A 144,179-nucleotide genomic window follows, 5' to 3' on the forward strand; every position below is an offset into this window, starting at 1 on the left:
AGTTCCTGTAGGCACTCATGCAGTCTACAGTGTCTAGCCACACACCTGGTTGTTAGTGTCTCAGACTGACCTGTGGGCCACAAATCACCAGCATCATGGTGAGGGTCACAAGTAGATTTGACCCTAGATCAACTGGCTAATCTAAGGAAAAGTTACCAGCAGTCACATGGTCTCCAGCATCTAGTCACATGCCTGCGTGCATGCATTCAATGTATCAGACTGAACTATGGGCCAGAAAACACCAGTGTCTGGGTCTTCCACATCAGAGGAGATCCAACTGTGTGGAGCACAAGTGGATATGATCTCAGGTCATCCGGCCAATGCATGGAAAGTTCCTAGATCCACGAAGTCACAGGAGTGGTCTCCAGAGTCTAGCTACACATCTGCCTGTACACAGCACCTGGGCTCTGTAACTCTGACTGAACTGTGGGCCACAAAACACCAGTGTCTGGGTCTCCCAGACTATAGGAGACCCCTTGTTGTGAAATAACAGTGGATCTGACTTCAGGTCCCCAGCTGACCAAGCAAGTGTAAGCCTTGTGTAAAAAACAAAACAAAACAAAACAAAAACCAAACAAACAAACAAACAAACAAAAAACTTCAAGTCTCTGAAGAAAGATATTGAAGAAGATATCAGAAGATGGAAAGATCAATAATAAAAATCTCCGTCTTACCAAAAGCAATCTATAGATTCAATGCAATCCCTATCAAAATACCTACACACTTATTTTCAGACCTTGAAAGATCAAGTCTCAATTTCATATATAAAAAAACCAAAAAACCAAAAAACAAAAACCGGAACAGAATAACCGGAACAATCCTGTACAACAAAAGATTTTCCAGAGGAATCTCCATCCCTGATCTCGACCTGTACTGTAGAGTGACAGTATTAAAAACGGCATGGTACTGGCATAGAAATAAGCTGGTTGATAGATGAGATTGAATTGAAGACCCAGAAATAAACCACACACATATGAACACTTCACTTTTTACAAAGAAGCCAAAATCAGATAATAGGAAAAAATAGCATTTTCCACAAGTGGTGTTGGTCTAACTGGATGCCTATAGGTAGAAAAATGCAAATAGATACATATTTATCACCCTGCACAAACTGAAGTCCAAGTGGATTAAATATCTCAACATAAGACCAGACATACTAAATTTGTTAGACGAAAAAGTGGGGAAGATCCTTGAACTCATTGACACAGGAGACAACGTTCTGAACAGACCACCAATAGCTCAGGCTCTAAGATCTACAATTAATAAATAGTATCTCATGAAACTGAAAAGCTTCTGTAAAAAAAAAAAGGGACACTGTCAACAGAAGAAAATGACAGCCTACAGATTGGGAAAAGATCTTCACCAACCCTACATGTTACAAAGGGTTAATGTCCAAAATATATAAAGAACCCGGGAACTTAAACTACCAAACCAAATTTTCAATTAAAAACTGAGGTATAGCGCTAAACAGCGAATTCGCAACAGAGGAGCATTGAATGGCGGAGAAACAGCTAAAGAAACACCCCAGTTCCTTATTTATCAGGGAAATGCAATCAAAACGACTCCCAAATTCCATCTTATACCTACCAGAATGGCTAAGATAAAAAATTCAAGCGATACCACATTCTGCCGAGGATGTGGAAAAAGCACAACACTCCTCCATTGCTGGTGGGAGTGCAAACTTTGGAAATCAATCTGGGGCTTTTTCAGAAAATTGGAGATAGTGCTACCTCTAGCCCTAGCTATACCACTCCTGGGCATATACCCAAAGGATACTCCACCATAAAACAAGGACATTTGCTCAACTATGTTTATAGCAGTTTTACTCAAAATAGCCAGAATGTGGAAATAATCTAGATGTCCCTCAGTAGAAGAGTGGATAAACTGTGGTACATTTATACTATGCAATACTACTCAGCTATTAAAAACAAGGGAACCTTAAAATTTGCAGGCTAATAGATGGAACCGGAAACTATCATCCTGAGTGAGTTAACCCAGATCCAGAAAGACACGCATGGTATATACTCACTTATAATTGGATACTACCCCAACATGAATGTCCTCTGAGAGTCTCCACTCAGTGGGGTATTGGGACAGATGCTGGGACTTGCTGCTGGACTCTAGGTGAGAGTGGTGTGAAAGAATGGGGGTGGCTGATAAAAGGACCCAGAGGGCCAGGAGCACCACAAGACCACCAAGGCTGGTGGATCTGGACCCAGGGGCCTCTGCACAAACTGCTGTATCAATCAAGGTCAATGCATGAAGTAAGCCTAAAACTCCCCGTTCAGATCTAGCCAATGGACAGCTCATTCTTCACAGTTGTGAGGAGAGCAGGGACTGCCTCTGACATGACCTCTAGTGTCCCCAATTTGGTCACTTCCCCTTGGTGGGGAGGTGCAGAGGCACTCAGAAAAAGAGGAAGCAGGCTATCTGGATAAGACCTGATAGGCTGTGGTCCTATGGTGGATGAGGTGACCCCCTTCTGTCAGAGGTCTAGGGGAGGGGAATAAAGGGAAAGAGGGAGGGAGGGAAGGGGGAACGGGAAGTTACAAGTGAGGAGATAACAACTGGGATGTAATCTTAATAAATTATATTAAAAATAAATTATATTCATTTTTAATATGACACATCTGCAATATTTAAAACTGATTAGAGGCATCTAAATCATCATGATTATATCTTTGTTCCCCCTTTAACAAAATCTAGTTATAGATTTGTTTCATTTTGTTATAGCAAAACTAAACTTTATTCTCGTCTTTCTTTTACCAAAGTTTTAAAAATGTGGAATAAGGTATGTTTATATACCTCCAAGTACCCATAGCAGTCACAAGAGGGTGTCAGATTGCCTCTAGGTTGAGTTGTAGGTGGTTGCGGACCACCCAACCTGGAGACTAGGAACTGAACAAGGTTTCTTACCCGTTAGCCATCTCTCCAACACCTTTACCCAGCCTTTTAAATAGCTCTTTTCAATAGGTGTCAGTTGAGATTTAAAGATACACACACCCTGCTGAAGCCATTAGATATTAATTATGTAAATTTCCCTCCCTTGATAGCAACAAATTTTTATTTATGCCACAAGTTCCACAAAACTCATTTTCAGTTTCTTCACTGGTAGCTCATACCTCATTAATATTACTACACAGCTGTGTCTGCTTTTTCCCCATGAGAAGGAGCACAGAGGAAAAAAAATGGCCACGCATGAGCACATTACAATGAAAGGTAAATAAGACATTTTCCCTGGATCATATTTCTTGACTAAACAGAAATCTGTTGCTTCTTTTTCTTCTCAACACTAGCAAAATTCTAAATTAAAAGATCAGGGCAAAGCCACATAAAGCATGGAAGTTCACATTTTGAATGTGTTGTCAAAGACTGATATTGCTGTGATGTTAATTTAAGAAGACCTTTCCTATAACCACGTAAGGCTCATAGGGAGTCAGCAGCTTAATGGGCATCTCCTGCTTAGCTGTTGCTTTGGCTGTATTATTTATCTGTTGGTCTACCTATCCCAATGATATTAATTGCCTTTGGAAAACTCTGCCTATTCTTTTTTACTTCATTTTCTCTGAGATTTTGTATAGTTCCAGGGCTACAAAAATCCTAGTTTTGGTTTCTGAAGGTCAAGGCCAGCACTTTTGTGACTGGGTCATCTAGTTTCCGGGATCTGTTCAGGCTTTGAGGTGTATGTACAGAGGAGGAAACTGGTAAGCCAGATTGTGTTTTGAGACAAAGGATACCTACAAATGGAGAAATGTTGTCCATGACAGTATAGTGTAGCTGTATTTAATTCGGGAAGCGGGTGGGGTGATGTCTTTTATCATCTAACCATTTGTGTACTGCTAAAAGGCTTGTCCATTTTGCAAAACAAAATTATTATGGAAACAATCTCACCCCTTAACAACACCCCACCTTCCCTGCAAGCTATGTCTCTATCAGCTAAGGGCATCTTATGGCGCATGAGGTCACTTCCTCTCCAAGCTTCCCAGGATGACTACTCCCACCTTCCCAACTGCTTTACTTTGTATAGCAAGGCCTGTTCAGAAAGGGGTATTTGCTTGTGGGAATATTGATTCAGCATAAGAGCTGAAGTTCAGCTGTGTTGAAATGTACTTTGTTTTTCCATTGAGAATGATCATATTTAGATATGAACATGAAACCACTTGCTTTTCCTTTTGACATGTCTTTTGACACGTTAGAAGTTCACAGATTTGCACATATGAATACCTTTCTTTCTTTCTTTGGAGAAGAAAAACTGCCCTCTTCAAAATGGGAAGTTGATGGTTCCTGGAGACCACCTGCCTTCTCCTGTATGACCTCATTCCCAGCATCACAATTAGACTCTTCAAGATTCTCTGAAGCCAAGTGTGGTGAAGAGACCATTAACTAGGAACCAGGAGGCGTGGCTTTGACACTTTTTCTGTTCATCCCTGGTTGCTGACATAAGACCAATCACTTAACCTGTCTGGGGGCCCCTTTTTATGTGCCAGTTGAAGCAGGGATGAGGAACTACATGGCCTTATGTACCCTATTCAATCCAGACAGGCAAACAAAGCTATACCAAGCTTAAAATATTGCACTTCAGTATAAATTAAGGAAGGGCACCATCAAGAGAAAGCCTTCAATTCCCTTTTTGTTTAATGCATTTCTCTTTTGATGACACACTCTGAGGACCTTCCATAGGCTGTGAATATGGAAAATGTTAGCCTGATTTTCTAGTCACAGCCACCTTTACCCCACACAGCAGCATTTCCAATCAGACTGATGTTCACAGTTCTATTTCTGGCAGCAAACTGCTTGGCCACAGGGTCTGTACAATTTCTGCTTTTTCTCAACACAGCACTTTGCTGGTACATGTAAACTCTGTGTTAATTATTTTTGGCTGTTAGCTGTGAAAAAAGAAAAGCTCACATTTGCTAAATAAAGGATGACAGAGTGGATTTAGAAGTGCTCTCTCTACAAAGTGGTTTCCACTGTGGAGCTAATGCAGACTTTCTCTATTTGCTTCCATGTGCTGCACACAGATATCGATTAATCATTTTTCTTTATTAGCTAATGTCTTCTTGGTAGTATAATGTGTTTGACTTTCCTTCTGGCTGTGGAGAGTATGATGCTATAAACTTGACACTGTCAGCAAAAGGATTTGAGAGATAATTTCTTCTGCTAAGAAAATAAATGTTAGAAGGTGATGCTTTTCCTTTTTGTCCTTCTCAACCATGTGTCATGCACATGACCTACTGTAAGGCAGAAGACACCAGTAACATCATCCTATTTGATTCTAACCATTTTAGTAGTTCCACAGTGGTGCTAGGATGTGTGTGTGCGTGTGTGTGTGTGTGCGCGCATGCGTGTGTGCATGCATGTGTGCATGTGTGTGTGCATGCATGTGTACATATGTGCATGTGTGTGTCTTTTAAGAAGAGACAGAGGCCCATTCAAAAACCTGTGCTATAGCTAGAGAAATTCAAGTGTTATGAGAAAAACTGATTGAATTCTTGCCCTTGTGTAAAACTTTTAGGTGTAAATGAAAAATCTCTCTCTCTCTCTCTCTCTCTCTCTCTCTCTCTCTCTCTCTCTCTCTCTCTCGTGTGTGTGTGTGTGTGTGTGTGTGTGTGTTACAATTGAAAAACATCATTTTTATCAGAACTCAATAGTTGAAGAAATTTAGTTTATGTGTAAAAATGGAGATTCTTGGGGCTAGGAAATAAGTCTGATCTTCTGCAGCTATTACCGACTGTGTGTCTGTTCCCTCAGGAGTCCCTGAAGGCTGGAATAGTCTCCCATCAGTTCCTAACCAGTCCACTAGTAACAAGTACATTTACCTAGGATCACTGATCCCACGATCCCATTGATCCCATTGCCCTAAACTTGTATGGTGTGACTCCTCCAAAAGAAAAATAAATAAATGGTCTCAGTTGATTACTTTATGTATTTGTCATGGTGGAAATATCTTTTGTGTCAATGTCAGAAATAAGACTCAAAGCTCAGCTCATGGTCTTTCTTGTTATCATTTCCTTGAATTTTAGGTGTAATTTATTGACTTTTCACTGTTGAAGAGAATAATATTTGTCCTTGTGACATCCAATCTCCTCACTACAGTCATACCTAGTGCTGGTCACTATGCCACTTATACAGCACATTTCCTATGCCTAAGTCATCTATTATTTTGGATAAAATTGTAGTTAGTGTTTATGGTAGAAATAGGCAGGTCTTACATACAAAATCATATATGCAATACCAGAATCATTGTGGAGTTGGCTCATGCTACCTTTGTTCTATGTTTAGGAACGACTCTACACTCAGGCGTGGCCTCAGGTGTCCAGAGTATTCCGATAAATGGTTGTCCCAGTGTACTACTTATATCACAGGCAAAGGAAATATACATCTGGAAGCTGTTCACTGCATCATACTAGGGCTAATTATTTGTCATTTCTGTTCACATTTATTTGGTTAATACTGGTTTAATTGCCTTGTCAATGTTGTAGGGATGGACTATGCAATTCTCAAGTAGAAATAAAGAATAGAATGGTAGTGATATTTGCCTTATAATATTTGCATTATTTTTGCAAAAAAATGTCATAAAATTCTTATAATGTGTATCTTTAAAAATATTTTTGGGGTGTGTGTGTGTGTGTGTGTGTGTGTGTGTGTGTGTTTAGGAGAGAGAGAGAGAGAGAGAGAGAGAGAGAGAGAGAGAGAGAGAGAGAGAGAGAGAGAGAGAGAGAGAAAGAGGTGCTGAGAAACAAATCAGGTCCTTCATAAGAGCAGTACTTTCTTGTTACCACTGAGATATCTCTGTAGCCCCAAGTAAGAATGTCTATTCTAGCTGTGGAAATTAAAGGAAGACATATTTTTTCTAAGCTATACCACTTAGGATTGTAATGCAAGACCTTTAGAAACTCTGGATGATTTGAGTCTGGTTAGCTACATCATTAATGCTAACTAGATGAGTAATAGGAATTTCAGTGTAAATGTATAAATATGTAGTTGCTGTAATTTATGTTTGGAATATCTGATTCAGTGGTCTGGCATTGGCATTTTCTAATACTGAAAAGGTTTGTCTCACACTCTAGTCAAATCTCTGGTTAAATATACAGACCTTCTGCTGAACAGTATGGGAGAAGAAATACATTTATGTATTCATTTGAGACAAAGTCTCATTATGTAGAGTAGAACACACTTAGTAAGTAGCTCACTGTGACCTCAAACCCTAGCAGTTCTCTGATCTCAACCTGCCACAGTCCAAGAGTAGAGCTGGGTCTACCATTTCTTCTAATTGCTCCCTAGATAATCCTTCTGTTCTCAGCTCACATTCAGTTATAAATACACCACCTTTTGGAAAATGTATGAACTGAATTGTTTTTCAGATTCACTAGTGCTGGTGTTAAGATTCGTCTTCTTAGACCCTCTAAGTCATTGAATAATTACTGTGTCTCTATTTTTTAAACATTTTCTGTCATGTATTGTTTCATGTTGTGTGTTAAGGCTTGAATAAAAAAGCCAAGTAATATTTCATAATGTTTTACAAGTTTTGTAAATATGAAACACTTTCTCAATGGAAATAAAATTCAATTATGACATTCAGATATAATGCTCCTAAGCTTCATTCAGATTAATCTTTTAATCAGGAGAATAATGCGTCTCACTCTAAATTGGTACCAGAATGTTTTGTGACTCTTAACATAATTTTAATTGCTTTAATGGGGGCTGTTTTCTCAAGGAACTATTGCTACTCTGAAGATGTTAAGTATAAATTTGAGTAAATGTTTAAATACAGTATTTACTCTTGAATATGTATTTGAGTTTTAATGCAGTCTTTTTCAATTCATTTAAATGGAAATTCTCTCATATAGCAATGAATTAAGAAATATGTCATAATGTTTTCTTTTTCCTGCTTCTTAACATCTTCTTCCATATTAAAAGACCTGTAGGTAGTTAGTTATGTCTTCAAAATGGTGACCCTAAGGGCTGAAATCATGAGAAATTCAAAATACTCACTCTTTTTCTATATTACTACAAATTAATACTTTAGTAACATTCTTTATCCTTGGAGGGTATGATGGATAGAAGCAGAAAAGGATGAATCCTCTAAGCTGTACCCACGTCCAAAACCTCTGCCAAACTCCTAATTTCCTGGGCAGTTTCTAGCCTGTCTATAGAGTTTTGAGACCAATTCAGCAATGGAATAGAGAGACAGAAGAACAGAAAATGTTCTGTTAGGTTCACAATGGAGAGACTCAGACTCTAGCATCAGCTGAAGAAAGTTAAATCAGTGTGGATTTAAAATTATCTTCATTGTAAATGGAAACATGTTAACAAAGCAAAACATAAACCATAAGCATTAACGATGTCCACATGGACATGCTATAGAGGGCTATTGTTAAAATTCCATGTTTGTGTACATGCATGTACTGATTCATAAGGAGTGGTCCATGACAAAGCTATGGTAAGCCCAAACATTACAAATTAAAGTGATTTTAATCTACCAAACATAGCCTGGCAGCACAGTACAGTTGAGAGTGTTGGCTTGATCTCATGGCTTGCTAGAAGTCATATCCTGCTACCCATGGCCAGGGTCAGAAGATAGATGCTTTATTGTCTTATCGGGATGGATTCTGAGAAGATTTTGGAAAATATCAACTGCAAGTAAGTTTTCTTCTAAATAAATATTACTTTTGAACAATTGTATGGTTGCAAAAATGTTAAGTAGAACCCGCAACAGTCAGTAATTATGTTTACAGGTGTACATAGTTGAATATATTTGTTTATATATAAAACAAACAAAAATGCATGGAGATATGCATTAATACAACTGTATATTATTCTAAAATAGAAAATATAATGATATATGAGAATCATATTCCAATATTGTTTTATATAATCTGAAAAAAAATCAATGAAGCTAACCATTTGTTGATTATGCATTTTAGGTTATTAATTATTTCCTAAACATTGTCTTCTTAGTACAGAGGTTGTACTTTTTGCCCTAGAGAGCCATCAGTTTCACAGGAGTAAACACTTAGCGTTTGCAGGTGAGAGAGCTCTTAGGGTGACATGAGAAAGCATGGCAGGAAATTAATCTGCACTGAGGGTATCCAAGGGTGTCTGTTCAGAAAAGATTAACAGCTGAGCTAAGTCTCAAAGGCTAAAAGCTTCAGCAACGATTGGAGAGTGTCCTAGAGATGACAAAAAAAGCATTTGACCAATTCAAACATGATTTGCCTAGATCGCATTGGAAAATGTGAAAGCCATCTGTCCACAGTAGAGGAAAGTGTAATGAGGCAGGAGTGGTAAATTCGTGGACTACAGAATTAGGTAGAAATGAATGCTTTAAGTCAGTTTGAATGAAGCTTGGATTTCATCCAGAAAGTATGTAAGAGGCAAGGAAGGGCTTTTAAACTGGAGTGTTGTATCATCACGTTGGGATTGTAGAATGTCTTCCAAACCGTTTTTGTAATAGAGTAGAAGAGATCAAATATTGAATTAGAAAGATTATTTTCTTTGCTATTGTTTTTTATTACATTTTTATTAATTTATTCATATTACATCTCGATTGTTAGCCCTTCCCCTGTTTCCTCCCATTCTTCCCTCCCTCCCACTTCCCCCCTTCTCCCCTCCCCTATGTTTGTGATTGAGGGAGACCTCCTCCCCCTATATATGCTCTTAGAATATCGAGTCTCTTCTTGGTAACTTGCTATCCTTCCTCTGAGTGCCGCCAGGCCTCCCCATCCAGGGGACATGGTCAGAAAAGGGGCACCAGAGTTCGTGTGAGAGTCAGATCTCACTCTCCACTCAATGGTGGAGAATATCATGTTCGTCGGCTAGGTCTTGGTAGGGGTTTGAAGTTTACTGCCTATATTCTCCTTGGCTGGTGCCTTAGTTTGAGGAGGACCCCAGGATCCAGATCTGCCTGTCATGAAGTTCTTCTTGTAGGTTTCCAGGACCCTGCGGGTCCTACTATTTCCCCATTCTTCCATGCTACTCTCGCCTATGGTCTCAATAGGATGACCTCTCCTCGGACCCACTTTCTTGGTAAGTAAAGTTTTTCATGGGATGTATCCCTTGGACTAGTGTTTTGATATAAGTGAGTATATACTGTTTGTCTCTTTTTGCTTCTGGGTGAACTCACTCATTATGATAATTTCTAGATCAATCCATTTGTCCACAAATTTAGGGAATTTCTTGTTTTTAATAGCTGAGTAGTATTCCATAGTGTAAAATGTACCACAGTTTCTTAGTCCATTCTTCTACTGAGGGACACTTAGGCTGTTTCCATGTTCTGGCTATTATGTATAAAGCAGCTATGAACATGGTTGAGCATATGTCCCTGTTGTGTGGTAGGGCATTTTCTGGATATATTCCAAGGAGTGGGATAGCTGGGTCTTGAGGAAGCCCTATTCCCATTTTTCTGAGAAAGCGCCAGATAGCTTTCCAAAGTGGCTGTACTAGTTTGCATTCCCACCAGCAATGAAGGAGTGTTCCTCTCTCTCCACATCCTCGCCAACATGTGGTGTCATTTGAGTTTTTGATCTTAGCCATTCTGATAGGTATAAGATGGAATCTCAGTGTCGTTTTGATTTGCATTTCTCTGATGACTAACTAGGACGAGCCTTTCTTTAAGTGTTTCTCAGCCATTTGATATTCCTCTGTTGAGAATTCTCTGTTCCATTTTGCAATTGGGTTGTTTGGTTTTGTGGTGTTTAATTTCTTGAGTTCTTTATATATTTTGGATATTAAACCTTTGTCAGATGCAGGGTTGGTGAAGATCTTTTCCCAGTCTGTAGGCTGCCGCTTTGCTCTACTGACAGTGTCTCCTGCCTTACAGAAGCTTCTCAGCCTCATTGCTGTTGTTATTGGTTGTATGTAAACACATACAGGTACACAGTGTGGTAGATTGGATGAAGGGATGAGAATATATGTGTTAAGTATGTCTTGTCACCAGTGGTTGATGTAATGGATTAACTGGTGCATGCAAAGTATGCAAGAGAAGAAATCTGGTTCTGGATGGATGATGGTATAACATACGGTTTCAGGCAGAACATGGGTTTCTTTTGAATAGGCTAGATTTGAGATTCATGTGGGTATATTGAATATCTGTGGTTGACATTTATGTGACATATAAAAGAAGTCAGTAGGTACTAATGCCTGGCTAAAAATTTAGATGGAGCACAACTAATATCTCCACTTAGCTTCAATTACAAAAATCAAGATTATAAAATCCTACTGCCAAGGCTGTGTTCTAGATGAACTTAAAGAGATTTTGAAATTCTCTGGATGGTCTAGTGGACATGTAAGACAGAGGGTCACAATCTGGGGGCACATAACTGTTAATTTCAACACTTTTGTGAATAATGCATTTTTGATGTGCTTTTACATTTTTTCAAGGCTCAGAACCCATTCTGCATGAATTAAATTGAAAAACATGAAACATTTTTGTATCAGGTCTATTGCAATATAATCAATAAACTCTACAAAATTTATCAAGTTAAGATTTTTTGATTCTGTAGGTGGTTCTGTGGTAATATGTGTATAAGATTGAGGCATATGTCAAAGGCAGAAGATGGTGTCAGACCCTTGGTACTTAACTTGCAGCTGCTTGTGAGTCAGCAAACATGGGTGCTGGGAAATGAATATGCTCTTAACTATTGAGCAGTCCTTCCATTCTAGAATTATCATTTTAAAGTAGAGATGACAGTATATGACATGAGCATTTACCTGGCTTCTTTCTCTTAGCACTGTGTTTACAAGGTTCATGTGGCAGACTCCTTTGAAAAGCTATGTAATTTCCCATTGCTATATTTAACCATTCATCAGTGGATGGAGATTTGGGTTACTTCTTCATTTTGACATTGGTGAATAATGTTACTAAGAACTTTTGTGTCTATGCTTTGTCATGGAACTTTCTTTTTCAGTTATCTTGGGTAATACCAAGTATTGGAATCGCTGACTCATTTTTTAACTCTGCCTTTGACTCTACAGATGCTCTTCTGGATGAAATGCTTATTTTTTCAAAGTATATATAGCATTTTACATTTCTACCACAGTGCATTCAGGTTTTAGTTTTCTCATTGCTCAGTATCTTTCCTTTTAACTGTAGCTCTATCACTTGGTTGGAAGTAACATCTTGATGCTATTCTGATTTGCATCTCCCTGATGCCCAGTAGTATTTATTGTGCTTTCATGTACTCTGGGGCCATCTGAGGTATCTTTTCAAACTTTGTCCATTTTTAATTGAGGCTTTCTCACTTTAATTATAATCATGTGTATTTTTCTGTTATTGGAGAGTGGGTTTTTTTTTTTTTTTTTTTAGATCTAGTAGGTGCCCTTGTATTTATTTAGCATTATAGAATGTTTGTATGTTCCTGCTAATATTTAAAGTAGATTTTTTCCTCTAACCACCTTTTTGTATTATAAATAATTGACTTGCTATTGAAATAGTCAATCTGTCTCTTCTCAGGATGGACTGGTTTTTTTTTTCTTTATGTTTTTCCCTATAGGTTTATTCAACCTCTCTGTGTATGTGCATTCCAAGGGTGTTACATGTAGACAGCATCTGACTGATCCACATTTAAACATCCATTGTGTCCAGTTGGGAGACAGAGCTCAAACTTGACATTCCTTACCATCAGATGAAGCTTCCAGTAACAGGATGAGGTTATAACTAATTGAGATGCTGGCCAAAGGGGACTCATGGCCAAGCTGTTGCCAAAACAGTAAGTTGCTCTCTAAAAGATGACAACAAAACACTGTTGCTGAGGAAAACACCTATACAACTTTTTGAACATGGAGAAGTTGAGCTGGTGCCTACATCAAAACTTCACTTTAAGCTCTAGTGTCTTCGGAAGAGGAAGGTACTCCTCAGCATACTACAAAAATAAACACCAAACCTGCTATAAACCCTTTGCTCTACAGTGGTATTCTGCCTGCATGATATGCTAGAGCAATGGTGACACAAATCCTCCTGTAGAAACCAACCAATACCTGATTTGACTTAAGGCCTACTTCATGAGATGAACCCATATCCAATACTACTTGCGTGACCAAAAACCACAGACAAGAGAGCCTGGGTACCTAGGGTAAAACCGAAGACTATTCTTACAAAAAATAATTTCTCAATTGAAGCTCTCTTCTCTCTGATGACTCTAGCTTGTGTCAAATTAACATAAAAGTAACCAGGGAATTACCTGTTCTCCTGTAAGTAATTCCAATGAAGCAGTTGGCTCTCTAAACTGGACTTAGGTGGAATTATTACTTTAGCCTGTCATTGATACTCTACTTTGGTAAAGCAGAAGTTTATTCATGTCTCCTCACAAAAAGTCGCATAACAATGTGTTGTTTCTTGTATATTTGTTTGGTTTTATAGCTAATTTTTAATGATTGCTTTGAGAATTATAATTAATATCTTAATTGTAAAATTATTGTTCATATTACTAGTAACTTAATTTAAGTAGTACATTATATTTTTGCTTCTATAGCCTGAATCTCTTCCCCTTCCCACCTTTGTAATATTATCATTCAGTTACACCTTTACTTATTATAAACCTACCCACAATGCTTTATAAATATTAATTTATAAACTGTTTTATTCATAATTTTGTAATTAAAAATAAAACTCCATATATAGAATATGATATATAATGCTATGCTCTATGCATATATCTCAGACTAATTAAAATATTTATCAGTTCTTCAGCATTTTTGTGAGAATGTTAAAATCTACTCTTTTAGTCATTTTGAAATATAGAATTCACATTACAGTTAATTTGGGTCAATATGCCGCCCTGTGACAGAGAACTTTTGCTCTTATCTGAGACTTTCTACCTTTGGAGCTACATATTTTCTTTCTTTTTCTCCAGGTTTGACTGTCTCCCAAAGTTAATGCTGTAGAAATTTGGTCCACAGTGAGGCAGTGTTGATATGGAAAAACTCTTAGGTGACTGGGCCTTGTGGAACTGGGTGCATGATGGGTCAGCCCACTAACAAGGAACCGATGCTGTTCTTTCAGTAGACTGGTTCTCAAGAAAATGAATGCATATAAAGCAACATTGGATATTGGGGATTCCACTTTTGTCTCATTTATTCACCAATCTGTATTTTAAGGAATTAATTAAGTGCTGGAGAGAGGGTTCAGCAGGTAAGAGCACTGGCTGCTCTCCTAGAGGCCATTACCCATGAAACTTCTCACAACCATTTGTAACTTTAGTTCTAGAGTATTTGACACTGTTTTCTGCCCTTGTGGGCACCAGGCACACATGGTGGAGGAGGGGGTACCATAGACATGCATGCAGGCAAAACATCCATATTCATAAAAGTTTATGAAATTAATTTTATTAAAAAAAATAACAAGGAAATGAAATAAAAGCCAGAAAGATGCTTCAGTGGATGGAGGAATTTTCTGTGTAAGTATGGAGCCCTCAATACTCAGAACCCACATAAAGGTGTGAAGATAAACCTATTTACCAAAAAGTTGTCTTCTGACCTTTACATTGGTTGTATGACATGCAAAATCACACATCCATCACACACACACACACACACACACACACACACACACACACACTGACAAACATGTATTTTTTAAAAGAAAAAGATTTACAATCTATGCACTGGACATTATAATCATGAATTAGAATAATTAATATTAATATTCATACTTCTTAGAGCAATTTACATATCCAATACAATTCTATAAAATGCAGATTAAATAATTTTACATGAATAGAAATATAATTAAACTGTATAGAAGTGGGAAGGCTACTAAATAGTCAAAGTGATCTTAAGCAAAAAGCACAAAGCTGGAAACATCATACTCCCTTATTCAAAAGTTTTTATAGTGCTACTGTAATAAAAACAACATGGGGTACTATAATAAAACAGACATTTAAAAATGAGACAGGATAGAAAACCCAGAAATAAACCCATGTATTTATGGTGAGTTGGGTTTTGACAGATGTGCTGAGACCTTACAACAGGGAAATGATAATCTCTTTAATACATGATGCACATAGTGGGAGCTCAGCCCTAACACCCTGCAGCTACTGGGTATATGGCTTTGTCCAAGTTACTCAAGCTGCCTCAGCCTCATTTCTGCCATATGGACAACAGCTGTAATTCAAGATTATCAGGAAGGTGACATGAGTTGCTGTCCAGGTTTTGCAGCAAAGAGTCATCATTCTGCCTCTTATGTTGTTTGAAAAATGGAAGGTTATCCCATTAATAAGTCTATCTTATCATATATAATTTTTAAAGAGTATATAGTCACTCTATTCTCTTCCAGCTCTGACTAGTGAGCCTCTGATATTTTTGAGTTCAACACTACTTGTCATATCCTTTGGGGGCTGATGTATATTTAGAAATTGCTTGGGTTACACCAAGCACTCTTTATATGGAAGTTTTGATTTTTTTAAAAAAGGCATTTAAAATTTCAAGGCACCGTCCCTGACTCTCTTGCTTACTCATGGGACCCTTCTTCTCTCACTGGGTTGTGTTGTCTTGCTGGTATGTACCTGGTCTTGTAGCTTGTTATGCAGTGTTTGGTTAATGTCACTGAGAGGCCTGTTCTTTTTTGAGGGGAGGCAGTGTCAGAGCAGAACCGTGAGAGAAGGGAAGGAAGCCTGGGGAAGAGACTGGGGGGGGGGGGAGGGGAGGGAGGGTAAACTATGATCAGAATGTAATATATAGGAGAAGAATAAAGAAAATACCTATAAAAATATTTCAAGGAACCAACACACAAGTACACTCGAGAAGACATCTCCGCCTAAGTGGAGAGGCCTTTGAAATAGATGGGCTTATTTCCCTGACATGTGAGAGAATGCTCACTGAAGATTAAATCCTTTGAAAACAGACGTTGAGAAGAGGCCCACCTGGCATAGTGGCAGATGTTAAAGGCTGGAACCATATTTTCAGAGCTGATTGTCATCCTTTAGATCTCTCTGAATGCTTATAACTGCTGGTTTAGGGTGAGTGCAGAGACTGGAAATAGTTGGCTCCAAATCCAAGAAGGCCAAACCCGAATCCCTAGCATGTCCAAGGGAGAAGTAAGAAGCAGAATTGCATAGGATACATGCGGACTGGAAAACACAGTAGAAGTCCAGGACTGGATGCTCAGCTAAGGGAGTCAGGGAAGCAGGCAAGCCATTCTGAGCTGGTCCAGATGAAAAGGCCAGACCAGAGAGGTTACTTCTTCCCAGAGGTGGTGTTCCTTGTTCCATAAGACTAACATAACGCTTTTTGGTGCTTGTTTTGTTTTTATTTTCTGAATTAACTAATGTGTTTGGGTGGAGTAGACAATGTGTGATTTAACCCCTTACTTCATTTCATACAGGAATTACACATACTTGCTCAGTTTCCACTTGTGAGCTAATGCTTTAAATGTTCAAGGAAAAGAACACTGAAATGTGTTACTGCTGCTGAAGATATTTGAACGTGTTCCTTGCTAGTTAGCCTGAGCCAGCCTTGAGTCCCTGATGAGGCAAGTTGGTGCCCAACCTCCAATCCTCCTGGCAGCTGCCCAGTCCTTGAGTTATGTAACTGCATCAGTCTATGTCTCTAATTCAGATTCTCTGATTCTAATGTCATCTAATTACCTTACAGTGTCTCACTGAACAGCTTATGGAGGTTTGTTCTTGCTATGTAGTGTGGACTATCCTTGGACCCACTGTCCTCGTGGCTTCACCTCTTCAGTCTTAAGACTTAAGGCATGTGCCACCCAACTAAGCTAACAGTCATTTGAGATGAAATGAAATGATTAGGAAGTAACGGAAAGAAAGAACATCTCATTCTTTGTACTTCTATGAAAGTCTACTTCCCATACAACTGTTAGCATGATATTGCACTTGGTACCCTATTTTGATTGTACAAGTATACCTGTTATGATTCTCTTTATTTCTCTTGCTTGTTCCTATCATCTGGCCTGTTACATGGATTTATTTTTTTTTTTTTAACTATAAATGCTCAGTTTATTTTCTTTGGGGATATTCAAATACTACTCTACTTTTTTGAGTAATCTGTTCAAGGCATGCTTGAATCTCTTATCTATATTGGCAACTATATGGAAGGAATTCTATTCTCCCAAAGCTGATTTGCCCATGTATACTATTTGGCAAGACAGGGTAGCTGGCCTGCCGTTGGATGGTCCCTTGTTTATGTGTCTACTACAACTTTGGCTGCTGCTGTTGATCAGTTGGGGATTTGCAGGCAGCCAAGCAGTGCTACTGTCCTGGAGAGCTTTCTGAGCAACCCTAGCAAATGACACTGACACCATAAAAGATTTCTTCACAGACAGACGTTTTCAATTAACCAAATTACTCTAACAGGGCGTAGCTCCGGAAGATTTAAGGCAGCGCTGGTTGCTATGCCAGCCAAGGAGACTGCTTTGCCAATTGAAAGGCAAGCACATCCTTCTCTGCCAGCTTGCAGGGAGATGGTTCTTGCAGTGATAGCAGATCTACCATGCAGGTTTGATTTAAGGCACTCTATTACCATACCTTTGTAATTATCATCAGGGAATGATGAGTCCTGGGGAAAGGGTGGCTCTTACATTTGAGGCTCCAGCAGCCTACTCAAAATGTACCATGTAAAATGGGCCTTCTCAGAAACACCGTTTCAACTAATTAGGCTTGATTTGTAAAAGAATGAAACATAACCTTTTGCCAATAACTTTGTTTCAATTTTTCTTACCCCAGAAAAATGTTGTCTCACAAGGCCTGGCAGAGGGTCCTCAAGACACCTTCAGGAAGCTTCGCTTTTCTTTAAGTGTGTTGGCATTAATCTCATATTTCATAGAATGCTGTGAAAAGCTTTGTGAGAGTAAATATTCTTATTCTAGGACAAATAGCACACTCAATGATTGTAAAAGTCAAGCATGTACTGTTAGCTGTTATTCTATTACTTAACATCGTTGCTATTCAGAGTGCAGACTCTTGTGTGTGCACGTGTGTGTGTGCATATGTGTGCTTGTGCGTGTGTGTGTGTGGGTATGTGTGATGTACATGTCAGAAGGTACCATTTCTCAGGCCCAATCCACATTTTATTTTTTAGATAAGGTATTATAATTTGTTTTAATGTATTGTATATTGAATCCTGGCTTCTCAGTAAAGACAGTGCACATCTGGAACCATTATTTTGTGACTCTAAATCTCTATGTATTCCCAGTTTCTAGTATTTGACAACTGGCCCAACGACCAATAACTTAGTAAATTGTATATCACCTTTAAAAATATAAAATTAGCTCATAAAAGTACTAACACAAGTACAAGATCCTTTAATTGCTGAAATGTAAGCAGTGGTTACAGACTCAATCAAAATGGAGTGAATAAAGTATTGTGCCTAGTGTAGTGAAATGAAACATCCTGGAGAAATTATTCTTAATTTAATTTAAATGACCAACTGCTCTTATAAATTATATCACATACAGCTAAATAGTTGTGATCTCACTAAGTATTTACATGGTGCCTTTTCTTTTAAAATTCTAAGATTAAAACATGATAATGTAAGCAAGTTGTGCATTAACAGCTAGAATGACATGACTTAGAAGGTAATTATCTGACTCTGGCACCCAAAAGGTCTGTTTGTCTCCTCTGAAGTCGGCTTGCTCTCCTTGACTTCCTTATTTGGTTATATAATACATCTTTGCCCATGATTGTGCTGCCGTTACAGATGTGGTTTAGCACTCACATCTGCTACTAGGTTGAGAACTTGTTAAAAGCAGAGACCACTTAGCGTATGTTTCATTAGGCCAAGTGTCTAATGGAATTTTCTGTCTCTAGAAAGTGTCAGTTGTATTTGCTGAGATGATATAGGCATGGCTCTTGCCATGTTATACCAAGAAAGCTCGCAATAAGATCTACAAATATAGGTCTGTTTCCCTTTCATCATCTGATTTTGTTGGGCTGCTAAGAGGGTCCATCAGATAAAGGCCCTTGCTGGCCATGCCCAGGGCCATAAGTTAGAACCTCTGAGCTTCCTCATACAGGTGGAAGGAGAGAAAACACTCCACAAAGTTGTGCTCTGACTTCCACTTGCTTGCCTGAAATATACACCTCCTCAACACTGTAATAAAGGGGCAAAGAAAATAAATTGTGTGTGTGTGTGTGTGTGTGTGTGTGTGTGTGTGTGTGTGTGTGTGTGTGTGTGCATTTGCCCACCACCACATGCATGGGAAGGTAAGAAGACAATTTCAGGATCAATTGTTCTTTCCACCATGTGAGTCCCAATGATCTAACTAAGCTTGATGGACTCAGCAATAACAGGTTTTTCCCACAGAGCCTCTTGCCATTCCATAAATTATTTTTTAAAATATATTGTGTTCTCTTCAGATTTCCAGAGAGTTTAGTCTCAGATCTTATGTAGGTGTAGGATAGTCCAATACAGATAAACACCCTAACATATCTAACAATAGATTTACCAAATAAATTATAAAACTATCAATGCACATTAAAGCATGAGGCAGCTTGGAGCTCACTGAGTAACAGTGGAAGTTTATTAATAGCAGTGTTCATGATGTCTGAATAATATCTCAAAGATATATTATAAAGTGTCCGTAAATTTATATCTTTAATCAAATTTGAAGAATTTGGAGTCTTTGTTCAGAAGAAAACTACTCTAGACCCCCAACAGCTTAGTAAGGAAAATGCTCATAAAGACACAGGACCCAAGAACACTACCTAAAGTCTACATGAATCCAGGTGCCTATATTAACATTTAATGTTCAAAATGAAGAAGTAATTTCTCTCATTAAATTTTCTTGCTATGAAAGTGATGGTTCAGTATTTTATACATTTTTAATGAGTTGTTATTTCTTACATCTTAGAAGTGGACAATTAAAACATTGACACACACACACACATATACATATATATATAATCTTTGCAGAGAAATGGACTATGGCAATGCCTGTCACTGTGGGTATACCTTGGGAAAACTCAGGGCAATAGAATTCCTAAATCTTAGAGAGAGAGGAAAGATATTAAATGAGATTCTTTTGGTATAAACTTGGAAGCACCTCTTCATTCTTGATTCTTACAGGTATTGTTATTACTGACGGTGACACCGTGTAAGTAATGAACTTGGCAGAGGAAAATTCTCCTTTGGTGCCTCCCTTGTTCAAGCTCTGTATGAACATTGCAGTGTAGACATTAACATCACTTTAATGTCCGAATAAATGGATCTTAGTTGCCTAAGAACTTGAGAGTAACTGACAAAACAAAGCCTCCTTCCCAAACTCTCACATTCTAACATCCACACTCATTCTTTATAGGATGCTGACTTGTACGCTAAGGAAAAGCTCTTTAACTTTTGCTGTCTATAATTTAGGTAGCTCTTTGCACACTGGCTCTGGCACTGTGTCACATGGGAGCTTCCAATAACTGCCAGTCACATGGTGACAATTATGCTTGATTAAGCAGATCCAGTAAGTACTTGATCGACTTTTTCCCATAAATGCTGACATTCTCAAGCCAAAGGGAAAAGAACACTTGCCATTATCTTGTGCCCTCTGGCCATCTCCCCTTGTCTCTCTTGAAAATACTAGGCTCTGGGCTTCTTAAGATCAGGTGTCCCCAGAAAATTAGTGTCTGCCAAATCTCAGCATTTTTATCAAATATGTCCCTAGGTAATTCGAATGTTTTGAGGTCTGTGACTCTTATAAAGAGAGAGGTTGCTGGTATGTGAAATTTTAATGGATCTTTGACAATCATTTTTGCTATTGGCCCTTTTAACTTTTATAACTGATTTTGAAGTTCTCACAATGTTTCAGAACGCTCTAGAATTCCGTACAAAATAAGTGTATACATTAAAATATGACTGTGAATAATTTCATTATGAGAGCATAAAATGTGGCTATGGCCTGGCACATTCTTTAACTATCCACTGCAAAGGCAACTTTAGCATTTTCTGGAAAGGTAACCCAAGGCTGCTATGTGTCAGGATTATTCAACAAGCTCAATACTCCCAGGGGCCCTATCTCCTTTCCCTGTGCTCTCATACTTTCATACATGGAGAACTGGCATAACACAAGGAACTTAAAAATTAGTTTAATTTTGTATGACTCTTTTCAGAAAATGGCCCAGGGCCTTGGATTCTTCCCTAAGGAGGCTCCATATTCCTACTCTGTCTATCTATCTAGCTCAAGGGGTGAAAGGAGTCCATGATAGAGTAAAGGAAAGCTGTAGGAGCTGATCAGAGGAATTGGAAAAAAAGGTGTTCTGTCATTGTCTTTGGCCAGACTCATCACCTGGTCTCAAGTGAATGGAAGAGAGCTGAGGTATGCCTGGGAGCCTAATAAACACACTTTGGTGAACACAGATCATTTTCTTTGCCTCATAACTTATATGAGTAAGGCTCTCCAGAACAGGAAAAGCAAAATCAAGCAAGCATGAAAAACTTTGATCATAACAATTTTAAAGGGGACCAAAGAATGTCTTTATAGTTAATATAAGCCTGTGTAAAGAATGCATGAGCCTAACCTGTCAGGTGTGCTATTTCTCTTTCCCCATGTATAGTATACTTCTTGAGAAAATTCAAATTAGTACTTTTGCTAAGGAAGGAACGCTTGAAACCCCAAGCCTATTTTAGGTCTTATAACTTGCTTTATTCACTCAGGCCCAAGCTCTTACAAGAGCTAACATTTGGCTGAATCTATGCTATTCTACCTTAAAATGCTTAGCAATTCTGAACCAAGATCAGCACATTTTCCTTTGCACCATGTCATGAGTCTGATTGTTCAGAGATATCTCTTTATGTACCTCCCTTTCTGTCTCGCTTGCTTCATCAGTGACTAGAACAAGTGCTTCCGTAATAAACTGAGGATAACATATTAAGATTCCTATCATGTGAATCCACTCTTTATAGTTCAATACGGAAGCTTTGTGTGGGCATACGTACACAAAGCATGTGTGTATGTGCCCATGCGGAAATGTGTATTTTCAGGGCAAACTTTATTAGGAGCAATTTGTTTTAATTGATATTCACTGGGCTTCGTTCCATTGTTTATTGTTAGCTACTCATGTGTAGAGTTGGTTGATATCAGTAGCACAAACATTTGTTTCAGATAAATGGCGTTTCAGTTGGATAGATTTTAATTAAGCAGCCTTTATTGTACAAGTAGTTGCGTTTGCAACTATGAGGAAAAACCGCTTTAAGTTCTAGCTCTGTTATCCAGAATTGGAACTTGTTCTGTGACCTTGACTAAGATTTTTCTGTGAGTTTCCAAATTATTTGGATGTAAAAATAAGGAGTAAGAAATGTTTCCAATGTAATATGGTAGCCTTTTTTTTTTTACTGAAAATACCTGTGCATGTGTGTATGCATGTGTGTGTGTGTGTGTGTGTGTGTGTGTGTGTGTGTGTGTGTGTGTGTGTGTGTGTGTGTGTGTGTGTGTGTGCCAGAGGTTCATGTCTGGTAACTTTCTCTCTACTGCTGATTACTGAACTTCCCAGAATCACCCAACTTCAGCCCCCATGCTGGGGCTACAGGTGTGGGCCATGATGGAGTCAGGTTATGTGTATCTGCATTCAAGTCTTCATGCTGGCTCTGTAATCTTGCAAAGCCCCTTCCTCTGTTTTTTATATTGATAATTATGATGATATTTAGGAATCCACAAAATCCTGCATACCATTCCTTTTTCAAGATCCTTAATTACATTTACAAAGACCCTTTATTCAATTGAAGTAGCACGCACAGGATCCCCTAATTTAGTGCCTGCTGTCTTTGGAGCAATATCTCAGCCTACTACTTTTGCTCCATCCACTTTTCAGTATTGACCAAGCAGTGAGATACGGGATGGTATCAGATAGTACGTTTTTTCGTGGTCATTGATACAGGAATGATTGGTGCTGGAGAATTATACACTAAACAAGACTTTGAAAGAAATGCTACTTATCAACCTGGAACGGTCATAGGGGAGGGGAATAAGGGGAAAATGGGGGGGGGAGGGAAGAATGGGAGGATACAAGGGATGGGATAACCATCGAGATGTAACAAGAATAAATTAATAAAAAAGAAATAAAATAAAATAAAGTCATAAAAAAAAAGAAATGCTACTTATGTAGTTGGCTTTGACATCTTCTAGAATCTAGTCATCATTTATGAAACTCACCTGCACAAATGTGAATTGTCTAGCCCAAAGCCTGGTCATTATGCATTTGATCATTCCCACTTTAGGAATTTATTTTTGTCTTCCTTTGGCCCTGCCTTTACAGTACTATTTATTTGTTCCTCGAATGGGATATAAGCACCTCCTGATGGATTCATTTTGGTGTAGTTGAGTCTAACTATGCTAGAGGAGGGGAAAATGACTAAGTAGGCTATGATAAGATCTATAGCATCCAAAGTCAAAAGCCTGCAGAATGATTTCTGGTATCATTTGTAACATCATCCCTAATACATAGGGAGAATGTGTTTTCATCGTCCCTTAGATAATAACAGCTAAGCTGGTAGCAACTTTACTGCTGATCAAGGAGGAACCTTCACATTTATTAGTTTACTTTCTTTTTGATTGCTTAGTAATACTATTCTAAGCATGAAAGAGAACAGCTCTTCCCTACAGTGGAGTTGTGATTTACTTCCTACCATGTGACAGATATTATGTATAACAGCTTGTCTAATACAGCTTCTATCTTTGCCTTTATGTTTATAATTTTCTAAAGAATTTGAAAATTCATCCAAATAGAAAAAAATCTGTGCGTAATAATTTAATAGAACCAAAGTCACATAAAAAACAGGTTAGTTGAGAGAGAGTAGGGTAAGAAAAACAACAATACTCAAAATTGCATAAATGTCCTCTTGCTCTTCCCATGTTCTGGGGGCTAATGGACTGTAGCAATTTATCAGTCATTCTAATAGTCTTTTAACTTCTGTCACAAAGCTTACTAAATGCTAACATGTTAAATGCTTAATATTTGAAAGTGTATTTCCAATTAACCATGCAAATTATCTGGGCATCCATATTTTGAAATAAATTCCCTCAAGACTTAGAGTTCTAGGGTTTTGTATGTGAGAGACCAATGTTAATGAGTTATACTGTATGTAAAATATAAATTTTAATTAAAGCATTTTAGATAAGAAAAGTTCCTAATATAATCCTAGTTTGTATCTTATAGCAATTTTATACAAACTCCAAAACAGCTATTAACTTCAGACATTTCTGATTCAGTGCTAATCAGCTAAAATATGTTCTTGTATCATTCTGTTTTAGTTCATAGTTAGTGGGTGAGTATTAATGTCGGTAGATGTCTATTGCCTAATAGAAATGACCCTATATTTCATATAAAGGGACTGTGGGTGTGGCTATTTCTTAGGGGAGTGTTTTGGGTGGCTAGATTGGCCTGAGTGGCATTATGATGGTATCTTATTATTACCCCCTGCCAGTTGCCACAGTTTCAATAACTCTTGGCTTCTGGGAAAAAGAATTATATACGTAGGTTCATGAAACAGATAAGATGTTGAAAATTTATAGGACATATGTTTTGGTGGTATAAAGTGGAAAAGCTTTATTTTTCTCCTTTCTGGAGTTATTTGACTGTCACCAGGGACAAAAGCTGGGAGTGAGATAGACCTGAGACCATTACATGTAGTTATAGTGGAGGCCTAGAGCAATGCTCCCTGGATTCAGGAATGACACAAATAACTAGTGCTCTTGAGGGATACAAGATGAATGTGTCACTATGATTCCCTACAGGAAGCAGGCGACATAGTTGAGCAAAGATAATTTAAGGGAGTCTTATTTATAAGAAAACTAAATACAGAGGTGAGAGCAGAGTTGAAAGGAGAAGAACCAAAGATAGTAGAAGGAAGTGAGTATACAGCCTTAAGAGATGAGGGAATGAGACCTTGTGAGAATCTAGGAAGAACTGTGTTTAAAGTAAGCTGGCAAGGACTGACAAGGGACATTTTATTAAGGAGGACACCTAGCACTAGGTAATTTTATGGGGCTCACTTTCCCCTCTGTTCTTCCATTCCCTTCATGGAGCTGCCCATTCCCTGAGCCCAAGAGGTACCTCAAATGCACAGATCCAGGATGGAGGCCACATAATGAGCTCTGAGGGAATAGTAGAGCTTCTTCCCATGGTACTGTCCATCTCAGGAGACCTGCGTCACACTAACATTTCAGACATTTCATAGCCTAGAACATATTTAATTACATACTCTGGGCATCATATGTCCCCAAAATCCAGCTTGAGGTTGAGAGCCCTGGATGAGGTGAACTGGACTGAGATAAAAGAAGTCACAAACATCTGATGTGGCATAAATGTCACTTCCTTAGTTATGGCACCAGCTATTTAAATACTATTCTTTTTCTTTTTCAGACATTTGTTTAAACCACATTCTGTATTGCCAAGGTTTCTTTTATAGTTTTTTTCCATCTCAACAAAGTTCCAAGCACCATAGTTACTTCCTCAGTATACTTAATGATCTGCATTCATCTGCAATTAATCACACATTAAAAACAAAACATAGACAAACATGATAAGACAGTTCCCTCTCGTTCCTCTCTCAGTTTTGTGTTGAGGTGGGGCATAGTTGTGTGATTGAGATTTCTGTAGTTTTTGTTGCTAAAGCAACCCTTAAGATTTCACTTTGGTATGTGGTTTGCCTTCTAATTACAGTCTCTAGTAAAATACTTAAACATCACTTCCTGAACCTTGGATTCTAAGGTACAAAGAAAATTCGAAGGGGAATATGTTTGTTTCTGTAAAGAGAGGCAGATTTCCCCAACCCTGAATGCTTCAGGAAGAAATGAGTAAAGGTTTGAAGAATAAACAGTCGCAGAAAACAAAGTTACTGCTGCGCATAAGGCCATGTAGCCTTCGGGTATGAGCACTTATGTATCTCCTTTTGTTGAGTTCTCTATATTTTTATGAATATGCATATCAGGGAAAAGCCTTCCATCTGCTTCCTTTTAGCTGATTCCATCACATTCGGAGTTTGTGCATCATTATTGAGCTTCAGCAAAAGATGATCATTTACATTATATATGGATATAAAAGAGAGAACGAGTTGATGAATTGCAAACAAGTAAAATTTATATGGACAAAGTATGCCAGAAGTGCTTTTCACCCCCATTTTCCTCTGAAAATGGCAGAGTTCCTGCCCATTTTATTGGCCAGGTGCCCATGAACTTAAAGAGAGAATGGTCCTCTTCGCCTTGTGCCCTGTGGGGGAAACAGTGTCCTGAACTTAGACTCGTGTGGGATCCAGAAGGTCAAAGACATCACAGAGTATACTAAAACCAGTTGTGGTTTTTTTTCTTTATTGTTTTTAAATTTGTAAAATATAGGATGAAGCAAAACTAAGTGTTGGAAATGGAAATGTGAGAGGTTTTCATAATGCAGATGTGAAAGGGGAGTAATGGACAGCACATATTCATTTTTGTAACCTGTTAGCACTTTGATGTCCCTATGGCAACCTTCTGCCTAAATGTGTATAGGATATATGTGTGTGCATGTGTATATATATATGTGTGTATGTGTGTATATATATGTGTGTGTGTGTGTGTGTGTGTGTGTGTGTGTGTGTAATACTTACAGTTCGGCTCCTTCCTAAGGGCTTCTCTATTGACTGTAGCCCAATCAGCTGAGGCTCGATAATTTATGAGAAGCCAAGGCTCATGGCAATAACAATCCCAGCTTTATTTTTTCACTCATTAAAGTAAACAATCACTTATATATTTAATAATTCATCATGAAAAATAATTACTCCTCTCATGTCCCAGAGTATAGAACCAAAGCTAAGTGCAGAACAGTCTCTTTCTGAATTATTCTGGTGCTGAAAAAGAAGTAATGTGTCCCGTAAAAACTGACAGAGACCTGAGTGCTCTAGAGCCAGCTGGCCCTCCTTCAGTGCTTCTGCCCAACACAGCTGTCCTGTGTAGACCTCAGGCAGTTTATGTACCCGTATGATCAGAGAATGAGGACTGCTTTCCTCTTATAACCAGAGCTAAGTAGGGAACATGAAGTTGTGAATACACAACATGTAGTAGCTTTTACACAAATGCTACATGCACTGTGTTGAGTGTCTCATATACATATACACAATTTGTACCATTTTTCGATGAAGAAGAATCACCTTTCGGTGAGAAATGCCTGAGTGTAGTCACAAAGTTCTTGAAAACAGATGCTTCACCTCCATAGCCCCTACTAGTTTGTAGGTCTGCATACACAGAGTGCTCAGAGGAACTCAGTTGTTAAATGGAACTAGAGCCAAGGCAGGATTACCTCTATTTTATTACCTTATCAAAGTTAGAAGCTGCTATTATTTTTAACCTCTATTTAGATATCATTTGTTTATATCTGAACCTTTTCATAAATTTTGCACAGCTCCTCTCTTTACCAAGGATATTTGAAGCCTCAATGCTAATCAGATAAGAAGTCTTTTGGTGGCAGTATGGAGTAGGGCTTGTGTGTAAGAGGAGGAAATATCTAAAATTTCGTCATATATTGTTCTCAGAACTTATGCTTCGAGCGGAAATTTCTCAACTTTAAATGTCATCAATTTTGCCACACTCAGGAAGTTGCAAAACATTCAGCTTTAACCTCAGTGAAATAGAACTTGTCTGAAACCTAATAATCAGCTACCGATCATTTTCTTTTTAATTTTTTTCATCCATCTCCCTTAGCAATATGATTAAAAAATAAAAAGCCACTAATAACATACTTTTAGTTAAGGATTATGTTAGGCTTATAAATATCATTATAGAATAAATAGAAAACTGGAACTAAAGTGGTCTGAGTATTGTATTTGTAAAAGAAAAAAAAAAACTGTGTTGATTCTGATGGTGCAGACCTATAAAGCCAGTTCCTCAGGAGGCTGGGGCAGGAGGATCACAGAGACTAAGGCCATCCTGGACAGTCTAGTGGATTTCCATAGATAGATAGATAGATAGATAGATAGATGAAAGTCAGTGATATAGTTCTTGCCTTACATGTGTGTAGCACAAGATCCAATCCCAAGTATTGAATATTGCATTTATATTAGAAAATTTTATTGATTTAGTGGGGATAAAAATTTTCTAATCTAGTCATAGCTAAATTTTAAAATATAGGAGGCCTGTGGGATCCATTAATCACTGCATACTAGAACGGTTTTACAGCTGTATATAACTACCTGTGAGCTACTAGGCCACACAGGTAGATTCTGTTATTTTCCTAATGACATTGTTGGGTCCAAAAGACCTCCTTTATTGACCAAGTCTAAATGATGTATGTAATTGGACATCTTGCCAGGTTTAAACCTACAGAGCCAATAAGAGTATCCTGTAAAGATTAGCATTATGGCTTTCTATTTTCTCATCTTCTTTTAAAGGGCTCAGACTCCACTCTCCTCGGAAAGAGCAGCACAAGATTCAGGTTCCGTGGCTCACTTACTTTGGGTGAGCCTGCTCATGCCTTTCTGCCTTGCTCCCTTCAGTGTTCGGTGTGGGTAACAGGTGAGAATCCACTTTCCTTCTGCTGATTTGACCTCTTTTGCATGGACCAGACTGAGGCCGGTTCTCCAGAGACTTCGTAAGTAAAGAAAATGCCCTCAAATTTTGGATGGGGACATATTTGTATAGACATGCCCTTATTAAGGCCCGTCTCCACATGCAGCCCTATTTCTTGGCTTCTTTTTGTTTTCCACTTCCCTCTCTTCTCCCGTTTGTAAGATCTCAGATTTTCTTTGCTATTGTCTCCTCAAAGCCTCAACAGAATGCACCTAGATCCTCAACTGGCCTGAAGCTTTCATTTTCAAGGGATAGAAATTGTGGAAGAGTTTAACTCATTAGGAGATTGGCATTATTTTATTACTCCACGGTTACTTTACAATCTAGAATTCCCTTGCATCGCCATAAAAATGTTACGCTCTCTTCAACAGAAAGGACAGTGAGCACAGTTTACTATGAAAGATGATGCCAGTACCTGCACTGTGTCCCAAAGCAGGTTCTAGACTATCTACTGAGAGTGGTCAACTTAGTCAGGAAGGAGCCTTCTTTGCTGAGGAGGGAGTAGAGGTGAGGTGACCGTGTGTATCACACGTGCATCACACCTGAAGTGACACTGCTTGTTAACTTAGATCTGTTAACGATGACCGTGACATCTCCTGTGTTGTCCTCAGCATTCAGAACATCTTTTCTTGCCTGGGTTATCTTATTAACCTTTTATTTATTTACGTTTTAAGAGAGAGAGAGAGAGAGAGAGAGAGAGAGAGAGAGAGAGAGCGAGAGAGAGAGAGTAACTGTACGAGCATATGTGTGTAAGGGTGTCCATGAAGGCCAAATTAAGGTACTGGTTTCTTGGAGGTGGAGTTACAAATGCTTGTGCACCAACCATCTTGGTTTCTGTAATCCAATCTCCAGATCTCATGATTTGAGGAACAAGCACTCTTTTTTGTTGTTGTTGTTGTTTGTTTGTTTGTTTGTTGAGACAGGGTCTCTCTGTGTAGCCTTGGCTGTCCTGGACTCACTTTGTAGACCAGGCTGGCCTCGAACTCACAGCGATCCACCTGCTTCTGCCTCCCAAGTGCTGGGACTAAAGGTGTGTGCCACCACACCCAGCTGAACAAGCACTCTTAAACGCTGACCATCTCTCCAACTCCACATTTTATTTAAAATATTTTAGATAATTTGGAGGTATTTGCCTATATGCCTTTACTCTTACCAACCTATATTAAGAAACTGTATGCCAGTTTGATATGGGCAATAATTGCCATGTTCAATAAATTCTAGGATCTATTTTCTACATGTTCCTCCTGTGCTAGATTTTGCTAGATACTGGGTATTTAAAAGCCTAGCCAAATAAATTCTGTCATGAAGAGAGCACAGTCTTGTGTAAAAGCAGCTATCACGTACCTTCATGTTTTGAAGGCTATGAATAGGTTCCTGTGGTCGGTCATGCCCTGGAAGGTGAGGGCAGAGAAATGACTCACTAAGTAGGTGAAAAGGCCATGGCAAAGGGGTTATGTCTGTTCACATGTCCTGCCAAATTTGATGAAAGGCCATCAGATGCTTCGAGCAAGGAGAATTATTTTATCTGAGTCATACAGATTATTCTAGAGCCTATATGGGCATGGATTTGAAGATGGGATGTTGATTGGAAAGACATTACAACATTCCACACTGGAGTCCAAAATGTCATAGCAGCCCTGTGGATTGAGTGGATGTCATGAATCTGGAAGAGTTTCTAGAGATACGATCCGCAGAACTTCCCTAGTGAATCTGTCTCAGCAAAGAAAAATAAAAACCTCTTATTTCAGTAACTAGCTCTTGGTTTCAGGGGGGAGAAAGGTGGGTTAGAAATAAAACAGGAGAGATGATTTTATAGTGAAAATGAAGAAGTTGGGCATATCAAGCTGAAATCTGGAGTATTCAGGAAGGTCAGTAACACGGATCTGGGGCTAGGAGATTGTTTTGGAATCACCATTCAGTCTTAACTAACGACTAACTATACAACGTGGTCTGATAGAAACTTGTCTTTTTTGTTTGTTTGTTTCATTAATTCACTTATTCAATCACTTTACAGCCAGATCTCAGGCCCCTCTGTTCCTCCCAGTCCCACCCTCAAAATCCCTTCTTCCACTCCCCCATCCACTTCCTCCAAGAGAAGGGGAGCCCCTCCCCTTGAGTGTCAGCCCACCAGGTATATCAAGTCACAGCAGGACTGAGTCCATTCTTTCCCACTGAAGCCACCAAGGCAGCCCAGCTAGGGAAAAGGGATCCAAAAGCAGGCAATAGAGTCAGAGACAGACCCTGCTCCAATTGTTAGAAGATTTCTTGAAAGTATAATATCAAAATACTTTAAGTATATTTAGTCTAGCAAATACAATATGTACATAGTTTATTTTATTATTATTAGATATAGAATTTTAAAAAATATTTACATATTAAGAATAAACAGCCATAGAATTATTTTTACTAAACCAAAACAGTATATGGTTAACTCTATCTGTATATCAGATAACAGAATGAAGAACTAAACAGAAAATTGTTACTAAAATTCCACCTTTGATCAGAACAAAGTGTTAATCTCAGCCTTCATGTTCCCAGTAATTAAAAAAAAATGAGTGTATATGCTAACTGTAGAAATTAGTTCATCTGAAACTCCTTCTATAATTTACTCAAATATATATATATATTACACTTTGGAAATAAAGGCAAATACAGCATGTTCCATGCATTGGATTGCATTATATCTTTTTTTCTATGATAGGCAGGTGAACGTTAACACATAGTATTTAATAAATATACATTTTATGCACACTCATTGGGAATTTAGAGATATAAATTTGCATGTACAATTACTCAGGCTAAAACACCTTGCACTTGTATTTGGATCCCTTCCATTCCTGTCTCTCCTGTAGCACAGGCAGAGTGTGAATGGAATTCAGCTGTCGGGGTGGCCTTGAGAATGTGTCTTCGGTTCACTGGACTCTGTGATGGCAATCTTCTGTACCATGTCAGGGAGATTTTCTGACTCTAGATCTTCTTTGCCATTGTCTGAGTTTCCTGACGAGATATAGCAGCCAGAGTCCCTTGGGCAGTCGTCTACCTGCGACTTACTTAAGCCATCTGGGCTTGCAGACAGAAGTCCAGCTTCACTTTCTTGTTCTGCAGTGGCTGTAAATGGGAAAAGTGCAGTGGTTAGGGAGAGCCAAGATAAGTTTTATATCATCAATTTTAAGCATTATCCTATTTCAACTATTCCAACCTTGACTTTAGTAAAATGGAAATGCCTGTGAGTAAAATGCACATTTGTTTGTTGTAAATGAGACAAGTACCCTCAGATATTCAAACTCTTGGAAGTAAGTAGCTGCTCGTCACTGTTCACTTTTATTTTCAAGTCATCCATGTGAACTGCCTACATGAGCAAATCCCAGTATGGACTCTCATTTTACATTAATAATAAGTTGCCAAAGAAAGCAGATTGTATCCACAGTATGACAGATGCCTGGTCCAAATATTCTTTAAAGGATCATTAGAAAAGTCATGTGTAGTTTGAAATATAATCCATGTGATCTTGATGAACCATTCTGGAATTGTGAATATGTGGATAAGTAACTAAAAGGTCACTCACTGTGAGCAACTATACAACAGCTCTTCAAATACTTGGAATTTAGCTAATATTATTTGAATTATCCAAATTTTTCCTATATCTTCATTCACCATAAAAGCAGACATGAGGGAAAATGGCAGCTTTTTTTATTATAAAAATCAGAATTTCCCAGATCTATTTTATGATACTTTAGTTTGCCTTATGTGTCTTTGTAATTCTAATAATAGCTTATTTCATGATTGATTCACTAAAGCATTTTTGTACACAAAATATTATCTTTTACAAGGAAGAGTGTCAGAACTTGAACAAAAGATATCTCTACAGAACCTAATCAACCTTGTCTAGTCTAACTCCTGTCAGGGTTCCTTTACCATCAGCCTTCTTGTTGTCAACATGAAGTTTCTTTGTCCTCTTTGATACCAGGGATAGATACTTCTCTGCTCTTCAGACAGAAAATGCATCTCTAGTTGCCATCTCTTAGCTCTTAGCTAAGCATCCCGTGCCTTCACCCAAACGTGTGGATTCTTCACTTTGTCACTTTTCCTTGCCCTGAGACAGCCAAGCATGTAGATTTGTAGTTGAGGCTAGAACTGTGCCTTCAATACTTAATTGCCCTGTCCTGCACTTACCCAGTTCCAGTTAGAGGAAATTAAAGCAAATCTTCCAAATTCACAAATGTTTCCAATTGACTCATATAGTGATAACTGAGTTATTTTTAGGACTCTGTCTTTATCTTACACACCATGTACGGTTTTCCAATGCTGCATCTTGCCAATGTTGGCTTATGCTCTGTCACCTACCCACTCAGTCCTCACTAGCCTCTGATAGACGTGAGACCCGAACCCTGGTGATTCCGGGTAAGCCTTTATGTAGTCAACTAACTTCCTTTTCATGTATCAGAATAGTAGTAGATATGCATGACACTTAGATAAATTGAGAAAACAGATGGTTAAAATATTTTTCTATTCTGTAGTTGCATGATAAGTTCTTGTTGAGAATGGCTGAAAAACCACTTCCTAGTCTCCTTGTATTCAAAATGAAACACACCAGTTCCTTTAACCCTTTCTTAAGAGAGTATTTTCAAACCACAGAGCCACATTTATCCCATTCTCCTGAATAAATTATTCCTGACATATAATATGAGTACATTATATAACATATAAATAATATTCTCCTTGTAAATGTTAGACACAACTTTCAAGTGTCCTGGGACATGGCCTTTGAAGCCTGGCAGGGTTAATAGTTTGAGGGAAAAGTTCAGCTGAGGGAAAAGTTCAACTGCCTTAAAGCATTTGTTGTTTATTAGTGAAGGCCCTTAAGTCATAGGCACTTTACTTAGCACGTGGACTTGATGAGGCTCCATCACTTGTCTTTCCAAGAGTTCCTTTTACCAGCAGGCAGCTAAGTGTGGACATCACTTTCTAATGAGTTGCTTTTGTCCTGCCTCTGCCTCTTTATCATATTGCTACCAAAAAGAAACTGAAAAGTCAGTTCTGTGTCCCGTTATCCTGGCACTTTTTGGAGGAGGCTAGCCACACTAGTTTCTTAGTAACCACCCTGCCATATTTGCAGAAACCACCTTCTTTGAAATATCACCCCTTTACTCATGCTGGTGGACAAAAGGCCACATGTTCTGAGATTAAGTGTAGGTCTGTTACCTCAACATAAAACAAAGAGCCCTTAGCTAATTCTGTTCAGAATGACATTCTCAGCAAAGCTTGGAATCATAAGACTAATTTGCTCCTGGCCGAGTGTCCTATGCAGGCTGAATAGAATTTTGGATCAATTCTGAAGGTAGAAAACTTAGGCTCAAAAGCCACTGATTTCAAAAATTATCTCCTTTTCTTCTTAAAAAGAAAACAAAACAAATACTTAGCTTCTGTTTTCATCCTCAGAAGCCTGTACAAATTCACCCCAAAGGTCACAAAATAGCCAGGGAAAAGCCGACTGCCAGAGCCCTTGCTTAAGTAAGGCTGTCTTTTCTTTCCACCTGTGACTGTTGTCTTAGGCTTTCTGAATTCTAGGAATGCTTTGTTTTAAATACAGGTTCTTTACAGTGAGAGGCCCTTTCATCTGCAATTTTTGTGAAGAAAAAAAGTAATTTCTCAGTCTGAACGTTAAGCAGCACAGTAATTTACAGAACAGCAGTGATTTGCTAATGGTTTCCTAGTCAAGTGAAAACATGACTGCTCTCCTCAGATGCTTCTCACCAGGCCTGCAATAATTTCAGGCAGGTTATCAGCTGGAGCCCCTCAACTGTACCTATAAAAAGAAAAGGCAGGCCGTTATACAGCGCTAGAGAGAGCACAGCTCCTTAGCACCCAGGCTGTGTATTGAGAGGGACAGATTTCCTCACGGGTCTTTTTATCCCAATAGCATCAGGGATTGGTACAATTGCTGGTCTTAGGCGTCTATTGTTGTTTTATTTGTTTGGGTTTTCTTTTTGCCTCCAGGGAAAATAAACTCATAGTAATGCAGTCCCATTTCCTTTCTAAGTCATTTAGACCCAGAAGGTGTAGATGAAACCTGAGCCACGCTAAACGGCCTTCCTGGAAACTGAAACCACAATACGTATCTGCTGTGTTCTGCAGTCCAGTTGTCTCAACTAACCAGGCAAATAACACACTGTAAAAAGAAAAAGTTTACGGCCAAAATTATTAACTTCTCAGAGGATTTCCGGGTGTATCTTTACACACTAAAACATTTCAGGTGGTATGCCAAAAGAAAACCAAAAACAAACAAAAACAACAACAACAACAACAAAAAAACACCTATCAATAACAAAAGAACACATATTCTTCTATGTTATTCAAGTTATATAAGAGCATATTAATAAACAAATGGAAGTATTCAAATATTATGTTTATTTCTTAAATATCTGTAATATTTTATATTTCATTTTTAGATAGTGGAAAAGTTAAAATACATACTTTACTCAATATGGCTACAGAATGGTTTGCAAATTTTCCAAAAGTTATCCATTTTCAAATGTGAGTATGAAGAATTATCTGTAATTGTTGATATGTCTCTCTTATTGCAATTAATAGCATCAACAATAAACACTTTAGTAATTCAATTCTATGTGTTACATAATGAAAATATAAAATAACATGTTAAGAAAAGATTACTTTGAAAATATTTTACTTCCTACCAAAAATTTTAGAGAATTATATAAAGTCCAAGAATCAAAACTCATAGACTTAAGATTGTCATCAATGTTGAAAAATGGTGTGGTGATTAAAACATAAGACAGCTAATATAATTATTCATAAAATAATTATATTGGAGTTTTGACATTTAATTAATTAAGTGTAGGCATTCTCCGTTATACTAAAAGTGATGAACAATTTACAGACATAAAACTGGATTCTTTTCCTGGGAAGATCTTCTCAGTCTCTAAGGAAAGCGGTCTTCCCAATTCTCACACATTAATATATTTAAGGTTGTAATGGGAACAGATGCAGAGACCCACAGCCAAACATTAGGCAGGGCTTGGGGAATCCTGCTGCAGAGACTGTATGAGCCAGAGGGTCAAAGACACCACAAGAAAACCCACAAAATCAACCATAGGGGCTCACAGACACTGAACCGACCACCAGGGAGCCTGCCTGAGTCTGACCTAGGCCCTTTGCGCATGTGTAACAGTCATGGGACGCCTAGCAGTGGGAGTGGGGGCTGGCTTTGACTCCTTAGCAGGCTTTTGGGCCCTTTTCCTCATACTGGGGTGCCTTGTCTAGCCTTAATACAGAGGAGGTGCTTAGTCTTACTGCAACTTGATAGGGCATGTTTGGTGGGTATCTGTGGGAGTCCAGCCCTTTCCTGAAGAAGAGAGGAGGAGTTGGGGGGGTGTGCAGAGGGGAGGTAGGGGAGAGGGACTGGGAGGAGAGGAGGGAGGGGAAACTGCCATTGGGATTTGAAAATAATAATTTTTTTTAAAGGTTAAGGTTTAAGGTTCAGTGAAAGTAAGAACTTCTCATTTTTGCTTGACCTTCCAGCTTTCTTAACCCCAAATTCCTCAGAATTCAACTTTACTTTACTTTTTTTTTTTGCTTTAGAGTTTAAAAAAAAAAATCCCCAACATAACCAATAATATAAGGTGAGAGACACAGGCAAGTACCTGGCCAAAGGAAATATTAATGGAAAGTGATTTTACACTAACAAAATAATACTTTCACTAGTTCCATTAAAACTGAAGATGACCAAAGAAGCGTCTGTGGACACCGGAATGTGACGAAGGCACTGGCTGGCCCACTGCATCTCTTCCTGTGGCTGTGCACAATCACCAGAGCAGAGGTCCAGGCTCACACACTTTAGCACAGCTCCAAGCTCTTCATGTCCAAGCCTTCTGAGTCTCTAACACTGAAACCCCACAATTCTATACTCCCAAACTGTTAGGCAAAACCCCCTTTTTCCTTGTGGTTCCTCACATCAGTGACTTAACCACAGCAACAAAAAACATCGAATATATCATTTAATGCTATGTACATATGTTTATATCAGCACAGAGACCAATATCAGTCTCTTAATATCTTCACAATATGATGCTTTTTAATGTATGTCTTAATTCACTGAACAAATTAATTGGTAGAAATTTAGGTTGTTAACTAGACCAACTAGTGTTTAAGCTAGCATTTTCCTGGCAATTTAATGCAAATATCCTAGATTTTGAATTACTATATATTTAAACTATTTGTATTTTAGACATTCAATTTTATGTACAGTTGCTTTCCAGGAATTATTTACACTCTTGCACACGATGTATGTAACACTAGCATACTCATGAAATAAATCTTATCCACAAACCCAACTTCCCATCTGCCCTTTTGTAGAATTCATATACGTAAGGTGGCACTGCAGGCCACTCACTTTACATCATCAGAAACAATTCTTCCTCATTATTTGTAAGTCTCTGTACAGTGCATCCTCACTCAGTCTCTAGTGAGTCTGTAAGATCCCTTTGAGTCTTTGGTAGCCTCCTACAGGATGCAAAACAGGACTGGGATCTTTAGGAAAGCACATATTTTAGAAAAGTTCATCTTGTTTAACCGATGTGACTGTTTCAAAGCCATGCTTAGGCTAGGTCATAGTCACACTGTTGTATAAATATGGGTATAAGAGTGTTCACACACACACACACACACACACACACACACACACACACACAGACAGGTATTATAGTACTGTTTAAGTAACTGATGTGAAAAATCTTCTCACTAAAAATTACTCTTTAAAGAAAGGGTAAACATGCTCTGATTTCAGTTTATTTTTTATTATATAGACTATGCTGTTTGTCATAAATGAAATCTCAAAGAGTAACCACAAAAATCAATCTGGAGAAATTAAATACTAAAGCCAAACAGTTACAACCGAAAATATGTTAAATCATGTGTGTGTGTCTCTGTGTCTAAATAAACACCAATAAAACATCTGTCCATTTGCCTTACAGAAGCTTTTCAAAAACAACAACAACAAAATTACATCTGTCCATATCCTCTCCTTGTTTATTTAAGCAGTTTTTGTATCTTTTCTAAAATGTGTGTCTTTTAAAATCGAGCTTCCAGTCATATGCCAGGTGGGTTAGAAGGCCCAGGTACATGTCAGGGCCTAGACACCATGCTAGACTGGCACACTGATGGACCAACTGCTGGATACTGTCTGGCATCACTACAAATCTCCCCTTTGGCAGCTCATGTTCCAGCTACTGACAGGGCCTCCCATTTGCTCTGCATCAACTTGGGCAGGAAGGAAGGCACAACTGGGGATGGTAGAGCAATGAGGAGCTGCTGTGCCCACAGCTGGTGCCAATGACCTGGCACACAACCCACCCTTCCCCCTTTCTCTTCACTTGGCACTGAAATCTGATTTTACAAGTACTTAAAATATCCGGAGTGGAAATTCTGTGAAGTTTGCTTATTTTGTTACCATTATCTTTCAATTTAAAATTTAATTAGCTCTGAATACTAAGAAAGGAAGATACTTCCATCACTCCTCTACCTCAGGGACAGTAAGTAGTACAAATTTTGGTAGACACATTTTAGGACACATCCACAGACTTCTAAATATATAGAAAGAAACTGGGCAGAAGAAATGGAAACTATATACCATGAACAACAGTTGCCTATTTTATCCCAAGAAAGCATTTCTGAATAAGATAATTGGGCTTTAAACTTTTTATTTGTAGAACACCTCCATGTGCACGCACATGCGTGCACACACGCACGCGCGCACACACATACACACACACACACAAACTATTCTCTTCAAGTTGATTGGAGCATCTCCCAACCCAGAGAGCAATTTTAAAGTCCTGTGATAAATACAGGCACCCTTATAAGTCAAAGTAAAAAGATTCTGCGTTTTTGTTCTTCAAGTGCTGGGTCACAGCCCCCCTCCCTTTTGTCTCATACTTTATCTTACATTCTCAGGTGAAAGAGCCAATGACACCATTCTGCTCTGTGATGACACAACCTGGGAGTGAGTTCCACATATCTCTCCTTGCCCACTGAGGCTGCAGAACCCCAAAGTCATCACTGTCCTCCAGCAGGGACCCTGTGATCAGCTCAAACACCTCCCAATGACCCTTCTATTAGAAGAATCTTCTCTTCAGCCAAGCAGTGGCCTAAAATATTTAATCCAGTTTACATTTGAATGGTCAAAGTGAGAACAGGACTATCTATTTCTGGGCCAAGAGAAAGTAAAAATCACTTTTCCCCCCTAAATCTTAAATTCCTGTTCTCCGACACTTGTCCTTTCTCCTGCCCTCTTCAGCACCCCAGATACACTAATGATCCATGGAGACTGGACTCTTTCCTGCTGTATCACAGTGTTTTAACACCCAAGACACACACCCAGTCTGCTTAATTTTTATATTGAATGACAGGAAAAGCCAAAGCTCTCCAAATGTTTATCCTAACAATAGAAAAACAAACTAGGAATTTACTGACATTGCTGAGCTGCTCTTTTTAAAAATTAAAAATGTAATAATTTTTCTCCATCAATCAAGGCAATATAAATGAGGCTTTGTTCCTTATGACAAGGAGCTAATATCCAAAATATATAAAGAACTCAAGAACTTAAACACCAACAAGCCAAATAATCCAATTAAAAATGGGGTACGAAGCTAAATAGAGAATATTCAACAGAGGAAATGCTGAATACCCTTAGCCATCAGGGCAATGCAAATCAAAACAACTCTGAGATTTCATCTTACAACTGTCAAAATGGCAAAGACCAAAACTCAAGTGACAGCACATGCTAGTGAGGATGTAAAGGGGAACACTCCTCCATTGATGGTGGGAGTGCAAACTTGTACAACCACTGTGGAAATCAATCTGTCCCTGTCTCAGGATATTGGGAATAGCTCTACCTCAAGATCCGGCTATACCACTCCTAGCATATACCCAAAAAGATGCTCTACCATACCACAAGGATATTTGTTCAACTATGTTCATAGCCACTTTATACATAATAAAAAACTGGAAAGAACCCAGATGTCCCTCAATCAAAGAATGGGTAAAGAAACTGTGACAGATTTACACAATGGAATACTTTTCTGCTATTAAAAAACAAGGAAATCATGCAATCTGCAGGCAAATGGATGGAACTAGAAAAGATCATCCTGACTGCTGTAACCTAGACCCAGAAAGACACACATGGTATGTACTCTCTTATAAGTAGATTTTTGCCGTATAGTACAGATAGCCACACTACAAGTCACAGACCCAAAGAAGATAAGTAACAAGGAGGATCCAAGGGAGAATGTTTAAATCTCACTCAGAAGGGAAAAAGAATAGACAGCAGAAATGCTTAAAGAGAGGGAACATGGTAAGAGAAGGAGCACTGAAAGAAATGAGGGTTGATCTCAGACCTGGGGAGGGTGGGGCAGCAGGATCTAAGGCTTGTAGAGAGAAGAGAAACTTCTGTGACAAGCTGGACACCTATGACAGGGGACACCCCTGGAGCATAGGAGGGTGACTCTCACTGAGACTCCTCGTAGCAGAGGTCATGGAGAATGAAGAGGACACCCTCTAACTAGACATGACTCCTAGTGGAAGGAGGGGAGTACTGACCCACCCACAAAAACTTCAACCCAAAACTTACCCTGCCTACAAGATGTGCAGAGACAAAATTAAAGCAGAGACTGAGGCAATGTCCAACCAATGCCTGGCCTGAGCTGCTCTGATTCAATGATAGTAATAAAGTTACATACATAAAACAAGGCGAATTTACATGCCCTACTCTTTTCAAAGAGCTATTTTTAGTTTGACTGTAGCATGCATTTGTTTTTGTTTTTTAATGATGCTGCACTTTTATATAACCATATATTCAAGGTCTTTGTCATTCAAGGAACATGAAGGTTGTGCATTTAATCTTTAGCTTGTTTGCAGAGGATGTGATTCACAAGGTAGGATAGATAAAAATAAGCCTGCAGCGGCATGGTGCCGCATCATCAGAATTCACCATCTTATCAACAAATGGAAGTCATTCTTTATTTCTTAAGCGAAGCAGTTTCATATAAGATAAATAGCTTTCAGTCAGAATAGCCTAACACACAAAATGCGTCTTTTTGACATGTATATTCTAACACTACTTTATAACATGAGGTTAAAATGAGAATAATCTCAGGGTTGTGTGTTAAAAGTGACATGAGTCAAATCTGCATTTTTTCTATTGTTTGTCTCCTGAACATAGACTCTCTGTGCGAATGCTTATACATAAGAGGCTCTTATTGCACAGTCAGCATCTCTTGACTTTCAAGGACCACATTCTAAAGCCTTATACAGGGAAGTAATTTCTGGGGCATTTCCTTTTTTATGTCTAACAGTGAAAGTCACCCGATGTTTCTAGACAATTGTATTTTATTTTCAGAGACCAGAAAAGACTGGAACATATGATCTCAGAGGCATGTGACACTAATTTCCAGATATATGGGTTTGAAAATAAATCTACTTAGCTATTCATATTTTAGTTTTCCTACCTTGCAAGCTAATATTTTGGGTTGGAAGTTGGGAGCTGGTTGCATCCAGCTCTTAGATCATGATCTCTGTCAGTCATTCTTCTTTGGTTTACATAGGACATGGACTGGTAACATCAGACACAGAAGAAAAAGTGAAGTGGACATAAGTGACTCGGCCATCCATTTGTTGGCTACTGCTGAATACTGTTTGTCCCTGAAAACATTGCTTGCTGGCATCCAAGCCTTTCTTCTCACAAACTCTGATGCAAAACAGCTGCAGTAGCTTCTTCCGTCACAGAGCATGATGAGATGTTATTGCCAATTTTCTTTTTTATTAATTTTTATTTTTTATTTAATTTATTCAAATTACAACTCAGCTGTTACCCCAACACTTGTATCCTCCCATTCCTCCCTCCCTCCTGCTTTCACCCTATTCCCCTCCCCTAGGTCTATGACTGAGGAGGACCTCCTCCCCCACTATATGGTCATAGGTTATCAAGTCCCATCTTGGTAGCCTGCTTATTCTTTCTTTGAGTGCCATCAGGCCTCCCCAACAAGGGGAAGTGGTCAAATATGGGACACCAGAGTTCATGTCAGAGTCAGTCCCCGCTCTCCACTGTGCTGTCCATTGGGTAGACCAGCATAGGGGTTCGACATTTACTACTTGTATTATACTTGGTTAGTGCAATAGATTGAGCAGAACCCCCTGGCTCCCAATCCACCCATCACAATGTTCTTCTTGTAGGTTTCTAGGACTCTCTGGGTCCTTCTATTTCCCTATCTCTTATATTTCTCTCATTGCCACTTTTCTTAAACTTCAATTTTTATTTGATTCTCTCTCTCTCTCTCTCTCTCTCTCTCTCTCTCTCTCTCTCTCTCTCAAAAATGATAGGAATCTTTATATAGTAAACTGACCTTAAACTCTCCATCCTCCTGCCTCAGCCTCCTGAGTGTTGAGCTTAATTGGTGCTCTCTGAGCTGGAGTGCTCAGCTAATACCACTTAGGAAATTGATGAAGTAGCAGAAATTTTCAATTTTAAAATATTTACTTCTTTATATTTGCTGGTTTGCACATACAGAAGATGGATCTTTGAGCATTTCAGCAGTGTGCCTTTGGTCATAGCCCTACCTCTTCTCCTCATCTAGTGGTTTGACTTCTTCAAAATGTATTTCCAAATATTTTCATCAGCTGGAAATGGGGCAAGATGGATGTTTGAATTGTAGGAGAACAGTAAATATTTTCAAACATTCAGAAGGAGGCTCTTTTTGTACACTCTGCTCACATTCTTTTGGAGATTATTAGCTGTTAGTACAGGAGATCAACAAGAGAAACCTACAGAATTGGTTTCTTAGCCCACTGTTGTTTAGAGAGTAGTCATGAACTGAAATGACATGATGTGAAGGAAGCTGCATCTACCTGTACGATAACTCTGGATCAATGCACATGAGCGCATTTTATCTGGGCTCCTGCTACAGAATAAGCTGTCCACTGCTCGCAGTCAGTCTTTGCCTGTCTTTTGACTTCATCCTCTTCCTGTGATCCTCTCCTAGTCACCAGAGCTTGAAACAAAACTTTAAAATGTCAGGTTTTAAGTCACTTATACTGGGGTCGAGTTAGGCAAAGGCGTTGGAAAAGGATGAATGTCTGTACAAATGCAGGACTGCGATGAAAACAGTAAGGACGCTTTTAAGAGACACACTAATTCCTACTGCACAGGAAATAAATATGGACAGATTATGCCTCAGTCTGGTAGAACATATGACATTAGGTGGAGGATAACTCACAAAAAAAGCCAAGAGGCCTGGCTACTCTATTTGGCTTCTGTCCCTGCTCACCATCTGAGCTGCTTCCCAAACCCTGGGCTAGTGTCTTCACTCTGAAATCAGTAGGGGCTTGAGTTCCAAGGCACTTAGGGCCCAAGGTTCTCAGCATAAACAGGGAGGTTCACTGCCTGCCTGCACTAGGAACAGCACTGAGGAAGGCAATAGGAAACAGGAAGACCTTAGAATGACACTTTACTGAGAGTCCGTGTTCAAGAAAGTAGTTAAAAGCTGCAGTTGATTTTAGTTTTGAAAAAAAAGTGTGGATTGGATGGTTTGAATTATCGTTAGGCTTTGAAATTAAGTTCTATTTTCTCTCTTTTGGTTTTTGTTTGTTAGTTTGTTTTTGTTGTTGTTGTTGTTGTTGTTGTTTTTCTTTTAAAAAATAATTTGAGAATTCCATACATCAGTACAAACTGTATTCACATCATTTCTACCCCTCTTTCTCCTGCACCTCCCACCCTGTTTCCCCAGTGTCCCCTCTGTAATTATTGTCCACAAGTGCACACAACACGTACAGCAACTGCACATATAGAGTTGTGGGGTCTAATTAGTTTTTCCCCTATTTGCATGTGTCTAGGGCAGGGCTCCATTTCTTTTCTTTTTTCCATTACAAAATAACTTGCAGTACTATGCACACCCTAAACTCAGGGTTTGGAGGCTTGACTAGAGTCAATAGAAATGGTGTTCTGGATGGGCGATTGTAAAACTAAAAGCGATTCCACTTTTATAAACTCAGCTGGTGTAGCTTGTACTCAGCCATAAATGAACCTGCATTCATTATTTCATCTTCAGTTTATATTTACAAATACAGAGAGCCATCTCCAATCATAAAAGTGAGTGCTGAATATTTTTACAAGCTATTATAACATTTACAAAGGGTACCATAAACACACACAAGATGTGACTCTACGGTAATGAAATGAATTTTCCTGTGCGGTAGGGAAGGCTCATTAGCTTACAGCCAGGCTCTGTGCTGTGCTTCAGAAGACATGCGTGGCATTACTTCCTAATGGCTCATGCTGTCACTAGAATATCTGTCTCTAAGTCCCCTGGTCTTTGAGAATGCAGGCATCCAATTGTGTGCAAACTGATAGCTTGGTAGAATCAAAACAAGAGGCTCAAAGAAATCTTTTCCTTTCCTAGGAATATAGTGAAAATCTTTTCCCTAATTCTACAAATTAGCCAGATTTTAATATAATATTTTTTAATTGTTCATGACACACTTTTATTTTTTAATTTAATTAATTTATTCAGATAACATCTCTATTGTCATCCCATCCCTTGTATCCTCCAGTTCCTCCCTTCCTCGCTCCTACTTTCACCCTATTCCCCTGTCCTATGTCTGTGACCAAGGGGGACCTCCTCCCCCACTATATGGTCATAGGCTATCAAGTCTCATCTTGGTAGCCTGTTTATTCTTTCTCTGAGCACCACCAGGCCTCCCCACCATGGGGAAGAGGTCAAATTCCCTCATGTTACAGGAAAGAATGATTTATATGATTCTTAGTAAAAGACACTGGAGTTTTTCTTCTTCTAAAAAAAAAATTTATAACTTAATCAGATTACATCCCAATTGTTATCCCCTTGCTTGTATCTTCCCATTCCACCCCCTTCTTCCTCCCTATTGCCCTCCCCTAGACATCTGACAAGAGGGACCTCCCCGACCCCATTTGACACAGCCTATTAGTTCTCATCTGGATAGCCTGCTTCCTCTTCCTCTGTATGCCCACCGGGCCTCTCCACCAAAGAGAAGTGATCAAACCAGGTCACCAGAGTTCTTGTCAGAGGCACTCCCTGCTCTCCCCACATTTTTGATAATTTCACTATTTAAATTAAGGCATACTGGTCAGGAGGGAGTAGAATGGGTGTGTACACTTACTTTCTTCATCCAGGAGACTCTCCGTGGCAGACAGTAGCCTCATCCTGTCTTCGGGGTTGGCAATGTCTAATTCAATGAGATGACTTTCTTTGATATCCTTCAAGTCATCCAGGGTCTCATAACCATTGAGCAGAAGGGTTGAAGTGTAGTCCTGTAGTTGGAGGAAAATACGTATAATCTGTAAACTAGTAGGGCTCGAATATTTTGTTTTCCCTAAATTGAAAGTAAATATACAAATGTCAACAATAACCAAAGCACCAATGGAAAGCTCAATTTCTATATACTAGTTTCCCATAAACAAACTCTAAGACACTTGATAGAAAGTACTGTAAATTCTTAACCTTCAGAAGGACAAATGTAGAGAAGAAGTAATCACTAGAAACTATAACAGTGGGAAAGCATGGGTCATTTACCAGCGGAACTATCCATCCCATTGGGCGCTTTTACTTCATACCTAGTTAAATTGACACAGACAGCATTTTTTAAAGTTTTCAATAAAATATCTCTAATAGACGAAGTTACAGAAATATTTCTGAACCAATCTCTCTTTTTGATTGCTTGGTCATGAAAACATCTACTTTCATTATTTTCTTAGTGTAGCTTAAAAAGTGAGATGGAGTGGTAGGGAAAGTGTTTATTGCCTAATGAGCTAAATCGGGTCCCAAAACACAAACTGATAAAAGGAGAGATTCACTCTTGCGACTTTCCTCTGACATCCACAAACACACTGTGGCATATACACAACACACACACACACACACACACACACACACACACACACACACACACACACTTCAAATGAATAAATAAATAAATGTAAAAAGTAAAAAATAAACTTAAAATAGACTCAATTCTGTATATAAAATGAGTTCATCATTGTTACTGATTGAAAAGTAATATATTCAATGAACCACAGACTTGCTATTTAATTTTTTAAAGATTTATTTTACTTATTACATATGAGTGCTTTATTTGCAGAAGAGGGCATCAGATCACATTATAGATTGTTGTGAGCCACAATGTGGTTGCTGGGAATTGAACTCAGGACCTCTGGAAGAACAGATGGCACTCTTAGCCTCTGAGCCATCTCTCCAGTGCCTTGTTATTTAATTATTAAGTTAAGATTTTAGTTACACATAAAAGACTCACAGTTGAAGAAAATATTATTTCCTTTCCTCAGTGGGGATATTTTGTTTATCATTTGCATCAACAGATATTAGTTTAAAATGCATAAAGTTCTGAAAATAAAGTAGATATGAATTTCTATAAGCCCTGTTCTAACAGACTTAATATGCAAAGTGAAGTTAAATTGTTTCTTATATTTCTTCAAAAATTCCTCCCATTTAACTTGATCATAGTCTCAATATCTTTGTTTCCGTTACTAAAATTGAATATGATGGCAGAAAGTTTTAAGTAATCAAGAAAAACTTACTACAAACCACATTTTAACCAAAATAGGGGAAGAAGAATGATAATTATTTTTAAAATAATGCATTTTAGGAGAACAGAGACTACCCAACTTTCCATTCTTACACAACAATCTGTGACTTCGTGAGTGCAATATTTCACACCCTTAGGTAATTTTCCACCAACCTCTCAGGCAGAATTCACACTGTGTCTCCTCCCGGAAGTATCATGTTATATCAAGCTTACCATAAGGAAACTTGAACTGGATGTTGGCAGAATGGTAACTCAGAAATACCAATTAGGAAAAATATCATTTCTATTGTCTTGATGAATTACTTACACTATCAAAAGACTGATGGGTTAATTTTACAAGTGGAATGCAAAGCTGTAAATGGAATAACACTGCAGTGTGTACTGTACTATATGGGCTATTGTACCATTTAACAAGTTATTTCTTTTAAGACGTACTAATACAAAAATTACAAAACTGACAATTGGAGGGTCAGTGATGCAATGGGTTCAAGTGAAGTGCTTGTAAAACAAACTTTTCCTTGAAATAATCACAAGGGCATGAGTGATCACTGTTTCTTGAGTTACCTTGGAGATACAGATTTTTAGTCATTTTCTCTGCACTTTATTTTGGTCTCTCTACTATAAAAATTCAAGTTTCTTGTTAGATTTCTTCTCAGTCTCTCTGATTTCACTATATTTTTATTATTCTCTTTATCATTCTTACTTAAATATTTTACACGGTCATCCATTCCCCTAGATTTTTTTGTTTTTGTTTTTCACTGCCGTGTCTCTACATTACTCTCTATTGTCACTGGCTGCTAAGTACCACTAGGGTTTAGGCCAAAGGGTGTTCCAGCAAGACTCACCCTTGCATCATAAAAGTAATAAAGGAGAAATAAGACCTGTTCTAGGAAAACAGATTCTCCTTTGCTGTAAATCTTATTTTTTTAACAACCCTCTGTAAATACTGATCCACTCTCCTCAACTGTTCTTCCATTTGTCAACCAAACCAAGCCCAGCAAAGATTTACTCACCTGAAGGTTAAGCCTCTCTAGGAACTCCTGCAGCGTCCTGGGGCTCTCTCTCTTACTGCTTCTGGGTGCTTTGATTTTCTTAGGAGCTGCTCCCTCTTCTGAGATAACATCCACATAAATAAATTTGAAGTTTCCCACTTTATTGTTCAGCATCCCTGTCCACATTCCCATCGGTGTTTTGCAGATAATGTCTATGATGTCTCCTTTCTAAGGACAAAGACAAAAAAGGAAAGTCACATTCCAAAGCACTGTCAGGCTGCAGTAGTATATAAAAAAAAGGGGGGGGGGGTTGTTGGAAACTTAGAGAAATGAGGGAGATGTACTAAAGGTGTTTGGAGAGTATAGAAACCGAGTGACTCCATGTCTTCAATGAGAGTGCTCACTGTGTGGTGAAGAGAACACCAGCCTGCGTGGTGATGCTTTTCTTGTCCTTATATCAACATGAAAAGAAACAGTGATATTAAGTGACTTCTCAAGAGCCTAAAAGAAGTTAAGGATGACGTCAGACTTTTCATTCCCTCTCCTAAATCAATATAGTACTAAAACTTCAAGCCATCATTCAACATGCTCTTTTAAAAGGGACACAGAGAAGAAAGAAACTGTGGGCTCCATTCATGGTGTTAGCTCATCTGACACAATTCATTTACAGCATAAGTCCATGTATACTGTTTTTTCCACCTAAAGTTCTATAAGTATAGGATTTACTAAAGATGTAGCCAAAGCATTCATGCAACCAGGTATGCTGCTTGATTCTTGAGTACTGATGGGTCTTCCCATTAGTGTTTAGTAGCACCAGGCTGTGATCTGTCGAGCCTCATTAGGGAAAGCTATTTCTCTGGCCTGGACAGAGGCCTAACATTCCAAGCTACACCAGATAGAAAAGAACCAGCCCAGTTGTTCTGGCCAATCATCTATCCAAAGGACCTCCCCTTCATAGGGGGGTTCACCTTAAGCCATGCTCAAGGCAGAAGAGCAATATGAGCCGTTCAATGAGCATGAGTGCTCTGACTTCCCTGAATTGCCAACCCTAGTCCAGGGCTGCAGACAATATCCTGGGCCTGTCTGAATTTTCTCAGAGAAGCAAAACGTTCTTCCTTCATCTTCCTATCTTTTCTTTAAGTGTGCTTTCTCTAATAATTCATTTGTTCTCTAATGTCCATCTCTACTATGTGGCTTCTTGTCAGGGGGTGGGGGGGTGGGGAGGTGACCTCCACAGAGGACTAAGTGAAAGGCCATATCTTTCTCTGTTCCTCTTCTTCCACTTTGGCTTCCACTTCCTCTTCTCTGTAGCTTCTGAGACTTAACAGTTTGCTGCCCCTGGTTTTTTCCTTTAAAATTAGAATCAAATTTTCTTCATATCTGAGTCCATCCTTAAATTATTTTATTAAGGAGACTAAGAACTCCATATAGGGACTCAGATGTCCCAGGTAATGCAGTGACTTCACTGGAATTCCCCAAATTTTCTGATAACATCAAGAGGAGGTATTATGTAGACCAAAAACCACAACAAAGTGTTCACAGAAGCACGAACTAGGCAGTTTGACCTTGCCAAACCAACTAGCATTTTGTACATCACATCTAAGAATTACACTTGGCCATTGGCTGCCGTTACTGGCAAGGGTAAAAATTTTTATGGAGATATTTCTTTATGGGGAAATTTGATTTCTGGGCAAATAAATGCCTAATTGTAAGAGTCATAGTTGCTCTTACAAATTTAACTTTAGAGCCCAAAGAGACATGATGGATCCCAATATTTGCTGCTTGTAAGTCTCTATCCTTAAGGCTATGCTTAAATATGTATGTCCTGCTGCTCTGTGCATATATGATTGATGTGAAACACAATTTTATTGGTTACAGTCATTTAGAGTTGAGTGTCATTGAAACGTATGGTCTCTCTGATTTAGGATAGTATGTCTGGGTGTAGGTCTTGGTGTTTCCACTTTTCACTTGAGAGAATGAAATGGCAAGCCAGATGCCATCCAACAAGGGGATCACCAAACTCCCAAGACATGCTAATGAGTTTCTAGGCATGGTAGCTCTTTACTAGGTCTTTCCTATCATATTGTAACTTTGATGTCTGGTACCCCATATCTTTTTAAATTTGCATATTTCAGCAAAGCTGACAGGTGATCTGGGCAAAGACTCAGTCAGTTTCCTTCCTCATGGGTAACTGTGGGGTCTTTTGTGTTCTATGAGCACTCCGAAGAACCACCTTCATGGCTATAGCTTCAGAGGAAGGCATGAAAAACCGCATTCTACCAACATTACGGGAGCTTGAAGAAGAACTTCAAGTCTCAGGGGGTCACAGCATGGCTAGCAGCCTGCTTTCAGCTGGGGATAGCCTTGTACAGAAAACAGCAGAGCCATACGTAGGTTTATGATTAAATAAATATAGGTTATTTGAAGCCTTAGAGCTGAAGGTAATTTGTTGTAAGAAGAAATTATCATTAGGGAAAAGAGTTCTGGTTTTTCATATCAACCTACTTAGAGAGAACTTGAGTTGTCCAACCAAGTCTGTTTTCCCATGCCTTTGCTCTACTGGCTCCTGCCTGACAGGTTTGTATTCTCTCCCTCTCTTTTGCTCTCTTATTTTCACATTACCATATAACAAGTGGGCGTGTCTAGCGGGCCACCTCTGAGGTGGCAGAGTTTAGATAAATGCTAACAATTCACTTCTCCCAGTGGACTCTGAACTTGTATTGCCTTATGCTAATGCCAAAGCGGACTGATCCCTTGCACCCCAGCTTATGCAAAGTCAGCCTCTTCCCACTGAGAACCAGTCCAGCTTACTGCATGGGAAGAACACACATCTTGACTTCCAACTTCCTTCCTTCAGTCTCCAAAGTGTCCCATGCAACTAGCATTTGACAAACCAGGAAGCATACACAGTGTTGGCCCACCTTGATTTTGAGGGAGTCAGTGTCATAGGGACTTGGTGTGAAGTCTGTGTGCACTCTGGCACGGCCACAGAACGGCCCTGAGTAGGGGCTGTCATCATCCAGGCGGAAGCTGTCTCGATTACTTGTTCCATCTGAGCAGCTTGTTATCCCACCTGAAGAAGGAAAGGTTAACAGTTTTGATCAAAGCTTCTTGCCTTCTGTGCCATTACCTAGAACTGGAGCAATGGATGTCACTCTTACGTAGCTCCTAGCCACTCTTCTACAGTGACTTTCTTCTGAGCTAGTTCTGACTCTTTCCCTTCCAGTCTGAACACTCTCCTCAGTCCTAATACCAATACTGTCTCCTTTGGACACTGTGATCTAATCTGTCTTAGACAGCATTAGTTAATGCCCACTTGGTAAGTTGGAGCAAGCTCAAACCTTGACCTAGACAGTTAATTTCATAGCTGGAAACTAAGGTTAAATTCGATAGAAACAGCTCAACCATTATGTGTTATTATTTATCATAAATGGTCAACACATGACATTTCAGGGTTCCCTACAACGGACATAGTTGTAATGAAAATTGCTCCCAGAATTCTTACTATGTGCCAAAGGCCATGTCAGAAAAAAATCTCTACTTATAAATGGTAATACTCTTGTTTGTCATAGGAGTGGAGAAGACAACTGCCCAAATGTGTGAACCTCCACATTATCCTGAACTGCCTGAATGCTTGTTTTCTGGTCTCCTTGCTTCCTGATCCTGCATTTCAGGTGAAACAAAACAACAAAGAAAGAGCAAGACAAACAGAGAAAGGCATTCCATCTTGCTCCATTTTGCTTTCTTTCTGTAGTGTTAGTACTGTTAGCAGTGGGAGTGCCTCGTTGTTACTACCATAGCCAATTTCCTCACTTCCTCCTTCAGGCTGACCTTTCGCTGCTCAAGCGGGCAACAGCTGTAGTCTCGTTACCAAGTATTGTGAAATAAAGCAAGATCCTGTAAGTTCCACATTGGGAATGAAGAGAAATGTAGCATGTCAGTGGATCACTGTGTCCCTGTGTAGGTGACTGAATGCAGGCCTTGCATGATGGCATGGTGGAGTAATAAAATTCTTCCACATTCAGTTTCACACTTTGAATTTGAAAACTACCAGCAAGACTGAATATTTATGAAATCTGAATAACACACACACACACACACACACACACACACACACACACACACACACACCCTTCAACTGTTTCTGCATTAGCTTTTTACCACAAAGCAATTATTCTATGGTTAATAGGAATAAAACTGAGGATAATTGAAACATTTTCTCTTTGTGAGCCATCTTCAAATAGCAGGAATAGTTGATTTAAAAGGAAATGTAAAATAAACTTTGACATTTGAAAGTTCTAAAGAGACCACAGGTAAGATAACAGTTTGCATATAAACATATATGAGGCACCAGTAATGTCAATACTTTCTTGTAACTATTGTAGCAGAAAATGTAACTGATCTTGAGTAATGCCCTTCTTAGACAAATATCAGTTCTGATTCGTCAGTCCTTATAGTTCTTGCTAATCCCCTTTCTCACCCAACTGGTGACATATCTATCATGTAGTATTATTTATCACATCAGTCTCTACTTACTAACAGTAACTGTGAACGACAGAATTGAGCCAAATGTCCTGCTCTTTGCAAAATCTGGATATTACAAAAGAAAGACAGAAAGAAAAAAGAAAGGAAGGAAGAAAGAAAGATAAGAGAAGGGGGAGGGAGGGAGGGAAAGAAGAAGAGGAGGGGTAGAGGAGTGACAGATGGAGGAAAGAGGAGACAAAAAGGATAACATCAAATAAGGAACATGGGAGGAAATTAAAGAACAAAAATTTACCTCTTTATTTCAAATACTTTTATGTCTTTGAATCAAGATAACACTAGGTTTCCAGAGCATACAATTTTGCTATCAGATTTTATTTGTCAACACAACTTTTTGAGGCATACTCACGAAAGACTGGCAGGCTATAGCATAAAAAATATGTGGTGCTATGTTATGTATCACAATCAATAATAAGTCCATGTATATTCAATGTATGTAACCTCTGCAACTTCTCTTTTATCTTTGTTTCTAATCTGTTAAACAATCTCAGGGTGATCATCCCTTGCTTTTTAATTAGCATCACCCGGGCTTCTTTACTATAGTGTCACCCCTTACTCATTAGCCTTACTTGATGAGCTTTGGCCACTGTAGAGACTATCCATAGAGTCGCTGGCTTTGAGGGAGATCTTCTCTGTATGTGTTCCAATCATGGGATCACTGTTCCGATAGGGGAGGGTTTCCTCTACGTTTTCCTCCTCCTTCAGAAGGAAGCATATCAGAGGTTAAGTGTGCAGATCAGATTTCCATGGAGATGTTCGTTGTGTGCAGTGACTCAACAAGCAAGACACATTTAAACAATAAAACACCCATGAATACATCAGCATAAAATATGAGAGTCATTAATCTTCAGTTCATATTCTAGGAAAACAGTTTAGGGGCTACTTGGAAACATTCCCTAGATGTGGAATCAACTGCAATTATAGGGCTCTATTTTTGCAAATAAAGATGAATATCATTTCGACTGTTTAATCAGAACTGGTAGATGTATTGGCATCGATGCTTCTTCTGCTAAAGTGCAGTTACTTCTTCATGTTCTCCTTATCTGTTTGCCACCATTACTAATCCTTTGAGATCTGATACTACAGGCTTAAACTCTGCACATTTGTTTCATGTCAGTTATTTGCACGCTCCCAGATCACTAGATATGAATAAAACATGCTCACTTTGCAATTCTAAAGCAAGCCTTATCTAAGGAGCTTTACAAATCTCATACTGTGCTTGCCACCTAGTCAAGTGAAAAGCAAATCTTGCATAAAATTAGAAAAGACAGACAATTTCAAAACAAATTACATTTACTTGAAAACATCTCAAATGTTTTCCACTTTTAGAAACTTTGGACAAAGCCTATGAATTTCTTAGTACTCGTCACAATATAATTCAATAGTCTTATTTTTGAGCATTACTGAGCATTGATAAAATGTCCTAATATAAATAGACTCCATTTGATTCTCTACGTTCATCTATTCTGTATTCAGTCATTCAGAGAAGGTGTGTAAAGCACAGCCTAGGTACTTTCCACCTTTATAAAGTAAATACTGTAGTAAACAAGGTAATGGTATAAAAGGTTCTCGGCTGTAACAAGTTATGTTCTGGTCTGAATGGGCTATGCATACTGTATAAGCTATGTGTTCGTATGTCTTTAAAGTAGTTGCACATATGTACATGAACATATTAGCATGATACATATAAGTGCTCTGAATGAGATAGGCTATACAATGTGAAAGAACTAGGAAGTCAGACAAGGATGAAGAGGGATAGTTGATTTAGGTAAAATCAATTCCAAAGACTTCAACTGTAAGGCAACAAATGCCCAGAATCAACCTGAAAATATACACAGATCTCCTTTTAAAATATGAAGACCTGAATTATGAGACAATAGAACTTATGTTTCCTTTTAAAGATACTTTTCCAAGAAAAAGGAAGGCTAACAAAACTGAATTCACATTAGTCTCCGGTATAGAGGGGGGTGTAGTGAAAGAAAGATGGGTAATACATTAATAACTCATAGCAGTGAATGACAGGCAGTTGATGAAGAACATCATAGGCCACTGTGGTGGCCACAGGAATGCGACATCTAGATCTCTAGCCATAGGACTCCACCTTACTGACTGTGACCTTGTCTTGTGAAAAGCACATGAGCCTTGGGGGTTGTAGACTGAAGGTTATGATTCCATGTTGTTTGTCATCTCCAAAACCTCACCTGTGCATTAAATTTACACTGCACAAAATCATCAAAGGGAAACTTGATCTGACTTCACTGTGTAGAGTCAGGGCCTTTGAAAGGTGACTGGGATTGGATGAGGTCATCACAACAGAGCCTCCATGACTGGGGATTGATGGCTTTACTAGCAAAAAGACAGACACTGAAACATCTAGGTATATACTACATTTGTCACTGCACGATAACCTCTGCTTCCTTGTAACCCTGCCACAAAAACAAAAACAAAAACCAAACAAACAAACGAACAAAAAACCCAAGCCTGTACAAGATGCAGCTCCTCAACCTTGCACCATAACTATGATGCAAATTAAGGCTCTTTATGAATAACCATTCTATTGTGCTATGTTTCATTAGCAGCAAAAATATGACTACTACACTAGTAGTTCCAATCACCCCCATCTATCAGTGTGTTTACAGTGATGCCAGACCTTGTACTACTTCAGTGCCTGAATACATATAAAGAACAGTTATGTGACTCTGGTGGGTGGGGAAAAAGGGAGCTCTTCCATTGGGAAGGTTTGGTTTAAGAATTCCTCATGCATCTGCCAAAATGTCCTCAGAAGTGGGCTAAAAAGAAAAACTCAGAATCTTTCCTCTTCTCCCTGTCTTTTTATAGATGTCAGATATGCATTGCCATTGCAAAGCTTGCCCTACGCATTTATCTTTGTTAGAATTCACAGGCTCTTCCTCGTAGAAAATCCTTGGTGTTTCTCTCATTTCTTTGAGGTCTGTTTTAAAGAAAATCTAGCCCTACTGCACTATACTAAAGGGATTGTTTACAAGTTTTAATCTGGGGCCTGATGTGTCCTGTTCCTGCTTTTCAGAGATCTTTTTGGGTCTCTTGTCCTGAATGGATTTTGCCAGAGAGACAACAGAAAAACTTAGATAGCTGATGTAGTAATGAAGACAAGGGAGGCTAGTGACTTACCCTAAATGAGGGGCAGTTTGAATAGAAAAATATTTTTTGTTTCTTTGGGGTTTTTTTTGTTTCTTTGTTTTATACAGTTCTTTAATTCTTTAAAATAATTTGTTCACATTTCACCCCACTTGTTATCTCCTAACTTGTGTCTTCCTGTTCTCACCCTCCCTCCCTCTTCTGCCCTATTTCCCCTCCCCTAGACCTCTGACAGAGGGGACCTCCTCCCCTACCATGTGACCACAGCCTATCAGGCCTCATCCTGATAGCCTGCATCCCCTTCCTTTGTGTGCCCACTGGGCCTCCCCCCAAAGGGGAAGTGATCAAATTGGGGCACCAGAGTTCATATGAGAGGCAGTCCCCACTCTCCCCACAGCCGTGGGAGTGAACAGTAATGGATGAGAAATAGTTGGGTTCTGGTAAAAAAAAAACATTGAGATTTTTTTTTTTTTTTTTTTTTTTTTTTTTTTTCCTTCTTTTTTTTTTTTTTTTTTTTTATTTATTTATTTATTTATTTTTTTTTTTATTAATTTATTCTTGTTACATCTCAATGTTTATCCCATCCCTTGTATCCTCCCATTCCTCCCCCCCCATTTTCCCATTATTCCCCTCCCCTATGACTGTTCCTGAGGGGGATTACGTCCCCCTATATATTCTCATAGGGTATCAAGTCTCTTCTTGGCTACTTGCTGTCCTTCCTCTGAGTGCCACCAGGTCTCCCCCTCCAGGGGACATGGTCAAATGTGAGGCACCAGAGTATGTGAGAAAGTCGTATCACACTCTCCACTCAACTGTGGAGAATATTCTGACCATTGGCTAGATCTGGGAAGGGGTTTAAAGTTTACCTCCTGTATTGTCCTTGGCTGGTGCCTTAGTTTGAGCGGGACCCCTGGGCCCAAATCTGCCTATCATATTGTTCTACTTGTAGATTTCTAGGACCCTCTGGATCCTTTTATTTTGCTGTTCTCCCATGCGTCTCTCATTTAGAGTCCCAATAGGATGCCTTCCCCTCTGTCCCAGTTTCCTGGTAAGTGAAGGCTTTTGTGGGACATGCCCCTTGGGCTAGTATGCAGATATAAGTGAGTATATACCATTTGATTCTTTCTGCTTCTGGGTTAACTCACTCATTATGATCATTTCTAGCTCAATCCATTTATCCACAAATTTCGGGAATTCCAAAAACATTGAGATTTTTAATCTTTGATGTATTCATAGGTTGTAGTGTCTGTTAGACATCTTTATGGTATCACCAAATGAGCTGTTGGTTAACTGAGTACACCAGTCAAGTGAATACATCCTTTCTAGAGATACTTTTAGAAAACAATGGTATGAGACTATCCAGGAGCACAGAGGAGGACAGGGTATATTTAGTGGAGCATCCACGATTTTAAGAAACCTTGGATCCTGGTGGTGGTGGTCCACACCTTTAATCTCAGCACTGGGGAGGCAGAAGCAGGTGGATTTCTGGGTTCAAGGCTCGTCTGGTCTACATAATGAGTTCCAGGACAGCAAAGGGTACACAAAAAAACCTTATCTCAAATACACACACACACACACACACACACACACACACACACACACACACACACACGGGGGTGGAGGATGAGAGAGAGAGAGAGAGAGAGAGAGAGAGAGAGAGAGAGAGAGAGAGAGAGAGAGGGAGAGGTGGAAGAGGAGGAAGAGAAAGTAGCTATCCCCATGTCAGGAAGACTTTGTATTTACAGAAACAACAACAAAAGCAAAGAAGAACTCTGTGAGAGAGAACAGTCCAAAGAAGGCTCAACGAAGCCAAAAGAGCATTTTCAGTGTAAGCATGTCACCACTTGTGTCTACAACTAAAATAAAGTGACTTTGTGTTTGATAACACAGAGGTTACTACTGTTGTCACAGAATACTGTTGACAAAATTCAAATAGAAAAGGGCTGAAAGAGAAAATGAGCATAAGACACACAAATTAACACCATAGGACCCAGAGTCTGTACATGTACCTTTATATTTATGATCTATATGTTTATAACAATATTGTGTATTGTAATCAACTACCTTTGAACATTGCTAAGAGGACAATGTAAAGGAGAAAAGAAGAGTTTGCAGCTAATGAAGTTGACTAATGAGTCAACTATATATTTACAAGAAAAAGAAGAAATTTCTGCTCTTCTGAAAATAATATAGAATAACTAACCCCAAATGGATCATTCACTAAAATTGCAGAGCTAAAATCATAAAGCCATTAGGAGAAAATTAAGAAGTAATCTTCATTATACTTCATTAAGCACTAATTCAACTAATTCAACTATAGTGACAAAAGCCAAACAATGAGAAAGAGAGAAAAATTGTGCTATTATAAGTATTTGAGATACAAATAATACTATAAAAATGAAAATATAATTCATAGACTGATAGAATATATATTTAGAAGTCATATATAAAAAGATTCATTCTGAAAGATTAATACATGGTGATTATTAAAAAACAAACAGGTATTTAAATAGGCATGTCTTGAAAGATATGTAAATACAACCACAAACACATTAAAAGATGTCAATATCTTCCATTACAAGAGTAATGTAATTCAAAATTACCATCTAATTCATCTTAACTATTGGCCGATACTTTAAAAAATTACCATAGGCTGACATGACATAGCAACATTGGAGCCACTTATTCGTTCCTATTGGGGATGTAAAATTGTGCACAGTTTTGGGCAAGCAGTTCCCAGTTTATCAAAATATTAGGCTTAGAATTACCATATATCAAAAGGGAAAAGATATTCATACAAAGAATCACAAGCAAGGGCTTATAGCAGCATTACTCATGGGGAGCCCAATATAAGAATCAGCCCAAATACACATAAGTACCTGGGGAAATGGAGATTATTTATAAAATAGGATAGGATTTTGCAATAAGAAGAAATGAAGTACAGATGTTTGCTACAACTTAAACAATCTACTATTCTTCACACACTAGATGTGTGGTTTTTCTTCTTTTACAATAGGAGTAGTAATCATTTCAGAACCATAAGACTGGGCCAATCAAAAATCTCAGTGGGTAAAGGCACTTCCTGAGCAATCCTGAGGACTTGAGCTTGATCTGAGGAACTTGTGTAGAAGTAGAAAGAAAAAATAGATTCTGAAAGGTTCTCCTCTGATACCCTCATCACCCCATGGCACTTGTGTCACACACACACACACACACACACACACACACACACACACACACAAATTTTTAAAAGAACTACAAAACTTCTAGGTATGATAACTAAAGGAAAAATATGTCTCAGAGCTTCATAAAGCATCAAATAGTATAGGTCTAAAGAAAGAGCCTTCCTAATATTTTGCAAATATTTATATATAAATACAGATGACAAAATATACGTACTTTTTCCTCAGAAAGGGCTTTGACGTATTTTCTCCCCACTTTTTTCTTCATTGTCCATGAAATGGCCCTCATTTTTTTACCTAGACTCCCTCCATTGTTTGAACGTTTATTTTGTTCTTCACTTGCATTTGTTAGCTCCTCTTCATGGACCTAATGAAGAATATTAAGATTATTTGCGTCAAAGGTCTTTCACATGCTAAGCAAAGGTGCCAAGTCTAAGCTCCATGTCCAACCCTACGATCTTTTATAATAAGCTTCTTAGGGTGAATCCAAGGTTGGATTTTTTGTTCATTTTGTGCAGTACATATTCTGGGCATAACACATATTGATACCCATTTCCAGCTGGCCTCCTGTGTAAGAAACTCGGTTGAAAGTTCTCATCTTCACATGTGAAATTCTTTGAGAATTTATGGTTTAATGGTTTTATTAAAAAATCATTGTTGTTCTTGTCCCTGAGTTGAACAAAATAGAAGTAACCATCAGGCATCACGGGTGTTTACAGCTCTGTAGATGGGAGATTGTTTAATGGAAGGATTAGAAACGCCTTTAACAGCCATCTGTGTTGGAAGACCATGACAATAACCTCTTGGGTCTCAAAGGGACTGACATGGTCTCAGTTATTTTTAAAGAAGTTTTGAGGTTAATTTAATCAGTTGAATTCTTCAGTTCACCTGGCAGTTGCATATGCATGCAGATTGTTCACTGTAAGTAATAGTAAATATTAACTGGCTCAGTCCATTAATAAAGAAATATATAATTCACACAATATATAATGCACACAATTAAGTCTTGTTAGCTGGTGATCCTTAACAATCTTCCTAAAGCAGTGATTTTTTCCCTCTGACTCCGAATAAAACAAGTTTTGGCATTTCTCTACAAAGCTCAACAGCATAGCATAAAGCAATGTGACATAGTATAATTAATTGTGGGAAACTTGTTTGTGACCTTAGATGTTCTAATATGCAAACTTTAACCACACAATTAACATTATTATTATTCAATAGAACCTAGGTGACATAACATATCTTTATCTACGTACTCAACTACTTATGAGATTTCAAAACAGCAGCAATATTTCAAAACAGTATTTTGATATAGTTTGTTTTAACAAGTCTTTTGTGGTGAGTCTGATTCACAGATGCACAACAAAGCTTGAAAGAGATGGTAACTAAATATGTCCATGATAGTGCATCTCCTTGACTTTATCGAGTTCTCACCAATGTTTGAATTTGCTTTTGTCTTGGGTCCTCTAGTCAGCCACAGATGTCCTTCTTAAGGTAGCCTAAGGATTCTACTTCAGTGCATAGTAACAGGAAAGAAGTCATCTGATTAGTCACTCTCTACAATTGTCTACTCTTCCTGTTTGTTTTATCTGATTTATTCATCTCTGATGTTATTTTATTGGATAATGTTTCTTCATTTAATGGTTATCTGCATTTCTCACATGGTGCATGCTCCACTGGGAGGAAAGGCTTTCTCTGTATACTTCACCCTAGTCTCAAGAATACCTCCAGGTACATTACCTTCTAGTATCCTTTATATCAATGAAATACTTTATGTAGATATTTGAGGTCATATTAGGATCAGATCTTCTTGCTTGCTCAGATGTGCAAGCAATGAGATAGTGTGAAGGTCATGTGCACTAGTCCTGCCCACCACGCTTGAGAGGTGGACAGCCAGTCATCCCAGAGCATAGAAAGTGATGGGAAATGAGCTTGAGGATTTTAATATGAGAGTTTAACCACATAGTTAACACCATTATTAACCAACATGATATTTTACTTCATACCTTACCCAAAATTGCATATGATAAATATGAATGGACAGCCAATTTAAGCTTTCGGTGCACATTATTAATTTCTATATTCAAAGATATAAAGGCAAAGAGTCTTTGCTTAATTGGAAATACTAGAATAAAATGTAATTTGAAAACACTTTAAAATTTTAGTCAATCTTTTTCTTGTCACTTCTCTTTTCTTATATTATTTGTAAAAATTATTTTAGTAACTGAAATAAGTTTGAAAGTATATTGTTTAGTTACAACTGATACTGTTAATATCTAAGTTTCAAATAGTACAATACTAATACAGTTTGGTTTTTCCATCATTATTTATAGAAGCCTCAGAGAAACCGCCCCATATATTTTGAATTAGTTTTCTTTTCTGTGATATTCTCCATAGCCTGAACAACATTATTTTTTGTTTAGAATTTACAGTTCTATTATTGTCCTCATCTTTTAAAGTGATATTTCTTCCAGTGTCCAGGCATTATGCAGTAGTCATTTTCATCTTTCATTGCAACAGTACTCTGGAGTATCTAAGAGAAGCCATGTTATTGTGTAGTTATCTATGAAAAGGATGAAGAATTGATCCTGGTTCTCTGAAAAATGAGAAAGTACTTTATCAGCTCTGCTAAATGCTTTAGCAAATTACAAGGCCAATTTTTAGAAGGAATAATTTACTTATTCCAGTGACAGTGAGTGAACTTGAGGTAATTTCATAGGTTTGTTAAAAGATAAATACTATCAGAATACAGCTATATATAGGTAATAGAGTTAAAAGTTTATACAAAACACTGAGTGAAAATAGTCATATAAGTAAGTTCCTCTCTGTGTATATACACACATATATGCACATATACATAAACAAGTATTATGCAAATATGTTCTGTGAGTACATATATAATTATATATAGCCATCCATAAGTACATAGATAGTAAAAAGTGATTGTAGAGATTAGTGTTTATAATCAATCTGGCAAGATCTAGAATCATGTAGAAACTGCCCATCTTTGCATGCTTGTGCAGGATGATCTTGACTATATAACTGAGATGTGAAGGCCGTCCACTCCAGCCACCATTGCCTCGTTGGAATTTATAAATGGGGAAAGGAAACTGAGCAGCAGCATGCATCTGTTGCTCTCCACTTCTCTACGACGTTCGTGTTATAACCTGCTGTTGCACACTCCTGTAGTTTTGACATCCCCAGTGGTGGACTGTGACCTTTAATATGCTAATGGATATAAGAAATAATAGTATATGAAATTTTACTTTATTTTATCTAGAATATCAATTTCTGAAATAAAAATAGCAAATATACATATATGCATCTCTATGTGAGATTTATATAGTCTGTTTATCTAAAAGCAACTGTTAGTAAGGTCACTGAGTTAAGGTAAGGTGTAGGGTTATGTTTAATAATGAATGGGTCCTACATTTTGTGTTTTCCCAGTGTACAACCTTCCTATTATTAAACTAGTAACTTTCCTTAGTCACCCATTCCACATGGCCCCAGGTAACTTGATATTTATTTTCTGCCTAATATTGAGTGGGCTTTTTAGATAGCTATTTACCATAATGCCTGCTATGGTACTAGGTCCTAAATAATTGCTCATTTATTTCAAAATTCTATGTAAGTCTGCATGACATGAAAATGTATTTAATTTCCTTACATAACTTATAAAACTGCTATTATCCTTTTATATTATAAACTTTTTATAATATGCTATCATAACATTCATAAAGATAGAATAAAGCACTAACCTCATTTGAGTCATCAGACTTTGACATGGAATTATTCCGAAAACGGTCAAAATTCCCAAAACTGCTGCTGCGCTGTAAAATTGGAAAAGGAAAAGAAACTTAACGTTTGTGACTTCCACAACTGAAAGCAATAAATTTATTATAGCTTCTCAGAAATACCTCTTGAATTTGTAGGCTATGAAAAGTCCTTCTCTGAGCTATCAAAAGACATTTCAGGTATAAATATTATTCATGTCTTGTACTAAAAATTGCTAAAATGTCTTACTTTGGTTTGTGTAATCATGGTTAAGACCATGGTTAAGTTTTAAACAACTCACTCATAGTGTGAGTTAGGCTCTTGACACAAGTAACTGCAGCCTCTGAGGATTCTAAGCCAAGCCTCTTTTTGGATGTGGTAAACACTAAGTTATTTGCACTATGAACAGACAGTCAGTATTTATCATCAAAGAGGCCAACTAATAAAGATGAAAAAACAAAACAAAGCACATGGCTGATTAATCCTTCTTCTGCCTCCTAAGACAAGCTTACTTAAATTAAAAACTAACGCAAGTACACTCCCCACTAGTAAATGTGGTTAACTTTAAATTCTCTGCCGGTTATCAGAAAGAGAGTGCGTACAGGTGGACCTATTCATAAACTGAACATGTGGGCATCCAGGATGTAAGACTGAGAGTAAAACTGAACTTCTGCACATTTCCCATGGAACAGCCATGATGTCCAACCATCATCCTCCATATGGTGCAGGTCCGGTTACCTCGTTGATTTCAAGGACAAGCTCTGTTGTTAGGAGACTACCCCCCTAGAGTTCTAATGCTAAGTTGTTATTCTCGTGCAACTCACTCTAGGTAGGTTATTACAAATAATCTCAAGAAGCTTCAAAGTAAATGGCTCTCCTGAATAATTTTTAAAATTCTTCAAAATCACTGAGTCAAAAAATTGGCTTTCTCACTATCTATTTAACTTTATGCATTGTTTGGCTGGTGTGTATCTAATCGTGTGTTGGGTGTGTGTGGGTGTGTGTGTGGGTGTGTGTGTACCTACAACTACAGAGAAGAAAGCTTGTCCTAAAGATTGTACCTCATTTCAAAGTAAACTGTTTTAGAAATCAATAGATTTTACTGAAAAGGTAACCTAGTAATTTGAAAAAAATTACTAGTAGTCAGTAATTTATAGAATTTTTTTATTGTCCACTCAAAAATTATAGGTCGCTTTAAAAAATTCTTTGCCAGAGAATTCTTGTCCTTGGAATTCTTAGCTGTGTCTCTTACCACTAACTGCCTTTAATACCCCCTTATTTCTCTTATAAAATGGGTTGAGATCCAAAGATCCTGAGCGTGTGACAAGTAGCTACCCTGCTGGTCATGGTACTCCAGCATACTGCCCCAAGGATTCTGCCCGTGGGAGATGAAATGCCTTTTGCTGACTTGATTCCTCCGCTGAACAGCTCATTGCTCTTTCTGCTTATGGGGAGAGGAAAGACGAGATAGCTGACATTGTGTTCCACAGTGGAAAATACCAAGTCATCTCATACAGAGCTTACCAAACTAGAGATGGACACAGACAGAGCATGAAGCACTTCACCTTGCCTAGTTAGCAGTTCTACCAGGCCTGTGTTGCTCTGAGATCAGAGGGACATGAGAAAACTATTGTCCTGCTTACAAACGAATACATCACAGACATTTATTACTCTGTTTTATACTCTAGACATTCTTATGGCCTATGGGAACCTGGGCCTGTGGCAATTCAGTAGCTTATACCCAGCCTGATGCTGCCTGTTACATATTAATGAGAGTTACAGAATGCTTCCCATTACTGGATAATGGGGCCTGTTGCACGGGAGGGCACAGAATAGATCCACTTCAGCATTTCTCTACACTGTATTCTTCCATTAAGGAATCAATAGCCACCACCTTTTAAAATTAATTCTTCCCCCATTATACCAATAGAGAAACTCAGATAGAGGAATAGTGACTTTAAAAAGATAAAAAAACAAAAACAAAAACAAAAACTAATACTTTGGGTCTTACCAGTCCTATCTGTACTAATTCGTCAACAACCAAAAGGCAGAGGAGTCTGTCTGTCCATCATAAAATATTCTAAAGATGACAATTTCAGTACTTATTTAAAAGGGCATTTAACACATTTCAGTATCCAGTCTAAAAGTTAGTTAGTTTCTGAGAAGATGGTTTCCTACTATATTTATAGGTCAGAGCTTATGTCAGAAAGGAGTTAATGTCTACTATGAGGTATGGACAAGGAATGGCGTTAGAACTTCTACTGTCAAACTTTATAGTGAAAAAGTGAAATATGTGGAGGCAAAACATGCTTCCTACATAGTACTCTTCATAAATGTGAACATATTTGAATAGTCACAAATAAGTATGGTGTAATCATTTTGCAGATACTGGTTGGTGACAGAAACTCTGATCAAGATAAAGCAATTATATGAACAAAGGCCTCTCTCTCAGACAAGCAGATTAAATATAAAAAAAGTTATCAAATATGATAATCCTTGATAATGTTGGCATTAGGCCATGTCTGCTCTTTACATTTTGTGTAAGTATATGGAAGATGTTGGAGTGTAGCTCAAAAACAGAACACATATTTTGTATGTCCAAGGCTCTATGTTCAATCCCAGCTCCACCCCAGCCATATGAAGTATACAGTTTTTATTGTGTGTTTATAAAATGACTTGTAAAATGGCCCAATATCTGTGAAGGGAAATTTGCCAACAACCTGTAAATTTTCATATATATTTATATTTTGTCATAGCAATTAAATTTATAAATTTCTAGCCAGAGTTATACTAACATATGATATCTATAGATACGGAGATATAGAGATATCATATGGTAGTATATATGCACAGCTCACATGTTAGTAATATTGTAAAGTTTACCTAGAAAGCTGTAAACCCCAGTGTGCATCAAGAGGATACTAAATGAGTAGTGTGTAAGTGTGTGTGTGTGTGTGTGTGTGTGTGTGTGTGTGAAAATACTATTCATCTTTCTATAATTCAATAGAAAGATCTGTAGGATCCAGTGAAACTGAAAACAACAAAGCATAGAAAGGTGTACAGAATAAATTACCACTGATCTCAGTGAGAAAATATTGTGTATGTGTCATGAAGGAAAATACAGGGTTTCTTTCAAAGAGAAATAAGTCAAAATGCATGAATGGGGTGGCAAGATAGAAAATATGTTTCTCTGAATATACTTTGTTTCGTAGATGTGAATACAAAACTGTAAAAATTTCATAAATTCATAAACCAAATTCAATAAAAATTTTAAAACCGTAAGCTTTGAAATGCAAAATGAAACAATTCTACCTAACTCGAAACTGAGTTGATTATTTAAGGACAAACTTATCACAAGTCATTTTACAACAAAGTAACTTGGTTGTCTGTACACAGAAACACTGCAGCGACAAGCTGTTATCGAATTAAATCTGAACTTGTTTGTTGAGGCTAATAACATTAGTGCATATGTAAACACTGAGTAACAATTAAAGTGAGTAACAGTGTCAATAGCATTTGAAGTCAACATTCTCAGACTATAATAAAAGCAAAGCAGACGTAAAATAAAATGCTTACATCAAGCCCTCAATCTTTAATCCAAACTGAAAATACCAATGAGAGTTCCCAACCCATTCCCTCATCAAACACTCTCTTCCTAGCTGCACTCACGTACACAAAGGTCTAGAACAATGACAACCCAGTCTTGTGTCACTTGTAGTTCACAGATTAGACACCTCTAAGAGGGAAACCAATCTCTTAGAATCATGACAGAAAACCCAGTAGGATGCCACAGATCCCCTTCCAGGAAGTGGGGGCTATGCTAGGAGTTTTAAGTATTTGAATCACTTGTCGCCCAAAACATGCTACTTTAGTTTTAATGAGAGTAATGCCTGTAATACACTGTGAAATAAATGTAGTATATTTTAACATGTCAAAATTCATTGATTTATAATCATACTGAAGAGAAACACATCAGTGACTCTCTTGGAAAATATAAGAGCTGTATTTTGAGAATAGACAAATATAAAAGACAATAAACTGTATTTTCTGAATTTAATATACTTCAGAGTTAACTAAACAATTGACCATGGGAAATTATTCTGAATATGTATATATTCTAGTTATTAAAGTTGATGAAAAAATAAAATCGCTGTTTTGCAAATCTATGATCATACTGGTTGAATTATTATCGATGTCTACTGAGCCAGATGGGGTAATGGAGCTAAGCAGATTTTCTAAACCCTCACCTGTCTCTATTATGAACATGAAAGAAAACTGTGGGCTGTTTTAAAAATAATATTAGTTGAGATTTTTACCAAAACCAGGGGATTTGACCTTAATTGTCTTTGTTACCCAGCTGACAGCTTTTAGGGTTGTCAGATAAAATCTCATCTACACCATAACTATAAAATGTGAGAAAGGCACCAGTAGAAGTGCCAATCTATTTCAAAGAAAATATTTGTATGGATGAGTCAGACACCCACAGAATTTTGAAGTATACTAGCAAATTAAAAGTTATATAAACTCACTACCAACAAATTCTCATATCTAATTATTACTATAAGATGTTTGATAGTATCTACTCCTCAGATCAAAATTCTCTTTGCATTCACTATACATACTGTGTTATAGAAAGCTGAATCTCAACAAACCTGTCTGCTTTATCCAAAAACATTCGAGAATTTAATTGTCCTGGCTGATTCAGGTACTAAGATGTTGGACAGTGAGAATCAAATTTAATTCACTTAAAATAGTCTGTTAGGAGTGCCTCAGTGTTAAATAATTGTACCATGACATGGTGCCAATGGAAGGCCGAATGTGGGGTGTCAGGAAACATCAAGCTAAAAAAGCAACAAGAACTGCAAAGTCATGCCATCAGCACTGAGTACAACCTTGTGTAATGGCAACTCATAGCTAAATAAAATTATAATTATCAAAACAAATCAGTGTCATGCATATTTACAGTGTGTATCTGGCTTCTCAGAACCAAAGTTAGCCTGCTCCATCTCTACCTCATCAGCATCGTTTTAACTGTAACACATGTAAAGAACGTGCAGGTGCCAACAGTGTCATTGATTTCTAACGTTTGCTCAGAATTTCCACACTGAAACTTTTAGAATTGTATGTGACACTAAAATGTTTTCTGTAAATTGAAACTACTTCAGAGATTACACTAAGGGAGTGGAAAGAATTTCTGTAATAACAGAAAAAAGTCAGTGTAAAATGGCATTTATAACGGCTGACAGTGCATTAAACAAGTTTTCAGAGTAGAAAGGCTCAAGTATTTAAAATTCTCAAATTTAGCTCTACATGGTCTGCCACTATGTTCCATTATTTTATACTACAACCAAAGACTGTAAGCCACGTTCTCATTCTAGGAAGTCAGTAAAAACTTCTCTATTCTATTTTAGTTAAATGAGGAGTCATAGGTAATACTTTGATATGTTTTAAATATATTTTTCAAATACAAAGTATCATGTGGCAAAAATTATTATGAACAATCTTTAAAAATCTATGAAATGTAAAAGGAACTATAAGTTTTAGAAGTAGGAACCATGAGATGGGTATGGCTGAATAGTAAAGCCCCATACTGTTAAGCATAAGGATGTTTGATCCTCAAGCCCACTGAAAGAGTTGGGTGTAGTGCCATGCCAGGCACTGGGGATGCAGAGGCTACAGGATGTCTGAAGATTGCTGGGCAGCCAGTTCAGCCTGATTACTGAGACCAGGCCGCAGATCCTGTCCCAAATGAGGTATAGAATGTTAGTGGTTGTCCTCCAGCCTCTGCATGCATGCACACACACACATACACATGTTCATAAAAAGTTGAATCTTGACAACACTATCCTGCATGTATGTATAGCACCGTACCTATAATTTTAATTCTGCAGAACATTACATGAAATGATAAAAAGTTTTGTACATAAAATTATCTAAAATCAACACAATTATTTTTGTATTCTAAAAGATTCTGTAGTTCTTTACTGAGATGCTCCTTACAAATCACCAAATTGAAAGGCAATATTGCTTAAATAATAGTAAAATAGCAAAAAAGTGTTGGTATGTTTACTATATGTGAAAAGTGCTTCTAGGAGACCAAAATGTGACTAATGTAAGCTATAATTCCCTCTCCAGCCTTTATGGGACAAAAGAAAAAATACTGTCATATTAATGTAATCATTTTAATGATTAATTCTTTAAAATTTGGTACACTGTTATTTCAATAGATTTCTTATTGTTTGAATGGACAACAATATTTCGACAACATTAGCAAGACATTTTGAACTCTTATACCAGTATACCAGTATGGATATTTTGTTTTAAATCTTTGTAAGGAGCCGTATTGAGAAATGCTCAAAAGCCATTTCTAGCTTTAAAGAGCTTCCTGGCTACCTGTCCACAGAAGATACAGGTTACAGTTAATGCTTGGGAGGATATAGGATGTAGGAAGTAAACACATGAGGAACTAAAGGTAACAGGGCTTACGTATTCACCGTCCTCACCAAAAGCTAAGCAATTTCCTTCAGCAACCTTCTTGCAACTACTCTTAGTTTCTGTTCACTGCTGTACAGGAAATGCTGTACAGAGGATAGATGATTCAATTTTCTAATTAAAAAAAGCATACACTCTTCTCCAGTAAGTTTAGGAGATAACTATTTTGCGTATTTGATTTTTTAAATCTGTGAGCAGGTATTAAATATGATTTTATGTGGTCATATCATTACTGAGTTTAAACTTCTAACTATTTAGCCACATAACTAAACTTCAAAGACAGATAGCTCTGCATTGTAATATTTTGTGTATGATATGTCTAACAGTCAAAGTAATATTTAAGATCTTGATGAGAGAAGGCAACTATTATTTACAAGAAGTTTAAATATTGTTGCCTTGCTACATCAGCCAACATTTTAAGTAAAAACACAAAAATTAAAAACAAAACACTTTTTTCTGGTTTTCTTAGTGTGTCTAAGTTTTCAACTTGTACTGCTTCCAAATGAAATTACATTGTAGTATTATATAAAATGGCATTAATCTAAATAAAAAGCAGAAGCTAAACCAATTAAATTTAGGCATTAAGAGAGTTCAATAAAGATAAGAGTAAATTACCTTCTTGCTTACTGAACAATTCATTTTAGAAGTTAGAACCTCAGGCGTCTTTTAAAAAGCAAAAACAAAGACAAGCATGGTGGTGCACGCCTTTAATCCCAGCACTCATGAAGCAGAGACAGGCTCTGAGTTCAAGGCCAGCTGGTCCACAACGCAGGTCCAGGACAGCCAAGGCTACACAGAAACCCTGTCTCGAAAAACCAAAACAAAAAACCAAACCAAAACAGAACCAAAAAACAAACAAAAACAGAAACCTTTTCAATAAAGGTGGAAAATTCCCTGAACATTTCTAATGAAATCATGATCAAAATGACAGAAGGATGTGGTGCTTCCAAGCATAGGACACTTTTTTTTTTTAACATATTCAATCATTTAACATGTTGATTTAAAATTTAGGAGTCTGAAAAATCCACTAAGAAGCTTGTCAGTCATGTATTACTGTAGTTAAATCTATATTATGATTAACATGTTAATATGTAGTATATTACTATATCATGTATTACTATAATCTGTTATAATAATCACAAAGAGGTCAAGGTCGTTCATTATACTCAGGGTTATGAAATCATAGTTAAAGGCTTGGGAGTTAACTTGGGGAGAGAGAGTCTGTGGAGTAATTTTCCCGTCAGACACTCGGGAGCATAAACACCCTGTGAGTCCTCTATGCTTGAAACATGTTCTCCTTTCAGGTGGCCTCTGGGTACCAAATGACCTTTCTAAAGGTCCCTGCAAGGGATGTTTTAGTCACGCAGTGATCTCCTTGAACGCGAGTAATGACAAACAATAAGCTAATTCTCAAAAAGTTTTTTTAAGTCATTTTTACTACTTTTAAGTGGGTGGGTTTGATGTATGCCTTTGGTGGCCCTGATTAATGGTCCCTGCCAGCCTGGCTTCTGGAGTTGTAATGTGTCTGTGAGCTTCCCTTCAGCCGAGCTCCACCATTAATCCAGTGGCATATGTCAGCTCAGCAAAGCAAGGTCACTCTTCTGCTTCAAGGGGAACCTTTTTAGAAATAATAAAACTGACAGAAAGTTCTTTTTTGCATGCTTTATGCTGCCTGAGGTTGAGTGCTGCAGTTAATATCATAAAGCTTATAAACATTCTCTTCCCAGGCAGCAACTGCTGCCACAGGGCTTAGGAATTTAAACTTTTTTTTTTTTCTTAGTAAGAACAGACATGTTTATGTGGGGGTAAATATATGATATGCAATCCCAAACAAGGAAGGTATATGTGGAAAAATAGTAGAAAACTTGGGTTCTAGATTTTTTTTTAAAGAGAATATTGGATTTCTTCATTACCAAAGACATGTATTACTACAACTAAATCTATCATTTTAATTTTTTTCTTTCAGCAAACTTTCATCTGGCTGCATGTGCATTACAGTATATTGAGGAGTTCATAGTTGTAATAAAAATAAATTAAGCTTATGAACACTCTATGACCTACAATGTCATGTCTCATAATTGTAGTTACACGTACTTCTGAAGGAATTATATTTCTTAAATTGTAAACATCTGGTACATTGTTAATGGCTACTTTAAAATTGGTAGATATTAATAATGAGCTAGTCCTAATCTTTGAGCAAGATGTAGATACCCTAACTTTAAAAATCCAGACAAGGGCTATCACTGAAGCAAAGGAAAAAGAATGGCGATCCAGTTCTAACGCAGAACATACATAAGCATAAGCATTACAAAGGAAAGTCGACAGTAAGAATAAAATATCCAAGAAATAACCCTGTCAAATTCCATGTTGTCCTTTAGAGCTTAATATCTAATTCTAATCACTGTGTATTATAAGGTAAGCTTTCATATATGGGTAAAACTATCTTGAGTCTTATTCTAGATGGTGACACTGCATAATTATAGAAATAAAACTCATTATTTACTATTTTTCACTTTACTACATAAAGAAAATCTATTAGAAGTGACACCAGTTAGTCCTTCTAGGAAATGCACATATTGGGTAGTCTCTAGGTCAGACCTGGGGACTTTGTCCAGCTTACAGAAAAAAACAACTTCCTCTGATTGAATCACTTATAAACAAGGACACCAAAATTTGGCACTGTCACGTATCTTTACTGTGAGAAAGTCCTCTTTCAAAATAACGCAAATGTCTCCCCGGGAAGAAGTGGCACCTGAGGCAGAAGACTGCTGTTGGGCACCACACTGGTTAGTATAGCTAGATAATGGTGAAGTCAACTAGGTGGCAGAAAGACTAGAGACATGATGTTTTTCCAAGTAGCGTCTCATGTCAGTGAACAGGGATCCTTGCTGCCCTGTGTATCTCTGCAGGCAAGGGGATAAGGTTCTTTCTCATTATATATATTCTATTGCTAGATATTATACATTGCTATATATTATAAAATATAGCAATATAAAATATACATATTATATAGACATATATATTGCCCCTACAAACCAACACTGTCCTCATATTATATATATACACAGCTTCTGACAGAGTAACACTGTCCTCCTAACGGTCTTTAGGTTATAATACTCTATTTGATTATTGTTTCGTTTCATTACATTCTGGTTCTAGAAACGGTTGCTCTGTTTTTATGCGTGTGCTGTTCAGATCTTTATCAACAACGGGTTTTTTTTAGGCATCTCTGAAGTAGGTTACTTCCGTAAATGACTAATATTACCCATTAGTCATGCCACACTCAGTGCGCATACACTGAGAAATCACTACAGTTTTGTATTCTATAAATGCTTTTGGTGGTAGTCAGCAAAAAATAAATAAATAAATAAATAAATAAATAATGAAAGAAAGCCAATGTAGTCTGGAAGCAAGAAAGACTGAGTTCAATTCTTCTTGAGTTCCCCTACAAGTCGAAGAGTACAAATGTACAAATACGACTAAGATCTACCTTCTTTTCTTCATAGGAGAGATAGTCGGGGTGGAAACAAACTATAACCAAGAAAGTAGAGCAACAATTATGGAATAAGTATTACTAATTAGAAAAGATGGAAAGATTACCTAATGAACGTAGTTAGCCCAAGAAGCATACAGGTGCTAATAACATACAACATGCCTACAAGACAGGCTTTAACCTGTCCTCCTTTTCCAGTGGGCTTTAATACAATTCCCACGATCCTCCTGTTAGGAAATACCAGATTCACGCCTTCAAATCCAGTTCTGTGTGACTCTAGTCCATGTTGCCTACTGTTCTACTCCTACTCTGTGATGGAGTGACTGATGCAGGCTTTCTTAAGATGACAGCGGCTAGGTAATCAGAAAGACATGAGTTCATGAATACAGAGATATTCCAGAGTAAAAGCAGCAGAAAGCATGGTCATAGCATCAGGAACAGAAGTCTTTATGAACCCCCTTAAGCAGACTGTGCATCAGTGGGTATCTTTGTAAAGCACCTCAGAATGTCCTAGTATGTAACCGTAAAGCACCACTTAAAGGTATAGAACAGATTTTCTTCTTATATGCTTTTAAATGATGCCTCATGAGGCTACCGGGTGATATTAGAGGTACATTTGCATGAGGAAAAATGAGAGGGTGAAGTGGGTAGGAGGGCGTGAGAAAGGAGAAGCACGCAATGTGATCTGGAGTGCAGGTCAAGTATGGCGCCTCTTTCAGAAGTAAGGAATCAAAGATAACTGGGAGAAAAGAAGCTGAAAACCAACTCTCACCTCTACCAGTGGGAGCACTTTGACTGCTACTGGCTAAACTGTGTTGCCCCAAATCGCTATGCTGTCTTCTAACTTGAGTGTTTCGGGAGATAAGTCTGTGTGAAGAACTTCAAAGAGATCATGAACTAAACTAATCACTAGGGTGTTCCCTAATCACATCCTACTGGTTTCTTTGTAGTATGCTGTCAGAGAAAAAGGAAGGAAAGGGATACCCAAGCAGAAATGCAGACAACATAGGGCATCCTCTGTTGGCCAGGACTGGAGGCTCTGTGACAGATTCTTCTCTTGAAGACCTCATTGGATGCAGAGCCTTTTCACATGTTAATTTTGGATGAGGTTGACTTCACTGTAGAGACAGTGGCTTTCTTCACCTACAGAAAAATTCCCCCCACTTCCCACCACTGAGTTTCAAAACATCCTTTCTTCTTTATGGAAGACAGCCTTTTTTTTTTTTTTTTTTTTTTTTTCTTTACTAAGAAGTAAATGTGAGTGGCTTGTTTCTTTAAAAGAAAAAAAAAATACTACCTGAATTCTTAATAATTAGCAAGTGGGAGAAATAGATCATTTTGGTAATACTTAACTTGAGACCTTAGATATATTGTTTATAGAATTGATTCCATTGTTTGAAAACTTTATTCCCTGTTAATAATGAAGCCATTTTTCACTAAAGTAGGGAAAGACAAGAGACAGATGCTTGAGGAAATCAAGTTTTAACGAACCAAGTGAAATAGTAGTTGAGGTAGTAATATTCAGATAGTATAACAAGACGAAGCCACACTCTCTTAATTCTCTCACTGTCTTTGGATGTTTCCTGCATGCTGACTTAGCACTTTCTAATTACTGGCAATCTATGTGGCTACTTGCTTGAGATTAAAATTTGATTTTGGATTTACATTCTCTAAGTTGGGAAAATCTAAAGCAAGTTAGTGATTCGTTAGAAAAAATGTTCATATCTAAAAAATACTTCATAATTTTAATCAATCTGACAATGAACTATGAGTTCATCCTTCAATTGAAGTGCCCTAAAATTTAAAATAAAATTCACTAGAAAAATGTATTTTGAAGGAAGAGGGGAAAGTTGTATATCAATTATGGGTGATTTTTTTTTTTGAACCAGTGAGCAGTAAAATTGAGCCATTTCTTAGGATGTGGACCCAAATTGAATGCAAGGATGGTATGGGACAGTAGCACGCTTAATGTTTGCTGCATTTAAAGTGGGTATACATTGAGAGGGATGTCATCCGTACAAATAGATGGCAGATTCTAAGTCTTTCCCACAGCACACTCAAGATGCTACTTCCCTTGATGGATCCACAATATTTCAACTCCTATTATATGAAAAATTAAATAGTCATCTGGGTTTATCTAAACTAGCATATTAAAATTAAATCAAAAGAGAAATGGCAGCAAGAATAGTAGGGTACAGATTTGGTTATAGAAACACTGTTATGTAAAATCCAAAATACTTTTTTAACCTTGAATGAAATACTTCACATGTCCTTTATAAATCAGAGGGAAATAGGCTATGTTATAGTGATCTTAAAAAGGGTTTTAAAGTTGCTAGAACCTGGTGTGGGATATGTCCCTTGAGTTGTTGGTCAGTGGTGTTCCACCTATCATCACCACTCAGAACTTTATGGTAAGACCCTATTGTGTAGACACCACACATTTTGGTCAAAGGACATTGGGGAATCAAGTTGGTAGTGACCAGGGATCATCCTTTCTATTGGCTAGCTCTCATAATACAGGAAGATATTATGTATACTACGGGGCAGCAGGTTATCAATGGTCTACCCGCTCTATAAACTACACTAATGAACAACATGGTCAGATATGCCCATGGTTTATCTAATATAGGCACAAATTTTAGGGGTGGGGTGGGGTGGGGTGATGTTAGGGATGGGAGGGTAACAAACTATTTCCTGATTGGATTTGAGGTCTGCTTTATAGGGAGAAATCCAAGCCTGGTACTGTACATCTACTCAAGAATCCATACTTGAAGAGTTCACAGGCTACAGTGTTAACCCTAAAAGTACTGTTTTGTTAAGTGAGCATAGAACCAAAGTGTCTTCTAAATGCTTATCTTTATACCAATAGATTTGTGCAGTTCCAAAACTTTATCAGACAGCTATCTCTGTGCAAGGGGTGGTAGTTAGTGCATAACTGTTCAGTTTGCAGAGATAAGTGTCAGAGGATTGTGCAGCCACAATTGGGACATCTGTATCACCCCACCCACACAGCTCTAGCAGCCATTATGAAGGAGGGAGTAGAAAGACAGAATGAGTAAGAGGTTTGGGAGGAAAAGAGCAAAATAGTGTCTTCTGAACATGACAGAATCCCTACTCCATGATCTGGCAGCAACTGTGCCTGTCTGTATGAGACCGGCAGGAGAGAAAGTTAGCCAACATTCTAGCACTGTGGGTGGAGTCTCAAAACTCCAAGGCTAACTGATGAGCTAATGACAGATGCTGGCTCCCAAAGAAGAGAGAGTCAGTTTTCTTCAAAGGTGTGGCCCTGGCAGGTCAACCACACTCCAGTGGATGACCCCTAATCCCACAGATATGTGGACAGCGCAAATTGGATTTGGTGGGTCATAAAAATAAAGATACAAAAGATTATTTCTAACCAAAAGATTATTTCTGACCAATAAGAAAAAAATGAACACATTTCCAAATGCTAAAATTTGGACAGATCTAAGATAATATCTGCAGTGTATTTGGGGGGCATTGGAGGTACAAAATTCTTAAAGAATTCATAAAACAATCAATGGACACATGCCCCTCATGCAAATGTCTTGTCTCAAGTCAGTATCAGATCATGAAAATACCCTCCATTTCCCTGTACCTGGTGAAATAAGAGTTAAAGTGAATTTTAACAGTCTTGATACAAAAAACCAATGCAAACGGCTCTTTAATGCCACAACTATGTGTCATCCCTGTCTAGGAGCATAAATTTGCACAGCGGGCAGTGCAGTGAAAACAGCTCATAATCAACTCATCACCTCTCATCATTGCTGGGATCAAATGCAAATGGGAAAGAATGCCACTTCAGTCACTGCTAGTGAAAATTAGCATCTGTGACACTAATGGTGTCTCATTTTGTATGCACTTTAGATTAAAAAGAACCTTTTTAAAAAAGCTATTTCAAGAAGTGCCATTATTCCAATGTTTCCCCTTACAATGACAGTGGTGCTGACTCTCCTTAACTCAGAGAAGACCTTGGTCAAAATGTATTTGCACAGGTTACCATGCACAGACATATTAAGTCCATGTTGTCCTAATCACAGTTCCGAATTTCATCTGCATGGTCCATTCCCTTTTTCTTTTTAAACTTTCTAGCAAATTTTCTCACCTGGAACAAAGGTTGACCATGAGAGAATACACTCTCTAGGGATCTTGCACAGTCCTGGGCATATTGGAGTTGTTCTTTAATGCTCAAAAATTAACTGAAAATGGATTTAAACACAGACACACAGACACACACACATACACACACACACCTTGCTACCAAGAATTATAGTGAATAGAGAGCCGACTCCATTGGAAAGCTTACCAAAGAAGTAATATGCAAGGCTTCACTTTCAGCATTAGATAATGATTTCTTTAAAACCATTTGGCATTAAGAGAAAAAAATGCACACAATTCTAATTGCTGAAATTTAGACAGATGCAGTACCTGGAGAGATTTCATGGATACAATTACTGAATTTAGTTGGAGAAGAAGAGAATCACTAAATTGCTTTTAAAAGTACGAACGTTTCTAAGGACGTGGTCTTCCTGGTGCCTTTAAATTTCATCTGGTAAGACAAACAGTGGCAGGCCTTACAGCAGCATTAAGACATCCAGTATTATAACAGTGGAAATTATATATGTTTTTCATATGACACATTTTTATCTATGTGTCTTTGGTTATGGTGATTGACTTTTTTAAATATACATAATCTTTTGAGTGCCTTTGCTCTTTCATTCCTGAGGCTGGATAAGAGTTGTTCTCTCACAGAGTTGTAACAAGTATTAGAATAGAAAAATCCATTTAGAGCAACTGTTACAGAGCAAAAAGAGGCAGCAAAAACAAACGTTAGGTAAACATGAGAAAAAGTATACATTATTATTTGGTCACTTATAGATCGTGTGAGCAGTATAGATAAAAAGCTTTTTGAGTCTGCATGTGGAATATGTTTTTATATGTCTAAAGCCACTGTCAGCATTGAGTGCTAGTGCTAAAACAGTCAAAATAAAACTCAAGAAGGAACATGTGGTATACAAAGCACGATTTTTTTTACCTAAACTAAATGTAGAATGCTTAGCCATCATTCATCAGGTTTCACTTTTAATTGGAAATTACCTATATGCCAGATGGAGTTTTGGGGCATACTAACCTTGTAAGCATTTATTAACCTCTGATTCTAGGTAGCTAGCTATTTTATAATAGGTCTTCATATACTCTTAGGTACCCAAAATGGAAGATCTTTGGTTTCTGACTCCTAACCTATACCTTTATATGTTTCATAACATATTTGAATGATAGTCATCTTACATATAAGCTACTTAAATAAAATAAACTTTAGCCAAAAAAGCATTATAGAGCATTACATCTGAGAGTACCTCATATGAAGAAACATGATAAAACAAGATGCGGCATAACTATAGTTTGGCTTTAAAGTTTTACTCATTGATGTATTTACTGTTAAGTATTATAATCAAAGGAAAACAATGCATTATTTTATATGTAGCATTCTCTAAAAATCTATTACTATACATTAGATTTCTGAATTTTTTAGTGCCATGACTATAGAATCTATTGGAAAATGCTAATAACAAAGTCAATTTCTCTACCTTCATTTTTAGCTGATATATATTAAAATGCAAATTGTGCGTATGTCTGTGCCATTTGATGATTTGATACATGTGTAAAGTTTGTAAATGTTTAATCAAACATGTCTTTTTCCTTCTCAACTATTTATCAGCTTATTTCTTCTGTGTGGGTTTATGTGTGTGCACATGTGAGTGCACTGTTACATGAAGGTGTATGTGTGTGTGGAGGCCATTGGACAGCCTCTGGTATTATTCCTCCTCGGGTGCTGCCTGCCTTGGGATTCAAAACGGCGGTTCAATACTTGAGTCCTGCCGGCTGGGCTAGGCTGTCTGACCAACATACTCCAGTCTGGCTATGCCTGTGTCTGCCTCTCCAGTTCTGGGATTACTAGCACAGACACCACACCGTCCTTTTTTACATAGGTTTGGATGAAAAAAACGAGATTATCCTGCTTGCGTAGAAATCAATTTATAGAGTGAGATGTACTCTCCAACTTACTATTTTATTAGAAGATGCTAGATTTTAATTACATTTAGTTACATTATACAATTGCATTCCAGAACTTCTTACTCCCAGCAAATTCAGTACCCACTGGTATTCTATTTAAATAAAAAGCGTATTAGGTTTTTATTTAAAGGTAACATTAAGTGTACTAGGTTTTTCCTGTGTATGTGATGCTAGAGGATTAAGCCTATGGACACAGTGTTACACTACCTAACTACATTAACAACCTTCAATTTATAGATTTAAAATGTACCAGATGGTGAAATAACCTTTCCCTCTTTTTTGACATCTCAATAAAAAAACAGGAAATCCTCTTCATACTTTTGAGAGCACAGCACAAAGAAGGCCTGTGGGTCAGGATATGGAAAATCTTATCTGATAGATAATCAGTATAAAGAGTAACATCCTGTACTTCAGGCCAGTCTCTTGGTAGCTCTATTGTGTCTTTCCAGACAGACATCACACTCTCTCCTCAAATGTGGGGCAATTTGTATTCCTGCAACGAGTCATCTGTGTAGGGATCAGGATAGAATGTATTCTTACCATTCCCTATGGATTACACTCTTTATTCATAAAATACACAAAAGTTTTTATGGTAAAAAAAAATATGAATTGGTAGGAGTTGTTTCTGAGGCATAGTAATTGGAGGAATATTGTCTTCCTAGTAAAAAATTTAAATCCATTTCTGCCTGCAATGTGACTGTTTTCTGTGGTATATTTTATTCATGGGTGCATCAGTATACTTTTACTTTATATATGTAGAAGTCAATAAGATGACAATAGTTCAAATGTGTTGTAGTAATTACTATAATTAATCTCATTGCAAAATAATAAACGATCATTTGAAGACAGCTTAGCAACATGAATACACTGATAACACACTGTGTAATACAGTCCTCATGGCATAGTCAAATGTCATATTTGAAACATTTTGAATAAAATTACTGTTTCATTTTACTTTTTGGACTCTCTTTCAAAGCTATTGTCAACTGAATGTTTCATTTAATCATAGGTATTTTACATAAAAATAATAATCATATGAAGAAACATAAGTGATGCTTTCAAAGATTTTTTTTTATATTTTGGGATGTGTTGCTTTGAATTTTCATTTTAGGAGTAAAAGAGAAAAATTGCAACATGTTATCATGCTATTCTTTTATAAGATGCTTGTCTAACCTTCATTTTATTTTTATACTAGAAAAAATTATCTAATCTTAGTTTCTTACATTTGGAAATAATTTATTCTCATTTTATTTAAGATATTTTGGAGAGGATTTCAAAGCATTGAGCACTGTTCCTTGTCACTGTACTTCAAAAGGAAAATCAATTCCCAAACTATTTCTCTGACAATGACAAATAAAAGCTGTTAACAAAATATCAACTCTTTAAAAACATTGACAATCAACTACTATTTATCTCACAAGCAGTAAAAAGATTGAACTTAAGAAACCTTAGGAATGTATAAATAGGGCAGAAAATTTTTGACATCAAATTTTGTACAAAAGAAATGAATGTTACCAGTCAAACTAGTCTAGTGTTCTGTAATAAAATGCAGACGTGGCTTTTACTATATTATTTTAGTGGCAGCTGTTACCAAGAGAAAGAATAAAAGAACATTCTACATAAGACTGGCTTATCAAATTTACTAACCTATAGATTTTGTTGCTTCCCATAACAGGACATAAGTCTTTCTCTAGTGACAATGTAAAACTGTATGTCTACAACAAGATATCGTAGTTTAACATTCAAAGTACAAAAAGAAAAAAAAAATCAACCAAAAACTTCACTATTTTACAGTCTTCTTACAATTATGTATGTTAAATGTCTAAAATGTAACAGATAAAATAATTCCTTCAGGACACTGGTAAGACACTGAACAACCAAGGAATGAAAAATGCACAGAGAATTCACGATATTAATGGTTAAGTAGAGATCACCAAACAGATTTCTATAAAGATATATGAACCCAATCTTAGCTGTCAATATAAAGGGTTGAATCTAATACACAATTGTGAAGACCATAATTTCCCATTGGCTTCTAACTCTAGCATGTGAACTCTTCCGTATGTATTTTGATGCACTCAGCTCTCTACTTGAATTAACTTAGAAGTAAGAGATAAAAATTCATGTGTCTTGTATGTAGTTGGGGGGATGGTGTAGGGTTGCGTGTGTGTGATTTGTTGTGGTGTGTATGCTACCAATGTGAACGTATGTTTGAAAATGTGTTCGAGTGGGTTTGTATGTGTGTGTTTGTGTGTGGGGGTATATATATGGTGTGTGTGTGTGTGTATTTGTATGTGGCATGCATTTGTATGTATGTGCTAGTAAGAACTGTTGGCTTATATATCAATGTTAGAAAAATCTCCTTACCTTCGGTTTTTGTTGTTTCTCTTTCTCTGAGGCATTGGATGGTTTCCTCCTTAGCATTTTGAGTTCAGGCCACCTCTAGTAAGTGCAGTTTCTGCTGTCACAGAGACAACTGAAAACAGGCAACAGTTGCTTTCCGTGATGAGCACTATCTGATAGCTCTGAGGCCCGTGATGTGACACTTCCTCCTTTGGTCAGGATGTGACTTCAGTGTCTGCTTGGCTAAAGGTTTCTTTTTTTTTTTTTTCCCCTGTCCTACCTTACCGTAATTATTTGGTAACTCTTTACTGTCTTCTCGGTGCTATATTCTATGGTATAATTTCTATCTCACAACTTTGACATGCCTAAGGTAATTATTAAGGATATAATGATTTGAAAAACAAAACTTATTTCTCAGTTTTTATAAAAATAAAAGAATTTAACATATTAATAGAAAGGTACAAGAGGAAAATATCTGAACTAGTAACTGAAATCAGACAAATTTTTGTGGCTTTTCACTATCGAAAATTAGACACGATTTATAGAACTCAGCTTTAAATTTTTATATTTTTTATTCTTTTAGGTTACAATATGATTATTTCATTTCCCTTCTTTACTTTCCTCCTCCCAGACTTTCCCTTGCACCTCGCCTTGCTCCCTTTCAATTTCATTGCCTAATTTTCTTTAATATGACATATGTTTTTGTCTTTCTAGGTATATAATTTTACATTTATAAATAAAGATCAATTCGTAGTTTAATAAGATTAATCCTTCCTAAAGCTACCATAATATGGAGGATAGATTAAATTTACTAACTCTAAATAGGAATAGCTCTCCAGAGATTATTAGGCATAGGTAATTTTTTACATTAAAATTTATTTATTTATTCACTTTACATACTGATTGCAGCCTCTTTCCTGTTCTCCTAGTCTCCTCTGGAACACCCTTCCCCCATTCTCTCCATTCCTTCTCCTCAGAGAATGGGGAGGCCCCCATGGGTACCAACCCGCCTTGGCACATTAATACTCTGCGGAAATAGGTGCATCCTGTCACCCTAAGGTGAGACAAGGCAGCCCAGTTAGGAGAACAGGATCCAAAGGAAAACATCAGACTTGGAGAGGGCCCCACTCCAGAGGCAATCCACATGAAGACCAAGCTACACATCTGCTGTCAGTACAGGGATCCTAGGACCAGTCCCTGCATGCTCTTTGGATGGTGGTTCAGTCTCTGTTGAGTCCCCATGTACCCAGGTTAGTTAACTCTGTAAGTCTTCTTGTGGTGTAATTGACTCCTCTGGCTTCTTCAATCATTCCTGCAACTCTTCCATGTGACTCCCTGAGCTCTGTCTGATGTTTGGCTGTAGGTCTCTGCATCTGTTTCCATCAGCTGCTGGGTGAAGCCTCTCAGAGGAGTTATGCTAGGCTCCTGTCTACAAGCATGGCAGAGTAACATTAGTACTGTCAGGGATTGGTTCTCTCCCATGGGATGAGTCTCAAGTAAGGCCAGTCTTTGGCCATTCATGGGTAATGTTTAAAAAGCAAGTGTATTCTTGTTATAAGCCCTTGATTGGAAAATGAACCACTTCCTGCTACATAGTATAATTCTGTGTTCTGACAATTCCTGGTAAGTAGATGATGTAACTGACTGATCAGTGTTCCCTTCAGATAAGCCACCCAGTGTGTACTAACTGGGCTTACAACAGCACCAATATATCTTAAATGTTTTATTAAAAGCCAGATCCAGATATCCAGAAGTAAAAGAAGCTGGTACTTTCTTGCAAGATGAGGCCTTATCAGGAGTACATCCGTCTGCAGAGTGTTTCAAATGCTGCCTTTACTTAAAGGGTCTGCTTCAAGACAAGTAATAGTTTCTGCTCAATAACTCTGTGGGTTAGAAACAGTAGTGCCATATCATCAGGGAGTGCTGCTTAAGGTACCACAGATAGCTCTGTCCCCTCTTGGCAATTTTACCTCCTACCTCTGTACCTTCCTCCCTAAAATCCAGGTGAAAATCACTTAAGAAATACAAAACTTATGTGCTATATCAGACCTTTTCACTAACAATAAAATTATATTTTATTCACTACTGTAGAATTGGTTAAATCACTGATGGGGACTATAGTTAAGTTAATAAACATACACAGTTATTGACAGTAGAGGTATTTTGAGAACTAAGAGATTAGTATTTTCAATATACTGATAGGGGAATAACACCAGAAGACCTGAAAACCCTGAGGCTGGGTAATTCCCTAGAAGTGTGCCTTTCTGTAAACTTTCTGGGTGAGTCTCAGTTAACCTAAGGAAATAAACTATTCCCTCATCTAAGAAATTGAAAGTCATGAAAAAATATTTTCTTAGCTGAAACATTTGTGTTCCTTGTGTTGTTTTCCCATTTCTCTGTCTACTGGTTAGACATTTAGTTCAGTAGTAGCTACTTAATCACTTAAGTGAGAAGGATATTGGTGGTACCTACACATGAGAGTTTCACTAAAACTAAAGACTTATACCAATATAGGCCACATTTACGCAATATCACTTAGAATAGTTTTACATCAAAAACTATTTGTGGCTACTAAGTGAACATCAAGTATCAAATAGTTATATTTAGAGTACTTTTATAGTTTACAGTTTTTGATGACAACTAAAATACAGTGATTAATCACATCTCTGGTACCCACATTTGTGTGTGTGTGTGTGTGTGTGTGTGTGTGTGTGTGTGTGTGTGTGTGTGATTACAGTTTAAATGGAGTTATACAACATGTAAAAATAATGTTCTCCCAAAGAAAGAGTCATAGACACATAACTGAGACCTCCATGGCAGTCATGGGAAACATCTTTTGAGTTCTTGACTTGTGGTGATGGCTTACTCCAAGAGCCTCGCAGAACAATACATGCTATTGCCATTGTCTTTGGCATCCTCCCAGAACTGAATTATAATACCATATTGACGAAGATTCCACACCCGGCAGACACAGGGCTTAGATGTATCAAGCTGGAACGCACCTGGGTCCTCAGCCCCGAGGATTAGCTCCCATAGTACCAGGAGGTGCTTATGCAAGCTTCCAACAGTTAGTTGCCCAGAAAAAAAAATGCCCAGTAGTCCAACAGAAGCACAACACTGGACTTAAGGTCAATCCAGTGGAGGAAATCCACACATGGTTCTGTAAACACAGCCAAGTGCCCCTAGCTGGAGAGGTCATGGATCCTAGGGAAGAACCTAATATTGTCATTTTCCTAAACCGAAATTATTTCTAACTATGGTCACAGTACTTATTCTTAGGCACAAAGTGTAGCTTTCACCTCCCATCAAAAAGCTTCATTTTGTAGTGGATGATGGCTACCACAAAGAGCCACAACTGATAAAATTGTAGAGAATAAGTGATTGTGGGATGGCTAATACTAATTGGTACATCTGCAGTGCAGCGCCTATACCTAGAGTTCAGGAACATAGTGGAAGATGGGCAAATATTATAATATCCAGAAGGCCAGAACACTTGCTGGTATATGTATGTATATACATATATACATGCATATCATATGCACACATATATGCACATATATAGATGTATACACATGTATATACATTGGACTTAAGGTATATATATATATATGCTTTCTTCCTTTAGGGACATTGTTTTTGGCAGGTGATCCATGGGCTGCATACACACTAACTGGACTCAGTAGATTATAAAAAAGATAAAAAGACATGGAGTTGGGAAGGGTGCCTGTTCCAGATCTCAGAGGAGGTAAAGAGGGGAGTCAGGTATATATGTTAATCAAGATTGATCATATGCACATATGAAATTATCGGGATATCAATAACATTATTTTATAGTAAACAATATTGTACTTAAGAACTCCATATAAACATGTTTATACTTCTAGGTATTTGATCTATTACCATAAGGAGTATTTAAAATGTAAATAAAATTAATATCATGTTTAAATTTATATATGAAAGAAGTGACCCCAGTCCATTAATTTAGAGAAAATGTTCTCTGACAATTAAAAGATAAGATGCTTGGATTCCTATAACACTATAACCATGTTACAGTCCTTGCTATTTAGAAGATACCATGTAACACATGTTTTCATTAAACTACTAGTATTTTAGGGAACTCTGCAATTTAGATATGGACCCCAAATGGTCTACTAAGTTCAGAAGACAATGGTACAGCAATACGAAGGTGGAGGATCAACACTGACCACACCTAAGTGCCAGTCATGACTTGAGTCAGCCACTGGGCCACGTGTTGCTTCAGATATGTGCGAAAGAAGGAAATTGCAAAAGCGTCCCCTTGTTAGTTTGCTTTTCACATCTACCTCAATGACTCTATAATGCACGCAGGACGAAACAAGTATGGGATGGGGTGTACATGACCACTTCCTACTTTGTGTCATGGACAGTGAGTCAAAATCTTCAGGAAATTGCAGTGAAGCAAGAAACTGAGGTGTATATTTTGGAAAAGTGCAGTGAGGTTTACGTAGTTGTTTTATTGATCCGCCAATCATGTATTCAGTCACCACTGAAGTCAGTTCATAATTGGCAGAAAAGTAGTTACCATGGGAAGTTTCTGTCTGACAGATGTGATCTGAAGATACCGAGATGGCTGAGGGCTTCTGTCAACATCACTGCCTTTACCATTTGAGGTAAAGAGTAAAATTAACTAGAAGTATCTTCTTGATTCCAGTTTACATTTTTTGTAAAATTTATGAATGTTTTTTTAAAATTAAATCCTGTAGAGTTGATCTAAACACCCCACAGTGCCTTGATGATTGTGTATGCTTGGGTATATAGAGTCATATACTTCTATGCTTTGCCAAGACAATGGTGTCTCAGGCCACTCTTAGAAACAGAATAACACTGCTTGCTGACCGAGTCTCAGTTGCTTGTTGAGCAGGGACACAAGGAAGTATCTTTCAAGAACTTTGAAATAAGCAACAGAAGATTGTCATCCTGGACTCCATCTCAGAAAGTCACAATGTAAAATAGACTACCAAAAGAGAGAGAGAGAGAGAGAGAGAGAGAGAGAGAGAGAGAGAGAGAGAGAGAGAGAGAGAGAGATTATTCCATTAAAATCTACTTTCATTCTAGCAAGAGGTGTTAAATTCCACCTGTCTGTAACCCTGAGTAGACACGCACACTGAGGCACTATTGGAACCTGCCTCTGCCTGGCTTCCCTGAGACTTTGCACTTTTTCTTGCTCTGGGGGATGGGCTCATTTAGCCATTCCCTGGGTGTTCCTGATGATTAATTCTGTCTTTCAGACTTGCTGAAGTCCTTTCAAGACTACATTTGAAATCAAAATCTTAATTTCTTCTATGGTGACTGCTTTACCTGAGATCTGTGCCATATTTCTTATAGATGCACAGATAGGGAGGGCCTAGGCCCACTACTCCTATCTAGTTTGGAATGTTGGGGTAGAATCTTGATCAGTTTTACCTTGTACAAATAAAGTGACAGAGGTAGATCTTGATAGTGACCATTCAGGATGGTAGAGTTTATTTTATTTTTTAAGGATGTTTTTACTTTATTGATTTATTCAGATTACAACTCAGTTGTTATCCCATCACATTTATCCTCCTGTTCCTCCCTCCCTCCTGCTTTCACCCTATTCCCCTCCCCCAGGTCTATGACGGAGAGGGATCTCCTCCCCTTCTATATGGTCATAGGCTATCAAGTTTCATCTTGGTAGCCTGCTTATTCTTTCTTTGAGTGCCGTCAGGCCTCCCCACCAAGAGGAGGTGGTCAAATATGGGACACCAGAGTTCACAGCACAGTCAGTCCCCACTCTCCACTTAACTGTGGAGAATATCCTGACCATTGGCTAGATCAGAGTATGGGTTTGATGCTTACTACTTGTCCTTGGATAATGCAATAGTTTGATCAGAGCCCCCTGGGCCCTGACCCACCCTTCATGATGTTCTTCTTGTAGGTTTCTGGGACCCTCTGGGTCCTTCTATTTCCCCATTTCCTATAATTGTCTTACCTAGAGTCCCAGTGGCATATCCTCACATCTATCCCAATCTCCTGGTAAGTGAAGACTTTCATGGGACATGTGTTTTGGGCTAGAGCCCACTTATAAGTGAGTCTTTCTGCTTCTGGGTTAACTCCCTCAGTATGATCATTTCTAGTTCCATTCATCTGTCCACAAATTTCAGGAAATCCTTCTTTTTAATAGTTGAGTGGTATTCCATAGTGTAAATGTACCACAGGTTTTTTTTATCCATTCTTCAACTGAGGAACATTTAGGCTGTTTCCAGGTTCTGGCTATTATGAATAAGGCTGCTATGAACATGGTTAAGCATATGTCCTTGTTGTGTGGTGGAGATCTTCACCAACCCTACATCTGACAGAGGTCTAATATCCAAAATATATTTTCAAAAACTCAAGAAATTAAACACCACCAAACCAAATAACCCAATTGAGAAATGGGGCTCAGAACTAAACAGAGAATTCTCAACAGAGGAATATCAAATGGCTAAGAAACACTTAAAGAAATGCTCAACATCTTTAGTCATCAGAGAAATGCAAACCAAAATGACTCTGAGATTCCATCTTACACCCATCAGAATGGCTAAGATCAAAAATTCAAGTGACACCACATGCTGGCGAGGAGGTGGAGAAAGAGAAACACTCATTGCTGGTGGGAATGCAAACTTGTACAACCACTTTGGGAATCTATCTGGCCCTTTCTCAGAAAACTGGGAATGCGTCTACCTCAAGACCCAGCTATTCCACTCCTTGGAATATACCCAGAAAAGGATGGTAGATTTTAAAAACCTAAGCAGTTAATTTTCCTGGCAATTCCACTTCCAAAGAAGTGCATCATGTTGAGATAGATGTATATAGAAATTCTAGCTGTATATTAATGAACAACAAATTTATTTAACTCCTTTCCTTTGTTCTTAGTTTAAACTCCATTAAAAATTGCACCAGCTTCACAGGAGTTAAAAATGACTACAGGGAAAACAGCAATTCCATTTAGACTCCCATTTTGAGACCCTTTGTGGATATATCTCTTATACACTTAATTTATTTCATGAAGTGAATTTCACTGAAAGCACCCTTGTGTTTGTGTATAAGTGGGCATGTGTGTCTGTCTGTGTGTTTATATAGATGTGAAAAAGAAGTTCACTCTTGCACTCAAAATGATTCTGGGTGATGGAACACAGATGGTCCCAGAGGCTTTGAATATTTGCAGAAGCATCTTGGAGACAGACTGGCCCTGCAATATTATTTCTTATTTTAAATTTCTTTTCTTTCTTTCTTTCTTTGTTGTTGTTGTTGTTGTTAAGGATAGTTTAAAATTTTTGTTTTGTTTTTGAGTACACCTTCTTTTCCTTTATTTATTTAATCACTTTACAGTCTGACCCCAGCCTACTCCCTCCCTTCCTAGCAGTTTCACCCTCAAGCCCCTCGCTGCATCCTCCCCCCCTCCACCCCCCTTCTTCTCAGAGAAAAAGAGGCCCCCAAGGTGTATCAACCCTCTCTGGTATTTCAAGTCTCAACAGTACTAAACTTATCCTTTCCCATTGAGGCCTGACAAGGCAGGCCAACTAGGGGAAAGAGATCCAAGGCAGACAGCAGAGTCAGAAACAGCCCCTGCTCCCACTATTAGGGAACAACATGACCAAGCTGCACATTTGCTACATAAGTGTTAGGGTGGCCTTGGTTCAGTCCGTGAAAGCTCTTTGGTAGGTGGTTCAGTCTCTGTGAGGCCCCGTGGACCTAGGCTAAGTGACTCTCTAGGTCTTCTTTTGGTGTCCTTGGCCTCTCTGGCTCCCTCTATCCTTTCCTCCACTCTTCCACAAGTCTCCCAGAGCACTTTCTGAGAGGTTTCACCCAGCACCTAATGGAAACAGATGCAGATACCACAGCCAAATGATAGGCCAAGCTTAGCAGTCTTATTTTAAGATTCTAAAGAGAAAAATGCAGTAGAAGATACTATTGTCTTGGTTGTAGAATATGGTGAGAATTTATAATGAGCTAAGTGTCCAGAGAATCTCACAGATTGAAACTCACTTGAAAGAGATAGAGAACTTCTAGTTCACATTTACTCATGGAGGATGCTTGAGAAGCAGGCTAAGGGAGACTTGGGAAATAGAAAGGGAGGACAAGTATAAAAGGCTCTGAATAAATTAGGAGAGCCGATAAGCTAATGCATGGCTATAAGTCACTCTGATTAATTCAATAAATTAAAAAACATACTTGCTATGAAATTTCAATTCATATAAACATGTTCTAGTGGTTCCCATAGTAAAGATAAGCTTTATCCATGTGTGATTAAAATTATGATAGTCAAGAATTCATCTCATCCTCAAATTTAATAATATTTATTAAGTGATTATAATTTTAGGTGCTTATTATATGTCAAGAAGTATATTATGTGGTTTGTTTGTATTTTACATGCAATCTTTACAGGTTCTCTGGGGTTCATTCTAATGTGATCATCTTAGAAGTGCTGAAGTCAGGATTTAACCCAAAGCCACAGCACATACCTATCACGCTGTGTCATGACTATCCCGGCACACTAAGAGAACCTGATGTGGAATGGCTGTGATTTATGCAGTAGTTGGGGTCAGGAATGGTGAGGGTAGCTTGGGAGGATAATGCTGAGCTGTTGGGGTAGCTATAGAGAAAATCAATTCAAGAGTGTCTTAAAAATGTGAAGACAAGGCTGTCTTTCAATTCAATTTTTTGTTGTTGTAGATTTTATCACTACTCAGTGCTAATCTTAATTATATCATATCCATGTTCTCTAATTTTGTGCTCAAACAAATTAATGTATTGTGGGTAAGAATACCACTCAATAGTCCCTATACTTTGCAAAAATTCTTTCAGTTTTGAAGATCTCCAGTGTTGTAGTCTGAATGTCTGTAATCTGTAGAACTCCAGAATTTATATGTTAAAATCTTCAACAGAGGTGTGGAGATGGATTTCTATATACTAGTGTTGGGAACATAAATTGGACAGCTACCACGAAAAACATTATGTAGATTCCTTCAACAACAACAATGGCAGCAACAACAACAGTAGATAAGTCATAACGGAGAATGAAACCTGTTCATCATCCAGGAAAATACTTGCAACTGGAAGACAATATGCTATATAAAATGCATCAGGCTCAAAAAAGTAAATATCTAAAACTTAGAATGAAATGACTTGAAAACAGAAGAGATTAAGGAAAGGCTTAAAAGAGGTGGGAAGAGAAGGGCGTATTTGTTAGAGTATCTCTCTTAAAATAGTAACAACTTATGCAAAAGAAAATAGCCACAGAAAAAGATAGCCAGTGATTCTCTAACTGGACAACTAGAAAAAAGAAATGAAACACTATTTAACTCAGCCATAAACATTATTGTTTTCATAATGATACATGTATATATATGCATACATTTATTGCATATGTATTGACTGATGATTTAACTAAATAGTTATGCGATCTGAAGAAAGACAAGAGCACACAGTCCTCAAGGACAAAAACAAGAATCAATATATATTGCCTAATACATAAATCAAAAAAGAATATACCTATAAGTTTGAAAATTGTGTGCAAATAGGCATTTAAAAAAATTTTAGTACAACAGGGATCAGAAAAAGAACTGAAGAATGAAGCTTGAGAGGAAGTAAAGGAGCTTGTGGCTTTAATTCTTTGGATGTAAGCATTTTCAATTTTGCTGAGCTAAAAATAGTGTTTAAAAGTGTAGGACATACAATATTACAGAGGTATGAAAATGAGTATGGTCATTATTTGGACATAATGTTAAGGCAAGTGAAATATGAAAATTAAGATTCATGACTAAGGAAATAACAAGCACTTTTACAGACAGAAATTAGAACACTGTTAGTCCGTATCAAGGAAAAAATGGAATAGACTGAAGACAGTATCAGCTTTACAGATAGACCACAGACCTCATCAGATGTCTTAGTCCATTCCAGCTGCTATAACAAAATACCATGAACTGACAGTTTCTAAACAATAAAAATTGACTCCTCACAGTCCTGTAGACCAGGAAGTTCAAGATCAAGGTAGCACTAGAAAGGGCTTGATATGACCATTTCAAAACTCTCCCACATACCCCTCCTAACTCTCCTTTAAATTTATGGCTTCTTTTCCCACTAATTGTTATTGAATATATACATGTTCCTAAAATTATCCTTCTCCATCTGTACAACATGAATTGCATGTGTTTTCAGGGCTGACTGTTTGGTATGCTCCTCCCTGGAGAAGACGACCTCTCGTGCTCCCAGCTTTCCTCAGTAGCCTACAGTTCTTTGCTCAGGCTTGGGGGTCTTTGAGGGTTTTCTCTGTACACTGTGGCATGTCCATGGCTGTCATCCTTTTTTACTTCAGGTTTAGTCATGGCAGTGAGACCATATGTGTGTAGCTTTGATATTACCATGAGAAATAATCTCAGAGCAAACTCCCTAATCCTTTAACTCTTACAGTCTTTCTCTCTCTCTTCCTTAATGTTCCAGGACCCTTCAGTGTGCAAGTGTTTCGTAATTGTATCCGTTGAGACTGGCCTCCACAATGTTATACTGAGTTTGGGTGTGGTCTTCGTTTGTTGCAAAGTGATGTTTCTTTAATGAAGGATGAAGGCTACACTTGCTTGTAGCTTTAAGGGCAAATGTTCCTTCTTCACATCTCTCTATTATCCATTCCTGAAGATGGATCTCCTAGATTGATCCTTATATGTTTACTACATTTTTCTGTATTTCATTTCTTCGACTTTTTGTCCTACATTCTGGGAAGGTTTTATTACTCTTTCCACTAATTGTTGTTATAAATAATTTTCTTTAACTATTATAATCTTAGTTTGCAGTGGCTCTGGTTGTTTTCTTTACACACAATTATATTCTTGCGAGAGGTAATGAAATAAAATTGTCAAGAAATCATATTTTAACTATCCAGTATTAGTACGTTGTTCTTTGTTTACTTGATAATCTTTTTCATAAAATGAGAATTACTATAATGGTTACATACATTGAGTTGTTACAAATATGCAATAAAGCACTCAGAACATTACAAAACAAGTAGCTGACATTAAATAAACACTAGATAATAACCACAAGAATAGTGGAAATGCTCTCTTGTGTTTACTCTTTTCGACTTTTTGTCTTCATTTCTTTCCTATTTTTTCCCTTTTTATTTTGGTTTCCAGGTTTCATCTTCAAGACTACCAAAAAACGGGGCAAAAGAGGGATGAGGGAACAGGAAGTTACAAGGAAGGGAATAACAATCAGGATGTAATCTGAACAAATTATTAAAAGAAAAACTGTCTAGTTACTGGTGGCTGTTGATACATAACTAAATTAAAGCACAGAGAAGCCAACAGGAAGCATTATAAAGATGGTATGTGATGGTCAGAATTATGTGCCACCCTGACAGAATCTAGAAGCATTAGAAGAAATGCTTCTGGCCATGTTTGTGGAGGATTATTTGATTTTGGTAATTGATTAGTGAAGACTTGTCTCAGTTGTTGGTTCTACCATCCTTGGGGCATCATGGATGGCTTACTTGGGAAAGACAAGCTGATTCCTAATTTTCATTCACTGAGCTCTCCTTCCACTTGGATATGAGGTGACCATCTGATTCCAGCTCCTGCTACCTTGAGCTCCCCACTGTGCAGGACTATAGACCTGTGAGCTAATATAAACCCATGCTTAAGTTGTTTCATTCCACGTGTTTATCCTAGCAACAAAAAATATCAAGACAGTGTGCTTTCCATGTCATGAGGAAAAGGTCATCAGTTTCTGGGGTTCCTTTCTTTCTCACCTTACAGTCTCTGAAAAAAAGTAACCACTCTGCTGGGGCTTTGGAAAGAAAGACTCTCCCTCAGAGCTTCACAAATACCAAGGCACCCAGGGACTCCCAGGACCAAGCTGAGTCATTTGTTGCATTGCAACATCCTTGTTCTAGTTTCACTTCCATCACTGTGATAAAACACCCCTACAAAAGCAACAGAGTTTGTGGATGGGGAGGAGGCTCAGTAGTTAAGAGTGATTACAGCTTTTCCATAGGATTTGAGTTGGGTTCCCAGAACCTATGTCTGGTGGCTCACAGCCAACAGTAACTCTAGCCCCAGGGAATTCAGAATGTTTTGAATTCCAGGGACGTTGGTGTACACATGGCATACTCTTGTCTAGAAATACATACATGAAAGGAGTTACCTTGCTTACAATTCCAGGCTACAGTCCATCCCTGAGGGACCGCTAAGGTAGGGACTTAAGCAGGCATTCACATCACATCCACAACAAAGCACAAAAAGGCTCAAATGTACCTGTGCTTCCTTCTGGCCATTTTCTGCTCGGATAACATTTCACTCTTACACAGTCTAGAGTCCTACTCATGAAATGCTGTTTCCCACAATGGGATGGGTCTTCTTACAGTCCATTACCAAGACAGTCCCTCACAGTGATGGCGACAGGCCAACATGGTGTAGGCAATTTCTCACTGAGATTCTCCTTCTAAGTGATTGTAGGTGGTATCATGTTGACTAAAACTAACTGGTCCATGCATCTAGTATCAGAGTCTGAACCTGCCACTTTCTCTCAACCTTTATGTCCCTCCAGTCACCCTGAAACACTGACTGAGTTCTTTCCTCCTGTCCATTTTCCAAATTGCCTTGTCTCTTTGGGATTACAACTTTTTGATAAATAATGTAGCTAATACATTATAGAATTCATCATATTTGCAACAGGAAAAATCCCATTGGTTCATAGTTTCAGAGTTTTCAGTCTAGTTGGTTCTGTTGCTTTCAGCCTCTGGTGACACCGAACATCAAGGTAAGATCACACTCAATACATGGTAGTCAAGAACACACACACACACACACACACACATACACACAGAGAGAGAGAGAGAGAGAGAGAGAGAGAGAGAGACAGAGACAGAGACAGAGACAGAGACAGAGACACAGAGAGACACAGAGAGACACAGAGAGACAGAGACAGAGAGACAGAGACAGACAGAGAGGGGAAGCAGAATACACAATTCTAACATTCCTTTCAAGAGCCCACTTCCAATGACCTCATATCCTTCTAGTAGGTCCCATCTTCTAACGGTTCCACCATCCACCAACATCACCACACGCTGGGACCAAGGTGTCAACTTATGATCCTCCATTTTGACAGGTCTATGCTGTCACTTGTGTTATTTGTCACTGGCATCTTTACTCAGCCTTTGAAACATTGTCTTATTTGCAAAGCTCCTAATTGTACAAACTATGTCGCTAATTACAGAACATGATTCTGATCCTTACCACTTCTACCCTGTAATTTTCAAAACTAACATATTGCTACGACTCAGTAGGAAAAGAGGACTCCAGGGTAAAGCTTTTCCCTGGAAGGGCATCCTCCTATTCTAGCTCTCCTTAGTCTATATGCTCATAGCCCCCCCCCTCTGGTTTTTAAATGAGCATGCTTTATATTTAATAGTATGCAAATACACTTTTAAATAAAGCCATATATATTAAAATTGTCATATACATTTTAAGAATCTGAGGAGACATCTGCTCGAAGCAGGAAGCAGTGGTTACATCAGTGGATTGTTACATGATGTAGCACAGTCAGTTTACAATCTGTGGATCTAAGTGGTCAGGTGTGGAGTAAAACTCTGCAGATTGTCTTAACATTGGTCATTTATGCCTTGAGATGTATTATTTCTTGAAACTTTTAAGACTATCAGAATGGGAGAAGCTCTCAGATTCTTTGAGCGCAGTATAACTTTAAGGTTATTCATACTTTCCCAAACACTAGCTTATTATTTATACTGATGAACATCAGAATGGCAGGGGTCATCACACTGGCAGAGGGAATTAAGCATTGTTGGATTTTCCTATAGCTTGAGTCTGTTTACGTGTTAACGGGTTATAGACACTGAATTACTGTGAAGAACTATGCAAATATTTCTTAAAATATAGTGTTGGAAAATTTGTTCCAACATTTAAGCTTTTACAATAAAAAAGGGTATAAATTGGGACAAAATTCTGATCATTAGAAGTGTTGTTTGCAATGCTGAGAAAATATAAACAGGAGAGCTGAGCCTAGGGAAGTTCTTAAGAGTTTCATTTTATTTATTTAGTGTGTGTGTGTGTGTGTGTGTGTGTGTGTGTGTGTGTGTGTGTGTGTTGTGTTGTGTAACATTTGTGTTCAGATACCCCCTAAAGCCATATGCTTCTCTTTACACTACAAACAACATCTTCCGAGATGTTCCGACTCTTCTTTCTCAAAAAGTAAGACACCTGAGAAGCCATGCTTTTATCACAAAGATTTGAAAATAACCTTTAAAGTAATAATAATATAATAAAATATAATATCATTCAAACCATACCTCATTTGGCTGAAAGGACCATCTGATCATACCATAATTGTGACAGTGGAAACATTTGGTAAAACAAAACAAATCAAAACCTTTTAAAATCAGCCTTAGTCTGAAAGTACGAAGTTCGCTATTTAAGTCTCCTACTAAGTTTGTACTTTGTTCCTCAGAATCACAAGGGGAAGGTAGGTTACACTGATCAATAGAGTGTGATTTCCTGTCTACCTTCTGAAGAAAAAAATGTAATTAATAAAATATTGCTGAAGAGATATATCTGTACTTCCTTTCCTTAGAAAAGCAATTTTTAAACAGGAAGAGGAAGATCATTTTTATCTCCTTTCTATCTTCGTTCATCAGAGATTTATGGCAATTTCCTGGGTGTTCCAATTTTTTTTCAGACCTTATCACTTGAGACTACACTGTAGTTGTAAACGATAGATGACAATGTTGTAAGCCAGTTATAAAAGGATCCCTATCATCCTTGTGCCCTCGTCTCTTTCTACAATACAGCTAGAAGGTGAATCTATGTATGTGGTCCAGTAACAACGTGACCTACAGACCTGTGGATGCTTTTAGTGAAAAAAAAAAAAATAGTCACCACAGCAAAAACTAAAACTTTATCATGCCTTGCATACAAAGAAGTTTCACTTAATTAGAATGCCACTTTTACCTTTGACTGAGAAGGGAAACACAGTCTATCTTTAACAAAATGGGCACGTTATTTGTAAGTACACACTGCTGCTCTCCAACACAAACTGAAGATTCCACATAAAGTGTAAAGTGCAATGGAGCTCAGTGCCTCCCCTCCAAAGCCCTCCAGATTTCTTCTTCTAAAGCACTTGTGCCTGTCATTTATAGGAAAGCAAATTCTAGTGATCATTTACAGGACTTTATTACTACATACGTGCAACTCAGCTATGTTTCTCTCTCATAAGAAAAAACAAATGTCCCTAACAGCTATATTTGTGAGAAAGGAACATTTGATTTTCATTGTCAAGTGAGTTAGATGAATCAAACAGCCAAGTTACAATTTGTATCCAGCAGCCCAAGACAAACAATCGATGAAAAATAAAATCCAGTTGGATCGGAATCAGACTCTCTGTGCTATTTGAGGGTGGAGAATTGGGAACACTTTCAGTGCTCTTACAGTGAGCTGCAAGTCAACGAGTCCTCTGTGGAAAAGCTACACTTTGAAATTCTACGTCTCCTGTGCTATTCATCCATGGAGGACTTCTGAGGTGGCCAAAGTGGTGGGATTTTGTCAAACTAATGCAGCTTTGAGTTCAGACATGTTGTGTGAACTTGGGACTACTGCATGTTCGTTAGCGCTAACTCTTCTTATTGGTACAGAGGTGAACTATTTCCTTGTGAGACTAAGGTTGACATTACACCACACAGTATGCACACAATTTCTGATGTGAGGAGTGCCTTAGGAAATTTGAATTCCATCCTCTGCAACAGTACCAACCATGACATTCTTGGACATGGGCCCCACTCTTCTTCCAGGATGTGGTCACAATGTCACACTACTCTCTGGCAATGCGTTCCACCTGACTTCCAAAGCCAGAATGTGTATCTTTGCTGCTACCCTGATATTCTTTCCTTGTCACATGTTGACATGATATTTGACTATGCTGTTTATTCCCAGCTAGGGGAAATTTCTACAGGGGGAGTTAGTTCTGCTTTCACTTACATTTTATGTTAGCATTTAATTGTGGGTTTGTGGCTGAACTTTGTTTTCACAGCCCTTGCCCTAACTCAGAAAGCCTTAATGGCAGGCTCTCTCCTGTCTCTGTACTGTCCTCCTTCCCCAGGTCTGAATGTGTGGATTTCTCTTTGTGTGCTCAGACAACCATTCTTTTCTCTCTTATCTGGCCCCTACTTAAGGTTGAAATGTTGTTTTTGTACTTTGGACAAGTCTGGATGCTTGTTAGCAGCAAGTCACTGTTCAGTTTTGCCTCCACCTGGGACTGTCTTCAGGCAGTCCTGTGGATGCTTAATGGTCCTTGTTTTGTTGTTGCTGTTTTGTTTTGTTTTTATCAGTTACCTGGAAAGCAGAATATAGGCTTATTGTTTGCATTGTCATTCAGCCGGGGGCAGAGATCCTGGTTCAGGTTGTGTTCCCTGAAGGAAACTCTTCCCCATAGGTGTGCATGCTTCCAGACATCTTCCTACACTGACAAGCACTATGATGAAAACCTCAGAATCCAAAGCCCTCCAGGGTGAAAGGGATGTGCCAGGTAGAGTAACTGCTGAATATGATGAGACAAAGATACTGAAAATTTGGTGAGACACAGACCAGGAACCATTTGAAAAAAAAAAATATTTTCTGTTTTATGGAGAAATCCATAATAGATATTTTTCCTAGTGATGATAATGATATATTATTGATTCATGTAACACTCTCTCCCAAGGCTCCCACACCTCTTTACATATATTATTTCCCCCTCACAGCCTTCCTCTGAAGTACTTATGCTGATGTTATGCATAGGGGCACCTGACTAAGGCATTTCTCTTTCTTTCAAGTCAGCTCCTGATTCCAGGATTTCTGATTCTGAGCCTCTAGGTCTCCTGCAAAGCATTCCCAGAAACAAAGTCTCTTCTTCCCCAGTGATGGATGTTAACAAGTTCCATCTCCAAGTACCCGGCCCTCTAATCTTTGAATACTGGATCGTGTCCTGAGTCTTCAAACAGTATTTTGTGGAGATGGTGTTTTGGAAAACTGGTTCTTCTTCTTCTTTCCTTTCTTTCTTTTTTTCAAAACAGTGTTTCACTGTGTTGACTTGGCTATCCTGCACTCCCTTTGTAGACCAAGCTATCCTCCAATACTCAGGAGCCTTCTTTTTTCTTTCTTTTTTTTTTTTTTAAAGAGAAAAGAAACAATGTGGTAAGAACCTATGGAGAAGCATGGACTGGTGGTTTTAGAATTTACAATCCACTCAGATATTATGTCATATTGTGTACAGATCCAGTTTCTTCATTTCAGCTGCCCAAAGTCATCTCTGCTGGAGATTCTTATTGAACAATCTCTTCAGTAATGGCGTGGGCATGACACCAAGTTGGAGACTTCAGAAGTCTAGGGCTGAAATTCTCTTTTTTTGTTGGGTCTTTGTGGGGTTTAGGTATCAATGTGACTGTGGCCTCATAGAATGAATTTGGTAATATTCCATCCATTTCTATCTTCTTATTTAAAATATACTGGCTGTCTATACTTGCTTTAACACTTGACCAGGATATTCCAAGGATAGGTTGCTGTGTGCATTGCCTTTTAAAAGTTAGAATTTAGTAGGAAGCTGGGCTACTGACCCAGTGAATGACAAGGCAAGTGCATTCCCCTTCACTTAGTGAGAGAACAGGGAAAAACAGTTAATATGTTAGAAAGGTAAGGAAGTGTTTCGCTTATAAGGCAACACATGACAAAATATTACGTAAAATAGGAATTTACCATATATCTAGAGATGAAAGAAAAGGAGCATGCAATTCAACAGCGAACAGAGAATATGATACAATTAGACATTGGAGTGAGAGGCATGGTCTGGGCAAGGGAAATAATTTCTTAAAGCAAAAGTGTGTTAAAGGAAAATGAAGGCTTTAGAAGATGCTAACTAAAGTCCGATTAAGTGGGAATAGTATGTTTGGATTGTAACCATCAAAGCACGATAGTTAGGCCTGGGGCTTGGAGAGATGTATTGATAGTAAAGAGCACTTGTCCATCTTACAGAAGACTCAGGTTCCATTCCCAACCCTCATGCTGGCTCAGAATCTTTGATAATGCTAGTTTAGGATATAAGACGCCCTCTTTTCACCTTTTTAGACACTGATGTGCATGGCGCAAGATGTGCACTCAGACAAAACACTCATACACATGAAATTCAAAAATCTTTAAAAATAACAAAAGGAAACTAATATACTAATATACTGAACAATATAGTAACTAAACAAATATACTGAACTTATTGTCCTCACCTCCAGGTGCTCATAATGTGACTTTCTAGGGAAATAAGTTGTTGCAAATGCAATTAGTACAAGGTTATAGTGAAGTAGATTCAGCCAATCATCCAACAGGACTAGAACCTTTTAATGTGGCGGGGGTGGGGTGGGGGTCAGTGGGGAGTACCTGGACCAGCATAGGGGGAAAGCTGAAGAGCAACACCTACCCAGAGATATCCACGTGAAGACAAGTGATGCAGCTAGAGTTAGGTTACCACAACTGAAGCTGTGTTGAACTTCCAGAAGCTGTGAATGGCAAGGAAAGTTGGCAATTCCTTGGAATAGGGAAGGATCTGGGCAACATCCTTGATTTTGAACTTATTGCCTGAAGAATGTGTGAAACAGTGTTGTTCTTTATTATAAGCCAATTAGTGTGTACTGTTTTGCTAGCGTCACTCTAAGAAACTGATATGATGGACTAAATTGTATAGGTTGGAATGCATTTGCAACATACATTTGTGTAGAGTTGGGGGTTATTGAAGAGCTTCAGCCAAGAAGGATAGGGACAAAGTCACAATAAAGTGATGGGCATAAAGTGTTGGTGACTGTGGAACATACACCCTGAGGAAACATGTACCCCTCCTCCACTTTGCAAGGGTTTCAAGGCTTGCTAATCACTATGCTTCCTCAACATCTCTTCGTATGCAAGAGAAACAAGCAAGAAGGAGAAAAGTTCACCCTTTTCTTTGCATATGTTGTCCAAAATGCCATCTCCAAGCTTTATGCTATTGCATGGATAAAGAAAAAAGGAATGCATTGAAATTAAGTCTTCCCAGAGTACCTCATTTAGTGATGGGAATGTCACAATGAAAAATGAGAGTACTAATACTACGATGTAGACATTAAAATTATTTTGATATTGATATTTTGATGTTGATAAAAATAATTCAGTTGAGATCTTATAACCATGAAATAAAATTCACCTTCCAGTAGCAAGCCATTTGAGTTCCCAGAATTGTTTTTCTTGATATTTATCCTAATTGAAGAAAGTGATTTATATACATATCTTAACATTTCCATTCCTATGCAAGCAAAAAGCCCAAGAAGCATGATATAACTAGGATCAATACTAAGAATACTGGATTACAGTTGTTATTTCTGCTGGTTTTATTTTCTCAAACATCATAAATTACAATAGTTAGGAGTTTTATTGCAGGTGCATGGCTTCTTTCTAATTTGGATAGGTTGCATTCAAATTACATTCTTCAGGCTTTATCGTCTGGAATGATCTCTAATCTGAATAGTTAAATAGGTCCATTTGAAAGGCAGAAAACGTAAATATGTTTTCAATATATCAACAACATAAAACACATCCACACACTCTTTATAAGGGAGAGATTCTTACTACAGTGACAGAATTTACTGAAGGGAAATAACCCACTGCAAGCATTTTTTCACATTCTACAATTGTATTATAACTTCCTGACAAACAACATGCTATACTTATGCACACCAAGAATTTAATTAATATGCACTATGTTTTCAAGGTACCATACATCTCCTTTACTGTATTTATATAGCTAATAGTAATATAAAATATTTTGTGGCATACAACATGTAAAGGGAATTTATAATTGAATAACATTGAAATAAAAACTTGCCAATATTTCTGTTTGTTTTAAACATGAAATGTATGGTAAAAGAAGTCTAAAAATCAATGCAATTATTCAATAAAGACTCTTCTAGACATGAAAAGAAAACCTGGTGTGAAAGTTGTAGTACTCAGATCTGTCTTTGAACCAGTACATGAAATCATAAAATTTATCTGGAAACATTTTGGGTCATAAAGAAAGTAAAGAAGCTGGAGGGTTTTTCCTTTGAAAGACTGACTTTTGCTCTGATGTGTGTGTGTAGGGTGCCCATCTTGAGCACTAATGGCACAGAGTAAATAGAGTAAATTGCTGGAGATCCAAATTGAAAGCACACAACAGAAGACAGAAGCTTATATACATTCAGCAATTTCCCCAAAGATCAAGCTGTACGGTTGCTCATTGCTTGTGACCATGTTTTCACAAAAGTTCCTCTGGTTCAGCTGAAGTTATGAGATAGTCAAGGGAGATCCCTTCCATTTCTGTAAGAAATTATTTAGTTTACACTGAGCACAGCAATTAAGTTTGCTAATTACATTAAGTGAAACATATCCAATAGTTTCAAGGCTGCCAAGGACAGCACATTACAGAAATGAATTACTTAGCTTCAAAAACAATTATTCTTCTTTAACCCCATGCACCAGGATTTGGTTGTAACTTCTTGAATTATTGTCAATAATGCTTCCATAGAATGCCTCAAATACTCTAGGCTCTTGCCAATACTATTGGTTACCCCCATAACTTGAAAAAAAGACTCTGTTACTGAATCCCCACACAGTTGTGGCTTAGAACATAGAAAAATCTGGCTCATGCACAACTGGAAACTTCACCCCTACTGGCCAGTATTCATAGTTCTAGAAAGTGCTCTCAATGTCATCATAACTTTTACCCCAACTACGAGCCCTAGAAGCTATGATGACGACTTGCATTTAAGATACGCCCTCTGGTACAATAACAAGAGCAATGTTTGGGGAGTAACCAATCACTTTTTGGGTTGGATTTAAGGCCTTGCCTTAGTGTTCTACTTCTACGAGTAGATACCATAACCAAGGCAACTCTTATAAGAGCAGCCATTTAAGTGGGGCTGGTTTACAGTTTCAGAGATTTGGTCCATTATCATTATGGTAGGGAGCATGGCAGCACACAGGCAGACATGGTGCTGGAGAAGGAGCTGAGAATTCTATATCCAGATGCACAGACACCAGGGAAAAAGAGACACTGGACCTGGCTTGGGTTTTTGATAGCCCACCTCCAATGACAGATTTTCTCCAGCAAGCCACACCTCCTATTTCTTCTCAAGTATTGCCATTCAGATATAAAAGCCCTTGGGGGCCATTCCTAGTCAAATCACCACAGGCCTAGTCCATGAGATAGGACTGTTATCAAATACAGTGACATGGGCATAGATAGGTTATGGGACCTACTACTGTCTTTCCAGTAAATGAGCTTAGGAATAAAATGTCTCCTAAAGGCATACTATAGTACACATAGATCAGTGCATTATTCCACTCTTATCAAAGTAGCTTCTTGCAGTAGGGGGCAATCACACAGAGAGACCAACAATTGTATAATATTCAGAAAATAAAGATTTTTGAGCCACTTAGCCATAAATAGGATGTCTTTATCACACCCCTCTTCTCAAGGCTCAGGGATATATGCAGAAAATGGAGGTGGTAAAATTCGAAGAGCCAGAGGCGATTGATGGCATCAGGGATGCGGTGTTTCCCAGATGTAACAGGGCTGATGAACAAGTGAACTCACAGATATTGTGACACCATTCCCAAGATGTGTACAACAAGCTACACCAGACAAAACCAAAGCATGAATGAGTGGAAGTAGGCACAAAGTCTTATTTCTAGCCAAGAAGACATTCACACATGATAACTGGGAGAGGGAAAATATTTTTTCTCTAAAGGAATATCGCTGGGTATATCAACGAGACTACAGGGCAGGCAGGCCCTGTGCTGAGGAGTAGTATGCCAACCCAAGTCAAATTTTAGGCCTTTTAGGTATTTTTCTATGGTTTTCGATTTTTGTTTCAAGAGCGAGAAAGAACATGAACATGCATGAGGAGGGTTAGATCTAGGATGAGTCGAAGACTGAAAAGACTATGGTACGAATATGCTGTATGGAATTCTCAATGAAGAAATTAAAAACAAACAAATATATAAAAATAAAAATTTCAAAAGTAGAGTTGGGGCCTTATTGTATCAATTGAAATCTTTAGCATATTTCTCTTAGGATTTTATTAGTATTATCCAGTGCAAAGAACATCCCACTCATACCTACTAGAATGGTTAGAACATCTCAAGTTTTAAAGATCATGACCAGATAATATTAATTCATAATCTAGCAGATAGAGTTCATCATTTGCAAAGCCAAAGTTTCTTTAGCTCTCTGAAAGGGAGTAACTTGTGCTCCTCAGGGCCTGTGATGGATGCTGTGGTGGAGTCCTATGATTATGTAAAATGGCTGCTGACAGAAGCCTCAATGGTTATGAGAACCATGGGAGGCAGTCCACTAAAACACTCATGGAGAAGATTGAAAATGGTAGCAAGAAAATGAGAGAGGCACCTAGAAATTGCAGGAAGTTCATATATATATATATATGTATATACACATACATATATATATATATATATATGTTAGAGAGTGTTCCTAAGTTTACATGCTAAACTTGAAAACAAAATCGAAGATTGTCCTAAGAGAGCCAGACTGCTTTTACACAAGAACTAAGGAAAATACACTATTACAATTAGGAAAGTTATTTACATACAAAATTATTTTGCAAAATCCAAAGGATACATGGTGAGCAGCCTTTTGGTTAATTTTACCCTTTGCTTTGAAATTTTTCTATTCCATCATTTATAAAAAGTCCCAGAAACTGATGGGATTTTTAACAAAGTCAGTTGGAAAGCACAGAACTCTCTCTGGGGCTTTATCTGTGCTAACCATGAGAGGTGTGAGACCATTTTCAGCTAATTGTAATGTCCTTGAGTATTAAGTATTACCAAACTTTGATAAGAAACAAACAATATAGGTCACACAAGGAGCTTGTGAAAATCCCCGGTACCCAAAACTCTGGTTTAGCAAGCCTGTCACAGGGAAATGTTAAAAATACCTCAGGTAATTCTGGTGCTGCTGGTTCATGGAACCAAAACCAGAAATGTTACTTCTAGCAATGTTCTAACAGATTCTGAAGCAAACACTGTTTGTTTGGAATCAATAGATGTGCAATGATTCTTTTCCCCAGTGTTCTTTCCCATTTCTAACCTTCAATATTTTACAGAGGCCTCTGATTCACACGCTGAGTAAATTCTCTAAGCTACTGAATCATAAATACCAACCTTTCGCTCCTGAGCAGCACTGAGTTCTAATTGGCATGTAGCAGTTGTTAGAAAGACACACTTCTTGCCCATCTTCAAGTTGTATACTGAAAGTTAGTCACTATTTGTGGCATAAAGGGTTGGGTTTTTATGGTAATCAAGCTCTTTTTCCCATGTGGTAGTTTTTAAAATAATATGCAATCATTAAGCCTTCTGTTACAAAGCTGCCTCATGAACATGAGCCTATGGAGGCATCTTAATGATCACCCTTTGTATGTATTATTTGACACGTAAAGACATAATAGCTAACACTATCTGACATACTGTCCAGCTTGGAATCTTTAAATTGAAGGGGTTTCCCATGCAAAGAGAAGTCTGTTGAAAGCCACATCAACCATGAGACAAATCTGCCTCCAATGAGCCAAGCTTCCTTATACAGTTTCCATGGTCCTCAGTGTCTCAAGTCATAATGCTGTTTCCTTATGTAAAGGAATACTGAACCTCTGAGTTAATGTCCTGCAGATGCTCTTACTCACGAGGAAGACACATCATAGATTTGACTTAGGAAGCAACACATCACTTTAGCAGAATAAAATCTCCCAGAATTATTCCTTTTTTAAATATTGAAAGTATTTAAGAACAACGAATTAGATTTCTCTGAAAATATTCTCTCACATAATAAAATGATTAAGGTTTACAGTTTTTAACATTGTATTATTAGTTTCAGGGAATGGCTGCTTGTCATGAAGAGATTTGAAGGCAATTTCTTCTCTGGGTTATTTTTCATTTTCTTTCCACATAGAGACATTAAGACTTAGTTTTAATCCTAGCCAGCTGCTTTGATAGATTATGCTTACATTCTCAGAATCCACCCTGCTATCCCAATCCCACACAGCCAGCAATGCTCCCTAGAACTCTCCAGTTCTCTTCAATTCTATAGAGCTCTGAAAGTTATTGATTATGCAAATGTAAAAAAGTAACTCATCAAAAATAGCACATATAAAAGGGAAACTGGCCAGAGAAACCCAAAGAATATTGTTTTAACGGGAAGCTGTACCATTAACTGCTACAACTACTGTATTCCTGTTACAGCTTTTTTTTTTTTTTTTTTTTTTTGATGTATTTATCACTGAGTGGGAATAGTTTAATCTGTTCCATACAGAGAGAGCAGTAGAATCTCTCAGTGGCCTCGAAATATGATGTCCTTTGCCGCAAAAAACTGATTTAAATTTCCTGCAGGTGGCATGGCTAACTTTTTTTCCTAAGAGGAAATAACCCTTTTCTAAAAGTCAAATTTGTTTTTAAAGCTGTGGTGTCTTTAACCACTTCTTTTTTTCAGTTTGTCAGTTGACACCCCGTCATGGCTTACGGTGGGTCGCATCAATCATTCTAAGTTCTTATAGAAAATATTTTGTGGTGGTTGAGTATCACACGCGAGAAACTAAGCGCCCTTTGCGGGTGACTGCACTGATACCTCTGATTTCTTGCCAAATCATTCCGAATGCAGCAAACCCATTAAATCTCTCCACGGGATGGGAAAAAATTCCCGCATCCTAGAGAGAATTTATGAGTTCATTTCAATCACCACAAATGAAAGCCACCCTTAATATTCATTAGAGATTTTTACGGTGGCAATATGCATTATCTATTCAGATGCCCCTCTGAAAGGCCCATTTCCCCTGAAACCCTGCATGGCTCCCAGCCACTGGGTGGAAACAATGGCCTATGTCCAAGTGGAATGGGGGAAGCAAATGGATGGATGACATTTCCTTATCCACTGGTAATGATTCCATTAAGCCATGATGGTGGCTAAGCGCTCCTGAGTTTAAAACTCAAAGGGCACAATTGGAATATGCAGTCATGTCATTGTATCACTTCTCTGCTGTCATCTGTGACCATATGTCCTAAAGTGAACAGGGCTTTTTGGTTGACATCACAAAAGATGACTTTTAAAACTGACATTTCTTTCATTTAGAGAAATGCATATTCTGGGGACGTAGTCTGTGAGCCTGAGAGTTTTCATTAATCTCTGTCTGTATTCAGCCATTGTGCAAGTCGCCATCACCCTTCGTCTGTTTTCCCTCCACACCATTCTCACCATATGTAGCAGTCTTTTCAAAATGCAAACTTAATCACTTCATTTCATCCCTTTAACAAGCAAACAAGAAGCCAGCAAACAAAAGCCACTGTCTCCACTTACACAGCTCTCTGATGCTTTCAGACCATGAGCAATAAAACTTAGGGTAACTTCAAGGGTTTTGTGGGTCCCTTCCCCAATTTTTCTTTGTGCTTCATCTCTTGAGGGATTCCTTCCCCATCCATTCTGACCATTTTTCCTTCAATTTTATTTTGGGCTAATTAAGTGCACCTGATAAGATTTGAACTCAACTAACCACATCGCCAAAGTGTTTCCTGACATCTTGACTAGGTTTAATCTGTCCATTAAATAGCTTCATGGAGCCACATAGAGATAATAGCTATTTTCAAAGTAATCCTTTCATGTTTTGGGGTGAATGTTTTCATTTTTGTCACTCATCTAAATTGTGAGCCAATTAAAATACTCAATATTTTATCCTCTCAGGAACAATGTCAGTATCCCAGTTGTTGAGCAAAAGAGTAAGTAATTTCTGGCTTTTGATGAGTTTTATACATTTTCTGAGAGTCCTCTTTCTGGGTGACATACAGGCATGGCTTTGGGTTGGGCCTGAAATAAGCTGTAATAAAGGCATATTTCTAACCCAATTATTCATCAGTAAGGTTGTGTTTAATAGCAGGAAACCATGAGATGCATAAAGATTGTACACTGAATATTCATAAGGAATTTTAGGGTGAATTCAACTACTTGTTTTACAACTACCCAGGAAGGAAGGGGAACATGAATTTCTTTCCTTCATTTTTCATAGTCCTATGAAAAATGCTGTTATGACCTGAAGTTATATCCTTACCCTGAAATAAAATATCATGAAATGTGTACAACATCAGGCTATGATAAAGTAGATGAGTTTTTAAAAGCTAAAGTCATTTTACATGTGTAAGGCATTGCTAATGCATGATAATTTGCAATGTCAGGATGCATAATGTTCAGGCCAGCATGCTCCCCTGTCCTGAGTTTTGTCTGAACTCCCCAGAAACTCTCAGGCAAAAGTCACTGGAGTACTATGGGAAGGCAAAACAGCCTTATTTAATATTTACACTGAACATCTAGAATGAGGTCATTTTTTCTTCATCTCCCATGAGAAAATTAGATAAAGCATAGGAAAGAATCTTGAAAACTAGCAGAAAAAAAAGCAATGTGTATTCAAGTCAATATTCTCCCCTGGGATGCCAAGTTGAGGAGAATTGCTAATTGGACACCTGTAAGACTGACATTTTAGTCATCTCTGTGGTCCCCAGAGTCTAAGAAAATACACAATCTCTCATTGATGTAATGTTCTTGTTCACTTTTTTCCAGTCAATACATAAACAGAAACTAGGAGACATCAAGTAACTTAACAATTCCATAAAAAATAATCTGACAAGTACACACTTTAAGGCCAGGTTGCAGCAAGTGTTCCCTGATGTCACATTTATTCCCATCTAATGCATAACTTAAAGAAATTTAGTTATATAAACATTTGGGCAAAGATTTGGGTTTCTACTGGTACCAGCTCTATCATCACCAGCTGTAAAACATCATCTAAGTCATGCAATTTTATAGGGCTCAGTTTTTCCATCTGTAAAATGGCAATCAATTTTGCCAAATTCATAGAGCTAACGTAAGATTGATGAAAGGCACATTGCTACTTGAAAGTACAAGCTCTGTTTTGTAGGATCGCAGATAGCCATGTAGACTTTGTATGTCCACTTGTATTCATTACATACTGTAAGTAATGAATGAACGTCCTCTTTTATTACAGTAAAGTAAGGATTCTAATTGCACTGCACTGTTTTCAAAATCCTTTGGGCCCTTAAAGGATTTGTCTTAAAATCCAGATCTGCCAGCACTTACCATAGTGTGTGGGTTATTTAACGTCTTTAAGCTTCAAATTTTAATCATGGAAATGAGGATGATGATGCCACCTCAATGATCTTCGATGCGAATCACACTCTGAAAGCCGTGGAAAGGCAGTGAATGCTGATTTTCTTAAGCCAGGAATATCATCATGCCAATTCACACATGTGATCAGAACTACAGTGTAAAGACACAAACCAATCAAGGTTGCAATGGTATGTGTGTGTGTGTGTGTGTGTGTGTGTGTGTGTGTGTGTGTGTGTGTGAAATGATGAACAGGAAAGATCTGGCTGCAATTGTGGAACCCCCTTTTTTGTCCCCTTCTACAATTTACTTTAGCTTCCTTCATGTGGTTTTATTTTTCAATTGCCTTCTTTGAAATCTCTCAGTCTCGATTATTTCAATAGTCAATATTTAAGAATTCTTCTCGAAGAGACATAACCTTCCATAGATCCAAAGAATGAAAGTGCTGACAGTTCAATTTTCGTGGTCAGGAAGTCCTACCTGGAAGACAACTAAAGTGAATTCACATGCCTGGTTGCTTGTTCTGTCTGACCTGGTTTGAGTCATAACTGGTGGTGTATCCAGAGTATAAATGGGAGAGGAGAAGACAGGACACAGGGAGCATGGTCTATTGGGGAAATAAGAAAATAGAAACTTGAAACCTAAAATAGCATGTGAAAAAGAAACAAAAGGTGGCACATGACTATAATCCAAGCACTCAGACCGTCAGTGGCAAGTGGAGCTCTGTGAGTTCTAGTCCAGCCTGGTCTACTAAGTGAGTCCAGGACATCCAAGGCTACACAGAGAAACCCTGTCTGGGAAAAAAACAAAGCACCTCCTCCACCCAAGAAAAGAAAAAGAAACAAACACACAACCACGTGAATAAGGCCAATGACAGCCATTTGAAGAGTGAAGGGGAAGGAAGAAGCGTTGAAAGCACAGGAGGACGTCTTTACACACTGCTCTTAAGAATCTCCCTCATTTTGTAGACTGCCTTCCTCCATGTACCATTATATCACAAAATGTGAGGGATGAAAATAACCTGAGAGCTCTTGCCTATCCTAAGCACGAGCTAGAAACTAGTAGAGATTACGCAAACTGACCCAAAGATCTTACTAAGTTGATAAAGCTGAATTCACAGCTCCGTTGAGTCCCAGTTCAAAACTGCATTCCCTTGGAAGGTAACAGCCGTGATAGCCACAGACAATATGCCTTTGTCCTTAACTTGATTCGTAGTACAGAATTAGGAAATGTTTGTGCTGTGGAAGGCAGTTTGGAATAGACAGCATAGCAAAATGGAATGCTGTGTTGACCATACTTAGTATGAAATGCTCAACACTCACCCTTCTCTATGCCCAGAATTTGAAGTCCATCTTTGATGATCTGCCTTATGGCATTGACCACAAGAGAGTGCTGAGCTCTCCCTAAGGAGCTAAAATTGTGCCATGGCTAAAGAGCACATTTGGGTGCCTTCAGATTGCTGTTCATTGTCCTTCTTCCCCTTGAACCAACATGAAACTGATTTCAACTTTCCCATGGAAGCCAAAATGTAGTTACAGTTCATTATCATGAGCAAGGTTCCTGTCATTTTATGTTGACTGCAGAAAGATTTTATTTTAAAGAAGGTCAACTCAAGTTTCTCCTTTATTTGATGTCAGTGGGAGAGGTTGTAGGGTTGGTTAACTGACGTTGGAAGACCCACCCTTATGTGAGTGGTATCACTGTATGGAGTGAGTAAAAAAGAGAAAACTGTTTGAGGATCAGCATTCATCCCTCCCTATTTCCTGATGAGGGATACAATGGGACCAACTGCCTCAAGCTCCTGTGCCCATGCCCCCTATGCCTTGATGAAGGGAATCCTCAAACTGTAAGCCACAATAAACTTTTTCTTAAGTTGCTTTTATCAGGCGTTTTGTCATACTAACAAAGAAAGTTATTTTAAAAAAAAAACAGAAAGGTAACTCATTTAAGGAAGAAGTCTTGGTTTCCGTACTAATATTGGAATTCCATCAGAGATCTGTTTTTCTAACTAACATCCATGAGGGGTTTGTGGCTGAGAAGTGCCAGCTTCAGCCCCTAAAATTACATTGGCTCAAATTCTCTATTGTTATGTCTCAAAAGTCTAAGTTAACAGTATCTCATTTACCTTGGACTTTGATAATAATACTTCACACAGGGGAATTACATTTTCCCACTTTATCTTTATTTCTTATTGTAAGAGATTTTTATTAGAAATGACATTTAAACATTTATATGCATTTAGAAATTACTTTCTTCAAAGCCAGCCTAAAGAATTTCCCATAAACCTGACAATACTGTTACAATATTTTGTAGTCTAAGTATTTCTTTCATAGGCTTACCTTTTAAGAACATAAAATATGTTTGCATGTCTGGCTAGATCTTTTCCAGGGTTGTGTTATATACGAATACTGCAAGAAATCTGTAGCCCAGTGAATTTTTACGCGAAGAAATGTACTTACATGGTCTCTGTTTTAAACACTTTCTTTAAATGAGCTAACAGGAACTCTCCATTAAAAATATGAAATACCAGCACATTCTCCTCCCACACACCACCCAACCACACTCATAGGCTCCTAACTTCCTCCTGGCACACTCTAGGCAGCTCAGGAAGCCAAGAACTTACTACATAAGGGAATAGAATAGTGAAATGGATGGATGTGGTATCTTTAAATTCTTCTCCGGGGCAAATGCTTATTCTGTCTTCATCAAGCATTATACCAACTATAATTAATTTTTTTTCACTGAGCAGTAGTGGCACACACCTTTAATCCTAGCACTTGGGAGGCTAAAGCAAGCAGATCTCTGAGTTCTAAGCTGGATGCCAGTCTGGTTTACAGAATGAGCTCTAGGACAGCTAAGGCTTCACAGAGGAACTCTGTCTCAATAAATAAATAAATAAATAAATAAATAAATAAATAAATAAATATAAAAACAAAAAAAAAGAAAGAAAGAAAGAAAGAAAATTTGTCATGTAGATTATTTATAATTAATTCTTTATTCTTGTTAATTTAAAGCTTTAAAAATTATTTTTAGAATCTTTGCTTTGTGGTTCATTAATATCAGTGCTGGATGTAAGAAGTGTTGCTATTTTTTGTACCACATTTTATATTTTTCATCTGAAAATTTTAAATTCATATTATCATTTACAAAGTCTTTAGTTTTTCACATTCACCAAATCTATCTGCAAAACTACTCTTTCCACCAGCATAGATAAAGTTTACAACTCTTCTAACAAATGATTTTTGATGCCTTAGAGTAGAAACATGACATATTAAGTGGCACTCAGAGGAAGGACAGCAGGTTACCAAGAAGAGACTTGATACCCTATGAGCATATACAGGGGGAGGAAGTCCCCTCAGTCACAGTCATAGGGGAGGGGAATAGGGGAAAATGGGAGGGAGGGAAGAATGGGAGGACACAAGGGAGGGGATAACCATTGAGATGTAATATGAATAAATTAATAAAATTTAAGTATATGTTAATACTCGTTGGGTCAAAAATACTCCTTTCAGTGAGATCACAGACAGTTTTTTTAAGAACCCGATCACTATCTAAGAAGATAAAAATCTGTGATGTTACAGTTCTCCTTTTATTTTCCCTAGCACCATTTTGCTTTCTTTGTGAGGTTTCCTTATATATGATTCCTTTTCACGGTTATTTTTAACTTGTAGAGCATTCTCTGAGTTCTCATTCATTTGTTCAGTAATTTTAATGCTTAAAATGTCATCAAATAAATAGAAATGAAAAGGAAAACTTAGGAAATAGTACATATATTAAAACATTGGGAGAAATAGCACACCTTTAACCCATGACAAAGATTATAGGCAGAAACTGACCTGATAAGAAGGTGTATTCAATAAACCAGTGTGTCCCCTCAACCAGTAGATGTTTTGGGGGCTCTTAAGTTTTTGTAAGATGACAATGGAATTTGATGTACTTCAAATGGAATTATTCACTTAGATTGGTTGTCTTGTCACTGTTAAACACAGGTGACAGAAATAACTCCAAGGGGAAGGGCTTTTTTATGCATGGTCTCAGAGGTAACCCACTATGATTGGAAGGAAATGAGCACTCTGCACCATACCAGCTAGAAAACAGAGCCAAACCACAACACTAAGGAGTGCCCTTCTTTGTCTAGGCATCACCCTCCACAATTTGGTCATGTCCAAGTAGTCTAAAGAAAGTTTGAACCCGCCAATGCATGAGTCAGAGTTCTCATAGATATGATTATCTCTGAAATTGCCCTCACAGACACACCCAAAGGTGTGTTATATCTCATAAGCTTTTCCTGAGACCATCAAATGGACAAGACTAGATGTGGGGTAAATTAATCAGAAAATCAAGTGACCTGTTGCCTGGAGGGTCACGTAAAGATCAATAATACTGGAAAGGGTTCCCAAAATGTCAGAACAGAGAAACAAAGAAGAGGCTAAACACAAATCTATAATGGTGGTTTCACAGGAAACCTAGCACATTTTTAAGAGTCCGCTAAACAGCTACAGGGTTAGAAGTCAACTGACTTACCTAATTTACTCATTTCCTTTAGCAGTCTCCTCATTCATACACCATGTAAGAGTAAGGCTGTGCATTCTAGGGACACTATTGCATGTTGATAGTTGCCATCTGTTGTTCCCAACCACAGCTTGGAGACTAATAGTGAAGTGTTTGTTACTGTTTGACTGGAAAGCCCTAGCGCAGATTCTGCTCTTCACACTGAATTAGCTTCATTAAACATATTTTTGGTATTCATACTTTCTCTTTGTTATACCATTTAGTGAGCACACACAAGATATTCTACTGCCTCAAGAATTTCTCCTCCTCAGATGCCTTTATACCATGCTTGCTTTCTTTTCCTAGCTGCAAATACTGCATCGAAAAGTGACCTATAATGCTTTTGTTGAGCCATTCCGCCTCCCGTGTTTTCAGTTATCTGCCCTTACTGATTTGAGTTCCTTATGGTATCTCACTTCACCTCCTGATCTGTTTCTGATTTGCTTTCTTCGTCAAGGATCATTTGTTGCTATCACTTTCAATTCATACTGCATTACTGCTATAAAATAAATTTCAAAATATTATAGACATGTGTTCTAGTTTGCCTTTTGCTGTTGAAATAAAATCAGGGTAGACTGGAACTGAAGGAGAGACCATGGAGGAGTATTGACTGCTTATTTCCTTGCTCCGTGGTGCACATATGGTTAACTTTCCTGATAGCACCACCGACACTATCAGGAAATCATCAACTAAGATGATCTCCACTGACATGGCCATCCAGCAATCTGATTAGGCAATTCTTCAATTTGGGTTCCTCATCCTAGAGGATACTAGATTGTGTCAGTCTCTAAGGACAGAACTGTATACTTGAGTATAGCTTACTTTTTTTATATTCAAATCATTTCTAAGTCTTTCTAAAATTACATTGTGTGTGTGTGTGTGTGTGTGTGTGTGTGCATAAACATGACACAGAGTTTAGGTGAAAGGCACATGACAGGTTGTGAGAATAAAATTTCACCTTCCTCCTAGATGTTTCCAAAGATTAGAAACTAGGGTAGTCAGGTTTAGTGGCAAGTGCTTTTATCTGCTGAGCCATTTTGCTCACTCCACTTCTATTTCTTAATATGATGTCACCCAGATTACCAAATATATATTTGCCTTTTTCTTAATATTCTACTAAAGGTAAGTCTCACCTTTTATTTGTAAAACACAAATACTTTGCTTTCTTAACCACTGAGCCTATAGCTCATATTCCTTTATTTACTTCTTAGACGGTCCAAGCTCTTAGCAGCATAAGTATCCTTCAGTCTCTCTTGGCTCTAAACACTTGGCTTCAAACATCATTTTGGATTGCCTCCACAATTACCTTTCTTCAGATGCATATAAAATGCTTTCTCGAAAGCACTCATCTCGTCCCTTAGAAAACACGGACATCAGTTTTTCCTGATTGATGTTTCTTTTGCAAGGTACACACTTTTATGAATCTGACCCTTTGCCTATCTCGGAATGCATCAGTTCCATAGTTACTTATCTTTTTCCACTCTGTAGACCCTTAAGATCTTGCAAGCAGCTAAACTGTCTGTTAGACATCTCTGTGCCTCGTTCACCTGCAGACTTCTGTGAAGGACCCTTCACAAACAATGCCTTTCCATGTCTGATTCTGTTTGCTCATGTTCTTAACCAAGCAAAATACTCTATCTTTCTAATATTAACACAAGCCTCTGTATTATTTAATTGGGGATTTATCTTAGCTGCTGTTGACTGACATCTAACTCACTCCACTTAGTCATCTCAGTGGCCCTGTTTAGGAGACACTGGCATCTTTGCTTTGCAAATGGGTATTTGTAGTATCCTAAGCCATTAAGGAGAAATGCAGTGAGTAGAGACTGAAACTTCTGAACATATTTGCAGTTAGTGAGGTAAAGGGGAAGTTTACCCAGGTTCATTTTGTGTTCATGTCTGTGCTAAGTTGGATCTTCAGAGCCAACTCTGACAACATATGCCTGAATGGGACTTTGTAGGGTCCTATGGTAATGGATAACTATTGGAATTACAATGTGGACTTCAGACCCAGCTGCTACACTAAAAAAGAAAAATCTAGCCATAATTTTACCCTTTAAAATCATAGAAGTGTCACCTCTGACTATCTGTCATTAATAGTAACTCTCATTTTTGAAGTACACCTTTTCCCTTAACACTGTCTGCCTTCTGTACCTCTGTAGAATAAAAGTTAAATAACCCAAATAACAATTCTGCAATTACTACAGAAAAAAATACCTGCTATGCTAAAATGAACCACTTGTTATCATTATGGAATATAGGTGTAGAATACAAAAATAATAATTTGCACTCATCTCACTTCTTTCACTGTGGTGTCTCAAATCCCTGAGCGTAAGTGGTCTCATTAAGTTTACCAAACCAATTTAACTCTAACATGATCTTGACGTACTCTTCAAATCCACTGAGGCCATCCTGTCACAAAGGCTGCACGTACCATTTGAAATTCCAAGCATTCAGCAGGTATATTTGACCTTCTAGCAGATAAACTCAGACACTTACTTATGGACTAAGACACATAAGATCACCTAAATCCAAAAGAAGACAATGAACCCCCTGTGTTTACCTACCACATGCACTCGCATGCACCCCAAATCCGAATTTACAAATAACTGGATTCATTAGAAAAACTTTGGGTGCGTGGACAGAAACGCAAGAAGAATTAATGTTGTCAAGATGTTTAGAAACAGGACATGTAAAGATACTTCAGTAGTTCAGAGCACTGGCTGCTCTGTCAGAGGAAGCCGGTTTGAGTCTTCCACCCACCTGTGACTCACAACCCTTGTAATTCCAATCCTTGAGGGATCTGACACCATTTCATAAAGTGCCCCAACTAAAAAACAAATAAATAAGTCTTTAAAAATTAAAAATGTACTTAGAAACAAAGTCCATTTTTTTTAAACTATCTTCATTTAGGCATCCAAATGCTATTCATATTTATTTCATTACTTCCTAGGGACAATGGACTTAACTGATTACTTACAGGAATTAAAGAAATGCTTAACAAATTCCAGTACATGCTAGAATACGGTAACCCCCATGAAGACGATATATATATAATCTCTGTAATCTAATACTCAATTTTTGATGCTATACTGTAGGTGTTAATATGGTCTGAGAGATGTATAACAAAACAGTAAGATGCTTAAATGACCTGGGAGTTTAAAGGAAAGAGAGACGATCTCTGTAGGACGTGTACAACAAGGATTTCTGAGAGACAAAGCATTGGGTGTGAGCTTATGAAATGGCAAAATGGCTCTGAAAGAAACTGATATACCAGGAAGGGACCATAACAGAAAGACAGAGAAGCAAGGAAACGTGAGGTAGCTTTTAGAAACGTCCAATTGTTACTTTGGCAGTACATCACAGAAAAACTAAAAAGTACAATAATTAGATGAGACTGAAAAGTTAGATGGAAGCTAGCCTGCTGGTTCTTGAAATGCCAGTGCTAGGGGCTCCAGATTTTATTCCTGAAGAAAGCTCTGGGCAGTCCTGCTTACTCGGCCATTTATCAGCTTTGACATTTGCTAAGGAATCAACATCCTTGATCTTGTTCTGAAGCTATCAGTGTCTTTAAAAAAAATCCAAAAACCCCAAAACAGTCCCAATTCATTATGTTGGCAGCTACTCTCAAAGAAGCTGCTGAAAAGATGCTCACCAAGTCCAGCTGCCGCAGAAGACGACTGAAGAAGGATGAGGTCCATGCCTAAACAGCGTCACTGTGAGCTAGTGACACTCATTTCACGACTGTCGCTCCTTACAACCGTTACTAGAGACCAGTCAGATATATCATGGTACTCTAATCACAGGTAGCCTCATTGTTAATCTTCGAAGACACTTTTTTAACATTTATGTTTGTGTTTAATTAGGTTTAGTCATGTGGGCCTGTGTGTGAATGAGTGCAGTGCTGTGTGGTTGTCAGTGGAGGCCAGAAGACATCTGTCTCTGCAGCTGTAGTTACAAGCAGTTGTAAGCTTACCCAATGTGTTTGCTGGAAGCTGCACTTGCATCCTACCTGGGACAGTATAAGCTGTTAACTCCTGGGTCCTCTCTCCAGCCTCAATATTTAGAGATTTAATGAGCAAATCTTAGAACATGGGACGGATTTCATCCCCTAAAACTAGGATTTTTCAGAGACCTTAGTGCAGTATAAAGTATAGCTGTGATCTCATGACTAATTAAGCTTTATAAAAAATGGCATAGAACAGGCTTCCTGGATACGGACTGCTACCCCATGAGTCCTGTAGGTATACACAGAAACATTAACTTGAGGGAATTTAAGGGACATTGCACACCTAAAGAAGGAGCTTAGAACCAGGTTAAAAAGATCAGACAACCTTAAGTCCTAGAGGATTTGTGATATGTAATTTTGGCTTCTCAGTACCTTGTGAAATTAATGTTACTATGTTTATTTCACAATTAAGAAAATTAAGATGAAATGGTTTCAGTAATTTGTCTCAGGTGAAAAATTAGCAGATCTAGAAACCAAATCAAATCTGTATGTTTACAAAGTCTATAGTCCTTCTCATATTGTCTGCAATCCTAGGTTATAATTTAGTAATGAAAAACAATAAAATATTAATTAAAAAGAAAGTCTCCAACATATGACTATGTGAATTCCAGACCATGGCCTCACATCTTTTCCATGTTTGACCTCTCGCTTTTCCTAACATGTCAAGGCTGCTGTTTCTATATTTGTGAAATAGTGGAGAAGTCTTAGTTGCATAATATAAAATAAACTCTTACCCTATAGGGTTATTGTCTTATTGAGATGATTAATTCATGTGAAAGGCTCTTGAGAAGGGCAGACCCACAGAAAAATCTTCCTCAGGGCTGTCTTTTTTGGGGCAGTGAAATCTTACTAAAACAGCAGTAGTTTTAGACAATACAAAGAACATTTTCTTAACACTTATCAGTAGCTAAATTCCACATTCAACTAAAGAGAAGTTTCTGGAATATACTGCCATGTAGTAAGTATATTTATTCAAAATAATGTATATGGCATTAACAAATGGTAAAGGCCACAGGAGCATCTCTGACCCTTGGAAAGCCAACCCCAGCTCTGGTGATTTTCCTGACTCTGATTAATGTGGCAGATTAATACACTTATTTTCTTTTTCTCCATGTTGCTACAAGGTTCCAAATTGTTTATGTTGTTTGAAAAACTTACCCATATGTTTGAGAGATCCATGTCTGTGTAAGAAGATTTGAGGCGCAGATGGTGACAAGAGCAACGACTTCCCCAGTGTCCTACTTGGGCAATTGGAAAATCAGCGCTTGCCCAGAGTGGGTTCTCTGGAAAAGGTTTCCAATTCCTCCACATTGGAACTTCAGCTTCATAAGGAGACTCTTTGTCCTCCAGGATGTGTCCATTTGAAAGACAGATTCTACCTCGGGATGGAGAAAAAGGCTCTGATCTAGCATTCATTCTTTTGCTTTTCCATGTGTCGGTGTTAATACGTTTCTTTTCTTGGGATTTGGTTAATTTCACACAGGAAAGCCATGTGTCAACACTACCTTCTGAAAGATCAAAGAACATGAATTAAAAAATGAACACTAATGACTCCTCATTTGCAGAACATGTGTGTGCTCTGCCTTCTTCTGTTAAATGAGTGAACAGCACAGGGTAAGCCATCAAGTCAGTCAGTTTCACAAAGCAACTGAAAATCATGTATCTTTAAAAGGCAAGTACTTTTGGAACACAAAATTGTTTTATGAAAGTCAAGTTTTTCCTCTAACTTTTTGAAATATCTGTTGATTACCATTAATTAGACTTGAACAAATTGTCCTACATGGCAAATAGTACATAGAAAGATACTTGAGGAAAGGAACACAAATTAAAAAATGTCCCCACATCTTAGAAACATAACTTCAATTCTATTCGTAAGTATTTGAAATGTTGAGGCCATATGTATAAAAAAATCGTCATATGGAAGAAAATGAAATCATTTGCCTCACTTAAAAAGAACCGAAATCTCAGTGGATGGGACTGAAATAATATTTGCATTCAGAGTATTCTATTTTAATATTATTCTTCAGGGATATTTCTGCATAATATATATCTTGTAAATATTTTTATTTCCTTCAATAAAGGGATGAGATGACAGCCATACCCAAGCTGTATGAACACATGGCTTTGGCTATTCTAGCTACCCCTAGGCCTGGAAACTTCTAGCTACCCCTAGGCCTGGAAACTTCTAGCCTCCATACAACGTAATCATCTGCAAACCCGAACCATGAAGGATTCAGCTTCCAGTCTTTGTATGCTAACATAGGCCTAGAATATTTCAGCCTCTGAGACTTACTGCTGAATGAGCTCATCTTTTCTAGCTCTTTCTGATCTCTCACTCGATAATTCAAATCATCAGTTCTGGCCTAAACTCCTCTCCAACCCAACCTGACTGGTTCAATCCAGCTTCTCTCTCAGCTTCCGACTGAATTGCTCTGCTCAGCCTCAAACTTACTCTGGCAATCTGTTTTCACCATCTGGCTCCTTCTCATTCTCTGGCTCATTCTGTCTTCACCTGTGTCTCGCTTGTTCTCTCTGCCACTTATCTCTATACAACTGTGCTGGTAAAAGTGACACACACACACTACTCTACTACTTGAACGTCCTCCCTCTGTGAGTTGGATATGTCCTATCTCTGACTCATTGTGTGAAATCTTCCTTGGATTCAGCACTTTGTCTGCCCTGCAATTAGGCTTCACTTCCAAACATCGCTGTTCCTTTCTATAAACTAATCTTAGCTTCATTGTTTGGGAGTAAAGCTGTGTACTAAGGGTGTGTCTGTATTCCAGCCGGATCATACTGCAATCCATGGCATGCTTTCATTCCGGCCAGATCACACACACTAAGAAAGTCCCTTGCCATGTTGCTGGATTAAAATTCCTCTACAATATCTCATAGTGAAATAATTTGCAACATGAAGAAAATGGTGGAAGAAGGTATAACATCTTCAGTATTATAGTGTATACTGGTAAGATTTATATGTGTACAATGTGGCACTAAGTTGGATGAAATAGCCAATGTCCATGGAGGACTACTCCTAGGACCTTGTGGAAGAAACTGTGTAAAGTATGCAATCTATAGAGACTAAATTTCTAAGGATTAATTTATGAAATAGACACAGATACTAACAATATTTATGCAACATATAGTTAAAATAATACAGCATTATGATATATGAATGTAATATCTGTCTGTCTCTGTATGTCTGTCTCTCTGTCTATGTCTGTCCGTCTCTCACTGTCTGCCTGCCTGCCTGTGTCTCTCTCTCTCTCTCTCTCTCTCTCTCTCTCTCTCTCTCTCTCTCTCTCTCTCTCTCTCTCTCTCTCTCTCTCTCTCTCTCTCTCTCTCTCTCTCTCTCTCTCTCTCTCTCTCTCTCTCGTGGTATACAGAGCCTATAAGGCATATATACTGGATATCTGTGTATCTGGCTAGAAGGACCAAGATATTGTCATCATCAGACTTCAACATTTATAAATTGTTATTCTGAGACCTTTTGATATTTTCTGCCCTGAGTTGATTATGCCCAATTGAAGCTGTGGAAAACAAAACTGCAGATGAGGAGGAGCTATGCTACTGTCATATATAAATAATTACCAGTACAGAAATGTGAAGCACTCAAGGACAGTTGCTCTACATATTGCATCTCAACTGGTATAAGCCAAAGAATGGTTTACAGGGTTTTGCAAATAAATAATTACGAATGAGAGCTGCAAGGCACAGGCATAGCACCTTTCTCCATTCTCATAAGCAAATTTGGAAACAGAGGCAGCAACACTGCTAAATCTTATTGCACCCCTGAGCTTTATCCACAGCACTCTCACCTGAACCCCAGTCCTAGTTATGAGGGAAAGAATGATGGTGTGACATTCAGGAATTGTAGTTAGGAAATATGTTTTCAAATAACAATAAAGAAAAACTCAAAGGTCAAGAATTCTGCTAAGACCTTATCAACAGACTTCACTAATACAAGAGTGGCCAGGCTTTCCTCAGAGACGCTGGACCACTTGCCAAGCTTGTTACCTACCAGGCTCTATTAACGCTGGCTTCACCTCTTGCAGGCTCTGCACCCTGGCTTTTTTGATCCACAGCCATTTCTGCAGTCGGTTTAATGTCCTCATTGATCCCACTGGGTCACCACCTGATTTTATAGCCTAGCACAAACACAGCCCAGGATATAGTCAAACTATTCTTCATAAAAGATTAAATGTAAAATATGCCAAGATCATAAATGTGAGGATATTAATTATGTCTTAAAGCCTAAAGCCTGGGACAATTTAAGCAATGGCTCGAAAGTATACCACATTTTGGGGAATTCAAAGTTATAAAATATGTTACACCTAGTTAGACTAAAGCAGAGCAGGTTTAGGAATCTTTTCTTTTTAACCTCAAAATGCAACAAAATGGGATGGACACAGACCAATCTATAAATGACTCAGTCTTGCCCAGGATGAGAGGTTAGAAATGAATGGGTCTTTTACAGAAAGGGTTAGTGGGTCATCAGGCTTGACATTGTGGCTAGCAAGTGTTGAGAAAAGCAGACAGAATACAAAGGAAGAATACACTCTAGGTATAAAGGAAGAGAAAATGCAAAGCTTCTAGTTTTCCTTTAAGAAAGCACTGTGGAGCTGAGTGAGGTGATGCCTTGATTATGCACAGGAAGGAGGTCAAAGCATGTTGGTCTCTCCGAGTTTGGGGAAGTCTGGTCCAGTAGAGTTCCATGCCAGCCAGCGTGAAAGGGTGAGTGTCTCTTCCAGAAACGAATGAATGAATGAATGAATGAGTGCATTTCTGGAGGAACTGCATTTGATTTCAAGTACGAAATATTTTCAAATACACATTTCATTAAAGGGTCTTTGCTTTCCAAAAGGTACACATTGAATGAGACAAACGATAGTCACAACACACCACATAATGTTCTAATGTCTCAGCATTACTTACTATGTCAAAGTATAGGTAAAAAGAATTAGCATGGTATAGATATGTTTTTTAAACTGTTATACTTATATATTTTATGTATGTTGGGGACAGTGTCCTGAAAGTGCCACAGAACCTTCCCTGGTCAGAAGACAACATGCCAGAGTGAGTTCCCTTCTTCCACTCTGTGGGTTTCAGAGACTGAACTCAAGTTGTCAGGCTCTGTGGCAAGTCCTCTGCCTGCTAAGCTATCTTCCCCGGTCTGTCCTAACGACTTCTGGTGTTTCTTTGAAAGAAAAATTAGTCATCGCCACTAATGTAATGTCAGTTAAATTTTATTCATGCTGTTTGTATTTATTGCATTTTAAGGATATTTTTTCTATTAAGGGTTTTGGAAGAATTTTGAATTTCATACTTCATGTGTTAAGTTTCATATTAGTTTGTATTTGTAATTGTATTTTGTTAAGATATGTGAGGAGATAAATAGATAGATAGATAGATAGATAGATAGATAGATAGATAGATAGATATTCTTTTATTTTCAGAAATTTTTGGACTGAAAAATATTTTGCCCTCTGTTTTAATCCCATTATTTTGATTGATAGCTGGCCCATGACATCTAAGTAGACATTGCGGTTTTAAACAGTGACTCATTTGCTTCTTCATCACTATATGATTGTGGCATATCAGAAGACACTTTCATTCCTTCGAAAGACACTGTATGCTCGAAGAAGTATTCGAACATAAAGGTTGTCAGGCATACACACATTTCCAACATTTATAATCAGATTTTATTTTGCTCTTTAAGAATGACTTTGAACAACCGATAGGAACCTCACGTTCCATCTGTGTATAATAGCACCTAAGGAAGAAATGTGACATTTTGTCAGTGTAAGCCATACTGCTTGCATAAAATAAATGGGAAAATATTGAAATAACTTGAATCCTTCAAAGAGCTCTGTGATGCGATATTCTTAGATATGCAAAATCCTCCCTCTCTTTCCAAAGGTCATGTTTGGTTCAACACAATTTCCATTGCTATTTATTTTAAGTATTATTTTCTCAGTATCCTTCCCAGTGCTTTCTGCATTGCTCTGCATTAGAGACCTCTTACAATTTGAAAATAGCTATTTTCTCATCTTTAGCCCCTCCCAGAAACAATAATCTGATGTCTCACACCAACGTTGTTGTTGTTGTTGTTGTTTTGGGTTTTGTTATTATTGTTGTTTGTTGGTGGTTTGATTTCTTTTTTCTTTCCTCTCTGTGCTTATTTTCCTATGGTAACCTCCTCCGGCAGCCAAAGCTTAATTACTTCACCTGTGTTGGCTTCCTCTTTCCTCCTTCTGTCTGAGAAGGTTTTTATTTGATTTGGGGAAAGGTGCTATACAGCAGAGAAGGTGAACTTCATGTCAATGGTTTGCCCCTAGGAGGAAGAGAGGCATTTGGAAAGTGTCTAAATTCTAAGAAGAGACATTTTATGGCGCAGAGGTTTAACAACAAACTAACCTATTATTGTCTTCACACTCTGTAATAGCCTTTTTAAAGCACAATATTGTTATTTTTTATATTTTTTGTTCACTGACTCATCTTTGAGTTACCACTTTTCAGTTTACCACATTATTTTTTAGCTCTATATATTAGGATGGTAATACACACATAATAAATATTTGTTGGATATAGTTGTTCCTAATAAATAGATTATTCATAGTATATTTTTAATCTGGGCTAGATACTTTCTGAACTGTTGTTATTAGATAGCATAATTTAATATTACTACAAAAATTTTAAAATACTAAAGTATTTATTAGAGAGAAAGTTTATAAAAATATTTAAAATAATCTTATTCTCTTTATCACTTAATCTGTTACCTTTAGGTACATAATCATTGTGAATCAAATTTATAGCCATGTGTCCTTTAAGATAGCCACCCCATAGAATCAACTTAATGATATTTAGTCAGCCAATAAAACTTTATCTAACACTTATGTAAGTTAGGCACTCTCTTCACATTTTGGAGGTATGACATTGAAAAAAGAGACGAGGTCACTGCTTTTAGACAATCTGTATTCTACATAATCTTGCAGGAAAACAGATAAATAAGAAAATGTGACATAAGAACTCTGTTAAGAGTTAAGAGAGTGTTTCAATGACCTATCCTTTAAGTTCTAGCCAGAACAATAAGACAACAAAAGAAGATCAGGGTGATCCAAATGGGAAAGAAGGAAGTCAAATTATCCCTATTTGTAGATGATATGATAGTGTACATAAGTGACTCCCCAAATTCCACCAGAGAACTCCTATAGCTGATAAATACCTTCAGCAAATTGGCTGGATACAAAATTAACTTAAAAAAGTCAGTAGCCTTCTTATATACAAATGACAAACATGCACAGGAAGAAATTAGGAAACTACACCCTTCACTATAGCCACAAGCAATATAAAATATCTAGGAATAACTCTAACCAAGCAAGTGAAAGAATTATTTGAAAAAAACTTTAGATATCTAAAGAAAGAGATTGAGCATAACATCAGAAGATGGAGGGATCTCCCTTGTTTGTGGATCGGGAAAATTAACATAGTAAAAATGGCCATCTTACCAAAAGCAATTTACAGATTCCATGCAACCTCTATCAAAACACCCACAAAATATTTTAAAGACATTAAAAGATCAATTCTCAACTTCATATGGAAAAAAAGACCCAGAATAGCTAAAACAGTCCTATAGAATAAAAGATCCTCTGGAGGAATCTCCATACCTGTTCTCAAGCTGTACTATAGAGCAGTAGTAATTAAAACAGTGTGGTACTGGCACAGCAATGGGCTGGTTGATCAATGGAATTGAATCAAAGACCCAGAAATGAATCTATATACATATAGTTACTTGATTTTTGACAAAGAAGCCAAATCTATTCAATGGAAAAAGGACAGAATCTTCAACAAATGGTGTTGGTCTAACTGGATGTCTACACATAGAAAAATGCAATTAGACCCATATTTGTCACCATGCACAAAACTGAAGCCCAAGTGGATTAAAGACCTCAACACAAAACCAGAGACACTAAATCAGTTAGAAGAAAAAGTGGGGAAGAGCCTGGAACACATTGGCACAGGAGACAACTTCCTGAACAGAACACCAACAGCTCAGGCTTTAAGATCAACAATTAATAAATGGGACCTCATGAGGCTAAGAAGCTTCTGTAAGGCAAGAGATACTGTCAACAGAACAAAGACTGGGAAAAGATCTTCACCAACCCTATATCTGACAAAGGTCTAATATCCAAAATATATAAAGAACTCAATAAATTAAACACCAACAAACCAAATAATGCAATTGAGAAATAGGGCTCAGAACTAAACAGAAAATTCTCAACAGAGGAATATTGAATGACTGAGAAACACATAAAGAAATGCTCAACATCTTTAGTCATCAGAGAAATGCAAATCAAAACGACTTTGAGATTCCATCTTACACCCATCAGAATGGCAAAGATCAAAAATTAAAGTGACACCACATGCTGGTGAGGATGTGGAGAAAGAAGAACACTCCTTCATTGTTGGTGTGAATGCAAACTTGTACAACCACTTTGGAAATCTATCTGGTGCTTTCTCAGAAAACTGAGAATAAGTCTTCTTCAAGACCCAGCTATTCCACTCCTTGGAATATACCCAGAAAATGCTCCACCACACAACAAGGACATATGCTTAACCATGTTCACAGCAGCCTTATTCATAATAGCCAGAATCTGGAAACAGCCTAAATGTCCCTCAGTTGAAGATGGATAAAGAAACTATGGTACATTTACACTATGGAATACTACTCAGCTATTAAAAACAGGGATTTCCCAAAATTGGTGGACAAATGAATGGGACAAGAAATGATCATAATGAGTGAGTTAACCCAGAAGCAGAAAGACTCACATGGTATATACTCACTTATAAGTGGGCACTAGCCCAAAAGGCATGTCCCACAAAAGTCTTCACTTACCAGGAGATTGGGATAGATGTGAGGACATCCTATTGAGACTCTAGGTAAGAGAAATATAGGAGATAGGGAAATAGAAGGACCTAGAGGGTCCTAGAAACCTACAAGAACATCATGATGGGTGTATTAGGGCCCAGGGGGCTCTGCTCAAACTATTGCACTAACCACGGACAGTACAAGTATTAAACATTGAACTCCTACTCTGATCTACCCAATGGACAGGACATCCTCCACAGTTATGTAGAAAGCAAGGACTGACTCTGACATGAACTCTGGTGCCCCATATTTGACCAGCTCCCCTTGGTGGAGAGGCCTGGTAGCACTCAAAGAAAGAATAATCAGGCTTCCAAGATGAGACTTGATAGCCTATGACCATATAGAGATGAGGAGGTCCCCCTCGGTCATAGACCTAAGGGAGGGGAATAAGGTGAATATGGGAGGGAGGGAGGAACGGGAAGATACAAGTAATGGGATAACAATCAAATTGTAATCTGAATAAATTAATAAAATTAAAATTAAAAAAAGAGGTAAGAGGGTGAACATATGAGGCCAGAGAAAGGAGTTCATTAATTAAGAATAGATATTTAGCAGAGTCTTCTCTGAAAATACTAAAATTAAGGCCTTGTCTTGGTCTCATTTCTGTTGCTGTGACTAATGTCCTGATTTAAAAACAAAACAAAACAAAAAACTCATGCAAGAATAAATTTATATAGCTTACAATTTAAGTTACAGATCATGATAGCAAGAAAGTCACCGTGGCAGGAGACTGAAGCAGCTAGTTACATGCCATCCATAGCCAAGAGCAGAGGAAACTGAGCATCACTGCTTGCTTCTGCACAGCCAGCTTAGAGCTAAGTGGTCCCTGTCCTCATACTGCTCAAGACCCTGTGCCTATAGAATGTTGCTGCCCGTAGTGTGCTGGGTCATCCTAACAAGCATCAATCAAGACAATCCTTCAGAAATGCTCATAGGCCACCCTGATCTCAATAATTCCTTATTAAGACACCTTACCCAGGTGATTTTAGGTTGTGTCAAGTTTATAGTTAGAATTAATTGATGGCACGGACCAGAATGAGAAAGTGGACAGCATGTGAAGATAAGGATCATTTTGAAGTCAACAGATGTATCAAAATGGACCTGTCAATGGAGAGTTGAATGGCTAACATGGGTCAACCAGGCAAAAAGCAGAAGGAAGACAATCAGACTGTTAAAGAGCTGCGATTCTGAGAAAACAGATCATCCCTAGGTGAGGATGATCAAAAGACCCCAGAGATGGGCAAAAGTCCTTCAGGGAGGACTTTGCAGAGCACACTGAAGACTGTTGGCCACTTCCTTATTCAGGTCTGTCCCCTCATGGGTATATGCCTCCTGAAAATACTTTGTTTTCCACCATTTTGACACTTTATTTCTCTGGTTTCCTTTTTTTCCCCCAGATGTACCTTTACTCACCTGTATATGCTGGCAACTTCCTTTTATTTAAATTAACTCCTTAAATTCCTTTATGGCCAGCTCTGGAGCCTCCCCCAACACTGCCATCACTTTTTTCTTATATGCACTCACATGCACAAACCTGCACGCAACTTTGGTACCATCACTTAAATGACAAAGACTCACGACTTGCACCTTTCCCCAGAACTCTGCTTTAGAGCATCAGCTTCCTAAAGCAGACAGGCTATTTAAAATGATTTATAAAGATGATTAAGACTACCTGGTGGCCTTTCCTAAAGAGGATTCTCATCCAGTCTTCCTCACCTCACTGAGCGCCATCTTCATCTACCGAACTGCATGGCCCATAAATCAGAGCACAGTCTATCTCACCTCCAACTTGAGGCTATTCTTGACTCTATTCCCTCATCACCATCTTCAGTGCTGGTTACCAGACTAGCTTAGCTTTCTCACATTAAAAATGTTTTCCCAGGTCTCTAGTTGGACTTCTTTCACTTCTGTCTTTCTTTGAAAGTGGCAAATATCCATCCAAATGGTAATTATATGCGATTTTAAATGTTATATTTTTCATAGGTATATATTTAGTATGTAATATGTTTTTCCATATATATTTAGAAGTATGAATGTTAAAATCTTTTAGTTCATTTTGCTCATACATTTTTAAATATTGTAAATATGTTATTGGAAATGCTAAGTTAAGTATATCTCGTTATTTTATACTTTTGTTACTTAGGGCTTTAGAATAAAAATTAGATATTGCTATCAGTAAATTACTGAACTGGGCTAATCATATAATCACATTTTAGGAACTTAGGTAGAAATTATTAGACATATGGTCTGCCGGCTTACTTTCAAAAATGAGAAAACCCTAACTGACTTACCTAAAGAAAGATGATTTATTAATCACAGAATTGGGATGATAGCCAAGTATTCTAACTTTAAGTTCAATCTTTGTTCTTATAGATCATTTTGTAGGCCAGCACAATAACTAGTGATCTAGTATGGATCTCCAAATTAAGACTAACCAATTCAGTGTTTTATTTGTTAATTAAACATAGTTTCCAGTACAAGGAGTAAGATCATGGACACTTGTAGGGTCATAGTCTTTTTGTGAGCAGATAAATTTAAATTTGCATACTTTTAAATATATATATATGTATATATATACACATATATGCATGTGATGGATGGACATTCAAATGGCTTTTGATTTGACCTATTCCTACTTCAGAGGTGAATTTAGGCTTGTAGAGACTCACTGATCCACACCGCTGAGCTGACTGAACCCATGTTGTCTGCAACTATTTAATGAAGTGAGGCTGAATATTAATGGGATGATTCTTGAACAAGCTAAAAATGCTCTCTTTATTCTTTGTCTTGTCTTAATTTTAGATTCAGAAACATGTTCCTTTCTAAAGCATCATGTTTAAAAATGTTGCTTTCGAAAGCCCTATTTATAATCTACACTCTATAGAGAATCTATAGGTAATCTATATACTTTAGACAATCTATTTACTATAAAGACTCTATACATATTGAGAATTTATAATATGGAGAATCCCAATCACCTGAAAGTTATGTTATAAGTTTCTTCACAGGACAAAGACTGGGTGTATTTTATTAAATTTATATTTTGGTTAGTTATTGAATGAACCTATAATTCAAACCATGGCTTAAAACCTCAGGTATTTCCATAGACTTATAGCATGACAGTTTCCATTGACAGTTTGTTCTGCATTGCATTGTTTTATGACTATTTGTTTGGTTTTTAAAACTTTAGCAATTCACAGAGCTTTAGAAATTAATTTTAGGCTCAAAATATATCAAATAAAAATAATAATGTAATTTATATTAAAAGTTTAAAGGTTAGTATAATGAATTTTTTTCTTAAACACCATTATGGGTAGTTTCTTTTTCATCATGTTTTATACCTTTTTGAGTTTGCTGCAATGAGGATGTATTACTTTTATGACTGGGGAAGTTCTTCTGTATTCTCAGTGTCCTTTAAATGCCAATAATCAAATCAGTCTGTGCTAAACAGGCCAGAAGAATTCAGGTTACTGTTGTGACTTATTCCTACCCAGGGATTATAAACACAGATGTTGTTTTCATGGTAAAAGCCAAATTTTTAAAGAAGATTTAATTGTTAAATTATTCACTCTAAAATTGAAATCTTCATTTTTGTCCATACTAGCTTTTTATTTGTGACCAAAAACATACTCTAAAAATTAATTTGTAAGTTCAGAATTATCAGCTAATATTTAGTAACCCGTTGGGCAGTAATGAAATGAAGATTAAAACCAGAATTATTTAATACAAATTCATGAAAACAATCACATTTCAGAGGTTTGTTTTACTGTTTCTCAGAATTGCATTTAACTCCAAAGACATCTTGAAAGTTATTTATATATGCAAAATAATATTGATTAAAGAAATAATTCTAGTTGGAGGGAAAATTGTCACATTGATGTTAGACATTTAAACATGATTATTGTTATATAATTATCATTTGATGACAGAAAATGAAGTTAAACTAAGTTTAGATCACCACTTAAAATATGGCTGAGCACAATAAAAGAATGCCATCATAAGAATATGTAATAGGCTTGATTCATTAGTAAAAACAAAGCTCTAATATGTTTTTCTGAGCCGTTTATCATTCAACTTTCATTTGTTGACTGAGCTCCTAATCTTTGGAGGATGTGAAGAGACAGACATTTTCTCCACTTGAGAAGCTTAGTGCATGTAAATGACAGGTATGTGTTATAGTGTAATCCCTTTCTGGAAGGTGAGCACTCACTTTCCAGGGATGCCTCACACATCACAGGGTCTTAGTGTGTACAAGGTGGGACAAGTTACTGTATGTCAAAGAACAACAAATAACATTCATTGTTTTGTTTTGTTAACACAATAGAAAGATTAAGTGAGATGAGAGAGGGGTGTTTAGCTGGAGGATTTACAAGCCTTTTAGAACTAAACAGTATTTAGAATATCTAACAGAGACCTTTATGTGACAGTCTTAGCCTGTAGTGTAAACATAAGTTCTCCAATGAAGCCTTAATTCAGGTTTTCCTTCCCCGGCCTCTCAAGCATGTGTTGGGGCACACATAATCTTAGAATGAGGTAGCATCTGAGAATGCAGTGGAGAAGCGGGTTATCAGCAGACAAACAGTGCTGTCTTCCAAGACGTGCAAAATTTGCAACTTCGTGCCGTTTCTACACTTCTGTAAGGGGAGCTGCACTGCTCTTTGCATGGCCCTCACATGGGAGGGTCTTAAAGGGACAGCCAAGCCAGCAGAAAACCTCCTGGGTTACACAAGCTACAAATGCAAATAGGGGCTGTGCTGGCTTGAGGAGAATGCGTTTCTAACTTCCTGTATGATACTCCTTGTGAAATTTTGAAGATATTTTTGGAACTGTTCATAAGACATTCATCTTTTTAGATGCACTTCCTATCTGAACAAAAAGATGTTTAAATTTTAGGAGCTAGCATGTTAGTGAATTTGTATTAATTACCTCTAGGTTTCTAATAATAGGAAAAATATTCAAAGAAATAAAAAATGAGGAAAATCTTCTGTGATAATGAGGTCTGTTCTGCCCTGAGACACTGTTGTTACAACCCATGTGAGTTTAGCAAGCCATTTCCCTGTTTACACTACAAGTCCTTCTCCTTTTAAGTAAAAGGAAAAATGCTTAGACAAATTCACTATTACTCTAATAAGTCCAGGGACAGGAGGCCTTCTGTTATTTTCCATTAACTCTTGGGCATGGAAAAGCAGCGGGATGGTTTGAGGCTTGCCTGTATTCTCAGCACTCAGAGAGAGAGGAAGGAAGATGGCTGGAAAGTTAAGGCCAGTTAGGCCGGGACTACAATGCCAGATTCTATCTCCAAAACAAACAGTAAGGAAAGAAAGAGGGTGGAAGGAATGATGGAAGGAGGGAGGGACATTAGAAGAAAGGAAGGAAGGAGACAGGGAGAGGGATGGCAGAAGTAAAGGAGAGGCACAAAAACAGCAAGAACAAAAAGAGAATTAGCTAATGTGAGGCATAGCTCATTACACTTTAAATAAATTGTCTCTAGTGCAATACTTTACTTTAAAAAAAAAAATGAGAAAACAAGACACAGCAATTTGACCTTTGTGGTCAAAGGGAACAGTCCTGTGTGCTGTAAGAGGGTACTGTCCTGGGTGCTGTAAACAAGTACAGTCCTGGGTGCTGTAAGGGAGTACAGTCCTGGGTGCTGTAAGGGAGTACAGTCCTGGGTGCAGTCTCATCCATTTTCCCTGCTTCTGCTCTAAGGTTTCCCCACCCCTTACATTTAGGGCTTCACATGAACAGAAAAGTTTGTTTAGGTTTTTCCCCTAGCTCACTAGAATCCATTTATTCTTTTTTTTTTTTTTTTTTTTTTTTTTTTTTTTTTTTTTTTTTTTTTTTTTTTTTGTCTTTTTTGGTATTTAACTACTTATTGAAAATCCAAGAGGCCAAGAGAAGCAAGAGCCAGGCTTTGGGGAAGAGAAATGGTTTTTAAACCATGCCTTCATCATCTCTTTCTATTAAAGAGAGTTCTCAAACCCTGGGCCAAACAAAAACAACACCTCAAAAACCAAAACCACACACACAAAAAATAAACAAACAAAACAAAAACAGCTGTGAAGAAAACTGTTATAAGAAATGTTAGATGTTAACAATATGGTATTCATCTGCTAAGAAGGCTATGCATAAAGCCATTTTGGAGCTATTACACTCATTTCTACATAAAAAAATAGCATGATTTGCTAAAGGTATTTCTTGTCATAGAATCCACAAGTCTGTATTAACGGTCCATAACACAGAGGCAGTGATTTAGAAAGTTGTATACTTCAGCTTGCAGTGTTCTCTCAATCCTGTCTGGAACAGACTATAAATAGAATGTACAGTTTACTCAAATTCATAATCTATAATCCTTGCCAGTGTGCATGTTATCCTGGATACATGCCAGACCTTCTGAATCATGTCCAGCATGTCCCCTTCATGAACCCCTGTCCAGCAAGGGCTCCACAAGAAAAGGAAGGTGCCTGGAAGTATCTAGAACATTAATACTATAGAATAGTGGTCACACAAAGATCTATCTTGCTGTTGTTGAGAAAAGGACTTCTATTTAGTCTACACTGGCCATGAAACTTGCCAAGCAAAATGTCAGAAACTGGAAAGCCACAGAGCTACCAAATACCTGGGAAAGGATGTGTGTTTAGCATATAATTTCCCAGCTGTGAAAGTACAGATTAGTGTTTCATTGTTACATCCATACATACAAAGACAAGCAAGTATATCAGAACATAGGGGATATGTACATGTATAGAGAGAGAGAGTACATATACATTATACCATATATGGTGGATTTTCATTTACATTAATCTCAAGCCTATGGTTCAAATTGCAGAAGAAAGTTGACAGGTTTAGTACATGTTTTATGAATCAGTCTACTTTACAATCCATTAGGACCCACATTACTTACTACAACAGGGGTATCCATTTTTAATCTCTAGTGAGATTAAACACAAACCCGATGTATAATTAAAACTGGGTAATATCCTTATTAATAGCAGATTTTTTCTATTATATTTAGTATCATTTGGAAAATGCTCATTACTGTCCACTCTTACTTCTTTTGATAATTCTATCATGTGATATCAAGCTCAATTTATTGCTACAGCCCATAAGACTGGAGGGATGGGCTCTGATGGAGTTCCTAACAGAGACGGAAGTGAGCCATAGTCTGAATGTTGGTGCTTCCTCAAGCTGAAACCTACCACATAGTAAGGCAGAACTTGGTTTGGTGGTGAATGCTGGTAATATGAGCACTTAGATGTCAAAGCACAAGGATCAAAAGTTCAAGGTCATTCTCAAATTCATAGTGAGTTCTGGGACAAAGTGTTCTAAGGCCATGACTCAAAACAAGTGAACAAAACCAGGAAAGGATGCAGGGTCTCTGTAAGGGCATGACAAAGTCATAGGGCCAATACCTGCTGGGCATCAGTTCTTTTGTGCATGAGATGAATTAGGGTAGCCCCATCATCCCTTTTCTCCCATGTGGGCTGAATTTGGTAAAAGATTATTTTTAAAGCAGAGAGGCAGCCTTACCACACACTGAATCTGTTAAGTCCATGGTCTTGGACTTCCCAACCTCCACAATTTTATGTTATAAATATTTGTGGCTTAAAGATCACAGCTCCTTTTTGTTCTGAAAGGGGGCCTACAAATGGATTATAAAGGATTTAGAGAGAGGAGAATTTGAATGTGCCTTGAAGAACTTCTTGGAACAGTTAAATATACCATTTTTTTAAGTAATAATAATAAGCAGAAGAATTTCCATCATCAACACCATGGACATAATACAATTTAAGGGCAGAGCTTGAACAGTAAATTCAGGCAAGCAGTGATGGCTCATAAGGCTGGTTGGCTACTATGAATGGAAAAGTCTCTATTTCTAGCCTCCAAGGTATTATCAGAAAGGAAGACAGGACACCGAAAACTACCTGAACAGCTGAAGTGAGCAAAGCAAGTACTAAGATTTTGAATTTTATTTCACTACTGGATACAGCCTGTTGCATCAATAATCTCCAGGCCACATTATCACTGTCACGTTACATTGTAAGGATGCGACAGTGTCCGGTGTAGAGAAACTTAAAGGAAGATATTAGAAATCAGTTTCTGATTTCTGTACTTTCTCTTAAATATGAATGGAAAAAAGTGACAGGATTTCAAATTATTACTCCCATACTGCTAACAAAATAACCCAAAGGGAAAATACCCACCTATATTTAGACTTAGAATTTGACTAAATGATGTAGTTCATTTATAAAATCCATTTCTTAGAATCAAGTATGTTGCCTTTGAATAAAAGTCAGTCTGCTTAAACTCTGCTTTAAAGGGGGATGTGCACCTTCTATGTAGATGCAGCCTAATTTTGAACAGGGTGAAGAGGAAGTGTAGAACAACATTAATTTTGATAAATGGAAAGAAAAGATGCACTCCATATTAACACTCTGTCTCCTTATCACTGACGGGTGATCTCTGACATGACTTATTTAGGCTTGTAATCACAGAAGAGGCACACTTGTTCTCAAAACGAATTACCTAAAAAGGGAGGATTCTGAACGTGGTAGGCCCTCTCCCTGGGCTGGGCTTCTGGATTGAATAAAACAGAGAACACATGCGGCCTGGTGCTCATGGCTTTCTGCTTCCCAGCACATTATGGCCAGAGGCTCACACTCCTACCATGGTGTCCTTCCCACCACGACAGACTTTATGTGTCATCAGACTGTGAGTCACAACCCACTCTTCCCTCCTTACCTTGCTTTTGTTGGGTATTTAATCACATAATGAGAGGAGTAACTAAAACAGTTACCGACTACAGTTCCTCATTTACGTGCCTTCTGTTGATACTCAAATCTCTTTTTAATAACAAACCCTGCCCACTATTCTTTCTATTTGCTGGTGGTGCCTGGCTCCTGGCTGGTAAAATTCCTCCACACATTCCTACCCATAACTTCAAAATACTGTCGGGTAGATCTGATAGGTTTGAGTTGCCTTCCTTCACAAATGTCTGCAGACTCTTCTCCTCTAACTGGCTCACCACAGCCTCCCCTGGATTGTGTTGCTTGCAGTCATGTGTTCCTAACAGAACAGTTAGTGTGTAATATCTGGGATTAGGTCTTTTGGGAGTTTGGAAAGGGGGAAGCTTTTTTGTTTGGTTGGTTTGGTTTGGTTTGGTTTGGTTTTTTTGTTGTTGTTGTTTTGGTTTTTTTTTTTTTTTTTTTTTTTTTTTTTTTTTTTTTGGTTTTGTTTGGTTTTGTTTTTTTGCTTCTTTAGGTTTCTTTCACTTCAGGAATGAACAATTTCTATTTTTCCATTGCTGTTTATATGTGCTTGTCTATGAAAGAGAGTCCCACAAGCAAACCTCCCTGTCATCACTATTTGAGTTCCTCCTTCCACACTTCCCTTTCCTTACTGTCTTCTTTGCCCTGGAGTAGACTGCTGCTATGCATTGTTGCATACCTGCAGACTCCGCCCCCCGTCCCGGATGTCATTGCATGCCTGCAGGGTTTTCCCTCCAGGTTGTTGTTGTATGCAGGTAGATTCCCCCTTCCCCACCTTCTCATGGATATTACTGCATGTGTGCAGATTTCTGTGGTCACTTAGCCGTATCAGGCTTTTTGGCCTTTCCTCTGTGCTTGGTTTCATGTTGGGCAAAAACAAATGTCATCTTTCAAGACACCTCAACAGCATTAAGGGAAAGCTAGTGGGGAACCACCAACAACTTCAACCAGCTCTGAATAAGCAGCTGGATTTTCTGCCTATGCCATGGCAGGAAGTTACAAACGAACTCTCCAGCCCCATTTGAGTGTTTAGATTAGATCTTGTTGGGAGCCACAGGAAAGACTCCAAGATCCTGTTCCATCATTGCAAGATCTCTTGCCCTTAGAACCTGGAAAGGAGTGTGTTTTCATCTACCACATTTTAGGTTAGTTTGTCATGTTCAATAGATAACTACTACAACTATTGCTGTTACAGAGTAGATAAAAGATATAAGAAACATAGAGCATTTTTTATTGTGAGCCTAGCCTTTAACAGCTGAGCCATAAGGTGAAACAGGGACAGAGGGAAGGAGGAACGGGAGGATACAAGTGATGGGATAACAACTGAGTTATAATCTGACTAAATTAATTAAATAAAAAATGAAAATAAAAGAAACATAGATCAATATGCAATTGATCTATCCCAATGTTATCACACCCACCTAAAGACTACAGGGATATTCACAAGTATTATTTGACAACAAGCCACTTGGCAACTTTTATGTTCTTTCCTGACATATAGATTTTTCACCTTTCGAGTTTGTCTGATGAAATCCACTAAGGCGCCTCTCTTGATAGCTTGTTAAACATATCATAGCACATCCTTCATTTCCTCAGGAGCCCAGTGCAATGGTGTCAGTTAAGCTCACCAAAATCAGCCACACTTTGATCACTTCTCCCTTTCTTAGCAATAGTATGCTACAACAGAGACCATCTTAAGATCGCATATAGTTAGCATGACATGTATCCATATTCTATCCATTATTAGTTTAATGTTAACCCTCAGAACTAAATGATTAGCTCTAGGTGATGATTATGGCTCACGAAGCAGGAGGTGAGTCTACTTTATACAGAGAGAAATCTCAACCCTCCACTCTGCAGAAAATCCTCTCTGATTACACAGGGCCAACAGTTAGTCTACACAACTCTCAAAGTGTGAGTGTTTTAAAGACAAGGCAGATGAGTTGGGAAGCTGAACATGTATTCAGCTTTGGGGAACAGGAAACTCAACAGTGCTTAAATGTAAGCCTGGAGCTCAGGTTCAATGAACATTAGTGCAGACATGGCTGTCAAATGCTATTGCGCTTTCTCCAGAATGCCAACAGGAGTCCGAGCTCAGGGACTTTGCCTGTTTCACCCTCCCTTACCTGTGCCGTTGGCCTCACAGTTGGAAAACAGCTGCTTATTCTCCATCTATCGTGTCAGAAGGCAGAAGAGAGGGCAAACTGTTTAATCTTCATGAGAGTTTTGGTTATTTTCTTCCCTGAATGGCCTCCCATGGAATTTGTGTGAATTTCATTGGTTAGAACTAGTGCCCAAGGTCACCTCTAACCATAGGAGAGGTTAAAATAATCAAATATTTAACCTTGCAGCCCTAGTCTCCATTTTCAGGGAAAGTGGCTTAATCTGTGTATGGTATGATCTAATGCTTAATATTTTTGACACATTATTTCACCATGTAGACCAGGATGTCTCTGGATTTGTAAAATTTGTTAACCTCATAACTTTCAGAGTGAAGGGACTACATGTATTAGCAAACACACCTTACAGTCATTAATATTTTAGCAGCTGCAATACAAAGTAGTGTGCACATGCATATATCCATCCATACATGTACTTGTAATTAATTGATTAACCAGAGATAGTCCTTCCTCTGTAAAAAAAAAAAAAAAAAAAAAAAAAAAAAAAAAAAAAAAAAAAAAAAAAAGCTCAGGGGAAAACACATGTGATGTAGCCTGAGCAGGGGGCACCTGGCAGTGTTTAATATCACCAGCAATGAAGGTAATAAATGCTATCTCTCTTTTCTATCATGAATATGAATGGTGCTCTGAAGGCTGAATGTAACCTAAAAATTTATGTGAGAAATGAGGCATGCACCATTTTTGAAAATATATTAGTCCAAAGTCTGTATTACTGTATATTTTATGCCCTTTTCAATATGCTACAAAAGATTTGAGCCGTCAACTGACTGCTGCCCAGAGAAGAACAAACAAGAGCTAGGATACAAAATAAATGCTGAGAGCCAAGTTCCTCCAGCACGTTCTTTATGGTCGGTGTAATGAGCACAGAGCGGAGCAAACTGCTTTGCCTCAAACTCTCCTGATCAGCACTTCTGCAAAGCTGGCTGGCCAGCAAACCAATCCCAAGCCAAGAGTGCATACGTCCTCATTGGGCTGCCAGTGCTAGAGCAAGCGTTCATGCACAGTCTCTGCACATGCTATCCAGTCCTTCATAACTTCTTCCATCCTGAGACCTTGCTGTCACTGGGGGGGGGGGGGGCATGAAGTAAACATCTTGAGAATTCTCTGTCTGAGAAACTGGTTTATAAATCACTTATGATGGACCGTGCCTATAATCTTAGCATTCAAGGTGATAATGGAGGATTACTATGATTTTAGGCCACCATGGGCTGCATAGCAAGTTCTAGACTAGCCAGGGCTACATGGTAAGATCCTTCCTACCCTAATGTGTGTGTTTGCATGTCTGTGTTCACATGTGTGTGTGTGTGTGAGAGAGAGCGAGAGAGAGACAGAGACAGAGACAGACAGAGACAGAGACAGAGAGAGACATAAAGACAGAGAGATCTGTTTGTCTTTTATAGGTATAGTCGTAACTACTGAAATATTTAACATTCTATGAACATTGTCTCAAGTTACTTACATTAAAATGCTCATATGAGTATATATGCACTGCTAATAATAATCTTATGCTTTCACATAGTTTATGTTTTTTCTTTGTTCATTTATTTTTTTCTTATTTTGTTTTGTTTTGACACTAGGTCCCATGTATATGAGACATGACTTCGAATTCCTGATTCTCTCACCTCTACCCCTCAAGTGCTAGATGCATATATTTCCATGTTGATGAAAATAACCAACTTCATTTTTCCCAGGAGACTATTGTCTTCCAAGATTAGAATGGAGCCAAATTGGAATTTGGCCAGGGAAAACATTTGGGCACCATGTCTATGGACAAGTGCCACCAACTGTACCAACCCTGAAGAGTTTCATGATTTAGGTCCTGAGCATCTACTAGAGATTCACCTAGAAATTTCTTCCGAGGCTGGGATCATGACAATTGAGCTGTCCAGAGTCTGTGTCAATGTTCTGCTGTCCTTAGAACATCTCCGTGGGAACTTGAGCTTGGGCAGGCTCCATATGCAGAAACTTTGAGGGGACCCACAGTCAATGCTAGTCTCCACCTTCTGCCAGGGACAGGAACATCCTCATTCACACCAGAGTTGCTTCGCTTCTGAAAATGGGTCCTTTTCCTCCATCTTTGTCTTCAGTCACAATGAGCTAATAAATCAATAGTCTGTATGACACTCTTTGTTAAGTCTAAGCCTGTGGCCATACAGATAAATATTTCCTACCTAATGTCAACTGAGAACCTATCCTAAGTAAGGACAGAATTACTAAAGATAATTCAGTTTCCACATGAGGATTTCAGAGTGAGATGGGGCCTGCTCATTTATTGATGGATATCCGTCTATCAAGTCATCTTTAGCAATAAACTACATGGCTCAGTTGAAAGTCACCATTCTACAAGCACCACATCTTAGCTAACAAAGGCCTCCAGAGACACTGGTAAGAGAATGAAGCTTTATTTCTCAGCAATTACTTCTAAGAACTTGCTGTACTATTTTGTCCTTTCTAACAGGAAGTTATATTGACACTAAAACCCAAAGGAAAAATTTCTCTTAGCATGCAGCACATCTTGGGGGGCACTTTTTTAAAATTTTATTAATTTATTCATATTACATCTCGATTGTTAGCCCTTCCCCTGTTTCCTCCCATTCTTCCCTCCCTCCCACTTCCCCCCTTCTCCCGTCCCCTATGTCTGTGATTGAGGGAGACCTCCTCCCCCTATACATGCTCTTAGAATATCGAGTCTCTTCTTGGTAACTTGCTATCCTTCCTCTGAGTGCCGCCAGGCCTCCCCATCCAGGGGACGTGGTCAGAAAAGGGGCACCAGAGTTCGTGTGAGAGCCAGATCTCACTCTCCACTCAACGGTGGAGAGTATCATGATCGTCGGCTAGGTCCTGTTAGGGGTTCGAAGCTTACTGCCTATATTCTCCTTGGCTGGTGCCTTAGTTTGAGGAGGACCCCAGGACCCGGATCTGCCTGTTATAAAGTTCTTATTGTAGGTTTCCAGGACCCTGTGGGTCCTACTATTTCTTGGGGGGCACTTCTTATAAGACAGCCATTATTTCATCCCGGTTGTTGAACAGTGTTTCACTTAATGCTATATCTGAGTCTTCCTCTGGTGCTAGGATGACGAGGCTGAATACACCAGATGCAGTCTACCAGCTGTGTCATTTTGGAGAAAAGAACAGAAATGACAACTAGATTTTTCAAGTATCAAGTAAATGCCAGTCATGAAGCTAAGTGCTCCAAGTAAAGTATCTCCCTTCATCTTTGTGACAGCCCTGGGCTGTAGGGTCCTTTATGCACCATTTTACAGTGATGAAAACCAAGGCAGAAAGCAGCTGTAAATTGAAGTAAGAGCCACGCTAAGATGCAAAAAAATGCTTTGATTGTAGCAGTCTCATCCAGGCACATTGGAGTGAATTCGCCAGAAGATGGGTGCTCCGGGGATGTGCTGGCAAGCCTCAGAGTCTAAGACTCACCCTGGTAGCACCAGACCAACCAACTGAAGCAGTCGCTGACTGAAAGCTGCTGTGATCCACTGTCTAGCTCATTAGAAAGCTTCTAATTGCCTAAGAAATAAGATTGGCTTTAGATAAGTGAGCTTTCTTTCCTCACCAAATCAGCTCCTTCAAAATTCATGTGCTGTATATTCCTTGCCTATTGACCAATCTACTGCGCCAAGATAGCCCCATTCTGCATTTCCTAATAAAACTATCACGATGATTAAGAAGACGTCCAAGGCCAAGAGAAAAATATCAAAATCCACCTAATGCCCAAGTTGCCATTACTGACTCACGGGGACTCATCTAGTTTTTCTTGTCATGGGATGAACAGTAATGGCTTGCCTGTTAACTGATTGTTACTAGGGAGACTCAACTTTGAGACATTCCTAATTGCTTGAATTCTTGTGTTAATCAAAGCAATTTTCAAAGGGCTAAATTGGGAGTCACAGTAGATGTGTTTGTGTCAGATGTGAACACAAGGAGGCATGTGCTCCACACCGAAGGATGCCAGAGAGTTCGAAGCAGTTAACACAGGTCTCATCAGAAATACCCCAGAGTATTAATTTAACAGGCCTAGAGTTCCTTGGCAAAAGGCTGCAGGGCATGATGCTTTGCATAATCAAAATGGTTTATTATCTCAAGACAGTATTTGATTTTTCTCCCATTTGTATTCCAATTCACAGGAACATGAGCTTAGCAATTAAGAAAAACAACCAAGAACATCAAAATACAGAACAGCTCCCTGGCTATCCGAGCACTGTGCACTGACTCACTGTATTGTGGAGCTCAATAAGAAAATCCATTTCAGAATGCCATGTAAAAGTCAACTATTCGCGTTACTCACCTGAGGTGGAGTCCCTAGTGATTCTTTCCCTTGAATAATATGTATGTTTTTCCTCAGAAGAAAATCATCTTCATTTATTAGAGCTATGAAAAGAGATAAAGGTTACATATGAAGTATCAAAAATTACAGTTTGAGAATGACTGTAGTTAAGTGATAGAATGCATGCTTAACACGTGAGAGGCTCTGGACTTGAACCCAGCATTATAAAGAGAAAAATGGGGGGAAGAAAGAAAGAAAGAAAGAAAGAAAGAAAGAAAGAAAGAAAGAAAGAAAGAAAAATCCAACTTAGGAAGTTTAGGTATAATTTAATAATGGTTTTTATTTAGTCAATTAAGCCATTACATTGGCTTGGTCGTGCTTTTCTTCTTTGTTAAATAAAGATGACCTCCTTTTATAAAAAGCAGATCAAATAAATCAGCAGATGAGTTTAACAAGTCAAAACTCAAAATTATCCCTGATGATCTGGGTCCTTCAGGAAGCTATGGAACCTCAATGGGATTCGATGTCTCCTTTCCTACAGAAGCTGCTCCCAGCTCCAGAGCACCCTATCTGGGCAGTAACCTGCTTGCCTGTTTCTGTTAAGCTGAGCTTCTACCACTGGCATTTTGAGCTTCATTAGCTCAGGTCTTCTCAACATGAATTATTTATGTCAAAATTGTTCTGTACATGCCTTAGTAAAAGCTGTTGGTGCGAGCATCCATTTGCTTGCAGCTAAATGAAACCTTTTCAAAAGTAACAGCAACTCCCTTCAAGCACCTTTAAAAAGGGGAGGAGAGGCTTCATTCATTTAAATCAGAAACACACTCACACCACGTGTTAAAAGTGGAACCGACTTCATGGGACACTTAATCCAAGCCTTTTCTTTTACATTGAAAGTGGCCACCAGGCTAGTGACTTTTTCCTTCCTTTCACTACTTTTTGTATTTTTCCACTCTTCTTTCTCACATTCAAGGTCTATCATGCCAGTACACAGAAGGGGGTACAGACTGTCTCCAACTCTCCTTCTTGGCTATAATCAAAAGGTACAGAAAGCACACAGCTAAGTACCAAACGTATTTGTACCTACAGCAGGATTTAAATCAAAGCAACCATGATACAGAATTCTAACAAGTACTTGAATTTTGCAAGTACTTGCTAGAATCTAGTTTGGGGATCTGCTTCTTTGAAGCAAAATCTTCCACCAGAGGTTAAGGATGCTAAATGTTAAGGTTTTACAACTAATGGTTCTTTTCAATTCCTAGAAAAAAGGTTTTTTTTCCAATTTATCTCTTGTTAGTCTTCTGTGTTTTCATATCTTTAGCATGAACTTCAAATAGATCCTTTTAGAGACTTTCTTCCAGGTATAGATAAGAGTGGGGTGTTCTCCTGAACTCTCAAATCTGAAGTCTAGCTAGGGAAATATGATATGACTAACTCCAGAATGCCTGCATATCAACACAACATACTCCAATGAATAAATAAGGCTCGGCACTATGAATGAAGACTCATATTATTAAGGCTTATTGAAGCTCATGGCTCTTGTTGGAGGAGACAAAGGGTCACAAGGGTTTGAAAAATGGGTGCTCATCAAGGTAAAGGACAGAAGACAGAGATTACACACATATCAAAAATGGTGCGAGCACTGATTTATAGCTATGGGTTTCAATATAATTTTATTTCACTTTAAAAATATTATGAGGTCACAAACAAAATTTTCTTCAGAATAAGTTTACTTTTACTGGCACTCGTCAACATCTTTGCTGTAAAAGTGAGAGGCCTATGAGAGTTTAGGAGTAAAGATATGACATCAGTATAATTGCTTTGAAAAATATTTACCATTTTTATTTATGTATATACGTGTGTGTGTGCGCATGCACATGCATACATTATCCATTTGTGACATAAATGTTACTCTGGAGAGAAAACACTTATGAGAACAGTGGTAACCTGGATTTAAGTAACACACAAGAAAATTAGTGAATCAGGACGCACGCAGGGGAAGTCCCCAAAGATAGCAGCACTGCCTCCCATGCTGTATTTTCTTCAGAAATGTGAACCATCTCTCCTTCACCAAGACAGAGTGTAACTCAGCTGATAGAGAATCTGGATGACTCCCAGGGACTCATTACAATGAAGCGTCACAGAGATGATGCCGTGTGACTTCCAGGACTGTCTGGGTGCTGCCCTGCTCTCTGGAGAGGCTCCTTATTTCTAGCCATGCCATTATGTGATGGTTGTATGTTGCCCACATATGAAAACCAACCATTAGCAAGAGATGCTGCTAATAGGAGATGGACTTGTGCAGGTGTAACGTGCAGGCGGAGGGCAGCTAGTCCTGGACCATGAGACACACATAGAAACGAGAAAGCTTCCATACCATTCTAGCTGCCAAACTCTGTTTCCAAGCATCAGCATCCACCAGATAAAGCTCCAGACATCAGACTTGAAGAATGCTTCGACTGAATTCCCGACACTGACTCTGAATTTGATGAGCTTAGTAAATCATTGTTCTATAGCATTAATAGCCACGATCACAGTTTCAGGGTACTAGATTATAACAACACACATATGCAACATGCATATCTCTGTGTGTCTAAGAATGTGCCATTCAGCATAAGATTTGAGATTTATACTATGAGGAAAGCAGAGAGAAGCAGTCCCCGGCAAGGAAGAGCACATCAACTGATTTTCCAGTGCCAAAAGGTCAGCCCTGAAAACACATGTGGATAATGTTATATAGACTGAGAAGGTTGGACAGGCTGTTATTAAAAGGTATTGTGTGTGTCTACATAAACATATATTTATGCAATAAAAATTAGTGGAAAAGAGGCCATAAGTTTGAGGGAGAGTGGAGAAGGGTATGATGGATGGCTTGGTGGGAGGAAAGAGAGGGGAGAAATGTGATGATATTATAGTCTTTAAAAAATTAAAAAAGATGCTGAGTAAACCCAATTATCTCTAAAAGGTTAAATAATCACACTAACAAAATTTTAGGACAGATGAAGGTTTCAGACTGATAGAATTCAAGCAGTAAAGCGGATCTGAGAAGACTCCAAGAAATCTACCTTTCTTTCCACCTGTTTTCATTGATAGTAAATATTACAAAACCATATGCAAATAAGGTTGATTTCTACACTAATTGTGTAGTGTTGTAAATAGAATTAAAACTTCTTTTATTAATAGTGAAGCTTCTGTTCTTTACTTCTTAATATTGTGTTATTTTTACTAACATATTTATTGTTTGATACAAAACCTCTAACCACCCAAAACCTTTTTATTTCATTTTTTATTGTTTTATAAATGAAGGCTAGCACTTATTCTATGTACTATAAAATGAAAAAATCTGGTTCTTGAAGCTATTTTATTCACACCATAATTTGACTTTAGTTAAACTCCAATTTCTAGATTTCAAGGTTTGTTCTCAAGATTTTATCCATAAAACAAAAGCCACAATTAATGTAAAGATTTTCAAAATGACTTTGACTTAAAAAATGAATACCATGAATAATTTTTATGTTTATGAGGCTAAAAATACAATTAAACTACATTACCGATTAATTTAGATTGACACCTAGCATATAATAATTTTTCAGTTGGAAGCCCTAAGCAATTTCCCCATGGTTATCTTACAGATGTTGTCTTTTCTTAGCACAAGTGTCTTTTATTAGGTTTAGATGAAAAAGGAAATGGACTAAATAAACTAAAGATCTTTGCGTCTTGCACTGAACTTAGTTTCATGAACTTGTTTTCAAAGATAAAGTATGTTAGCGCTGCACTAAATTCATGTCATCAACAACTGAAATACCAGGCACAAATCCTCTGCTAAGTACAGTTTGAAAACATTTTGCGTGCAGAGGTGGAACAGCAGGTCAGGGCATTGGTTGCTTCTCCAGGCTGGTTTTATTCCCAGCACAACAAGGTGGCCCACAACATCTGTAAGTCCAGTTCCAGGGCTTCTCTTGCCTCCACAGGAATGAAATATATATGTGCTGCACAGGTGCACATGCAGGCAAACACTCATACACATAAAATTAAATTAAATTAAAAATGTTTAACATTAGGTGACCATGATCAGCAG

General features: G+C 37.9%; 1 protein-coding gene across 1 annotated transcript; it reads right to left on the minus strand.

Moving 5' to 3' along the window:
* Positions 1 to 31,349: 31,349 nt before the first annotated feature.
* Samsn1 (SAM domain, SH3 domain and nuclear localization signals 1) lies at positions 31,350 to 80,333 on the minus strand. The gene is made up of 8 exons (XM_051150370.1): positions 80,170 to 80,333; positions 61,709 to 61,780; positions 58,168 to 58,317; positions 52,221 to 52,350; positions 50,031 to 50,182; positions 47,131 to 47,337; positions 44,678 to 44,828; positions 31,350 to 31,582 (listed from the first exon to the last, which is right to left on the minus strand). Exons 1-8 carry the CDS (start codon positions 80,224 to 80,226, stop codon positions 31,350 to 31,352), a joined length of 1,152 nt encoding a protein of 383 aa, XP_051006327.1. The 5' UTR covers positions 80,227 to 80,333.
* Between the last annotated feature and the right edge of the window lie 63,846 nt (positions 80,334 to 144,179).

Source organism: Acomys russatus, chromosome 8 (genome assembly GCF_903995435.1).
Source record: "Acomys russatus chromosome 8, mAcoRus1.1, whole genome shotgun sequence".
NCBI classification, from domain to species: Eukaryota; Metazoa; Chordata; class Mammalia; order Rodentia; family Muridae; genus Acomys; species Acomys russatus.

Bases quoted from the DNA above. Each gene is read 5' to 3' on its own strand.
- Samsn1 (XM_051150370.1), bottom strand. From the start codon at position 80,226: ATGCTAAGGAGGAAACCATCCAATGCCTCAGAGAAAGAGAAACAACAA. The intron at 58,318-61,708 runs GTTAGTGCTTTA...ATTCTTCATTAG, and splicing joins AGTCTGATGACTCAAATGAG to GTCCATGAAGAGGAGCTAAC. The intron at 50,183-52,220 runs GTAAGGCTAATG...TTCCTTCTTCAG, and splicing joins CAGTGGCCAAAGCTCATCAA to GTGGGATAACAAGCTGCTCA.